Source organism: Salmo trutta, chromosome 15 (assembly GCF_901001165.1).
Source record: "Salmo trutta chromosome 15, fSalTru1.1, whole genome shotgun sequence".
In the NCBI taxonomy this organism is placed as follows: Eukaryota; Metazoa; Chordata; class Actinopteri; order Salmoniformes; family Salmonidae; genus Salmo; species Salmo trutta.
In genome coordinates this window covers 11249030-11393208 of record NC_042971.1, presented here as the reverse complement: position 1 = coordinate 11393208, position 144179 = coordinate 11249030, and the positions used below count along the sequence as shown (strand labels likewise).

Here is a 144179-nt window from a genome sequence, read left to right as displayed (position 1 = left end):
CCAATATGTGGCTGTTTGTTTCCTTGAATAGTTGTCACAAGAATTTCACACAGACTACAAAAAATAAGGCAGAGAAATCACTTGGTCCGCATTGGGAGATTACATGTTGAGAAATAGAACTTTCAAGAGATGTGTAATCTGAAAGCTCAATTGTGATTGAAAGAGTGAAAGGAAGCTGTGTTTGTGAGAGTGAAAGGAAAAAGGCTGTGTTCACATTTGACTCTGGCCTGGCACCCCGCTGTGACATCATGGAGAGCAGGAAACATCACCACTTCCTGTTTTGTGAACTCTGGTACAGTAATCTAAAGAAGACATGTACAATTTTGAGATAAGATTATATGGGATGCAAAATGACCTCACACTGTGTATCTGCTTTCCTTTGTCACTTCTGTTCTCTTTGTAGCAGTGATCAATAATGTGTTATGCTTGCAATTATCCTTAATGATCATCATTGAGCGGGGAACTTATTTATGAGGGCTTATTTACGATGGGTTCAAAATAGATTTCCATTAAGGAAAATATCCTGAGTATACCACATGGATACTTTGGAGACTCCCTCACTATGGCAACCATTTGAAGTGATTATATAGGCCTATGTTCATTTATTACTTGCATAGTGAATCTACCTCAGCGCAAGCAATTTTAATGGGGATAGTTTCATAGCTGCCAACATGGTGACATCCTGTAGCTAAGCCAATGCAAACACACTACACACAGGTCTAGTCTGACTGATGTTCATGTGTTTTAGGTAGAACTGCAGAAGATGGACAATATATACAGTGCCTTCGGAAAGTATTCAGACCCCTTGACTTTTTCCACATTTTGTTACGTTAAAGCCGTATTCAAAAATTGAATAAAAAAAAAATCATCAGCAATCTACACACAATGTCAGAGCAAAAACCAAGCCATGAGGTCGAAGGACTGTTCCGTAGAGCTCCGAGACAGGATCGTGTCGAGGCACAGATCTGGGGAAGGGTATCCAAACATTTCTGCAGCATTGAAGGTCCTCAAGAACACAGTGGCCTCTATCATTCTTAAATGGAAGAAGTTTGGAACCCCCAAGGCTCTTCCTAGAGCTGGCCGCCCGACCAAACTGAGCAATCGGGGGAGAAGGGCCTTGGTCACTCTGACAGAGCTCTAGAGTTCCTCTGTCGTGATGGGAGAATCTTCCAGAAGGACAACCATCTCTGCAGCGCTCCACCAATCAGGCCATTATGGTAGAGTGGCCAGACGGAAGCCACTCCTCAGTAAAAGGCAAATGACAGTGCACTTGGAGTTTGCCCAAAGGAACCTAAAGACTCTCAGACCATGAGAAACAAGATTCTCTGGTCTGATGAAACCAATATTAAACATTTTGGCCTGAATGGCAAGCGTCACGTCTGGATAAAACCTGGCACCATCCCTATGGAGAAGCATGGTGGTGGCAGCATCATGCTGTGGGGATGTTTTTCAGCGGGAGGGACAGGGAGACTAGTCAGGATCGAGGCAAAGATGAACGGAGCAAAGTACAGAAAGATCCTTGATGAAAACATGCTCCAGAGTGCTCAGGACCTCAGACTGAGGCAAAGGTTCACCTTCCAACAGGACAACGACCACAAGCACACAGCCAAGACATCGCAGGTGTGGCTTCGGGACAAGTCTCTAAAAGTCCTTGAGTGGCCCAGCCAGAGCCCGATCGAACATCTCTGGAGAGACCTGAAAATAGCTGTGCAGCATTGCTCCCCATCCACCTGACAGAGCTTGAGAGGATCTACAGAGAAAAATAGGAGAAACTCCCCAAATACAGGTGTACCAAGCTTGTAGCGTCATACCCAAGAAGACTCGATGCTGTAACGTAACAAAATCTGTCTGTGAGTGTGCGTGCACAATGACAAAACCTGTGTTGGCCATGACACAACTATCACCTGTGTCATGTTGTAAAAACCTAAATAGTGACGGCAAGATGAGCTCAGCTGAGAGAGTGATGTGAAGACAGTACAAGCCTGTGCAGCAGAGATGAGGGGAGCACTCTCCCTTTCTCTCTCTCTCTCTCTCTCTCTTTCCCTCTCTCTCTCTCTTTCTCGCTCTCTCTCTCGCTCTCTCTCTCTCTCTCGCTCTCTCTCTCTCTCGCTCTCTCTCTCTCTCTCTTTCTTTCTCTCTCTCTCTCTCGCTCTCTCTCTCTCTCTCTTGCTCTCTCTCTCTCTCTCTTTCTCTCTCACTTTCAGTGAGGGACCAGGGATTAATTACATATCAGCTGCTGAGCAAGGAGAGAGTGGGAGTAAGGGTGTGAGGGGGGAGAAGAGGCGAGGGTAAGCCTGCAGTAGGGAGAAGCCCTGTCAGGGACGGAAGCATTCCTCTCTCTCTTATCTGCTGTACTGCGTGGGCCATGCCATGGGGGACACACACTGATGCTGAGGAGAGGAGAGGAGAGGAGAGGGAGAGGTTTCCCGCCTCCGCCAAACCACAAGAGGAAAATAGAACAATTTACTGGTAGATCACACCCTGTATGTATTTTATTTTTTATAACTATTAATATGGTGGATGACCTTCCGTTTTTTCCCATCTCTTATCTGAGATACTAGCCTGCATCATTTGACTTAATAGCTGCTTACTGTTCAGAAGACTATCACAAATCCATTGCATTGCCAAAAACACAGAACATTTACTCACATCTTTATTTGTTGTCTCCACAACAGAGAAAATTCAATCACTGAAAAAACATGAAGCATGAGATGGTCATACTGCGCAACTGTAATGACTGCTGTAATAACATTAGTTGTTGGTGCTGTAAGAAACAGTAGGCTATCACACAATATTTTCCCCTAGCCACCACAAGATAATTTAACAAAGTGACTACCGTAAAACTTCAATTAAACATCAAGTATCAAATAGCCGCCTGTCCCTTTTAATAGGGCACTGCATCTCAGTCCTAGAGGCGTCACTACAGACGCTGGTTTGATTCCAGGCTGTATCACAACTGGCCGCGATTGGGAGTCCCATAGGACGGCGCACAATTGGCCCAGCATCGGCCGGATTAGGCTTTGGCCGGGGTAGGCCGTCATTGTAAATAAGAATTTGTTCTTAACTGACTCGCCTAGTTAAATAAAGGTTAAATAAAATAATTAAATAATAGCCGGGCAATGGCAAAAGTTCAGCAAATAAACGCATATTTCAAATAAACTCGGGGTCGAAATGAAATGTTTATGAAGTTACCATGAATTACCATGAATTGTTTACTAGGTGTAGAGTTGCAATATGTACTTTTTTGGGTGACCTGAACCAAATTCACATAGAAATGTGGGTTATAGATCTTTCATTGTCATTGAAAACAAGTCTAAGAAGCGGCATGCTGTTAAGTTTAATTTTTGCATCTTTTACTTTTGGTTTTGTACACCAGCTTCAACCAGCTGAAAATACAATATTTCTGGTTATTGAAAAGATATTTCACAGTAGTTTAGATTGTACAATGATTATCTACTCTTATACATTGCTCGTTAATCCCAAAACTGAAATTAAGAGAATTATTCGAATTTGAACAACCAGGAAATGGTGGAGTGATTTCTGCATATTGCACCTTTAATGTTTGATTTGTTATGTTAACTCAAAAAAATTATGGCAATAATCCGTTTTTATGCCAGTAAGAAACTACTAGTCATTGGCTGGTGCTAACAGCTGAGAACTAGCGCAAAAACATTCAACAATTTAGGGAGTGGTAAAAGTAAGATTTGCCGAAAATGCACAGTCAATGAGGTGAATAATTAATTATTCAGTCAAGGAAAAGTTTTTTTTTTCTACTGTGACATTCCGGGGAGCCTTTATTAGTGCGCTAACATTTTTATGAGTCTAATAGTAAATACATGTCATTTAGCTGTAAAATGTATTACATTTTAATGTGGCATGTAGAAAACCAGTCATTATGCTTTTATCTGATTGTCTAACAAATTACTTCAAAACATTTGATGAATGCAAAGAGACATTTGTTACACACCCATAAGTGTTTTGACATTCGGTGATTGTCATTAGGCCTACTTCATTAGGCCTACTTCACAAAGGTGTCTATTAAGCCATGCTTCCCCAAAAATGTGAACAATAAAAAAAGAAATGAACGTAGCTATTTTTCTTCAATTCGCAAGGGTTAGTGCTATCCGGGATCCATTTTAATCCCTGGATTGAAACAGAGTCATAAAGTAGGACAAATGACATAACAACCTGTGATCTGTGCTCTCCAAAGCCAGTCACGTAGCAGCCTATCACACTGCGTAGCCGACTCACTGACCCAGGTAAACCTGCCAATCTCTCACTTCTTCTTTCTCATTTCATGAAGCACCATCAAAAATGTGATGGCATTATGTGACAGCTCCGTTTTGTCCTAGTTTACCATCGCTAATACGAAATCAAGAAAGTCTGCCAGAACTTCTGACCCAGATACGCAGATTGAAATAGGGAGCATGTTCAGTAATGTTATCACTGCGTCGGGGGGCTTTATTGCGCCTGTCTTGACTTTAGAGAACCCGCCACAGAGAACAGAACAGGCAGAACTGAACACATCTCTATTGGATCGATCACTCTTACTTGTGTGTTCAAATCAGAACATTTGACTAAATTATATAGCTAAACCTTGCAATAAAGTTTTCTCCTTGCGCTTTCTGGAATTCCTGCAGTGTTTGAGTCCCAAACGTGGGGCAACCCAGCGTCACTTTCTCACCTAACCAGAATATTGCTGTCTTTTAAAAATAGCTCCCGTAGCCTAGAGAGTGGCCGAGAAAGAGACTCCCCTGTATTGAATAAGAAACACCCCATGGGCAGCGGAGTTGGCTTTGGCCTGTATGTCCAATAGCGCAGAGAGCAAGCTTATGATCAAAGGTCTAGTGAAATAGCTTACAGTACAGTGACATTTTTTTGTGCAACCAACAAATCTTCCATAATGAACAGCGTCATGCAAGAGCATAGGGTATAGTTTGATTAGTGCCCAGAACACATGGTCTGCCCAAACCATCTTGCACAACGTCTCGCAAACAATCTTGCATTGAGGAGTGAGTCTTGTTCTGAAGAGATATTGAAATCTAGTGGAAGTAAGAATGTTTGCGGCCATTGAAATAAATGGACACTAATTGAATAAAGCTCAGATTGTCCCAAAAGTAACATAACAACGACGTCGTTATGTTACTTTCGGGACAATCTGAGCTTTATTCAATAATATATATATATATATGTGTGTGTGTGTATATGTGTATGTATATCGTACATATATATATGTATATGTAGGCTATATACATTCATTTCCACTCAACATCTTGTGCCAAAATTGTAATTGGGTGCAGACATTATAGTTATTGTCTCAAATAGTGCTGGATTTGAGCAGGTCTCGTACATTTATTGCCGAGCTTTGATCAGAATTACTACTGGAAACTCCTAATAAGAGCAAGGAAGTGGAAACCCACCGGAACCGGTTCGTGTGAAGGGACGACCTTATATGGCATGTCATAGCCGAGGTTTCCGGCAATGGCGTTGCGCTGCATAGATAGGAAAACTGCATTTATTCCGAAAACCACGTCAAAACAGCAGTGGCCGTCGCTTATTTCTATATGGAAACTACTTTTGTTATAATATGCACCGTGTGAAATATCAGATTTTTTTTGAATATTTGGATAAACAGTCTCCCGCTTTCCACATTTACTCTGACAAGCCTTCCGTGTACTCCACTGCGTTGCCTAAATATGGCTTTCCTCCATTCCTAATTTGGACATTTACGTCACGGCAAGAGGCTTTATAAAGCGGTGGAATCCTCAGCCTGGTGAAACAGTCCTCGCAGCCAAATAGAGCTCATGTCAATACGCTACAGAGCAGACAGCTCCATAGTAGGCAAGTTTAGAACTTATTCTAGCACACACCAAACACGTGAACTAAAAGACAAAAGGTTCATCAAAAGGGAAAACACAACAGCAACATATTTCTTAATTCTTGATCACAGTCACTCATCAGGATTATTAGAAACAAATATATGTTTTCATTCCTACCCTTCTGGAATGAATGAACCACAACATCATTTTTTGAAGACTGGGACCGTTTGCAAAGACGCCAAGTTGAAAGCAGCAAAGCCTTTGAGATCTTTCAGCATTGGATTCCTCTGACCATCTTCCTCAACAAGAGCAGTAGCAGCATCTTCAGAGTTCTCCTCACCAAGACAGCTGGTAATCTCCTCTCACCTGAGACAAGCAGGAGCAGCGTCTCCACCTCCAGCTACTCTGTCTCCAGACAGCCAGAACACCGGCAGCACCAGTACCATGGCTGCAGCCAAGACAGAGATGCTCCTCTCAGCCCTGCAGACATCAGACCCGCTAGGCTTCCCCTACTCTCCCATGGACAGCTACCCCAAGCTGGAGGAGCTGATGTTGCTCCACTCAGCAGGGACCACATTCCTGGCTGCCTCCACACCAGAAGGTGTAGGCTTTGGGACCGGGGAGCCAGAAGACTCATACGAACATCTGAATGGAGGTAAGGGCTGCTCTAACTGTGAACTCTTTATGGTTTCATTTCAGAAATATGCATGAAAATGTGCATAATCTATGAGGTTGCATTTGAGTTCTGACACAGTCTATGCAAAAAATATGAATATGTTAAGATGTTTGGATAAATTATAAATAGCTTTAAAAAGTGTTATTATTATTGTGCATAGAGCTGTACCGGTATTTGTCTTTTTTTGACGATTGGATGATTTAATTTTTGCAACAAAAAATGAATGAATATGTAGTATAGTTCTATGATTTAACTGATTGCGTATGAACCAGCAGGATTCTTCTGTGCTCAACCCCTGAATCCTAAAAAGTAGTGGGGGCTGCCATCTGCAGCAAATGTAAATGTGCTTTTACACGGCACCTGTTAAATGCTAATTGTTTGTTGTTGTTGTTGTTCTTTCAGATGCATTGCCTGACATCTCTATCGGCTGTGACAAGTCTCTCATCGACCAGACATACTCAACCCCTCGCCTGCCCTCCATCTCCTACACAGGGAGGTTCACCCTGGAGCCGGCAACCAGCTGCAGCAACAGCCTGTGGGCAGAGCCATTATACAGCCTGGTCAGTGGGCTGATAGGCATGTCCCAACAGCCCACCTCAGTTGCCCCGTGCTCCTCTGCTGCTCCGGTCAGCTCCTCCTCACACACCATGAGCTGCTCTGTCCAAATTGGTGATTCGAACCCCATCTACTCAGCTGCACCCACCTATTCTAGTGTTAGCCCTAACCTCTTCCCTGACTCTAACCAGTCCTTCCCCAGCCTGTCAAACACCTCAGTCCAGTACCCACCACCCACCTACGCCAGCAGCAAGACCTGCTCCTCCAACATGGCTCTGCCCATGATCCCAGACTACCTGTTCCCCCAGCAGCAGGATGAGATCAGCCTGCTTCCCCCTGACCAGAAGCCTTTCCAGTCTCAGAGCATCCAGCAGCAGCTCTCCCTCACACCCCTGTCCACCATCAAGGCTTTCGCCACGCAGACTGGCTCTCAGGATCGTAAAGGTTCCTACCAGTCTCCGCCGGTTAAGCCCAACCGCATGCGCAAGTACCCCAACCGCCAGTGCAAGACCCCGCCCCACGAGCGCCCCTACGCCTGCCCCGTGGAGACGTGCGACCGCCGTTTCTCCCGTTCAGACGAGCTGACACGCCACATCCGCATCCACACGGGCCAGAGACCCTTCCAGTGCCGCATCTGCATGCGCAACTTCAGCCGCAGCGATCACCTGACCACACACATCCGCACGCACACCGGCGAGAAGCCCTTCGCCTGCGACATCTGCGGCCGCAAGTTTGCCCGCAGTGATGAGCGCAAAAGGCACACCAAGATCCACCTGAGGCAGGCAAAGGACAGAAAGGTGGAGAAAGCAGGGCCCACCCCGCAGGCCATCCCCTCCCCAGTCTCAGGGTACTCCTCCCCCTCCACATCATACCCCTCTCCTAGCTCCTCTTACTCATCCCCAGTGCTGTCTTCATACCCCTCCCCAGCGCCCTCCTGCTATTCCTCCCCAGTGCACAGCTCTTATGGCTCCCCATCAGTCAACACCATGTACTCCTCAGCCTCCAGTACATTTCAGACACAGGTTTCCACCTCATACGGCTCCCCCACGAACATTTACATCTCCCAAGTGGGCACTCCTCAGTCAAAACTGCAGTCCACACTCTCTCCAAAAAACATTGATATCTGCTAAGGCTTTCATATCTTTAATGATCATTTATTTTTATTTTTGAAAAGAAGAAGGAAACAACATTGTTACCTTTTCAAATGCACTTTTACTCCCTCCGTGTCCATACAGCGATTAAAGATCATGAAACATGACAGAGAGAGACGACCGAGGATAAAAAGGGAACTGTTTCTCTTCAACTCAACCTCAGTACTTCAATGAGTCTTCAGAGATCTAAAGAACATAGAATATTGGGCTTTGGTGGTACTTTTGATACTGACAACCTTGAATTCAAAAAGACTGATGGTACGCAAACAGCCCCATGTATAGTGTACATGTGCCATGTTTTGTTTTTCATCGTTTTAGACTTTGTAGATTATCGTTCTTTACATGGTATCATTTGAACTTGATGGCACCATGTTTCTCTGAATATATTTTCTCTTGTAGTAACAATGTGTGATAACTTTATTGTAGAAGAACAATTAAGTATTCGAGCATGTTAACTGTAAGATTGACATTTGTTTCTATGCTTTGTATATATATCACCCACTTGTACTATCTCCCATGTTGTTATTTTTTCACCATGAAATAATGAACATTCTTCATTATAAACGTTTTGGTGCCTTTTGTGAAGCTTAGCAAACAAAACTATGTTTTGTTTATCACTCTGTGATTAATAAATATTAATAGCCTTAAGGTGTGAAGTGTATTTTGATGGAATGTAAGAGCGATTTTAAGGGGCAATTTGGAGGAAACCGAGGTCACAGATTACACAAGAATGTAAGCAAAATAATATATTTTTTATAACTGAACTGTAAATACAGTATGTACGTATTCAGGAGTCAACATGTTGTTGTTACCTACTGAGTAGGCATGGGATTTTTGTATGTTATTTACATGCAGTTCATTATTTTGTGGTTATTTTTATTTGTTATTGTGTTTGTGAAAGCAAATGACTGTTTTTGGCTTCTTAAGACATTGAATGCGCTTAACTGCCAAAGATATTTGGTGTACATGATATCCTTCAAGAACAAGGATATTAATAAAATATCAATATATTACGATACAATTGAGTGTTTTTTTTTCTTGTTTTCTCAATCAATATTTTCCCCACTCTACCGGAGACATACATTTAAATGAAACATCAAACCACACATTTATGTTATTTATTGAAAATAACATCAATCAGTTTAAACTGAAGAATAGAGCATTAGGGTTGTGACAGAATGTGACATTTTATGTCCAATACCGCCATACTATTTATAGAGCAGTAGCAGAAATGGCAAAGTGGCGGCCCTCTTCTCCTCCCTCTCTATCTGAGAGGAATCAGACTGAGTGTTGCCGTAAGGAGTGAGGTGTGTGCCTCCCTCACCTGTGGCTCCTTGGACTGTTGTCTCAGCAACTGTCTTACCCGACACTGGGTGTATCCCAAATTGCACCATATTCCCAGGGGCCCTGGTCAAAAGTAAGTAGTGCTCTGTAAGGAAAAGGGTGCAATTTGGGATACATCAGGCGTCGTGACAGCAAAACGGTCTCAGGCCTCTCTGCTGCCAAGCCTCGGTCAACTCTGACACTCGCTCAGTCAGCTCATGGCTCCCATGTTTGATGTTGTTAGCCATGTTAAAGTGTTGTTAGTGTCGTTTTTAAGGATGCCTGTAATAAAGCTTTGTTGTTTCTGCCAAATTTCTTCACCGTCGTTGCATTAAGGATTGTAGACAGAACTTTGGTCACCATGGTGTTAAAAGAGCAATGGTGTAATCAAGAAAGTCACGTGCATGCCGCGCAATAATGTCTCAGAGGTGCTTATTCAGAGGAACCTCAAATCTTAACAGGAGGTGACAGCAGAAAGATTTTGCAATATTCATCATATACTTGTTACAGTTTAATTCATCACATTGTAGAATAAATATACACGATTTAATAATTTCTTAATATCTAGTGAATTAAACTACAAAACCACATTTCTAATTCAAAAGTAAAGAACCATAGGCTTCAAAGGAAAAAAAAGGAAAAACATTGAAATAAGGAGCATTACTTCTACTTAAAATGTCCATATTCATAAATGAAAAGTAACATACAGTTATAACAACCATGTGCTTTTGAAACAGAACAAATGATATTTCTGGTGTTTTCTTTCACTCCTGCGTTTCTTTCATCGCTATGGTCACATTACAGTCTAGAAACTTCGAGGGTACTTTCTCTCCACTGGGCTCCACACCAACCTCTTTTCATCATACTAGCGATGTGAACTTGTAGGTGCGGAGGCTTAAATATTTCACATTACATTCATTGTACTATAATATGTCTTATTCAGAAACCACAATGTGACAAAACAAGGCAATGGGTGTCACAGTGGTCTCGATAAATCTCCAATCCATTAAATTATTTGGAAAGATTGGCTTATAATTGATGATTTCATACTTTTTACTTGCTTATTGAATCAATGGTCAATCGTCATAGTAGATTTAGATCCCCAGAGCTAGAATACAGTGAGTCATTGTGGACATGGTCCTGTACTAATATGACGTGGCATTGCAGGGTGGGAAATAACAACAATGATAAACCACAATGCTTGTCAATTCTCCTCATAGCCATGCAGACCTGATCTAATGACTAACGTCCATGACAAATTGGTTTGTAATAGATCTTCAGTATGACATCATTTGTGCACAGGCCAACTATAAAGATGGGGGATCTGTCTGGCTGATCTGTACATTTTGTCACAACCACACACCAACTTGAAGGTTCATCCTTTTATATGTTAATCTATTAGCTTGTCTTCAGTTTCAAGAATCACAATTGGTTCATGTCGGAAAAAGTTACAATATTTTGACGTTTTTCTAGTAAGGAGAAGAGGTGATATTCAGGGCCAATCCCAAACTGCTCCACACACACCTCATCCTCTCAGGGCTGTTGTCATCTTTACTTTCTGCGGTATTTGTGTGGATCATAGAGCCATTATACAATGAGTGTACAAAACATTAGGAACATGACAGACTGACCAGGTGAATCCAGGTGAAATAACAATCCCTTATTGATCACTTGTTAAATCCACTTCGATAAATAGAGATGAAGGGCGGGAGATTGGTTAAATAAGGATTTGTAAGCCTTGAGACAAATGACATGGATTGTATATGTGTGCCATTCAATGGGTGAATGGGCAAGACAAAATATTGAAGTGCCTTTGAACGGGGTATGGTAGTAGATGCCAGGCGCACCAGTTTGAGTGTGTCAAGGACTGCAAATCTGCTGGGTTTTTCATGTTTATGGTTTCCCGTGTGTATCAAGAATGGTCCACTACCCAAAGGGCATCCAGCCAACTTGACACACCTGTGGGAAGCATTGAAGTCAACGTGGGCCAGCATCCCTGTGAAATGCTTTCGACACCTTGTAGAGTCCATGCCCCGACGAATTGAGGCTGTTCTGAGGGCAAAAGGGGGGTGCAATTCAATATTAGGAAGGTGTTCCTAATGTTTTGTACACTCAGTGTTTGTCTATGAGGGTGAGGAGCCATGGAGGTCCCTCCACCCTCTTTCTGGCAGAGGAACAAGTGGCCGTCAAGGGCCTCTCAATCACAGGGCCTGTGGTCTGACACCGACCTGCTGCCGCATTCAACTCACTATCAGGCACAGGATGAGAATGCAGTGAATGCCCTAACTCACAGCGTTGGCAAAGTTTTTGTCATGATGGGAATTGTACAACCTATTAGGAACCACCTTTTACAAGATGATATATTGTGTCATTCAAGAAACAAGTATTATTTGGTAAGTACTGTGTTGATAATTGTATATGGTGTTGGAGACACATTGACTCATATTAGAGACATATCAATATGCATTTTAGCACCTATTGTTGTGCTCCTGAATATCAAACCTAAAACCCCCACTGCTCATAAATTTGGCTGCAAATATCCAGGGGCTGCTGAGCATGGCGTTTGCGTGAACCTGTGCGACGACACCGAATCCTAAGTCTTAGATATGGGGTAGTCACTCACGTACACCATATCTCTCCCGATGAAAAACATTCCTTTTATCCCTCCCATCTCTCTGTCAATGTCTCTGGTGCAGGCAGCAACAGGCCCATAGGCATGTCTCCAGCGGTGATACCAAAGTCAGGGTCAGATACAGAAAACCTATTTTTGGTAATCATTTTTTTCTGACTGGACTCAATGGTTCCGTTTGATGTAGAAATATAATATGAGGCCTCTTGTTCTTTAGGGTTAGTAGGCTTTTGACTGGCACCGCTGTGAAACCCACTTAAAAGGATGAAAACAGTCGGACAGAGGCACGTGAGCACAAATCATCAATAAGACAACTATCAGAAGCCACGTTTATACCTGGTTCTAACATGTGTCCTTTGTCCTGATCTTCTCTTCTTTCTGACTGTGCCCATTCATTATTTGGGGCAATGAGTTCAGGATATTTCAATGTAGTTTAGTAAGCATCACACAGGTAACGTCTGATGAATAGTACAATCCTCATAGAACTTGCACTGTACTTTATCAGGCACCACAATCACCTGCCTACTATCTTACATTTTTTTTCTAGACATAATTATCCAGGTTACATAAATGAACCTCAGTACCAATAGAAGGTTCTGAATCACAGGAACGCTTTAGTCATAGAACTGGGCCTTACTGTGACTTGCAATATAATTACTTGAGAATAATTGCAAATTAGGCCATGAGCCAATGTTAGCACAGTGTCATGAATTCATTAAGCCTGCTGAACATCGTGGAGGCCTGTTCTTATTTTAGTATAAGACCGCCAATTATTACATCTTGCATTACCAATTTATAAGCTAACATTCATCTTTGAATGTGAGTGAGAATGACTCTCTTTATGAATCAATCTTTCTCAATACGTCACACAGGAGAACAGCAACAGATTTTCTCTAAAAAGCACAGATTTTCACACCGAGTATTGGCAGTAGACAAATATTATAGAAATGCATTGACAGCAGTCAAGCTAGGTGGTGAGAACGAGGAGTGGGTGGACTGCAGTGTACTGTACATGTGCAAACGTCTGGCCTTCTCCCATCATGTATCACACATACAGCTGTCCGCAGCTTGGTCAAATTTGGCCAGGCTAAGTTTAGAACCAAAAATGACAAAGTGTGTAAAGCTGGTTTCACTTATAGTGATGTCACAAAGAAATATTTTCTCTGGACTGATGGGAATGGTGTAAAAGAACAGTCTCTCTCAAGAATATAAAAGATTACTCAGCTCAGCTGTCCCTACAAGAGACATTAAAATATGGGTGATGGAGTGGGCACACGCCATACAGTACGCAGCTTGTCATCAAGTATTTTGCCCCCATGAAATCTCAGATGATTCCCATAGCGTTTCATGGTTCATGGTATTTTCTGCACAGTGGCAATTATTTTGTCACCCTAGCCTGATCCCTAATGAAAACCCAGATGCCGAATAGATATAAATCCCTTATGCTTCCATAATGAGGTTGTATAATAGGAGTGTAGAATGTTTACACCTTCAGGGGCGGGTGACGAGAGTGAAGCATTGTCCTCTCTTTAAAGCTTTTATAGTGCTTCTTCCTGCCTACCACATTTCTCTCTGAAAACTGTGTTTCCATGTCAACCAACCTAAACTCCTATGGAATGGAAGTGTGGGGGTGTGCAAGTTCTCTCAGGTCTCTGGAAAGCTTTGTATCATTTTGATATTCATGATTTCCATGAACAACTCTCCAAGTCTCTCCATTAAATCGAAACTTTTGATGAGACTTGGGAATGTGGAGCCTAACCCCTTGCCACTTTCCTTCCTAATATTGCTGAAGCCTCTGATAATTACGCTGAAGAACTGAAGAGTGTGATACGCATAATCTGTGTGCTCTGTGCTCACCACGTCCACATTGTTAAGTGTAATTTACCCAGTCGATTTTGCCTCACCTTAGCACCTTATAATTCTCCATTATACGTTATCAGCCAATCATTTCCATTGCTGTTCTTTTTGTAGAAACCAGATTTAGCATCGACGTACAGATGATATCACTGTCAGATGCTGAGGTTGTGCTCTTTTTCATCCTCCAATTCCCTTGTTATATTCCCTTGTTATATCAAACATTATTCTAATGAAAATGTTCATTTCATTTCATTTTATGTAGATTTTATGTGCATAATGTATGTAGAGGCTCTGGGATGCTGGCCTTCTAGGCAGAGTTCCTCTGTCCAGTGTCTGTGTTCTTTTGCCCATCTTAATCTTTTATTTTTATTGGCCAGTCTGAGATATGGCTTTTCTTTGCAACTCTGTCTAGAAGGCCAGCATCCCGGAGTAGCCTCTTCATTGAGACTGGTGTTCTGCGGGTACTATTTAATGAAGCTGCCAGTTGAGGACTTGTGAGGCATCTGTTCCTCAATCTAGACACTCTAATGTACTTGTCCTCTTGCACAGTTGTGCACCGGGGCCTCCCACTCCTCTTTCTATTCTGGTTAGAGCCAGTTTGTGCTGTTCTGTGAAGGGAGTAGTACACAGTGTTGTACGAGATCTTCAGTTTCTTGGCAATTTCTCACATGGAATAGCCTTCATTTCTCAGAACCAGAATAGACTCAAGAGTTTCAGAAGAAAGTATTTGTTTCTGGCCATTTTGAGCCTGTAATCGAACCCACAAATGCTGATACTCCAGATACTCAAGAAGGTCAGTTTTCAGCTGCGCTATCATAATTGCAAAAGGGTTTTCTAATGATCAATTAGCCTTTTAAAATTATAAACTTGTATTAGCTAATGCAACGTGCCATTGGAACACAGGAGTGATGGTTGCTGATAATGGTCCTCTATACGTCTATGTAGATCAGCCATTTCCAGCTACAATAGTAATTTACAACATTAACAATGTCGACACAGTATTTCTGATCAATTGACGTTATTTTAATGGACAGAAAATGAGCTTTTCTTTCAAAAACAAGGACATTTCTAAGTGACCCCAAACTTTTGAATCGTAGTGTATATACAGTACCATCGTAAAATTGACTATCCTACCGATACATGACTTTGGCGATGTCATTTACAAAATAGCCTCCAACACTCTACTCAGCAAACTGGATGTAGTCTACCACAGTGCCATCCGTTTTGTCACCAAAGCTCCATCTATTACCCATCACTGCGACCTGTATGCTCTCGTTGGCTGGCCCTCGCTACATATTCGTCGCCAAACCCACAGGTCATCTATAAGTCTATGCTAGGTAAAGCCCCACCTTATCTCAGCCCACTGGTCACCATAGCAACACCCACCCGTAGGACGCTCTCCAGCAGGTATATTTCACTGGTCGTCCACAAAGCCAACACTTCCTTTGGCCGCCTTTCCTTCCAGTTCTCTGCTGCCAATGACTGGAACGAATTGCAAAAATCACTGAAGCTAGAGTCTTATATCTCCCCCTCTAACTTTAAGAATCAGCTGTCAGAGCAGCTTACCGATCACTGTACCTGTACATAGCCAATCTGTAAGTAGCACACCCAACTACCTCATCCCCATATTGTTATTTATCTTCTTGCTCTTTTGCACCCCAGTATCTCTACTTGCACATCATCATCTGCACATCTATCACTCCAGTGTTAATGCTAAATTGTAATTATTTTGCCTCTATGACCTATTTATTGTCTTACCTCCCTACTCTTCTACATTCGCACACACTGTACATAGATTTTTCTATTGTGTTATTGACTGTACGTTTGTTTATGTGTAACTCTGTGTTGTTGTTTTTGTCGCACTGCTTTGCTTTATCTTGGCCAGGTCGCAGTTGTAAATGACATCTTGTTATCAACTGGCCTACCCTGGTTAAATAAAGGTGAAATAAAAATAAAAAAATAAAAAATGTGACTGGCAGAACAGGTGTTGTATGTGTAGGATGAGGGCTGCAGTAGATAGGGGGGAGTGAGGCCTAAGAGGGTTTTACAAATAAGCATCATCCAGTGGTTCATGCAACGGGAATACAGAGATGACCAGTTTACAGAGGAGTATAGAGTGCAGTGATGTGTCCTATAAGGAGAATTGGTGGAAAATCTGATGGCCGAATGGTAAAGAACATCTAGCCGCTCGAGAGCACCCTTACCTGCTAATCTATAAACTATGTCTCCATAATCTAGCATGGGTAGGATGGTCATCTGAATCAGCGTTAGTTTGGCAGCTGGGGTGAAAGGGGAGCGATTTCGATAGAGAAAACCATGTCTATATTTAACTTTAGCCTGCAGCTTTGATATGTGCTAAGACAAGGACAGTGTACCGTCTAGCCATACTCCCAAGTACTTGTATGAGGTGACTACCTCAAGCTCTAATCCCTCAGAGGTAGTTATCACACCTGTGGGAGAGGGGCATTCTTCTTACCAAACCACATGACCTTTGTTTTGGAGGTGTTCAGAACAAGGTTAAGGGTAGAGAAAGCTTGTTGGACGCTAAGAAAGCTTTGTTGCAGGGCATTTAACACAAAATCAGGGGAGGGGCCAGCTGAGTATAAGACTGTATCATCTGCATATAAATGGATGAGAGAGCTTCCTACTGCCTGAACTATGTTGTTGATGTAAATTGAGAAGAGCATGGGGCCTAGGATTGAGCCTTGGCGTCCTCACTTGGTGACAGGCAGTGGCTGAGACAGCAGATTTTCTGACTTTACACACTGCACTCTTTGAGAGAGGTAGTTAACAAACCAGGCCAAAGACCCCTCAGAGATACCAATACTCCTTAGCCGGCCCACAAGAATGGAATGGTCTACCATACCAAAGGCTTTGGCCAAGTCTATAAAAATAGCAGCACAATATTGCTTAGAATTAAGGGCAAGGGTGACATCATTGAGGACCTTTAAGGTTGCAGTGACACATCCATAACCTGAGCGGAAACCAGATTGCATACCAGAGAGAATACTATAGACATCAAGAAAGCCAGTCAGTTGATTATTGACAAGTCTTTCCAACACTTCTGATAAACAGGGCAAAATAGAAATAGGCCTATAACAGTTAGGATCAGCTTGATCTCCCCCTTTAAATAAAGGATGAACTGTGGCTGCCTTCCAAGCAATGGGAACCTCCACAGAAAGGAGAGACAGGTTAAAAAGTTTGGAGATAGGCTTGGCGATGATAGAGGCAGCAACCTTAAAGAAGAAAGGGTCTAAACCATCTGACCCAGATTTTTTTTGGGGGGTCAGATTTCAGGAGCTCCTTTAGCACCTTGGACTCAGTGACTGCCTGCAGGGAGAAACTTTGTAGCGGGGTAGGGGAAAAAGAGGGAGAAGCATCAGGGATAGTCGCATTAGAAGGGGTGGGAGATGAGGAAATGTTGGACGGGCGAGGGGGCATGGCTGAGTTAAATAGGAATCCTGACTTAATGAAGTGGTGATTAAAGAGCTCAGCCATGTGCTTCTTGTCAGTAACAACCACATCATCAACATTCATTTGTAAGTCGCTCTGGATAAGAGCGTCTGCTAAATTACGTAAATGTAAATGTAAATGTAAGGGACATGAGCAGTGTCCACATCACTAAGAATCTATTATGGTCCACACGCACCAACACAGTCGTGAAGAGGAGGCTCAGGACGCTGAAAAGATTTGGCATGTGCCCTCATGCCAAATTAACCAACAATGCAGTTTTAAGAAAAAGAGTTAAGAAAATATTTACAAAATAAACTAAAGTAAAAAACAAAAACAAAAAGCAACACAATAAAATAACGATAACGAGGCTATTTGCAGGGGGTACCGGTACAGAGTCAATGTGCAGGAGTACAGGTTAGGAGTACAGGTTAGTCGAGGTCATTTGTACATTTAGGTAGGGGTAAAGTGGCTATGCATATATAATAAACAGCGGGTAGCAGCAGTGTAAAAACAATGGGGTGGGGGGGGGGGTGTCAATGCAAATAGTCAGGGTGGCCATTTGATTAATGGTTCAGCAGTCTTATGGCTTGGGGGTAGAAGCTGTTTAGGGTCCTGTTGGTTCCAGATTTGGTGCATCGGTACCGCTTGCCGTGCAGTAGTAGACCGAACAGTCTATGACTTGGGTGACTGGAGTCTTTTTAGTGCTTTTCTCTGACACCGCCTAGTATAGAGGTCCTGGATGGCAGGAAGCTTGGCACCAGTGATGTACTGGGCCGTACGCACTACCCTCTGTAGCGCCTTGTTGTCAGATGCCAAGCAGTTGCCATACCAGGCAGTGATGCAACCAGTCAAGATGCACTCAATGGTGCAGCTATAGAACTTTTTGAGAATCTGGGGACCCATGCCAAATCTTTTCAGTCTCCTGAGGGCCCTCTTCACGACTGTCTTGGCGTGTTTGGATCATGATAGTTTGTTGGTGATGGGAACACCAAGGAATATGCTGCTGCTACTGTTCATTATCTGTCACTTTATTCCTAGTTATATGTCCAGTACATATCTACTTCGTACCACTGCACATCGACTCGGTACTGGTACCCTGTGTATATAGCCAAGTTATTGTTACTCATTGTGTATTTATTATACTTTTATTATTACGTGTTTAACTTTCTAATATTTCTCTGTTTTCGTTCTCTCTGCATTGTTGGGTAGGGTCCGTAAGTAAGCATTTCACTGTTTGTCTCCACTTCTTGTTTACAAAGCATGTGACAAATAACATTCTCTGTATGTTAGTGAGAGAGTGTTTGCCAGTGTATTTTCATGGCCAAGCTGTCTTTTCACTGTCTCTGTTAAATAGCAGCAGGATAATATCTAATCCCCTTCATCACTCACTGCCCTCCTGAAGTCCACCACTGGCAGCATGCCAGTCGTACACTAACCATGTTCAACACCCCCACTTTAATTCTCTCTCCACTCCATGCACCAATATGCCATGAATCCCACAAGAGTTTCCTAATTTCTCATGCATCAGTGAGTGGAGTACCAAAACTGCCCTGGTTTATTTATGCCATAAAGGTATTCTCCCTGACACACAGTATTGGTATGCCAGATAGTTCTTAGAAACCGCTAGAACTGGCTCATGGCAAATATTGGCAATTTCCACTCAAAAATTACAATAGTTTTCGTGTTCCTGGGAATCCAAATTCTAAAGTCTCATTTCACAATATACAGTGCATTCGGAAAGTATTGAGACCCCTTATTCTAAAATGGATCCAAAAAATGTATTCCCTCATCAATCTACACACAATACCCAATAATGACAAAGCGAAAAAACAGGTTTTTAGAAATGTTTGCAAATGTATGAAACATAAAAACAGATATACTTTATTTACATAAGTATTCAGACCCTTTGCTATGAGATTCGAAATTGAGCTCAGGTGCATCCTGCTTCCGTTGATCGTTCTTGAGATGTTTCTACAACTTGATTTGGAGTCCACCTGTGGTAAATTCAATTGATTGGACATGATTTGGAAAGGCACACACCTGTCTATATAAGGTCCCACAGTTGACCGTGCTTGTCAGAGAAAAAAACAACCCATGAGGTTGAAAGAATTGTCCGTAGAGCTCCGAGACAGGATTGTGTTGATGGTCCCCAAGAAGTTTGGAACCACCAAGACTCTTCCTAGAGCTGGCCGCCCGGCCAAACTATGCAATCAGGGGAGAAGAGCCTTTTTATTTTTTATATTTAACCTTTATTTAACTAGTCAAGTCAGTTAAGAACAAATTCTTATTTACAATGGTGGCCTAGGAACAGTGGTTTAACTGCCTTATTCAGGGGCAGAACAACAGATTCAATCTAGCAACCTTTCAGTTACTGGCCCAATGCACTAACCACTAGGCTACCTGCCAGGAGGTGACCAAGTACCCGATGGTCAATCTGACAGAGCTCCAGAGTTCCTCTGTGGAGATGGGAGAACCTTCCAGAAGGACAACCATCTCTGCAGCACTCTACCAATCAGGCATTTATGGTAGAGTGAACAGATAGAAACCACTCCTCAGTAAAAGGCACATAACAGCTCGCTTGGAGTTTGCAAAAAGGCACCTAAAGGGCTCTCAGACCTTGAGAAACAAGATTCTCTGGTCTGATGAAACCAAGATTGAACTCTTTGGCCTGAATGCCAAGCGTCACGTCTGGAGGAAACCTGGCACTATCCCTACGATGAAGCATGGTGGTGGAAGAATCTTGCTGTGGGGATGTTTTTCAGCAGCAGGCACTGGGAGACTAGTCAGGATTGAGGGAAAGATGAACGAAGCAAAGTACAGAGAAATCCTTGATGAAAACCTGCCCCAGAGCGCTCAGGACCTCAGACTGGGGCGAAGGTTCACTTTCCAACAGGACAACAACCCTGAGCACACAGCCAAGACAATGCAGGAGTAGCTTTGGGAGAATTCTCTGAATGTCCTTGAGTGGCCCATTCAGAGCCCAGACTTGAACCCGATCCAACATCTTTAGAGAAACTTGAAAATAGCTGTGCAGCAACATTCCCCATCCAACCTGACAGAGTTGAGAGGATCTGCAGAGAAGAATTGGAGAAACTCCCCACATACAGGTGTGCTAAGCTTGTAGCATCATACCCAAGAAGACTCGAGGTTGTCTGAATAATTATGTAAATGTGATATTTCAGTTTTTTATTTTTAATACATTCGCAAAAAAAATCTGAAATACGGTTTTTGCTTTGTCATTATGGGGTATTGTGTGTAGATTGATGAGGGGAAAAAACTATTTAATACTTTTTTGAATAAGGCAGTAATGTAACAAAATGTGAAAAAGTCAAGGAGTCTGAATGCTTTCCAAATGCACTCCATTTGGGGCCCCCTGGAGGTAGGTGTCCTGGGGTCCCAAATGTGTTAGTCCGGTCCTGGCCCTACCCCCTGGCTCTCTGTCTTCTCAGAACTGTCTCTGGTGTGGCTGTGCCCTCCCCGTCACCAGGCCTTTGGAATAGGGATTGGCCCTGGATCAGCTTGGTCCCTGCCTGTTTGCCACTGTAGCCTACCTCCCAGCAGTCCTCCTCATATGACCCAGCCTCAAGAGCCAATAGGCATAGGTAATGTCACCAGATGTTCCAGCCAGCCAGGAAACCTTTCTGCCCATAGAAGGCTCTTCCTGTCCCAGTGCCGGACATCCTGATAGCTATGTTTGGTGCTTCCTGAGCTCCTTTGGCTGCCTGCCCTGGCAAACGGGTGCAGGCATTTTTTCCCTCCATTTTTTTCCCCTTCTCTGTCTGTGACTGTAGAGAAAAACAATATTGTACTGTAGATTGATGATAGCTGCTGTGTAAGGGAATGACAGCTTTAATTGTTGGTAATTATTGTCTGACTAAACAAACAGGGGAATGGAAGTTGGCTGTGTTGTAAGAAGTGGGGTGACAGGGTTTTCAGGTTGTAGCCTATGGGGGGGGTTGTGTGTAAAGAATGAGATGAGATCTTCTTACGTGATTTGTGACTGCCAGATGTAGTATTAGCACAGTTGACAGTTATACACAAAGGACACTCGGAGGACTTGGTTTTTCTCTCAGGCTATCCCAGGACATGGAGAGAGATGGATAATTATTGCATGCATGTGAGGGAACCAGTCCCATGTTCCTACTGATCAGTGGTGGTTCTAGCTTGTATGGCTCCCTGGGCGAACCCCCCCATCAACCTACTCCCGCCCCCCTCCCCATCTCGTACTTCACGCAAATGTCACCAGTCCAAAAAAATTGGGCGGGCGCCCCCTGCCGCCCCCGGCAAGATGCCGCCCTGGGCGGCTGCCCATGTCGCCTATAACTAAATCCGCCACTGCTATCGATCAATACAACACAGGATTTATGTCAAATCGTAAAGCAAGCCACAGTCGTGTCATGTGAACACTGTAATTAACGTCAACAGAACTCTATATTGTAATCAAAGTGAGATTAGCATACAGTTAGTTTTTTAAATCATTTTTTAAGTTATTTTACCAGGTAAGTTGACTGAGAACACATTCTCATTTACAGCAACGACCTGGGGAATAGTTACAGTGAGTGCTTCCCAAGTCTTACTCCTCGCATTACAGCGTGACAGTCTCAAAAGACTGACCTAAACGAATGCTCTTCTTAAAATGTTGCATGCCGTGTGATTACGTGTCGGTATCTGTGTGACCATTACAATGTCGTTGATAACACATGCACTTTACAAGCTTATTGTTCAGAAACAGCCAACTTTTCTAATCCATACACTGTGTAGGGAAGCAGGTTTCCACCACAGCGTAATATTGCTATTATTAATATTATCCATCCAGGTCTGCCATGTGTGGGGGTGGACTGACATGACAAGCATCATCATGTAGGGATAATTAATATCTGATTCACCAGCTAGCTGCATGAAACACTCACTCTATTACAGCAACCAGCAAATCTATTTCAGACCTTTTGGTGCATCACAATTTTTGTGATACTGTCAGTGTGCTTTGTTTTATGACAGTCTGTCCTCTGAGGGCGTATCGAGAACAGAACGAAAGTAGCTAGTTGCTACCTCACAGTGTGTGAGTGTGAGTTTGACTTTATATAGTTGTTGTAAAAAGCATAATGTGAATGCTGGTTAGCTAAAGAGTATCCATGTAACGCATGAGACAAGCAGCCTATTTCCTAAGCACGTGCACACGCTCACACATGCATACATGTACACTCACAGACAAACGCTCTGACACACATGCACATGCACACTCACAGACACAGTAGCAGCCTGTTTGAGTTTTCTGTCTACCAGCAATTACTTTATACACACTAATTGCAGTCTTTCATCCAGGCCCTTCAAATCCACTTCACAGGGATTTGGACCGCACAGACTGTGGTAATTAGTCAATTCAACAGTGCCATGAGACCTTCAGTCTCAATCTGGCTCCTGTGTCTTTGCCCTAACACTGGTGCTCAAAATGAGGAGAGAAATGGCACACTACAGGTCTACAGTGAGACTCTTGAGTAAGAACACGGTGAGATGTATGATAGAAATGAGGTAGAGCAAAGTTAGATAGAACAAGGTGATTTCAACAGCACCCAGTGACGTGCAGCTATAATCTAATGAAAGAAAGCTGTTGTCAAAAGACCCCCGACAATTTTTATTTTGTTATCTAATATTTCTTCTCAATGAAGTTGGTGTTTTTTATGCTTAAAATCCCCAAATCTGCTAAAACTGCATCAAAAGCTATTGTCGATCTGTGCCTACCTTCCCATCCATTAAAATCATTGATGTGCGTGCCCGTTCCTGACTCCAGTCACTGTTGATGGACAGGGTAGGCACTGTATACAGTATATTGCTTATTTTGGTGTTTATAATACATTTGGTGCGCATCCCTTCAACTGAGTAAGGAAGCTAGCCAGTGATCAAAACAACTTGACAAAATGGACACTATACACAAATCTATTGACCAAGAACCCGATGGTCACTCTGACAAGAGCTCTAGAGTTCCTCTTTGGAGATGGGAGAACCTTACAGAAGGGCAGCCATCTCTGCAGCACTCCACCAATCAGGCCTTTTTTGTAGAGTGGCCAAACGGACGCCACTCCTCAGTAAATTAGCAAAATGTCTAAAAACCTGTTTTTGCTTTGTCATTATTGGGTATTGTGTGTAGATTGATGAGGGGAAAAAACGATTTAATAAATTTTAGAATAAGGCTGTAACATAACAAAATGTGGAAAAAGTCAAGCGATCTGAGTACTTTCCGACGGCACTGTATGTCCATTTGAAAGTGTGTCACGGTTGTCGTAGGAATGAGCGGACCAAAGTGCAGCGTGTGTGTCGTTCCACATTTTATTTACACTGTGAAACTACGCAATACAAAAATAAACTGAATGACAAAAAACAACAAACCATGACGCAGAGGTGAAACATACACTACTCAAAATAAATCTCTCACAAACCCAGGTGGAAAAAAAACCCTACTTAAGTATGATCTCCAATTAGAGACAACGAGGACCAGCTGCCTCTAATTGGCGATCATCCCAAACAAAACCAACATAGAAATACAAAACTAGAACATGAACATAGAAATACAAAACATAGAAAAACACCCCCTGTCACGCCCTGACCTACTCTACCATAGAAAATAACATCTTACTATGGTCAGGACGTGACAAAGTGGTTACATTTGTAATCCATTTTTTACTAATTTGTTTTTACTTTTTGAAAATGCTAATATTAAATACAAATAATTGTCCATTAAAAATGCAGTACCTTCAGAAAAAAATCATACCCTTTGACATGTTCTACATTTTCTTGTGTTTCAGCCTGAATTCAGAATGGATAAAACTTTTTTTTTATCCTCACACATCTACACACAATACCCCATAATGACAAAGTGAAAATATATTTTTTGAAATTGTTGCACATTTATTGAAAATTAAATAGAGAAATATCTCATTTACAAAAGTAATCACACCCCTTAGTCAATACATTGCAGAAACACCTTTGGCAGCGATTACAGCTTTGAGACTTTCTGGGTAAGTCTCTAAGAGCTCTCCACACCTGGATTGTGCAACATTTGCCCATTATTCTTTTCAAAATTCTTTAAGCTCTGTTAAATTGGTTGTTGATCATTGCTAGACAACCAGGTCTTGCTACAGATTTTCAAGTAGATATAAGTCAAAAATGTAATTCGACCACTCAGGAACATTAAATGTAATCTTGGTAAGCAACTACAGTGTACATTTGGCCTTTTGTTTTAGGTTATTGCCCTGCTGAAAGGTGTTGTTGATCCATCTTCAGTTTTCTCCTAGCACAGCCTTTAAACTCTGTAACTGTTTTAAAGTCACCATGGTGAAAACCCTGAGTGGTTTCCTTCCTCTCCGGCAACTGAGTTTGGAAGGATGCCTGTATCTTTGTAGTGACTGGGTGTATTGATACACCATCCAAAGTGTCATTAATAACTTCACCATGCTCAAAGGGATATTCAATGTCTGCTTTTTTTTATTTGTACCCATCTACCAGTATAGGTGGTCTTCTTTGCGAGGCATTGGAAAACCTCCCTGGTCTGTGTGGTTAAATCTAAATTCCCTGCTTGATTGAGGGACCTTACAAATAATTGTATGTGTGGGGTACAGAGATGAGGTAGTCATTCAAAAATCATGTTGAACACTATTACTGCACACAGAGTGAGTCCATGCAACTTATTATGTGACTTGTTAAGCACATTTTTACTCCTGAACTTATTTAGGCTTGCCATAACAAAGGGGTTGAATACTTATTGACTCAAGACATTTCAGATTTTCACTTTGAATTCACGTGTAAACATTTCGAAAAACACAATTCCACTTTGACATTATGGGGTATTGTGTGTTGGCCAGTGACAAGAAATATCAATTTAATTCATGCTAAATTCAGTCTGTAACACAACAAAAGGCACTGTCCCACTGAAGGCACTGTAGATGCAAAAATGTCATTTTAGCGTGTGGTGCCTGGTCTTAATATAGCCTATGCCACTCTGGTTGTTGGATCTATCTGTTGTATGGTGAACTTGAGCATAATTTGTAAAAAAAAAAATCTGGCTTTGACAATAGCCAGTACGTAGCCAGCCACTGACCTCACCACACGTCACTTGCAGCACCTGTGTATTTTACAATCTAATTGAGAGTAAACCACTCATAGACAACATGACAAGCCTACAGTATATAGTTAAGGCTCACTTTGGCCTTTATTCAATCTGTATTGCTGAAGCGTTACAGATTGCGCAGTAGAAATGTAAAGGTACTTTCCGATTGAGCAATCTAACACAGGAACATTGCCTTTAACTTTTTAGCATCCACTAACGCTGAACTTACGCAATACAGATTGAATGGAGCCCTTTGTTGGTGCTGTTGAACAATGGTTGAGATGTGAAGTTCTGTGCGAGATCTCTGGGGAAACCTGGGCTAAACCGTCCATGGCTGTGTTGAACACTTGTTATTGCACAGTTCAAGCGCAACTCTTGATCATCATCAGGCATTGACTGGGCACAGGTAGAGGACATGACCATTATCACAGACTGATGCTCAGCAGCACAGCACCACTCTGCTGACCCCTACAGGTCACTCTGATCCTCACCGTGTCCGTTCCTAGATTACGCTGCATTCGGACTAATCAAATCAAATCAAACTTTATTTGCCACATGTAACGAATACAACAAGTATAGACTTTACCGTGAAATGGTTACTTACAAGCCCTTAACCAAAGTGCAGTTCAAGAAGAAGATTTACCAAGTAGGCTAAAATAAAAAGTAATAATAAAAAGTAACACAATAAGAATAACGAGGCTATATACAGGGGGCACCGGTACCGAATCAGTGTGTAGGGGTACAGGCTAGTTGAGGTAATCTGTACATGTAGGTGGGGGTGAACTGACTATGCATAGGTAACAAACAAACATCGAGTAGCAGCAGTGTACAAGGGGGGGGGGGTGTCAATGTAAATTGTCCGTTGGCAATTTTTATGAATTGTTCAGCAGTCTAATGGCTTGGGGGTAGAAGCTGTTGAGGACCGTTTTGGTCCTAGGCGCTCCGGTACCGCTTGCCGTGCGGTAGCAGAGAAAACAGTCTATAACATGGGTGACTGGAGTCTCTGACAATTTTATGGGCTTTCTTAGGTCCTGGATAGCAGGAAGCTTGGCCCCAGTGATGTATTGGGCCGTTCGCACTACCCTCTGTACTCTGTATTGCTTAAGGTCAGATGCTGAGCACTTGCCATACCAAGCGGTGATGCAACCGGTCAGGATGCTCTCGATGGTGCAGTTGTAGAACCTTTTGAGGATCTGGGGGCCCATGCCAAATCTTTTTAGTCTCCTGAGGGGGAAAAGGTTTTGTCGTGCCCTCTTCACAACTGTCTTGGTATGTTTGGACCATGATAGTTTGTTGGTGATGTGGACACAAGGAACTTGAAACTCTCGACCTGCTCCACTACAGCCCCATCGATGTTAATGGTTGCGTGTTCGGCCCGCCTTTTCCCGTAGTCCACGATCAGCTCCTTTGTCTTGCTCACATTGAGGGAGAGGTTGTTGTTCTGGCACCACACTGCCAGTTCTCTGACCTCCTCCCTATAGGCCATCTCATCGTTATCGATGATCAGGCTGTTGTGTCGTCAGAAAACTTAATGATGGTGTTGGAGTCGTGCTTGGCCACGCAGTCGTGGGTGAACAGGCAATACAGGAGGGGACTAAGTACACACCCCTGAGGGGCCCCAGTGTTAAGGATCAGGTCAGCGGATTAGGGATTTACATGAAGGCTACTGTAGTTCAGTACTAATCAATAAGAATAACCCATTACTTCTGTTTTGTATCTATCACATGGCTAGCAGAAACCACTCTCAAATTAGGGTTTATGGAGAATAGGGACATAATGCATACCGAATAATGTGTTTTTTTGTTTTGAAAGTTTTATTTAAGTTGGTTTTTTTGTGGAGAGTAATAGAGGAGTTGTGGTCATTTGGGCCATGTGTCTGTGTGTGTAGGTTGTGTTTATGAGCTCGTCAGTCTGTGCAAGACAGGCCTCTCCTCTCTCAGTGATTTACTGGCTGCTAGCTTGTTTTCCAGATTTTTGATGGGTCTCAGACTTTTCCTCAAGTAGCCCCCAGCATAAAACCCAGTCTTGGTATATTATTGTTAGGAGGAATATGGAACTGTGCCCTGTGTAAATTCACATGCTCCGCCATCCACAATACACTGTGTTTGTGTTTCTAAGTGTTTGTGTCTCTTCATCGCAGCTTGTTTGAGGCTTATATAATTAAATAACAGTGAGCAATGTCATCTGAGATGATTAAGGACATGCTGTTGTTGATACACTTTTCAAAACAATCATGACCTTAAATGAGTGCCATGGTTGGAGTGCCCTCATTTGGTTGAGTGAGAGCTTGTACTGAGTGTGCTTCATCAAGATGACGCAGGTCTTTGTGAAAAATTGGTCACAGTTTACATTAAGACCCACTGAATGAATCATCAGAGCATTGCATTTCTCTACAATAATGGCTATATTCCCTGGAATAGATAATCATGTAAATTGACTTAGTTTAGATCATTGAAGCTAACTCTTAAGGTTTGGTACAAATAGTCACTACAATGAGTATTTGTACTGTTTGACAGATATTTGGATTGTGAAAACTATATCCAGATTTTTAAAGAAAAATATAATTTGAGAAGAATGCTATTGAATTATACTGTAATTTCAGTGTTTCATATATTCTGTTATTTTGTTTGTGGAGCCATGGAGTCTATGCTGCCTACTGTCTGTGGCTGGCACCTTGGTACCCTGGCGCCCAGGTTCGAGGCTGGCACAATGCTCAGTCTGCCCCCGGTATCAGCATTGTGAGAAGCTACACATTTCAGGTTAGCACTTGGAGCTGAGGAGATGTTGGACCTGGAACAAATAAAGAGTGGGACGGAAGCCCAAAGACATAGAGGCGACATCTTGACTCGGAGAGTTATGGTTTGTGCTTCACTTTTTGGGGTCACGGGGAGTGTGTTGTGTATGTTTTTAAAACTGTGTACGTATAAGAGGGCATGGAAAATAATATGCCTGGGGCCAAAATGAAAATGTATTGTGAAAATGCAGTTCTCAATTCTCATGGAAGTAATGCCATAATTAAAAAAACATATGACCTGTTTTACCTATTTATTATCTTAGTATCTTAATTTGATTACTCTGATTACTCGCAGAACACATTCCTGTGAGCTGGAAATTCAAATGAGCCCCATCATTTACACAAGTTCACTGAAAACCTGTAGTTCTCTTCTCTCACTAGATCTCACGCCTAACTATAGCTTAATGTAGCCTATCAAAACTCATTTCCCGTTAGTTTTTTGAATAGTCAAATCTGCCTCCTGCAAAGAAACTGGTTGAACTAAGAACATTTGCATATCAGAACCCTGATATAGAAAAAAAAGTGAGTAACAGTTTCTCCCGTTCTTCTCTGTAGATCCTCTCAAGCTCTGTCAGCTTGAATGGGGAGCGTCACTGCACGGTATTTTCAGGTCTCTCCAGAGATGTTCGACCGGGTTCAAGTCCGGGCTCTGGCTGGGCCACTCAAGGACATTCAGAGACTTGTCCTGAAGCCACTCCTGCGTTGTCTTGGCTGTGTGCTTAGGGTCGTTGTGAAGGTGAACCTTCGCCCCAGTCTGAGGTCCTGAGCACTCTGGAGCATGTTTTCATCAAAGATCTCTCTGTACTTTGCGCTGTTTATCTTTCCCTCGATCCTGACTAGTCTCCCAGTCCCTGCTGCTGGAAAACATCCCCACAGCATGATGCTGCCACCACCATGCTTCACTGTAGGGATGGTGCTAGGTTTCCTCCAGACATGACGCTTGGCATTCAAGTGGACTGTCATGTGTATTTTACTAAGGAGTGGCTTCCGTCTGGCCACTCTACCACAAAGGCCTGATTGGTGGAGTGCTGCAGAGATTGTTGTCCTTCTGGAAGGTTCTCCCATCTCCACAGAGGAACTCTGGAGCTCTGTCAGAGTGACCATTGGGTTCTTGGTCACCTCCCTGACCAAGGCCCTTCTCCCCCGATTGCTCAGTTTGGCCGGGCGGCCAGCTCTAAGAGTCTTGGTGGTTCCAGACTTCCATTTAAGAATGAGGGAGGCCACTGTGTTCTTGGGGACCTTCAATGCTGCAGAAATGTTTGGTACCCTTCCCCAGATCTGTGCCTCAACACAATCCTGTCTCGGAGCTTTACGGACAATTCATTTGACCTCATGGGTTGGTTTTTGCTCTGACATGCTGTTAGACCTTATATAGACTGGTGTGTGCCTTTCCAAATCATGTCCAATTAATTGAATTTACCACAGGTGGAGTCCAATCAAGTTGTAGAAAACTCAAGGATGCTCAATGGAAACAGGATGCACCTGAGCTCAATTTCGAATGTCATAGCAAAGGGTCTGAATACTTATGTAATGTAACAAAATGTGGAAAAAGGGAAGGCGTCTGAGACTCTGAGCTATTGCTATTCAATGAATTAGTAACTGTACCAAAATAAAGGCTATTCAATTACAAATAGTGCTAAAGGTATGTTATCTGGCATGTAAAACCTTCAAATTGATCTGTTGTTCAAATGTCAACAGAAGGTTTGTCCAACACATGTCAACAGATTACAGAGCAAATTGTGTGGGTGTGTGCTTTGCCAGTGAACGAGAGGTTGTGAGTTCAAATCCCATTTGAAGTTGACTCCCTAGTAAGCAGAATTTTGCTGGTCTGCAAAACCACTTCCAGCATTATCATATTTCCCAGCATGCTCTATTGCAGTTGGATTTTTATAATTGTTTCTTTCAATATCTGTGTTTTTGCATGTTCATTGATTGATTAATTAATCAATGACTTTATCTTATGCTACACAAAGATAAATAACATAATTTCTTCTAATCCAATGTGAAATGGTTGTTCCAGTTTAGACAATTTAGGTAGTCTCATTCATTTAATTCTCTGTCTTGCTAACCCTGGCAGTCATTCTGAATGCAACATTTTGGAAATCCACTCTGGCTGGATTCCAATAGGAATTAAACATTCACTTTGCAAGCGAGCATAATTTGATGCTGGTTTTGCTTTAGCTTATGCTTGTCACCAGCAAAAACACAGTAAAGGCTGGTCACCAGCAAAAACACAGCGAATGCTTATCATCAGCAAAAACACAACAACGGCCTGCCACCATGACCAGCGAGACCATGCTGGTAAAACCAGCTAGACCATGCTGGTCTGCAGGCATAACCAGCTGGCATTCATGTTGGTCAGACCAGCATCCTACCAGCACTGACCAACATAGACCAGCATGGACCAGCTTGAAATGTTTAATGGTCTATGCTGTGTTTTTCAGCAGGGTTTTTTGTCATCTGACTCAGTGGATGATTAGTCCGAGAATGACCTCATGCCCTCATAGCCAACACTGGCAGCCCTATAAAACAAAAACCTCAGAAAAGACACTTCAAACATCAATAAAATAAAGTATTGCCATAAAAAAAAGCTATACCCACTGCAAAAACAAGGCATCATTTTTTGGGGGGTGTTAGAGAGTGATTGGTATTGTTCTCTATGTGTTCTCTAACATGATTTAACTTATACATGCCCTCCATACTCCAGGTACTTTTTCTACCTAACTGTTATTTTGAGTGTTTTTGAATTAGCTCTGGTTGGCCAAAACCAATGTAACGCAAAACTCTGTACAAGGGTGGGTGCTTGTTTTGACTCCCCAAAGGCTGCTGGAAAGGGAGGGGGGGGGGGGGGGGCGTTTTGGGGAATCGTAGGGGCCTTCCAGGTTTGGCTCAAGCTCAATGGTTTCGTCTGGGGTCACACTCTGCTAACTGGGTCACACCTCTGGCATTCCTCAGGGGATGAGGCTTGGAGCGGGCCGGGGGGATTTTTGCTCTGGGAAAAAGTGCTCTGCGTTGCACACACAGGATCAGACTGTGGGCCCAGTAGGAGTCTGTGGTGTGGTTTTACAACAGGCTAGGCAGGGCAGAGCCGGCAGACCTGAGGCCGCTAAGGGATTATGTGCTGTCTCATCACCGCTACTACACTGTTCAGCCTTCAGCCCACACACTTACCGGCTCACTAGTAACCATACACACGGATAAACACAACACTATTACTGACGTCTTTGAAGTAACTGTACGAACCTATCATACATCTGCTTCTTGCAACACTCATTTCAGTGTTTGGGAATTGAGCCAAGACTGATGCTGGGAATTATTCCATGTTCACTAACAGTAAATGTAAACGGTATTATTCACTTGCTGAGGAGATCCGCTTTTTGTAAACAGACTCCACAAAGTCTAAAGAAGTATCTGTGCACCATGTCACAGCCTCTGGGATTTCATGTCCATGCCAGCAGCTGTTTGCCATTTAAGCCTGACAAGGCCTCAGATCTGTTTCTTAAATAAGCAATCTGCACTGCAGTTGCTTCATTCATTTTTGGACTTCTGAATTAATTAAGTATACCCAATGATTCGTGAAAAAATATAACTTAGAAATGCCTCATGTGCTTAGTTCAACTGCCGTACCCCATCAGAACCCCACATATACACTTGTTTCACTCCAATGTTTGGAGTGAAACAAAGTAAATGTAAACAAACACTATATCGCCTCAAAACTATACATTTGATATCAAACACGGTCAGTCCTTGCATCCATAGCTCTATGAATTTGAGAGCGCTTGCATTTCACCAGCCCATATCCCTCAGCATCTTACCAAAACATGGGTGGGGAGAAGCTTTGTTATTGTTTATTCTGCTGATTGCTGCTTTAAACATGTTAAATAAGTTGTCCTTTACTGGTGAGAGACAACATTACCAGGACATCACAATATGTTACCTTAAGTTGTTGACAAGCATGTGCTGAAATAGGCTGAAAACCGTTTTAGACAGACAGGGCTGAGACACCAGAGGATGTGACAATGTTTATTAGTCTAATCCAGCTTTAACAGCATGCCCAGACACCCAGGCTAAAGTGGCTCTGAGTAATTTGGGTAAACCATGATCATTTCTGTGGCTATCTATAGAGGTCTAAAAATAGTAACCTTTCAGTGAGATTCCATCACGCTTGGTCAACCACAGTTAGGCTCAGCACCATTCAGACAGAAATGTTTTTGGTCACCAGCTGGCCTGTGTGAAAAGTGATCATCAGGAGTGTGCTTGAGAGAGGCCATGTGTTGCAATGCTTTTCTTCCATTCAAATACAGGCATCTCTGGTATAGTTCATGATTAAATTATGGTTTTCCCCTCTTTCCCACAGTCGTGGATTACAGCTCTTGTCCCAGATGTCAAGAGCAAGAGGATACTGGGCCTAACTACTGCATCACATGGGGCCAAAGGACATGTTTGTAGTGTGTGTGTGTGTGTGTGTGTGTGTGTGTGTGTGTGTGTGTGTGTGTGTGTGTGTGTGTGTGTGTGTGTGTGTGTGTGTGTGTGTGTGTGTGTGTGTGTGTGTGTGTTTTGAACATTGGCTCACAACAGGCCCCAAGCAACTCCTCAGGGTACAAAAGTAACACATAAATCAGTGTCTCTTGTCTGTTTTGCATCTAGATGCAAATGACCGACAGAAGGAAGAAGAGATCACAGGTTACAGACAATGCGGCTTTTAACCTCAATTTCTGATTGAGGCAACGTATGCTGTGTTTACCGTGAATGTGATCTCGGCAAACGTGGGAACATTGGCTTTAAAAGCCGCACTGACCACAAATCACGATCGGATGGAATCCTGGCCCTTCCCTCTCAATGCTTGCGCCTTATCTACAGTAAAAAGGAATATTACTGGGAAAGACAGTCAACTGGGATACTGACGGAACGCTGAGCCTGAGAGACAGAAAGAGAGAGGTACATCACACCAGATTTCTACTGTATGTGGGTCAAGAAGGGTGAAAAAGACGTGAATGTGTTTCTCATTCAGTCTAAAAATCTAAAATTACAAAATGAATCATAATGTGTCAATATTTGTCAACAACAGTGTGTCAGAGTGTCAGAAATGGGGGGCAGGCCAGGGATGAGCAGTTATTGACACATCACCCTTTGTCCATGCAAAGACAAGTTGATGGAGTCGACTTCCACGCGTTTGCCACAGTTGCTCTCAACAGCATATTTGCTGGACGCAAACACATTATGATTTATGTTTCTAGCTTTCTGTTTAAAACGGGTCAATATTTGCGGAGGACTCGTGAGCAGGGGTAAGCTGGCAGCTCAGGGGGTTTGCGTTTAGGTGAGGACGAGCAGAGGGCGCGGGGTTCCGCAGGAGTCTGCAGCTCACCCTGGTGTGAACAAGGCCTGGAGAGGAGCAGTTTGACACCCCCAGTGTTTGCTGTTCTACAACCCTCTCCTCTCATCTCCCCTCCTCTCTGCTCCGGTCTTCATCAATGTGCCAGGCGTGTTGAGTGGCTGCCTGCCTGTCTGCTGGTGATCTCAGGACCTCAGCTGACCACACCCACTCCTGCTCCTACACCTACAGTATAGTCAGTATTGGTGATTCATTTTCAAAACATATATGAAGAATTGTCATCAAACCAGGAGAAAACCGGAGGGGATCTTCCTGTTTTATAATTCACTAGGGTTCAATGAGCGTGTTCTTTAGCACTGATTTGCACTGATTTGATTTGATTTGTAGATATTACCCCAAAATATAGAAAGAACATGAATAACCGATATAGGGGTCTTATCTTAAGCTCAAAAAGGCTCATGTCATGAGATTTGTGCCAGGGACTGTATATATTTTCTCCATCTGAGTTTAAATTGAACATGGAATGAAAAACCGATAATAACACTGCATTAAATCCCAACTCCCTGTTCCTTCTCACAGTAACTCTGTCTCCAAGGAGAAGCCAAAGCCTTCAGGTACAGTTTTAGTCATCGATACAACTCCTTCAATTTCTCATTATTTCCCTCTCTGAAATGTAGATCAAATGCAGGATATCTGTGGATCAGAGTGTAGGTACTGTAGGAATTGGATAGACAGAATGCATTGAATGTGTCTGTCTCTCTCTCCCATAGACCTGGTAGTCTTGTGTTGTGGTCGATAAGTCAGTAGAGCAGTAGCAGAGGGGAACTGGGCTGCGCCCTCTCTCTCTTTCTCTCTGAATAGAGCAGAAGCAGTAGTGTGTCTGTGCCAAACTGTGTTAGGGATGCCTCTATGATGAATGTCTTGATCTATCTTGTATAAATATACATCTGCCCTATTTAATTTCCTTTGGGAGGAGATAATCCTGTTTTATTCTTGGCAGAGCACCAAAAGTAGTCAAAATGCATTATTTCCCTCAGCTCAACTATGATAGTATGATAAAATGGGCAGCAGAAGATAAAATGTATTCTCATATCTAATTTTGTACTTCAATCTCTACTGAAGATACATGCAGAGTTTTGATCTAGGAGATAAATCCCTATACCCCATGGCCAGCTGTAGCGGCTGTACCCAGCGAACATGAGTCTGTTAGCCCCATGAGGGTATTCGGTAGGCAAGGTGGACACGGGCTAGCCCACAACAAACCCAACACAGGCTAGCTCACACCAATCCCACATCAGCCCAACACAGGCTAGCCCACACCAGCCCAACACGGGCCAGCCCACAACAACCCAACACGGGCCAGCCCACACCAAGCCCAGCTAGAGGTGAGGGCTCATTAGAAAATTTGGAGGCATGATTTGCATACAGTTCTTTTTCTGCAACCGTTACTGAGTGTCATTCAAGTTAATGTGTTCTTATTGTGTGATGCCCATATATTTTTAAAACTTGATCTGGCAATGATGATGTCACGTCCTGACCATAGTAAGTTGTTATTTTCTATGGTAGAGTAGGTCAGGGCATGACAGGGGGTTTTTCTAGTTTAGTTTTTCTATGTTGTTATGTTCTAGTTTTTGCATTTCTATGTTGGGTTGTTCTAGTTTTGTATTTCTATGTTGGCCTGTGTTTGGGATGATCTCCAATTAGAGGCAGCTGGTCATTGTTGTCTCTAATTGGAGGTCATATTTAAGTTGGTGTTTGTCCCACCTGGGTTTGTGGGAGATTAATCTTGAGTAGTGTGTGTTTCACCTCTGCGTCACGTTTTTTTTTTCCATTCAGTTTATTTATGTATTGCATAGTTTCACAGTATAAATAAAATGTGGAATGACACACACGCTGCACTTTGGTCCGCTCATTCCTACGACAACCATGACATATGAAGTCTTTAAAAATACTTAAATGAGTGCAGGTGACATCTTTTAAAAAATATATGTATGATAGTAACAACTTGGTTGTCTTTCTGATACAATGTATCACGTTCCCTAAATACCTTTAGGCTTGGAAATTATGCAATTAATGGATTGAATTATGTAAGAGAGCACCACCAACTGGTGAAGGTCTCTGGAAGAGGTACCAGTTAACTATAGGCCCAATTGTCCCAGAGCCTCTGTTAGAAGGTGTGGTAATGACCAGTAGGAGACAGATGTACAGAACACACTCACATTGCACACACCAAAAGGGTACACCCACAAAGCAAACATGGAGGAGGGAACTAGTGGTAGTGGTTTCTATGAACAAAGAGAATACATACCATATTACACAGTGGTAATAAGGTAAGAGCAATGTGCTATGGTAACAGTGGTATAACAGTAATGTGCACATAAAGATTGGACACACCTACTCATTCAAGGGTTTTTCTTTACTTTTACTATTTTCTACATTGTAGAATATAGTGAAGACATCAAAACTACGAAATAACACATATGGAATCATGTAGTAACCAAAAAAGTTTTCAACAAATATGACAGTCTTCAAAGTATCCACCCTTTGCCTTGACAGCTTTGCACACTCTTGGAATTCTCTCAACTAGCTTCACCTGGAATGCTTTTCCAACAGTCTTGAAGGAGTTCACACATATGCTGAGCACTTGGTGGCTGCTTTTCCTTCACTCTGCGGTCCAACTCATCCAAGCCATCTCAATTAGGTTGAGGTCGGGTGATTGTGGAGGCCAGGTCATCTGATGCAGCACTCTATCACTCTCCTTGGCTAAATAGCCCTTACACAGCCTGGGGGGTGTGTTGGGTCATTGTCCTGTTGAAAAACAAATGATAGTCCTACTAAGCGCAAACCAGATGGGATGGCGTATTACTGCAGAATGCTGTGGTAGCCATGCTGGTTAAGTGTGCCTTGAATTCTAAATAAATCACTGACAGTGTCACCAGCAAAGCACCCCCACACCATCACAACTCCTCCTCCATGCTTCACAGTGGGAACCACACATGCAGAGATCATCTGTTCACCTACTCTGCATCTCACAAAGACACGGCGGTTGGAACCAGAAATCCTCAAATTTGGACTCATCAGACCAAAGGACAGATTCCCAATGGTCAAATCAAATATAATCAAATTGTATCAGTCACATGCGCCGAATACAACAGGTAGACCTTACAGTGAAATGCTTACTTACAAGCCCTTAACCATCAACGCTTTAAGAAAAAGAAAGTGTTCAGTAAAAAATAGATAAAAGTAACAAATAATTAAACAGCAGCAGTAAAATAACAATAGTGAGGCTATATACAGGGGGTACCGGTACAGAGTCAATGTGCGGGGGCACCGGTTAGTCGAGGTAATTGAGGTAATATGTATATGTAGGTAGAGTTAAAGTGACAAATGCATAGACAATAAACAGAGAGTAGCAGCAGCATAAAAGAGGGGTTTGGGTAGCCCTTTGATTAGCTGTTCAGAAGTCTTATGGCTTGGGGGTAGAAGCAGTTAAGAAGCCTTTTGGACCTAGACTTGGCGCTCCGGTATTGCTTGCCGTGCGGTAGCAGAGAGAACAGTCCATGACTGGGGTGGCTGGAGTCTTTGACAATTTTTAGGGCCTTCCTCTGACACCGCCTGGTATAGAGGTCTAGGATGTCAGGAAGCTTGTCCCCAGTGATGTACTGGGCCGTACACACTACCCTCGGTAGTGCCTTGTGGTCAGAGGCCGAGCAGTTGCCATACCAGGCAGTGATGCAACCAGTCAGGATGCTCTCGATGGTGCAGCTGTAGAACCTTTTGAAGATCTGAGGGCCCATGCCAAATCTTCTTTTCAGTCTCCTGAGGGGGAAAAGGCCTTGCATACCCTCTTCAAGACTGTCTTAGTGTGTTTGGACCATGATCGTTTGTTGGTGATGTGGACACCAAGGGACTTGAAGCTCTCAACCTGCTCCACTGCAGCCCCATCGATGAGAATGGGGGTGTGCTCAGCCCTCTTTTTCTTGTAGTCCATAATCATCTCCTTTGTCTTGATCATGTTGAGGGAGAGGTTGTTGTCCTGGCACCACATTGCCAGGTCTCTGACCTCCTCTCTATAGGCTGTCTCATCGTTGTTGGTGATCAGGCCTACCACTGTTGTGTCATCGGCAAACTTGATGACGGTGTTGGAGTCATGCCTGGCCATTCAGTCTTGAGTGAACAGGGAGTACAGGAGGGGACTGAGCATGCACCCCTGAGGGGCCCTCGTGTTGAGGATCAGCGTGGCAGATGTGTTGTTACCTACCCCTACGACCTGGGGGTGGCCCGTCAGGAAGTCCAGGATCCAGTTGCAGAGGGAGGTGTTTAGTCCCAGGGTCCTTAGCTTAGTGATGAGCTTTGAGGAGTTGAACGCTGAGCTGTAGTCAATGAATAGCATTCTCACATAGGTGTTCATTTTGTCCAGGTGGGAAAGAGCATCTGTGGATCTGTTGGGCCGGTATGCAAATTGGAGTGGGTCTAGGGTTTCTGGGATAATGGTGTTGATGTGAGCCATGACCAGCCTTTCAAAGCACTTCATGGCAACAGACGTGAGTGCTATGGGTCGGTAGTCATTTAGGCAGGTTACCTTAGTGTTCTTGGGCACAGGGACTATGATGGTCTGCTTGAAACATGTTGGTATTACAGACTCAGTCAAGTACAGGTTGAAAATGTCAGTGAAGACACTTGCCAGTTTATCAGCGCATGCTCAGAGTACACGTCCTGGTAATCCATCTGGCCCTGCGGCCTTGTGAATGTTGACTTGTTTGAAGGTCTTACTCACATCGGCTATGGAGAGCGTGATCATACAGTCATCCGGAACAGCTGATGCTCTCATATGCATGTTTCAGTGTTACTTGCCTCGAAGCGAGCATAGAAGTAATTTAGCTTGTCTGGTATGTTCGTGTCACTGGGCAGCTCATGGTTGTACTTCCTTTTGTAGTCTGTAATAGTTTGCAAGCCCTGCCACAACCGACGAGCGTCAGAGCAGGGCAGTACGATTCAATCTTAGTCCTGTATTGATGATTCATCAGAGGGCATATCGGGATTTCTTACAAGCTTCCGGGTTAGAGTCCCGCTCCTTGAAAGCTGTACCCTTTAGCTCAATGTGGATGGTGCCTGTTATCCATGGCTTCTGGTTGAGGGTATGTACGTTCAGTCACTGTGGGGACGACATCATCGATGCACATATTGCACATATTGAGTACTGATGTTGTGTACTCATCAATGCCATCGGAAGAATCTCGGAACATATTCCAGTCTGTGCTCGCAAAACAGTCCTGTAGCTTAGCGTCTGCTTCATCTGACCACTTTCTTACTGACCAAGTCACTGGTGCTTTCTGCTTTAGTTTTTTCTTGTAAGCAGGAATCAGGAGGATATAATTATGGTCAGATTTGCCAGATGGATGGCGAGGGAGAGCTTTGTACGTGTCTTTCTCTTAGATTTCGTGCACAAGCTGTTGTTTACAAATATACATAGCCCTCAACCCCTTGTCTTACCGAAAAAGCTCAAAACCCACCAGCTGTATGTTATTCATGTCGTCGTTCAGCCACGCCTTGGTGAAACATAAGATATTCCAGTTTCTAATGTCCCGTTGGTAGGATATACCTGATTGTAGTTTGTCTATTTTATTATCGATTTTACATTGGCTAAAAGGACCAATGGTAAAGGTAGATTACCCTCTCGGCAATGGATCCTTATGAGGCACTCTTCGTCCTCGATACCTCTGTCTCTTTTCCTGCAAATGACGGGGATGAGGGCCTTGTCGGGTGTCTGAAGTAAATCCTTCCCGTCCGACTCGTTGAAGAAAAAGTATTCCTCCAGTACGGGGTGAGTAATCGCTGTCCTGATATCTAGAAGCTCTTTTTGGTCATAAGACACGGTGGCAGAAACATTATGTACAAAATAAGTTACAAATAACGCAAAAAAACATACACAATAGCACAATTGGATACGAGATCGTAAAACAACAGCCGTCTCCTTCGGCGCCATTCTCATAATGTCCATTGCTCGTATTTCTTGGCCCAAGCAAGTCTCTTCTTATTATTATTGGTGTTCTTTTGTAGTGGTTTCATTGCAGCAATTCAACCATGAAGGCCTGATTCATGCAGTCTCCTCTGAACAGTTGATGTTGAGATGTGTCTGTTACTTGAATTTTGTGAAGTATTTATTTGGGCTGCAATCAGGGATGCAGTTAACTCTAATGAACTTATCCTCTGCAGCAAAGGTAGCTCTGGGTCTTCCTTTCCTGTGGCGGTCCTCATGAGAGCCAGTTTCATCGTAGTTCATGGTTTTTGAGACAGCACTCGAAGTAACTTTCAAAGTTCTTTAAATTTTCCGAATTTACTGGTCTTCATGTCTTAAAGTAATGATGGACGGTTGTTTCTCTTTGCTTATTTGAGCTGTTCTTGCCATAATATGGAGTTGGTCTTTTACCAAATAGGGCTATCTTCTGTATACCATCTCTACCTTGTGACAACACAACTGATTGGCTCAAACACATTAAGAAGGAAAGAAATTCCACAAATTAACTTGTAACAAGGTACACCTTTTAATTGAAATGCATTCCAGGAGACTACCTCATGAAGCTGGTTGAGAGAATGCCATGTGTGCAAAACTGTCATCAAGGGTGGGTGGCTACTTTGAAGAATCTCAAATATAAAATATATTTAGATGTTTTAACCTTTTTTCTGTTACTACATGATTATATATGTGTTATTTCATAGTTTTGATGTCTTCCCTATTATTCTACAATGTAGAACACAGTAAAAATAAAGAAAAACCCTTGAATGAGTAGGTGTGCCCCAAACTTTTGACTGGTACTGTATAAAGTAAGGGACAATGGCTTATATACATACAGTGCTAAGGGATGGCACAAACATGCAAACAAGCTAAACATAGCACACAATGGAGACAATATATACAATAGCTAAGGCAGCAGCTATGCATTGGCAATAGGCTAATGCCCTAGTCTAGGCCATTGGCTAGTAGGCTAAATACAGTGCATGGTATATACAAAGCAACTAGCGTCAGCAGGGCTAGGCTAGCATTGTTGGCTAGCATGGCTAACATAGTACACAGTAACATATTCAACAGCAGCTAGCACACTAGGCAAGGCTACACAGCGGGGCATAGCAAAGTGATATGGCAGTATACAATTAGCAGCAAGCAAAGTGCTAGCATGCTAGGTGGCTACACTAATACTGTATGTAAACAGTAGGCCTCTAGGATATGACCATGGGGGTAGCCATATTAGGTTAGGCAACAATGGGCCATAGACAGGTTGTTACATAGTAATAAATAACAGTCAAACTATACATACATAGCATATATAAATAACGGTGCCCTGTCCGAGTAGAGTTCACATATGTAGGTCACACTAGCGAGCGTTGTGACCAGGGCTGCAGGAGAAAGGTCCATTGGTTATGGCCCATCTGTTGGTGTGCAGGGAAGAGATTTATGAGAGAGCCCCTCACTCTGCCACTGATTGCTGATATCTGTAGCAAGATGGCGCCGACATCTACTTCCGGCAACGACAGAGATGGCCACCTCGCTTCGCGTTCCTAGGAAACTATGCAGTATTTAGTTTTTTTTATGTATTATTTCTTACATTGTTACCCCAGGAAATCTTAAGTTTTATTACGTACTGCCGGGAGGAACTATTGGATATAACAGCAACGTCAACTCACCAACATTACGACCAGGAATACGACTTTCCCAAAGCGGATCCTTTGTTTGGTCCACCACCCAGGACAATGGATCGGATCCAGCCAGCAACCCAAAACAACGGCGCCGCAGAAGGGGCAGACGGAGCGGTTTTCTGGTCAGGCTCCGTAGACGAGCACATCGCGCACCGCTCCCGAGTATACTACTCGCCAATGCCCAGTCTCTTGACAACTAGGTAGACGAAATCTGAGCAAGGGTTGCCTTCCAGAGAGACATCAGAGATTGTAACGTTCTTTGTTTCACGGAAACATGGCTCACTCGGGATACGTTATCAGAGTCGGTACAGCCACCTGGTTTCTTCATTCATCGAGCCAACAGAAACAAACATCTCTCTGGTAAGAAGATGAGCGGGGGTGTATGCCTTATGATTAACGAGACGTGGTGTGTTCATAACAACATACAGGAACTTAAGTCCTTTTGTTCACCTGACCTAGAATTCCTTACAATCAAATGCCGACCTCATTATCTACGAAGAGAATTATAATTCGATTATTCTTCGATTATAATCACAGTCGTGTATATCCCCCCCAAGCAGACACATCGACGGCCCGGAAAGAACTTCATTGGACTCTATGTAAACTGGAAACCACATATCCTGAGGCTGCATTTATTGTAGCTGGGGATTTTAACAAGGCTAATTTGAAAACAAAGCTCCCTCAATTTTATCAGCATATTGAATGCATGACCTGGGCTGGCAAAACCCTGGATCATTGTTACTCTAACTTCCACGACACATACAAAGCCCTCCCCCGCGCTCCTTTTGGAAAATCTGACCACGACTCCATTTTGTTGCTCTCAGCCTATAGACAGAAACTAAAACAGGAAACACCCGTGCTCAGGTCTGTTCAACATTGGTCCTACCAATCGGATTCCACGCTTCAAGATTGCTTCGATCACGTGGACTGGGATACACTGATTCGGTGAGCGAGTTTATTTGCAAGTGCATCAGTGATGTTGTACCCACAGCGACTATTAAAACCTTCACCAACCAGAAACCGTGGATTGATGGCAGCATTCGCGCAAAGCTGAAAGTGCGAACCACTGCTTTTAATCAGGGCAAGGCGACCGGAAACATGACCAAATACAAACAATGTAGCTATTCCCTCCACAAGGCAATCAAACAAGCTAAGCGTCAGTATAGAGACAAAGTGGAGTCGCAATTCAACGGCTCAGACACGAGAGGTATGTGGCAGGGTCTACAGTCAATCACGGACTACAAAAAGAAAACCAGCTCCGTCGTGGACCATGATGTCTTGCTCCCAGACAAACTAAACAACTTCTTTGCTCGCTTTGAGGACAATACAGTGCCACCGACATGGCCTGCTACCAAAACCGGCGGGCTCTCCTTCACTGCAGCCAACGTGAGTAAAACATTTAAACGTGTTAATCCTCGCAAGGCTGCCGGCCCAGACGGCATCCCTAGCTGCGTCCTCAGAGCATGCGCAGACCAGCTGGCTGGTGTGTTTACGGACATATTCAATCAATCCATTGTTTCTGTTCCCAAGAAAGCTAAGGTAACTGAGCTAAATGACTATCGCCCCGTAGCACTCACTTCCGTCATCATGAAGTGCTTTGAGAGACTAGTCAAGGACCATTTCACCTCCACCCTACCTGACATCCTAGACCCACTCCAATTTGCTTACCGCCCCAATAGGTCCACAGAAGACGCTATCGCAATCACACTGCACACTGCCCTAACCCATCTGGACATGATAAATACCAATGTAAGAATGCTGTTCATCGACTATAGCTCAGCATTTAACACCATAGTACCCTCCAAACTCGTCATTAAGCTCGAGACCCTGGGTCTCGACCCCACCCTGCGCAACTGGGTCCTGGACTTCCTGAGGGGCCACCCCCAGGTGGTGAGTGTAGGAAACAACATCTCCACCCCGCTGATCCTCAACACTGGGGCCCAACAAGGGTGCGTTCTCAGCCCTCTCCAGTACTCCCTGTTCACCCATGACTGCCCTCACCCTCACGAATTTTTAGAGATGCACAATCGAGAGCATCCTGTCGGGCTATATCACCGCCTGGTATGGCAACTGCACCACCCACAACCGCAGGGCTCTCCAGAGGGTGGTGCAGTCTGCACAACGCATCACCGGGGGAAAACTAGCTGCTCTACAGGACACCTACAGCACCCGATGTCACAGGAAGGCCAAAAAGATCATCAAGGACATCAACCACCCGAGTCACTGCCTGTTCACCCTGTTACCATCCAGAAGGCGAGGTCAGTACAGGTGCATCAAAGCTGGGACCGGGAGACTGAAAAACAGTCTATCTCAAGGCCATCAGACTGTTAAACAGCCATCACTAACACATAGAGGATACTGCCTACATACAGACTTGAAATAATCATTGGCCACTCTAACAAATGGATCACTAGTCACTTCATTAATGCCACTTTAATAATGATGTTTACATATCTTGCACTACTCATCCCAAATGTATATACTGTATTTTATACCATCTATTGCATCTCGTCTATGCCGGTCGGTCATGGCCCATCCACATATTTCTATGTATATATTCTTATTCCTTCCCTTTACTTAGATTTGTGTGTATTAGGTCATTTTTGTGGAATTTTTTGATTACTTGTTAGATATTTCTGCACTGTCGGAACTAGAAACACAAGCATTTCGCTACACTCGCAATAACATCTGCTAACCATGTGTATGTGACCCCAGATGACGGCCTGTGATTGGCTGACCCCATGGTGTTATCTGGCAACCTGGCCTAGCAACAGAGAAATGAAGTGCCAGTTTATGTCCCCTTAGGCTCAGGCAGGGGTGGGGTGTCTACTTGGTGCAGTTAGAAGTCACACAGAATTAGAAGTCCCAAAGTTGTGTCTCTGTGTTCCAGTGCCAGAGAGAGGGTTTTCTACAATTAAATTATAATCAATAAATACATTCCTATTAGAGGATCATGAGGATCATGCCAACACGGGCATGTTTGCAGGAAAGTATTGGCTTATTTCAGGCAAAGTGAGGTCTGCCTTCACCAGATATGTTGCCCACAATGGGCCACACTGGGCAAATGCCTTGGGGGCCAACATGGAGCCGATAATCAAAGGCGAATTGGTCTAATATTGACAACCTACATGGGGCCAATATTTGTTGACGTGCTTGCTGGGTATCCCTCCCATTGATAAACCATAGGGGAAAAGGTATGCTAGTCAGCTTGGCTCAAACATAGTAAATGTAAATCTGTGACACCCAGAAATAGTATGATATGTTATGATTACATAAAAGAGAAGGTTACTTACTGTAAGCCAAAAAACTGAAGGAGGGAGGCTGGTCGAGGAGGATAGGAGGGCACGTAATGCGAACATCTAGCAACCCAAAGGTTGTGTGTTCAAATCACACCACAGGCAACTTTGGTATTTTAGCTACTGAGCAACTTTGCAACTACTTACTACTTTTAACTACTTTGCAACTACTTAGCATGTCATCTAACCCTTCCCGCTAACCATAACCCTAACCTTGACCCCTAACCCTAACTCCTAACCTTTACCCTAACCCCTTACCCTAACCTTAACCCCTAACCCTAACCCCCAGCTTATCTAACGTTAACCACCTAATCACCTACAGTGGCTAACGTTAACCAAAACAAAGTGGAATTCGTATGATATGTTATACAGTATATTGCGAATTCGGAACATATCATACTAAATGGATGATGGATACCCATCAAATGAATACATAACATATGAAACATATCATACTGAGTGGAGGGAGACAGATTTACGTTTACTATGTTATGTCTATCCCTAAGTCCAGGTTGCAGTAGTAGAAAACGGTGCAAGGCACAGATGCAACATTAGGCTACCTGCTCTCAAATCATTTGGAAAAAATACACATTTTGCTCATTAATCAAATAAACGACATGCCTTTTACTTATCAATGTCAACCCATTTTTTTTAGATTTATTCATCAAATTTAATTAACCAGTACATTATTAGGTTAACTATTGACCGACATCTATTTGGAGCTATTTCTGACGAAGTGATTACTTGGTGTGATAAGAATCCCTTCACCACCAAGGAAAGAAATCACAGAGATTCACATACAGCTGCATGGCACATGTGAAAGGCAGCGAGAGTATTACTTAAATCAAGCATGACTGTGCGGAAAATCCTCTAAGTGCAACTGCCAGGGAGGCAGATGTGGAACCGCACAATATCTGTGAGATGTGAGAGAGCAGGCGTGTGGAGAGAGAGAGAGAGAGAGAACAGATGGAAAATTCCACGATAATGGAATTTTGCTGAGACTCAGATTTTCAATTTAAAATGTGTGCCAAACAAAAAACATTGAATTCAAAGTTTAACAAACCATACAACTTCATGCACGAGGACTACTTCGAACAATTTACATAGAAAATGTCACAAAAACACATAATATGCAGATGCAAAGTTTGGTAACAGAATTATGGTAAAATCCACCTCGGTTTTTTATGCAACCACATTTTCCAAAAACTCTGTTAACTATCTTCTACACATTAAGATTGAAAGATGTCTTGAGAAAGAATGGGGTGTCAGCTATGACATGACACCTTGAGTTTGAAAAAATCTATCTTTGGCTATTGAAATACAGTAAGTGAAGTGGATTTACACCCTGTAACAGAATTACGGTAACGGAATTACCTCATGGGTCCCTGATCTGTACCACACAGAAATCATGATGGATATCATTCTCTTCATGGTGATGTATCCTGAATAGGTACACAAAGGTAAACATGTGCAATATCATCCTTTGCATATTTGGATATTATTCTACATACTGGCTATTATTCTAATGAGCTCCGCCCCCAAACAAGGCCAAATGTTGTTGGTCTGGACCGGACCAAATCTGAACCAATCATAGACGTCTATGTTTTACAAGTTTGGACAGTACAGCACATCACAGTAGAGTAGAGTTCAGTGCAGTAGAGTTCTGTATATTACAGTAGAGTACAGTAGAGTACAGTATATTATACTCTACTCTACTCTCGTGTAATCTAGTGTACTGTACTGAACTCTACTCTACTGTACTCTACTGAAATCTACTCTACTTCTATTTATTGTACTGTACTCTACTGTGCTTCACTGTACTGGACTGTATTCTACTGTGCTGTCCAAACTTGTGAAACATAGACGTCAATGATTGGTTCAGATGTGGTCCGGTCACCAATCATGGACGTCTTTGTTGAGCCAAATCAAGGCGGTCTGGAACGGACCAAAAATCTACATCTGCAGATATTGTACTCAAGGGCGGTCCGGACCAAAAAAACAATATCTGTGTATCTTAAAAGACCAGAGTAGAGTGTCCAAAATTGAACTACTTTCCAACGTCCATGGACGTCCAGTGTCGGTCAGTGCTTTTACTGGTATCAGTAAAAACAGTACAACTAATTGATAGGTCTACCTTGTTACTTCTGTGAACCTTTCATGATCCTCCCTCATGTGAGAGAGAAATAAAAAATATCTTAAAGATATGTGGGGGGTTTTTGGTAACGGAATTACAAAGCACAAGGCATGTTTCTTAAACTTACAGAAGGCAAATCCTTTCTCCAAAACGAAATATAAGTGTTGATATTAGCAAAAATATAAATGCAACATACAACAATTTCAACAATTTTACTGAATTGCAGTTCATATAAGAAAACCAAGCAATTGAAATAAATTAATTAGGCCCCAATCTATGGATTTCACATGACTGGGAATACAGACATGCATCAGTTAAAAAAATAAGGTAAGGGTGTGGATCAGAAAACCAGTCAGTATCTGGTGTGACCACCATTTGCCTCATGCAGCGCAACACGTCTTTCACATAGAGTTGATCAGTCTGTTGATTGTGGCCTGTGAAATGTTGTCCCACTCCTCTTCAATGGCTGTGCAAAGATGCTGGATATTGGCGGGAGCTGGAACACATTGTCGTACATGTCGATCCAGAGCATCCCAAACATGCTTAATGGGTGACATGTCTGGTGAGTATGAAGGCCATGGAAGAACTGGGACATTTTCAGCTTCCAGGAATTGTGTACAGATCCTTGCGACATGGGGCTGTGCATTATCATGCTGAAACATGAGGTGATGGCAGCGGATGAATGGCATTACAATGGGCCTCAGGATCTCGCCACAGTATCTCTGTGCATTCAAATTGCCATTGATAAAATGTAATTGTGTTCGTTGTCCGTAGCTTGTGCTGCCCATATCATAACCCCACTCTGTTCACAACATTGACATACAAGCTTGCCTACAACATCTGCTTGGTACAGTTGAAACTAGGATTCATTCGTGAAGAGCACACTTCTCCAGCGTACCAGTCGACATTGAAGGTGAGCATTTGCTCGCTGAAGTCGGTTATGACACTGAACTGCAGTCAGGTCAAGACCCTGGTGAGGACGACGAGCACGCAGATGAGCTTCCCTGAGATGGTATCTGACAGTTTGTGCAGAAATTCTTCTGTTGTGCGAACCCACAGTTTCATCAGCTGTCTGGTTGGCTGGTACTAGACAATCCCGCAGGTTAAGAAGCTGGATGTGGCGGTCCTGGGCTGGCAGTACGTCAGGGATGGACGTACTGCCAAATTCTCTGAAACAACTTTGGAGGCGGCTTATGGTAGAGAAATTAACATCAAATTGTCTGGCAACAGCTCTGGTGGACATTCCTGCAGTCAGCACTCCAATTGCACGCTCCCTCAGAACTTGAGACATCTTGGTATTGTGTTGTGTGACAAAACTGCACACTTTAGAGTGGCCTTTTATTGACCCCAGCGCAAGGTGCACCTGTGTAATGATCATGCTGTTTAATCATCTTCTTGATATGCCACACCTGTCAGGTGGATGGATTTATCTTGGCAAAGGAGAAATGCTCACTAACAGGGATGTAAAAAAAAATTGTGCACAACATTTGAGAGAAATTCGCTTTTTGTGAGTATGGTTCAGCTCATGAAACATGGGACAAACACTTTACATGTTGCGTTTAAATTCTGTTCAGCGTAGTTGGCAGCGGTCTTTACTTCAAAATTATTGTGTTTTATGTATTTCTAACACATTTTAAGACTTTTTGGTAGATGTTCTGTTTGACCAGAAATCAAAGCCATTACTTTTTCATTTTTAAGATGGAAAATGGTAAAAAAAAGTATATATTAGTTGGTTGATTCATAATCCACCCATGGGTTTAGGGTCATAAAATGCGTGGCCATGCACACCTCAAACTCAATCATCAAGATTACAGATAACACAACAGTAGGCTTGATTACCAACAATGATGAGACGGCCTACAGGGAGGAGGTGAGGGCACTCGGAGTGTGGTGTCAGGAAAACAACCTCTCACTCAACGTCAACAAAACAAGGGAGATGATCGTGGACTTCAGGAAACAGCAGAGGGAGCACCCCCCTATCCACATCGAAGGGACAGCAGTGGAGAAGGTGGAAAGTTTTAAGTTCCTCGGCGTACACATCACAGACAAACTGAAATGGTCCACCCACACAGACAGTGTGGTGAAGAAGGCACACTAGCACCTCTTCAACCTCAGAAGGCTGAAGAAATTTGGCTTGTCACCCAAAACCCTGATAAACTTTTACAGATGCACAATCGAGAGCATCCTGTCGGGCTGTATCACAGCCTGGAACGCCAACTGCACCGCCCTCAACCGCAAGACTCTCCAGAGGGTGGTGCAGTCTGCACAACGCATCACCGGGGGAAAACTACCTGCCTTCCAGGACACCTACAGCACCCGATGTCACAGGAAGGCCAAAAAGATCATCAAGGACATCAACCATCTGAGCCACTGCCTGTTCACATCGCTACCATCCAGAAGGTGAGGTCAGTACAGGTGCATCAAAGCTGTGACCGAGAGACTGAAAAACAGCTTCTATCTGAAGGCCATTAGACTTCTAAACATCAATCACTAACTCAGAGAGGCTGCTGCCTACATTGAGACCCAATCACTGGCCACTTTAATAAATGGATCACTAGTCACTTTATACAATGCACTCTAAATAATGCCACTGTTAATGTTCACATATTTTACATTACTCATATCACATGTATATACTGTATTTTATACCATATATTGCACCTTGCCTATGCCGCTCGGCCATCGCTCATCCTCATCCTCATCCACATATTCACATTCACCCCTTTAGATTTGTGTGTATTAGGTAGTTGTTGGGTAACTGTTAGATTACTTGTTAGATAGTAGTGCACTGTCGGAACTAGAAGCACAAGCATTCCGCTAAACTCGCATCAACATCTGTTAGCCATGTGTATGTGACAAATACAATTTGATTTGATTTGATTTGAAATATTGTGCGGATGATGGGCGGGTAGGTGGGTGGCAGGCGGGTGGGTTGAATAAAGAGAAAACAAAAAAATCTGTAAATGTATTATTCTTGTGCAATTTATATCTATAGACTACATGGAGGGTTTTCTTTCATTATTTTAGGCAATCTGGCATTAGTGCTTAAGCCTAAGCTTTAGAGCTTAACTGGAGTTATACACGCAGACGACAAATGTTTTTTGGAATGGACAGGAAAAGTTAATGTCATCCACTGAGGCAAAAAAAAAGGACAATGTCAGAGTTTAGTTCAATGAGAGCAAAGCAGTGAAATGGAGAGTTGAAAATAAAGAGAAGGGAGGGCCAGAAAAGTAATGTTTGGGAAAGATTTGGTGAAGTGGTACAGAGGATGATAGCAGTGTCTCTATGTTATGTGTGATTGTGAGGTGCTATACAAATTTGACAGTCATAAAGACGGGGACTTCAAATAGGCCAATGGCACGTCAAGGGAACTGTAGCCTACTGTTTAGATGGTTTAAATGGAAACTGAAATCTGGACACTGACTGTGGGTCTATAACCTCTCACATTGCTGAAATATCAACTCCTGCAGAATTAAAAGATTCTTGCAAAAATTAAAGCGGGTGCTTTGCTGCAGTAGGGACTGGTGCACTTCACAAAATGGATGGCATCATGAGAATGATAATTATGTGGATATATTGAAGCAACATCTCAAAACATCAGTCAGGAAGTTAAAGCTTGGTCGCAAATGGGTCTTCCAAATGGACAATGACCCCAAGCATACTTCCAAAGTTGTGGCAAAATGGCTTAGGGACAACAAACTCAAGGTATTGGAGTGGCCGTCACAAAGCCCTGACCTCAATCCCATAGACAATTTGTGAACAGAACTGAAAAAGCGTGTGCGAGCAAGGAGGCCTACAAACCTGACTCAGTTACACCAGCTCTGTCAGGAGGAATGGGACAAAATTCACCCAACATATTGTGGGAAGCTTGTGGAAAGCTACCTGAAACGTTTGACCCAAATGAAACAATTTAAAGGCAATGCTACCAAATACTAATTAAGTGTATGTAAACTTCTGACCCACTGGGGATGTGATGAAAGAAATAAAAGCAGAAATAAATTATTGTCTTTATTATTCTGACATTTCACATTCTTAAAATAAAGTGATGATCCTAACTGACCTAAAAGGTGAATTTTTACTAGGATTAAATGTCAAGAATTGTGAATACTGAGTTTAAATGTATTTGGCTAAGGTGTATGTAAACTTCCGACTTCAACTGTAGATGTCACTTGTTCAATCCACTTCAATCAATGTAGATGAAGGGGAGGCAGGAAGGATTTTAAGCCTTGAGACAATTTAGACATGGATTGTGTATGTGTGCCATTCAGATGGTGAATGGGCAAGACAAAAGATTTAAGTGCCTTTGAACGGGGTATGGTAGCAGATGCGAAGCTCACCAGCCTGGTCTCAAAGACTAGACGTAACATAGTAAATGTCAATCTGACACACAAATTAGTATGATATGTTACTTTTTGGTATGGTTACATAAGACAGATGGTTACTTAAAACTAGTATGGGCTATGTGGGACGCTAGCGTCCCACCCGCGGTACAGCCAGTGAAATTGCAGGGCGGCAAATTCAAAACAACAAAAATCTCATCATTCAAATTTCTCAAACATACAAGTATTATACACCATTTTAAAGATAAGATTCTCCTTAATCTAACCACAGTGTCCGATTTCAAAAAGGGTTTACGGCGAAAGCAAAACATTAGATTATGTTAGGACATCACCTTGACAAGAAAAACCACACAGCCATTTTCCAAGCGTGGAACTAGAACTAGAAATACAGCTAGAAAACTAGAAATACAGCTAAAATGAATCACTAACCTTTGATGATCTTCATCAGATGACACTCCCAGGACTCAATGTTACAAAATACATGTATGTTTTGTTCGATAAAGTTCATATTTATATCCATAAACCCCATTTTACATTGGCCCGTGATGTTCATAAAATCTATTCCCACCAAAACCCCCGGTGAATGAGCACATCAATTTCCAAAAATACTCATCATAAACGTTGATAAACTTTACAACAGTTCTTGAAAGAATTATAGATATACTACTCCTTAATGCAACCGCTGTGTCAGATTTTAAAATAGCCATCAAAGCAAGCTATACAGTTACCCGCCAAGTTCTGGAGTCAACTAAACTCAGAATTAGTATTATAAATCTTCCCTTACCTTTGCTGATCTTCGTCGGAATGGACTCCCAGGACTCCCACTTCCACAAGAAATGTTATTTTTGTTCGAAATACTCCATATTTATGTCCAAATACCTTCGTTTTGTTCGCACGTTCAGGTCACTAATCCAAAGGCATAACGCGAGAGCGCAGAACCAGAGACGAAAAGTCAAATAGTTCCATTGTCGTTCATAGAAACATGTCAAACGTTGTTTACAATCAATCCTTAGGGTATTTTTAACATAAAACGTCAATAATATTCCAACCGGACAATAGCGTATTCATTACAGAGGAAAAAGAAGGAGAGGCGCGCCCACGTTCCCGCGCAGTAAACAACTCACTGGTCCCAGGCAGTCCACTGATTGACTGAGCTCCTATTCTCTGCCCAGTAACAGTAGATGGATGAAACAAGTTTCTAAAGGCTGTTGACAGCCAATGGAAGCCTTAGGAAGTGCAAAATGACCCCACAGACACTGTAGTTTGAATAGGGATTAGATAGAAGAACCTACAAGTCACTTCCTGGTTGGATTTTTTCTCAGGTTTTTGCCTGCCATATGAATTCTGTTATACTCACAGACATCATTCAAACAGTTTTAAAAAACTTCAGAGTGTTTTCTATCCAAATCTACTAATAATATCCTACATTCTGAGTCCGAGTAGTAGGCAGTTTAATTTGGGCACGTCATTCATCCGAATTTCCGAATACTGCCCCCTGTCACTAAAAAGTTAAGGCAAAAACTAAAGTAGGGTGGTTGGTTGGGGTGGATGGTTGGACGTATAACGCAAACGTCGAGCAACCCAAAGGTTGCGAGTTAGAATATCATCATGGACAACTATAGCACTTTAGCTAATTAGCAACTTTCAACTACTTAGCTTAACCCCTTTAACCTAACTCCTAAACTTAACCCTAACCCTTAACCTTAACCCTAACCCCTAACTTAGCTAACATTAGTCAGCCAGCCACCTAGCTAGAATTCGTAAAATATGATACGTTTTACACATTCGTAACATATAGTACCTTTTGCAAATTTGTAAAATATTCTATGTTTTGAAAAATTCTTAACATATAACACAAATTGAGTGTACAAAACATTAAGAACACCTTCCTAATTTTGAAATGCAATTTTGTATGATATGTTACGAATTACAGTGTATAATGATAGAAGAGAAGCTGCATGGATTTAATTATAAACAAGTTGACTAACATTTAGCCTACCAAAATGTCAAAAATTATAAGCAGAAACATATCTAAATCGGGCAATAATATAAACTGCACTCCAATGCCCCAAAAATGTCCCCTGTCTCTTACTGTAGCCTATAGTGCATTTTCTATATTATCGGTTTAGGGTTGGGTACAGGCATCAGATTGTCACTTTTCACACACAGTGCATTCGGACAGTATTCAGACCCCTTGACTTTTTTCACATTTTGTTACCTTACATCCTTTTTCTCTACACACAATACACCATAATGACAAAGCAAAAACAGGTTTGTAGACATTGTTGCACATTTATTAAAAACAAAAACCGCAAATATCACATTTACATAAGCATTTAGACCCTTTACTCAGTACTTTGTTGAAGCACATTTGGCAGCGATTACGGCTGTAGCAACGGTCGTTTAAAGGGGACCAAGGCGCGGCGTGTAGAGTGCTCATATTTACTTTATTAATGAAACACTTAACAAAACAACAAAACGACCACCAACAGTTCCGTCAGGTAACACTTACAAAACGGAAAACAACTACCCACACCTACACATGAAAAACAGGCTGCCTAAGTAGGGCTTCCAATCAGAGACAACGATAGACAGCTGCCTCTGATTGGAAACCATACCTGGCCAAACATAGAAAACGAAAACATAGAATTAGAAATCTAGAAAACCCACATAGAAACAGAATACCTTAACCCGGTTGATGAAGGACTTGTGTCGGCTATACCAGGTTCAACAGATACGCACAAGCATATTCCACCCTCAGACAGACGGTTTGTGCGAACGCCTGAACAAAACGATTAAAAGCATGTCGAGAAGAGTGGTGTCCAGAGACGGGAAAAACTGGGACATGCTTCTCCCACACTTAATGTTTTCCCTGCGAGAAGTACCCCAGACGTTCGCTGGGTTCTCCCCATTTGAATTGCTCTATGGCAGACCCTGTCGAGGGATCCTCGACTTAGCCAAGGAGACCTTGGAGGCCCAACCATGCCCATTCCGGTCCATGATAGAACATGTTACCCTGATGAGGGACCGCCTGTCGGCAGTGTGGCCCATAGTAAAGGAGCATATGGAGCAGGCGCAACAGACCCATGGCCAGGACTATGATAAGTCAGCGACACCCCGTGAGTTCACCGTGGGAGAGAAAGTGATGGTGCTCGTGCCCACGGCCGAACACCGCTTGCTGGCACAGTGGAGGGGGCCCTACGAGGTAACGAAAAGGGTCTCACCGGTCAATTACCTCATCAAGCAACCTGACAGGAAGAAGAAGGTCCAACTCTATCATATAAACCTGGTGGCCCTACTACAGGTGCGCCATGGCCAAACTCTCCTGCCAGAGCAGTCGAGACAGCTAGACAAGCTGATTATGCAATTCGGTAGGGTATTCTCTCCCTTCCCAGGACAAACAGATGTCCTGTTTCACACACTGTATCCACACTGAACCCGGCAAGAAGGTGTATATCCGGCCTCACAGGATTCCTGAGGCCTGCCGAGTCATCGCTAAGAACGAGGTAAGGGAGATGCTGAGGATGAGAGTGATCGAGCCAACTATGAGTGAGGGATCCAGTCCCATAGTCCTGGTCCCCAAACCCGATGGTAGTATGAGACTCTGCAACGACTTTAGGAGGGTGAACGCCACCTCTACATTCAACGCGTATCCCATGCCCCGCGTGGATGAACTCTTGGAGCGCTTAGGAAAGGCCAAGTTCATCACCAACCTGGATTTGACAAAGGGATATTGACAAGTGCAGGTGGCTCTGGAGGATCGCCCAAAGACTGCCTTCGCCACACCGGAGGGGCTTTTTCAGTATGGGAGGATGCCCTTCGGACTGAATGGTGCTGTGGCAACTTTCCAACTCCTCATAGATGCCATTCTACGGCCCCATCAAGAGTACACAGCGACATACATAGACGATGTCGTCATCCACAGCTAGGACTGGGATAGTCACCTCCTGTGACTACGGGCGGTGCTCGTGAGCCTGGAAGCTACAGGGTTGGCTGACAATCCAAAAGAATGCTGCCTGGGTCTGTCTGAAGTGGAATACTTGGGATACACCGTGGGGAACGGGAAAATATGCCCACAGGAATAGAAGACCAGGGCAATTCGGGACTGGCCTCTACCCCAGACAAAGCGGGACGTTCGGGCCTCTTAGGGATAACGGGATATTATCACCGTTTCATCTCTGGATATGCAACCATTGCCAACCCCCTCACAAACCTCATCAAGAAAAACCTGCCAAACCGTGTAGCGTGGAAGGATGAGACAGAAGACGCCTTTCAGTTGCTAAAAGATAGCCTTTGCTCTGAACCCGTTCTGCAGGCTCCTGACTTCTCCCAAGAGTTCATTGTGCAGGTAGACACCTCAGATACGGGGCTCGGCGTCGTCCTAGCTCAGGGTGAAGGCAAAGCAGAGAGGCCTATTCTCTTCATAAATAGGAAGCTCAGTGATCGGGAACAGAGATATGCTACCGTAGAGAAAGAGGCCCTAGCCATTAAGTGGGCCCTCAATTATCTCCGGTACTACCTACTGGGTCGGAGGTTTGCCCTCGTTACCGACCATGCTCCCCCCACGTGGATGGCTGGTAAGAGAAACAATAACAACAGAATAGCCAGATGGTTTCTTGCTTTACAACCGTTCTCTTTCCATGTCATCCACAGGGCCGGATCGAGAAACGGGAATGTAGACGTGCTGTCCCGACGCGACCAAGACGGTGCGTCTGGCGCCCGACCCTCCGGTCCGGTCCTGATGGGGGAGGAATGTGGAAGGACCACCAGAGGGCAGGCTTGGCTCACGGATAGCCCAGCCAGGCATGTGAGTCAAGGTGATCAGAGGCAATTCAGCATAGCTGATGGTACTAATGAGCTATTCTCTTTCCCCTACAAGAGAGAGGAATTGTGCTACTGCTCTATTCAATACATTTTGTGTGGATTTCTAAGCGAATATGTCGAGAAATAATAGTTGCCATTGTAACAAGTTCATATTGATTCCTCATGAGAGTTTTTAGGGAATAATTAGAGATTACCACATCAGCAGGAGCAGTAGGACTTGCGACAAACCTACATTTTAGGTCAGTATGAGATTGTCAGAGCTAGCTATCAAATATTTGACAAACACCACCAATAAAAGTCCTAATCTGTTTCCATGGGAACTCAGAGAATTGGGCTTGAGCCCAGACACATGCAGAGAGAGAGAGGCAATACCAAGATCAAGTGCCTGATAGAAATTGTTGTCAGTGTTTTCTAGTCCCAAAGTATGTACTTTAGCTTCTCAAATCACAATAACTGCATGGTACATAATATTATTCTTCTTGTAGGTACAACTTTATCTACTTGATTTCGATGATCAACTGTTGTCAAAGGGGAAACTTCACATTATGCATCCATAAGTAGTGGCTGTAATGCATTTTCTGGGCTTAAACATGGCGGATAGCTATTCCACAAATAGCGCCTCAACGATTCCCAGAATGAGGTGATTAGTGGAACGAACATTTTAGAGAGATTGGAACAGAGGAAGAAGTGACTCATTTGATTAATTAGATATAAAAGCATTCTTCTGACCATAATGCTAGGAGGGTATGCTGTAATGGTCCATTTCATTTCATTTATTACATTTATTTGACCTATCTGCTCAATGATTTGTATAACAGTATGAAATATACTGTAATTCTGCATTAAAACTTATATTGAAAAGTGTACGCTTTTGAAAGAGAAAGACGGGAAATACCTTTCTGTTTTTCTCTTTTTCCATGCTAAAGAGGATAGCAGTGACCTACACATCACAAAGCTCAATGTTGTGGTGGAACAGACCACAGGCTGATGGTGTGGCTGTGGCGAATAGCTCCACTCTGCAGGTGTAAGGTTACCTCAGGGAGCTGCGCTCAGAGGATATTCTATCCTAATGTGTCTGGAGAGAGCAACTCACCCTCAAACGCATACCTCATAGCAGAGGAACCATGTGTAAAGTCAGTGACCTTATACCTACGCTGTCATTACTTGCATTTTTTCTACAGAAGAGCTACATAATTATGACTAAAGTTAAAGAGCACAGGAGACATCTGCACTTCTTTTTTGTTGGAGAGATAATTATCTAGTCTTACTCTAAGTATGTCTTCAGAGGGTCGCAATGGTAGCATTTCTGTCTGCCTATTGACTCAAAAACTCTACTGGTTAGTTATTATGTGTTGTACAACACGGTGTTCCTCTTGTGGAATGCTCAAACCAGATGAAAGTGCAGTGAGTGAGAAGGACTATTCACGTTAAAGTGTACGGATGGTCAAAGCAGCAAACAAAGTCTTTCCATTTTCACAATGTTACTTCATGATGACCTTCGTGGTGTGTATGTTCCTGATGTGTTTGTTTATGATGAGTCAACAAACTGCCCACTGAATCCACCTCATTCAAAGCCTCCACTTCAGAGGACAAGAGCACTGCAGTGCTGCTTTATGATGCTGTTTTGCTTTGACAGTGGGTGAAACGATCTTAGTCCCAATTTGTTGTGATGTATTGAAGTTGAGGGTTTGATTATACTGGATTGATCATACTGAAATAACTTATAATTCCTTATCACTTTGTTTTCAAACAGGAAGTTAAATCCTCCATATCCATGTGAAGACAAAGTGAATCCCCTGCTGCTGTTTTGTCAGCCTCTGGTTCAGTACACATATTGTTCATGACTCGTTTCAAGTGACGGAGAATTGAATTGCTTCCTTGTGTACAGTATTCAATATGTCAGGTCTGACATTTCGGTTCCTTGAGAGTCAATAACTTTTTGTTATGGTCTCTTTAATCGTCCCCTCCCCATTTTTATTTGTATTTCAATCTGTCCCCTGGCCTCCAGTGACTCCAGGCCTCTCCCATCTGGTCTACCAAGTCCCCACATCTGGCTTCTCCTCTGGATCTTGCTGGGCAGGTTGTGTGTGTGTGTGTGTGTCTTTCTGTCTTTCTATCTGTCTGTCTGACTAGTCCTGGGACCAAGCTCTCTCTCCCTCCAATGGTGCACAGCCTTGATGTGTGGCACATCCAGTCCTCGTTCCTCACTTCCGTCCATCTTGCTCCATGGTTGAGTGTTGATTATTCCCCATCTCTCAGTGGCTGCTGTTGCTGCTCCCCACTAGGGGCCTGGTGCACAAGGGGCTTGTCTGCCTGATCTCCTTCCGCCACATGACTGTGTTTCTGTTTCTGCTGAGGAATCTGAGAAGCAATGTTTAGATTTACATCATTTGGTTGTCAGCTTGAGGCTCTTGAGGGCACTCTGATCTGACACATCCAGACAAGCATTGTATTGCGTTGTCTGTCTGTCACAAACACAATGAACTGGGTGGTAGGAACATTATAGAGTCAACAATTAATCGTAAAAAATTACATTGGTTTAGTATCTTCCTTCTGTAAATGAACTGTGAAATTAAAGTCTAATAGAAGTTGATGTTACAGGCAGAATTAAGCATATGGACATGTTAAAGCACATTCTGTACAGCTGAGCAACAGACCCTCAGGGTTACACTTCAAACGCTCATTGACTTTGACCCTAAAAAGAACTTGTACTTTGTATTGGTGCACTTTCATAACTATTTTTAAAAAAAGGCAGTATTACCTGTTGCTGTGCAACATAAAATATCTTAGGCTTTCCTGACTGAGAAATCATCAGCATACTATGTAGCCTACGGTGCAGTTGCCTAACATTCCATCTGTTTTAACACACATTTCCCAGGAAGACGAACTTGCAGTCAATACTTGCCCATCAAACACTCACTGTATAGTGCTGCCATCATGTGGGAAAAAATGTAATTGCATTTTTTTTTTACCTTCATTTAATTTTTTTAACTAGGCAAGTCAGTTAAGAACAAATTATTATTTACAATGTTGGACTACCAAAAGGCAAAATGCCTCCTGCGGAGACGGGGCTGGGATAAAATGTATGTATATATATATTTCCCAATTTTCTATGGGATTTGAGGTCAAATGGCCATTTTAATACCTTGACTTTGTTGTCCTTAAGCCATTTTGCCACAACTTCGGAAGTATGCTTGGGGTCATTGTCCATTTGGAAGACCCATTTGCGACCAAGCTTTAACTTCCTGACTGACGTCTTGAGATGTTGCTTCAATATGTCCACATAATTTCCCTCATGAAGCCATCTATTTTGTGAAGTGCACCAGTCCCTCCTGCAGCAAAGCACCCTCACAACATGATGCTGCCACCCCCGTGCTTCACGGTTGGGATGGTGTTCTTCGGCTTGCAAGCCTCCCCCTTCTTCCTCCAAACATAACGATGGTCATTATGGCCAAACAGTTCTATTTTTGTTTCATCAGACCAGAGGTTATTTCTCCAGAAAGATCTTTGTCCCCATGTGCAGTTGCAAATCGTAGTCTGGCTTTTTTATGGGGGTTTTGGAGCAGTGGCTTCTTCCTTGCTTTCAGGTTATGTCGATATAGGACTCGTTTAACTTTGAATATAGCTACTTTTGTACCTGTTTCCTCCAGCATCTCAAAAGGTCCTGTGCTGTTGTTCTGGGATTGATTTGCAATTTTCGCACCAAAGTACATTCATCTCTAGGAGACAGAACGCATCTCCTTCCTGAACGGTATGACAGCTGCGTGGTCCCATGGTGTTTATACTTGCGTACTATTGTTTGGACAGATGAACGTGGTACGTTTGGAAATATTCTGACATTTCACATTCTTAAAATAAACTGGTGATCCTAACTGACCTTTTAAAAGGATTAGATGTCAGGAATTGTGAAAAACTGAGTTTAAATGTATTTGGCTAAGGTGAATGTAAATTCCTGACTTCAACTGTATATATATATATATATACATTTAGCCATGTCCTGACTCCTGATACTAAATCATGCTCATCAAGATTTTAATACCACTGTCATGACTCACAAAAAATGTATTAAACTCCTAAAAGGAGACAATTGATTCAACTTAAAATACGTGGCTATGAAAAAGAATTTGGCAGGAGAATTTTGCATGCATCACCCTTCCCTTCCATCTACATCCATTCTGCCTGTGCCTTTGTTATCAAAGAGAATCCACTAGAGGAAAAAATGGGCTCTTTGTTTTCTTGGGGGTATAGCCTCTAGAAATTCTAAACATTGAACACCATGTTAATCATGAACAAAATTACTGGTTGGGTTTACTTTATGTTTTATTAGAAAGAGGCTAAATTCAGACAGTTTGTAAAAACAATCCAATACTGTGCATCAAGAAAAAAAAGCACACAGTACAATAACAATGTAGAAAAAAAGTGAATAAATACATTTTACATGGGGGGGAAAACCCAAACTCTTTTTCACCTCAGTAGGTGAAAATAGAGCTTTTGAGATAGGTGTTCATTGTGAGGCAGGTTTCAGGTGACCGTGATCAGTCCAATGGACGTCAGTTAACATGATGATGTGAGGACAGCCAGTCTGATGTCTGTGTGTCACAGTGGTTGCGTCCCAAAAGGCACCGTGTTTCCTACATACTGTACATGGCACTATATTTGACCAGAGTCCTGGTCAAAAGTAGTGCACTATATCAGGAATAGGTCCCTCCTCTCTAGTCCAGAGTACAGATGTTCCCCTCCACAGGTCTCCTCATGCGAATCTCATAGATGATGTGGGGCGGCTCCTTGGCTGACAAACTAGGAAAGCAGCACAACATCATCACACGCTGATCATAGATAGGCTTAATTGTAACCTAGTACAGTACATTCTTGTACACATAAGTATACCAGACATGTAAACATATTGCACACAAAACATAAACATTTACCAAGACAATTATTGTTGTCACGTTCGCTGTCTTCACACTCCCTATCGTAAATAAGCCAAGGCGCAGTGTGCATGGAATTCCACATCCTTTAATGAAGTGAAACCAAAAAAACAATACAGAAGTGAAACGAAACGTGACGTTCTAGGCTGCTCACAGGCAGCTACACAAAAACAAGATCCCACAATCACAGGTGGGAAAAGGGCTGCCTAAGTATGATCCCCAATCAGAGACAACGATAGACAGCTGCCTCTGATTGGGGACCATACCCGGCCAAACAAAGAAATAAGAAAACTAGATTGCCCACCCAAATCACACCCTGACCTGACTAAATAGAGAAATAGAAAGGCTTTCTATGGTCAGGGCGTGACAATTGTTTATGTTTTGTGTTCAATATGTTTGCATGTCTGTTATGCTTATCACGTGTTTGCTTACCAGCCTGTCTTTAGAGCTCTTCTGTGAATCCCTCACGAGAAGAAAATAAATAGTTCAAATCAACTTAAAGTCAAATGAACGTTTATTAGTCATATGCACAGGAGGATACACACAGCATACTGTACACAGTTCAATGAAACACTTACTCTTACTTAGTTAGTGGTAATGCACTTTTACATGGGCAAACATTTCACATCACAGCAAGATGTCTGAATAAGTGATCATTGGCACACTGGGCTTTTCTACAGAGGATGTGAGTTTGTGGTACATACGTTTGAACCCCAGTATGACCAATGCCCCCACTATGAGTAGGAGTAGACTGAGGGAGAGAGAGAGCACTGGGACGTTGATCTGGAGAGAGAGGCTGGGGAAAGGGTCGTCCACCTGGTTCCAGAGCACAGAGAGAGAAGCGAGCGGGTTAAACTCTTTTGGGGGCTTATTTTGTCTCTCATAGTCTTCCATAAAGCTGAGTAAAGGGTGATTATATGCCGGTGGTGTTAGTTTACGGTATACAGTTTACTCACCAGTGTTACAGAATGAAAAACACTGGTGTTCTGTCTTGGAATGGCTATGTGTGATGACTCAACAGCTTTCCAGTGGTCTACAAAGGGAGAAACAACACAATGGAGATGATGATGGCACAAGCAAGTCATCTCTTCCCCATCACCCGTCAGGAAATCCTGACATTTTATCACCCCTGAGACGTCATCAACCACTGCTGCTCGATGCTCTTGAAATGAAAGCTGTCATTTCAACACTAGTTTGTGGTTTCCTATGAGGTCTGCACTTGCGCTGAGCGACATAACGTGATTCAAGATAATACTGCATAGCTAAACAGCACACCCTGTTTCATCAAGGTTATGTTTGAGATGAGGCCCTTTCAGTGATCAATCAGCCCTAGAAAAGGAGTTTGAATTTTGGTCTAAAAACTATTCTCCGAGAAGGGTGTCCTCATAGTCATTTTGAAAGTGAATGTTTGTAAGGCACAGTGGTTAGTACATTTTACTCCATTTGATTAATAAGCACGTCCTGGAACTGTTGGAGGCAAGCAGTTTAATAATTTACGTTATAGCGCTGGCGTGTGAATGAGGGGTCAATGTTTAAGTAGGCAGTTTTGTTTCCAATCTCTCCTTCTTCTTCTTTAAAATGTTATCGCAGACTACACCTGCTGGTGTGTTTCCTCTGTGTTTCCAATTTCCTCTCCGTTTGTGCTGTGCAGTCGATAACCACAGTACTAAACGCTATAGAGTCCACCTTCTTAACATGCAACACATCCGGATCCCTCTGTTGACAAGGAATATTATCTGGTGTCTCTACTCCTGCTACCATTATTTCTTCAACATCTCTCCTTTCTGTCACTCTTCTCACCGCCTCTGGATAGGAGACTTGCTGGACAGCCCTTATTATTGCCACCTCTGTCTCCTTCAGCCTAACAGGGTACTTCAGGAATTCGCCACAATTGCAGCATTTAGGCTCAGCTGGCGTACAATACTCCTCCCGTCTGCATACACTTGACACATGACCAAGTAATTTACATTCATCACACTGCATGGGTTTGGGTACGAAGGCTCTCACAGGTAATCTCATATAACCCAAATACATGTGAGAAGGAAGAGACTCTTCATAAAAAAAAACTATAGAATGGATGGAGTGGGCTTCCTCACTCCATCCAACATGTGGGTCAGTAGGTGTGCACCAACCAGTCGATCCAATTCTTCACGTATATCCTTTGCGTTTACTTCTAGCACCACCCCAGAGATAACACCCTTGATAGGCACCTTGCTTCGAAGTTCCACACACAACACATTCCAATCGGACATCTTCTTGAGTCGCGAAGCACGCTCCTTCTGTTCCATAGAAACACAAAAAAACGAAATAAGCCCACTTCTTGTTATTCTTATTGACGCCACCTCATCCAACACATCCACAATTTTAACTTCAAACGGATCTCCCAGGGAACAACATCGATCCAAAACCCTTATTCCAACCAAAAAAGACTCCAAACCTGGTTTTGATTTACTAGATTCCACTACCACTTTAATTCTCTTATTTCCTTTTGCATTCTCCACTGTAATCCAGTTCTTCTCACTCTCCTCTCCACGCCATCTGATTCAAACAGAACATCCGCTTCCGCCATCTTCCCGTCCTCCCCCGTCTTTAAATTACTCTTCTCTTTCCTCTTCCCCATCTCGTTAGGATTTTATCAACTTCTACTAACCACACATGAATCATCATCATTATCACCATCATTATCAACGCAGAAATAATATTCATTTTAATATCATCTCTGATAAGGAATATGCATCACACACACCAGGATCACATAAGTTCACCTTTTCTTTTTTTTTCTTTTTTTTTCAATATACTCACCTGTGGCAGGGTTAGCTTCTGTGGTTGTTGGCATAATGGTTACTGGAGCAGCTAAAAAAAAACACAAATTTATAACAGACATTGGGAGAGTCAATTGCATTTTAGGCCTAAAGTTCTGAGTTCACAATGTACGTCTGCTGTACAAAGCAAATGAAAGCTAGAAAGTCCATCGATACCCATTTTTGCCCAAGAATTTTAAATGGGACATAAAATAATATTTTGCCACAAATTACCTTTCATGACCTTCAAATTTTGGATTACTTTTTTGTCATTGAAAATGCCATCTATGTCCACTCTGCAACAGTATGGCCCGCTGTCTGTCTGCTTGACGTTGAGAATTCCAAGGTCCATTTCTCCCGCGAGGACATCACCTGTCATTCTGTATCTGTCCGAAACCTTGGAGATGACCCCATGTTCGTCTGTCTGCACGAGGATGTTATTGCACCAGAACGTGCCACATTCTCGGCCCCAACACACACCGCTCAAACCCAAATGGCCCACTGAATATTGACAGGACAATGTCGCAGTAGCACCTTCCATCACCTTGATCGCCGACACCGAACACCTGGCTGTTGAGTGGGGGAAAGACACACAGGTTTGACAAGGCTATATCCTCGTTCCGGAGTTCCATACACATGTTGTCAACATCCCGAGGTTGACTATGAAACTTTCTCAATATTGCCTGAAGTTATGGTCAAAAGGCTATATTTTGTAGCTTGCTAGGTAGGCCCCTCAACTCGGTTGCTATAATTAAAGTTAAAGTAGGGTAGTCTTCTAAAATAGTATGTATTCGGGAAAGTACTCAGACCCCTTGACTTTTTCCACATTTTGTTACGTTACAGCCTCATTCTAAAATGGATTAAACAAAACGTGGAAAAAGTCAAGGGGTCTGAATACTTTCCGAAGGCACTGTAGGTTAGGGCTATGTAGGTGGGAATACAAGCTAATACACAGCAATGCTAAATAACTCAAAGTAACATCTCAACACATAGCCTAATTGTACAAAAACTGCCATGTCTAGTTGAATAGTTAGGCCTAGTCAATGTAGCTACAGACAGCAAAGGCCATCGCTTCCAACCTACATGCCTAGAACAAAGCCATTGGAGAGCTTGTCACTATTTAGTGGTCAACAGAGACACAAAGAGTGAGCCTGTCTTTTCTGTGGTGTTTAAGTCAAATTATGGGGACATCCAATTTAAACTACATCAACGTACCCAATCCCTCAATAGCCTAAACTCCAATTATTTGTAGGGTTTTAGATGAAAAGTTCTTGCCTGAGACTGTTAGGAGGACAAGGATCCAACGCAGGATAGACGGTCCAGAACCAGCAGCCATTCTGTATATCCAGTATGTAGGAGTGGAGGGTGCACGCGACACTGCGTGGTGCTGGGCGCGTGCAGGGCGGCTCAGAGACAGGGCATCTGAATGGGCAACTGTGTTCTCGGTGCCACTGCCTGTGACATCTCCAGGTTGGACAGCCAGAGTCGCTTTGACCCTTCTGTCAAACTCCTCCCATTGTTGATGGGATTTCCATCTGCATTTTCCAGCATAAAAAAAACTGCATTGATGAGTTAGGAGGCTCATCTCTCACGGTACACAGTGTACATATCTGCACACAGGGATGGACTTTTTAAAAGCTAGCCCCTAGCCTGGGGCTATTAAAAGCTTGGCTGGCCAGTGCCCAAAATCCTTAAATAGATTTTTTAGGGCTTTTAGTAGTTTATTACAATGTATAAGTGGAACAACAATGCTAACCTATCAATAATAAGACATGTTTGAGTTTCAAGTTAGAGTTTTTATTCATTATCATGCAACAGGTTGGGTTTGAATAAGACAGTATAGCACAAAGTTGTGTGGAGACAATTTGTGAAGAATCCTGTGGTTATGTTTGACCTTTCACTTAGCTGCCTTTCTATGCCTGGGAACTGTTGCAGATGGGTGAAGCTAAATGTCATGGTTAAAGGAGATGGAGCGGATAGAAAAGGCTCTTTCAGAGAAAAGTAATTGCTTTTCAAGCTGATGCCATTTTTTTGTACTTTTTATTACATACAGAAAATACAGTCATTGTAAATGAAACCTACACTGTTAGTGCTGAATACACATAGATAGTCATACTACCAAGCCTTTCCTTTCAAACAAACATTTCAAAAATACAAATCAAGTACATTTTTACTGATTTATCACCAAAAGCATCTGATTTTATAGTAGCTTGTCTTGTCCGGTTGAATCATTAGCCTATAAGTTCAGACTCAGCCCTGTAACACAGAGCTACCGTGCTATGCACTGCACAGTGTTAACAGCATGACTGTGGTGACGTGTCCATGCTTTGTCAGGGGCACTCCTCATAGTCGTCTCTCTCATTGTCATCTATTTGATAGACATTCTCCACCGCCATCTCTCGAGTATGCACACCCAAGCTGGACTCTGAGTTGCTGTACAGGACTGCGCTGCCAGAGTGCTCTGGTCTGATAAAGGATAGAACTGTAAATACACAGCCATGGGAGACATGCATGCTTTTATTGACTGCATTATATTGCTTAGTTCCACTCTAGTGATTTTTCCAATCCAGATGAATTAACGCTGAGAAAGGTTTTGGAGTTTTAGTGTACAAGCTGACATAGCAAATAAAGTTTGAATTGATTTTAGATACTTATTTTGCTCTGCATTGCAACTATTGAGCATTTCCACAGAAATATTTTTGCTTTATTTAACTTGGCAAGTCAGTTAAGAACTTAAGAACAAATTCTTATTTACAATGACGGCCTACCCCGGGCAAACCCTAACCTGGACGACGTTGGGCCAATTGTGCGCTGCACTATCGGACTCCTAATCACAGCTGGTTGTGACACAGCCTGGAGAATACTGTATGTGTAATGTTTATTAGATTCTAAAAGCAATGACCTACTGGCCAGTTTGGTCATCTCAAGTCATATTTCTTAATGACACAGACAAGAGTACCAATGGCTCACAAGATGTTCAAAAGTGGTGTTCAGAAGAAGCCCTGTTGTTTCACTTCCTCAGAGTGTTGTGTTCTTGGGTCTCATTAGTCATAGTTTCAGTATTACCTCAGATCAGTTGCCATAATGTTTTTGCTAATTAGGCACACATGTCTCATGGAAGGACATTTCACTTCGACTCAGTTATTCTATTGGCATATTGTGGTATTTCATCTACTCTGTCAGTTGGAAGAGGTATAGTCATGATTAGCATACTTACATTTGGACTGCCGTAGCAATTGTTTTCCATCGCTTTCCTGTAATTACGTTAACAAAGACTGTGTTCAAGTATTCAGAAAAACAGAAATAGCAAACTATTGCTTCTTGTAACACTGTCAACACACATATTAACGAGAATTAGTACTTATTATGCAGGCAAATGTAGAGATGTGTGTACTTACTCAAGACAACAAGTACAGACACAATCACCACGCCTGTCAGAACCAGTAGAATGGACACCAGGATCACAGGCAGCTTATGGCCTGTCATCTGTTCCTGTTAACATCACAGATTCAGTTAAAACGACATCTCAGTACAGTACCAGATCACACAGTTGGATTTCTTATTTGCCAGAATTTGCAGTGTGGAACTATGCATACCAAAATGGATTCGCTGTAAGGTGGCGTGGATGTGTCAGAATACTCTATGGGATTTGGGGTCACATGACCTACACAGTGAGGAATTTATAGGTTTTATTTTCAGATGTAAGATTAATGCTGTAATATAAACTATATAAAAGTATGATTTTGATGGACTGATGTTATTCTGTGCTCTGTGTTCCCTACAGTGTGTGTGGCTGTCCATGGTCTGTTGAGTTATGGTCACATTAGCAGGTGCCTGAGATGTTGTCGGGACAGGTGCTGAAATCAGAAAGCAATACAATACTAACTGCTCAGCTTGTAAAAGTATAGACGCTAAGAAATCATAATATCACTCATTAGGCTGACAATGATCACCTGTAAAGCATGTATACTGTATATCATAGCATGTTGTGCATTTCTTACCTTTCTCAATGTTCAAGTTGACATGATATTTCTCATCATTCCACAATCCGTAAACATGCACACGACAGCCATATTGTCCAGAGTCTTTTTCAGTGACATTGAAGATGGTTAGAGAGACATCCCCTGTCTTCAGCTCACCGAATAACTGATATCTAACCGAAGATCTCCATATCACTTTAGTGCCATCAGATGAGATGATTTCCTCGTAACAACCAGAGTTCGGTATGGCTCCTCTCCCCCAACATATGGCTGATACACCATGGTTTATGGTGTTATATTTACATGGCAGAGTGATATTCTGGCCCTCAATACCAATGACTTTTAGGGCAATGCATTCACTGACTAGAAAAGAAGGAGGTAGAGGAGGACAGAGATACTTTCAGTTGTCAATCATTAATTCACTTATTATCAAGTAAATAATCAGCCTAAAAATCATATCAAATCAAACTTTCTTTGTCACTTGCGCCGAATACAACAAGTGTAGACCTTACCGTGAAATGCTTACTTACAAGCCCTTAACCAACAGTGCAGTTCAAGAAGAGTTAAGGAAATATTTACCAAATAAACTAAAGTAAAAAATAATAAAAAGTAATACAATAACATAACAATTTTGTGTTACTTTTAATTTGTACTTGTTTTTAAATGTTTTGTACTTTAGTTTATTTGGTAAATATTTTCTTAAACCTTCTTGAACTGCACAAAAAGAGATGGTACCATCGTGCATCACTTACCTAAAAGTAGACAGAGGAGAAACCAGCCTAAAACACAGTGAGTCTCCATGATAGGGTCATATCACTTCACCCTTCGCCATTCAAACACCAACTGCATGTATACACAGTCATCTGAACAGTCATAGTCATATATATGCACAGTCATCTGAACTCTCGCTTTTTCATAAAGTCGAACCACCTGAGCACATGACTTCATCTTAACATCTGATTTCAGATGTTTCCGTTGCACTCAGAAAGGCAGTGATGGTCAGTGTGGTTATTTTTTTGTGTAGGTTTCAAATTCCAAATAATATAACACAGAGAACTGCACAGGTTTTAGAAAGTTCACAGTTCTTCATTGGAAAGAAATTAAAACCAAAACCATTTGCTCATGCCAATTCTGCGGGAGGTTGTATTTAATGTTATGTAGTGTACTGTGGAATCAAGACTCCAGGGAACAAACTTTCTCTTGAGTTGTATCTATTCTTATTTTAATTTACACCTTATCACAAGAAACTATAGCTAGATAGCATACACTGAGTATACAAAACATAAGGAACACCTGCTCTTTCCATGACATAGACTGACCAGGTGATTCTAGGTGAAAGCTATGATCCTTTATTGATGTGACTTGTTAAATCCACTTCAATCAGTCTAGACGAAGGGGAAGAGACATGTTAAAGAAGAATCTTTAAGCCTTGATACAGTTGAGACATGGATTGTGTACGTGTCCCATTTAGAGGGTGAATGGGTGTCACAGAATATGTCATACTCTTCGGCGAATATGTCGTATGGGAGATAGAAGGACCAAGGCGCAGCGGGATTGTGGACACTCATGTTTATTACTGATAAAAACATGTAAGGTATCCACTTGAGAAAAAACAAAACAACACTCACAACGGCAACAGTGTGGCAGGCTCAAACAAACGCAGTGCACACAACAATTCCCCACAACCCCAAAGACAAACACACACACCTATATAGGACTTCCAATCAAAGGCAACTATACACACCTGCCTTCAATTGGAAGTCCCAATCATCAACCCAACATATACAAACACAAACCTGCCACGTCCTGACCCCAAAACTAAAACACTAGCTCCATCTGCTGGTCAGGACGTGACAGTACCCCCCCCTCAAGGTGCAGTCCCCGGAATGCACCTACCAACAGAAAAACACCAACAAAAAACCCATAAACAATAACCCCTAAACAATAAGGGAGGGAAGGGAGGGTGGCTGCCGTCACCGACGGCACTGTGCTACACCCTCCCTCCCCAACCCACCTATCCTGGAGGTGGCTCCGGTTCTGGCCGTTCCAGGCAGTCAGGCCACTCTGGCAGTTCGGGGCAGTCTGGCAACTCGAGACAGTCGGCAGTCTGGCAGCTCGGGACAGTCTGGGCAGTCTGGCAGCTCGGGACAGTCTGGGCAGTCTGGCAGCTCGGGACAGTCTGGCAGCTCGGGACAGTCTGGGCAGTCTGGCAGCTCGGGGCAGTCTGGGCAGTCTGGCAGCTCGGGGCAGTCTGCGCAGTCTGGCAGCTCGGGACAGTCTGCGCAGTCTGGCAGCTCGGGACAGTCTGCGCAGTCTGGCAGCTCGGGACAGTCTGCGCAGTCTGGCAGCTCGGGACAGTCTGCGTAGTCTGGCAGCTCGGGACAGTCTGGGCAGTCTGGCAGCTCGGGACAGTCTGGGCAGTCTGGCAGCTCGGGACAGTCTGGGCAGTCTGGCAGCTCGTGACAGTCTGGGCAGTCTGGCAGCTCGGGACAGTCTGGGCAGTCTGGCAGCTCGGGACAGTCTGGGCAGTCTGGCAGCTCGGGACAGTCTGGGCAGTCTGGCAGCTCGGGACAGTCTGGGCAGTCTGGCAGCTCGGGACAGTCTGGGCAGTCTGGCAGCTCGGGGCAGTTCAGGGCAGTCTGGCCACTCCGGCAGTTCAGGGCAGTCTGGCCACTCCGGCAGTTCAGGGCAGTCTGGCCACTCCGGAAGTTCAGGGCAGTCTGGCCACTCCGGCAGTTCAGGGCAGTCTGGCCACTCCGGCAGTTCAGCGCAGTCTGGCCACTCCGGCAGTTCAGCGCAGTCTGGCCACTCCGGCAGTTCAGCGCAGTCTGGCCACTCCGGCAGTTCAGCGCAGTCTGGCCACTCCGGCGACTGTTGACTGGCGGGCAGCTCCGACGACTGTTGACTGGCGGGCAGCTCCGACGACTGTTGACTGGCGGGCAGCTCCGACGACTGTTGACTGGCGGGCAGCTCCGACGACTGTTGACTGGCGGGCAGCTCCGTCACACAGCCCTTGTGCCCCCCCCTAAAAAATTCTTGGGGGTGCCTCTCGGTCTCCCAGTCCTTGCCAGCCTTCTTCCGCTGCTTGGTCCTGTGAAGGTGGGGAATTCTGTCACAGAATATGTCATACTCTTCGGCGAATATGTCGTATGGGAGATAGAAGGACCAAGGCGCAGCGGGATTGTGGACACATGTTTATTACTGATAAAAACATGCAAGGTATCCACTTGAGAAAAAACAAAACAACAAACAATACTCACACCGGCAACAGTGTGGCAGGCTCAAACAAACGCAGTGCACACAACAATTCCCCACAACCCCAAAGACAAACACACACACCTATATAGGACTTCCAATCAAAGGCAACTATACACACCTGCCTTCAATTGGAAGTCCCAATCATCAACCCAACATATACAAACACAAACCTGCCACGTCCTGACCCCAAAACTAAAACACTAGCTCCATCTGCTGGTCAGGACGTGACAATGGGCAAGACAAAAAGCTCACTATTAGTAACCTCTTATGAGTGGTCATATATTAGCTACGTCACAATGTGTTGAAGAACTGAGTATGCCTACGCTAGAGGGGACCCAGATGTTTCTGTGATGGGCAGTGGTTGTTCTGTCGCGGTTGGGACAATAGTTGGGATGACAGTTGGTACGACAAGTGCTAAAGGAGTAAAAAAACAAACAACAACATCTATTTCTGTTTAAAAACACAACACTGCTGGGGCAGTTGTGACAAAAGGTGCTAGAAATGAAAGCATAGATTTTATGGGATCTTTTTTGTTCACAAACATATAGTCTAACACATTGAAGGAAACTTCAAACTATAAGGAGAAACACAAGGTTACGTTAAAGACGGTGACAGACAAAACATACAGTACCTTGTCTGCTCTTTTCTGGACTACCAGAGGACGCGGGTGTGTCTGTGATGGGCAGTAGTTGTGCTGGTGCAGTTGGGATGACAGTTGCTACACAAGTAAAAAACAACAGCATTGATTTCGCTTTAAAAACACGTTAAATAAGGTGACATTACAGACGGTTTCAAAATTATAACTTTGTTTTTTATAGACTTGTTGTTTCTGGAAGAAGTGCGCATTTTGCATAGTAGCGACGGCCCTTATTGCAACAGAATAATCATTCATGATTCAGGCATCAATGAAACAGAAGCAACAGTTGGGGAGGAAAATCAATACAGCTACATATCAGTATATCATTTTTGATGCTATATCGTACTGTATCATTTTGACAATATTGAAATATTATTTTTGTGCTAGTTGGCTGTACCTGCACGAAAACTCCTGTATGTTTCCTTTATAGCGTGTTCATCACTTTTATTTCCATGACTGATCAAAACTTGTTTTCTCATGGCTGGCTCTCTCTTGTCCCTCTGCAGCAGACATACAGAAAGTACTCAGACCCTTTCACTTTTTCCACATTCCTTTACGTTACATCAATCAACACACAAAACACCATAAAGACAAAGCACAAACAGGTTATTTTTTTTTTATTAAATGTAAAAAACATAATTACCTAATTTACATAATTATTCAGACCCTTTGCTATGAGACTCAAAATTGAGCTCAGGTGCATCCTGTTTCCATTGATCATCCTTGAGATGTTTCTATAACTTGATTGGAGTCCACCTGTGGTAAATTCAATTGATTGGACATGATTTGGAAAGGCACACACCTGTCTATATAAGGTCCCACCATTGACAGTGCATGTCAGAACAAAAACCAAGCATGAGGTCGAAGGAATTGTCTGTAGAGCTCCGAGACAGGACTGTGTCGAGGCACAGATCTGGGGAAGCCTACCAAAAAAATTCTGCAGCATTGAAGGGCCCCAAGAAAAAATTGGCCTCCATCATTCTTAAATGGAAGAAGTCTGGAACCACCAATACTCTTCCTAGTGCTGGCCGCCTGGCCAAACTGAGCAATCGGGGGAGAGGGGCCTTGGTCAGGGAGGTGACCAAGAAACCTATGGTCAATCTGGCAGAGTTCCAGAGTTCCTCTGTGGAGATGGGAGAACCTTCCAGAAGGACAATCATCTCTGCAACACTGCACCTATCAGGCCTTTATGGTAGAGTGGCCAGACGGAAGCTACTTCTCAGTAAAAAGCACATGACAGCCGCTTGGCGTTTGCCAAAAGGCACGTAAAGGACTAACAGACCATGAGAAACAAGATTCTCTGGTCTGATGAAACCAAGAATGAACCCATATAGAATCCTGAGAATCGGAATACATATTGGTGAGGGCCCTTGGAGTGTGGTGTCAGGAAAACAACCTCTCACTCAACGTCAACAAAACAAAGGAGATGATAGTGGACTTCAGGAAACAGCAGAGAGATCAGCCCCCTATTCACATCGACGGGACAGCAGTGGAGAAGGTGGAAAGTTTAAAGTTCCTCGGCGTACACATCACGGACAAACTGAAATGGTCCACCCACACATTGTGGTGAAGAAGTGCAACAGCGCCTCTTCAACCTCAGGCTGAAGAAATGTGTCTTGTCACCTAAAACCCTCACAAAATTTTACAGATGCACAATCGAGAGCCTCCTGTTGGGCTCTATCACCGCCTGGTATGGCAACTGCACCACCCACAACCGCAGACCGCACCAGAGGGTGGTGCGGTCTGCACAACGCATCACCGGGGGCAAACTACCTGCCTCCAGGACACCTACAGCAACCAATGTCACAGGTAGGCCAAAAAGATCATCAAGGTCAACAACCACCTGAGCCACTGCCTGTTCACCCTGCTACCATCCAGAAGGCTAGGTCAGTTCAGGTGCATCAAAGCTGAGACCGAGAGACTGAAAAACAGCTTCTATCTCAAGGCCATCAGACTGTTAAACAGCCATCCCTAACACAGAGAGGCTGCTGCCTACATACAGACTTGAAATATTCATTGGCCACTTTTATAAACGGATCGCTAGTTACTTTAATAATGCCCTTTGAATAATGTTTACATATCTTGCATATCTCATCTCATATGTATATACTGTATTTTATAACATCTATTGCAGCTTGCCTATGCCGCTCTGTCATTGCTCATCCATATATTGATACGTATATATTCTTATCCCATTCCTTTACTTAGATTTGTGTGAATTAGGTAGTTGTTGTGGAATTGTTAGATTACGTGTTAGATATTGCTGCACTGTCGGAACTAGAAGCACAAGCATTTCGCAGCACTCGCAATAACATCTGCTAACCATGTGTACGTGACAAATACAATTTTATTTTATTTGATCAGCACCTAAGTACACTACATGGCCAAAAATATCTGGACACGCCTTCAAATTAGAGGATTCAGCTACTTCAGCCACACTCGTTGCTGACAGGTGTATAAAATCGAGCATACAGCCATGCAATCTCCATAGACAAACATTGGCAGTAGAATGGACCGTAATTAAGAGCTCAGACTTTTAACGTGGCACCGTCATAGGATGCCACGTTTCCAACAAGTCAGTTTGTCAAATTTCTGCCCTGTTAGAGTTGCCCCGATAAACTGTAAGTGCTGTTATTATGAAGTGGAAGCGTCTAGGCGCAACAATGGCTTACTACATCAAGAAAATACAGTCATAGTAATTGAAACCTACACTGTTAGTGCTGAATACACATAGATAGCCACATTATTGAGCCTTTCCTTTCAAACAAACATTTCAAAAATACAAATCAAGTAAAGTTTTACTCATTTATCACCAAAAAACATCTGATGTTGTTGAAGCTTGTCTTGTCCGGTTGAATCATTAGCCTATAAGTTCAGACTCAGCCCTGTAACACAGAGCTACCGTGCTATGCACTGCACAGTGTTAACAGCATGACTGTGGTGACGTGTCCATGCTTTGTCAGGGGCACTCCTCATAGTCGTCTCTCTCATTGTCATCTATTTGATAGACATTCTCCACCGCCATCTCTCGAGTATGCACACCCAAGCTGGACTCTGAGTTGCTGTACAGGACTGCGCTGCCAGAGTGCTCTGGTCTGATAAAGGATAGAACTGTAAATACACAGCCATGGGAGACATGCATGCTTTTATTGACTGCATTATATTGCTTAGTTCCACTCTAGTGATTTTTCCAATCCAGATGAATTAACGCTGAGAAAGGTTTTGGAGTTTTAGTGTACAAGCTGACATAGCAAATAAAGTTTGAATTGATTTTAGATACTTATTTTGCTCTGCATTGCAACTATTGAGCATTTCCACAGAAATATTTTTGCTTTATTTAACTAGGCAAGTCAGTTAAGAACTTAAGAACAAATTCTTATTTACAATGACGGCCTACCCCGGGCAAACCCTAACCTGGACGACGTTGGGCCAATTGTGCGCTGCACTATCGGACTCCTAATCACAGCTGGTTGTGACACAGCCTGGAGAATACTGTATGTGTAATGTTTATTAGATTCTAAAAGCAATGACCTACTGGCCAGTTTGGTCATCTCAAGTCATATTTCTTAATGACACAGACAAGAGTACCAATGGCTCACAAGATGTTCAAAAGTGGTGTTCAGAAGAAGCCCTGTTGTTTCACTTCCTCAGAGTGTTGTGTTCTTGGGTCTCATTAGTCATAGTTTCAGTATTACCTCAGATCAGTTGCCATAATGTTTTTGCTAATTAGGCATACATGTCTCATGGAAGGACATTGCACTTCGACTCAGTTATTCTATTGGCATATTGTGGTATTTCATCTACTCTGTCAGTTGGAAGAGGTATAGTCATGATTAGCATACTTACATTTGGACTGCCGTAGCAATTGTTTTCCATCGCTTTCCTGTAATTGCGTTAACAAAGACCGTGTTCAAGTATTCAGAAAAACAGAAATAGCAAACTATTGCTTCTTGTAACACTGTCAACACACATATTCACGAGAATTAGTACTTATTATGCAGGCAAATGTAGAGATGTGTGTACTTACTCAAGACAACAAGTACAGACACAATCACCACGCCTGTCAGAACCAGTAGAATGGACACCAGGATCACAGGCAGCTTATGGCCTGTCATCTGTTCCTGTTGACATCACAGATTCAGTTAAAACGACATCTCACTACAGTACCAGATCACACAGTTGGATTTCTTATTTGCCAGCATTTGCAGTGTGGAACTATGCATACCAAAATGGATTCGCTGTAAGGTGGCGTGGATGTGTCAGAATACTCTATGGGATTTGTGGTCACACGACCTACACAGTGAGGAATTTATAGGTTTTATTTTCAGATGTAAGATTAATGCTGTAATATAAACTATATAAAAGTATGATTTTGATGGACTGATGTTTTTCTGTGCTCTGTGTTCCCTACAGTGTGTGTGGCTGTCCATGGTCTGTTGAGTTATGGTCACATTAGCAGGTGCCTGAGATGTTGTCGGGACAGGTGCTGAAATCAGAAAGCAATACAATACTAACTGCTCAGCTTGTAAAAGTATAGACGCTAAGAAATCATAATATCACTCATTAGGCTGACAATGATCACCTGTAAAGCATCAAGTTACTGTATATCATAGCATGTTGTGCATTTCTTACCTTTCTCAATGTTCAAGTTGACATGATATTTCTCATCATTCCACAATCCGTAAACATGCACACGACAGCCATATTGTCCAGAGTCTTTTTCAGTGACATTGAAGATGGTTAGAGAGACATCCCCTGTCTTCAGCTCACCGAATAAATGATATCTAACCGAAGATCTCCATATCACTTTAGTGCCATCAGATGAGATGATTTCCTCGTAACAACCAGAGTTCGGTATGGCTCCTCTCCCCCAACATATGGCTGATACACCATGGTTTTTGGTGTTATATTTACATGGCAGAGTGATATTCTGGCCCTCAATACCAATGACTTTTAGGGCAATGCATTCACTGACTAGAAAAGAGGGAGGTAGAGGAGGACAGAGATACTTTCAGTTGTCAATCATTAATTCACTTATTATCAAGTAAATAACCAGCCTAAAAGAGATGGTACCATCGTGCATCACTTACCTAAAAGTAGACAGAGGAGAAACCAGCCTAAAACACAGTGAGTCTCCATGATAGGGTCATATCACTTCACCCTTCGCCATTCAAACACCAACTGCATGTATACACAGTCATCTGAACAGTCATAGTCATATATATGCACAGTCATCTGAACTCTCGCTTTTTCATAAAGTCGAACCACCTGAGCACATGACTTCATCTTAACATCTGATTTCAGATGTTTCCGTTGCACTCAGAAAGGCAGTGATGGTCAGTGTGGTTATTTTTTTGTGTAGGTTTCAAATTCCAAATAATATAACACAGAGAACTGCACAGGTTTTAGAAAGTTCACAGTTCTTCATTGGAAAGAAATTAAAACCAAAACCATTTGCTCATGCCAATTCTGCGGGAGGTTGTATTTAATGTTATGTAGTGTACTGTGGAATCAAGACTCCAGGGAACAAACTTTCTCTTGAGTTGTATCTATTCTTATTTTAATTTACACCTTATCACAAGAAACTATAGCTAGATAGCATACACTGAGTATACAAAACATAAGGAACACCTGCTCTTTCCATGACATAGACTGACCAGGTGATTCTAGGTGAAAGCTATGATCCTTTATTGATGTGACTTGTTAATTAAATCCACTTCAATCAGTCTAGACGAAGGGGAAGAGACAGGTTAAAGAAGAATCTTTAAGCCTTGATACAGTTGAGACATGGATTGTGTACGTGTCCCATTTAGAGGGTGAATGGGTGTCACAGAATATGTCATACTCTTCGGCGAATATGTCGTATGGGAGATAGAAGGACCAAGGCGCAGCGGGATTGTGGACACTCATGTTTATTACTGATAAAAACATGTAAGGTATCCACTTGAGAAAAAACAAAACAACACTCACAACGGCAACAGTGTGGCAGGCTCAAACAAACGCAGTGCACACAACAATTCCCCACAACCCCAAAGACAAACACACACACCTATATAGGACTTCCAATCAAAGGCAACTATACACACCTGCCTTCAATTGGAAGTCCCAATCATCAACCCAACATATGCAAACACAAACCTGCCACGTCCTGACCCCAAAACTAAAACACTAGCTCCATCTGCTGGTCAGGACGTGACAGTACCCCCCCCCTCAAGGTGCAGTCCCCGGAATGCACCTACCAACAGAAAAACACCAACAAAAAACCCATAAACAATAACCCCTAAACAATAAGGGAGGGAAGGGAGGGTGGCTGCCGTCACCGACGGCACTGTGCTACACCCTCCCTCCCCAACCCACCTATCCTGGAGGTGGCTCCGGTTCTGGCTTTTCCAGGCAGTCAGGCCACTCTGGCAGTTTGGGGCAGTCTGGCAACTCGGGACAGTCGGCAGTCTGGCAACTCGGGACAGTCTGGGCAGTCTGGCAGCTCGGGACAGTCTGGGCAGTCTGGCAGCTCGGGACAGTCTGGGCAGTCTGGCAGCTCGGGACAGTCTGGGCAGTCTGGCAGCTCGGGACAGTCTGGGCAGTCTGGCAGCTCGGGACAGTCTGCGCAGTCTGGCAGCTCGGGACAGTCTGCGCAGTCTGGCAGCTCGGGACAGTCTGCGCAGTCTGGCAGCTCGGGACAGTCTGGGCAGTCTGGCAGCTCGGGACAGTCTGCGCAGTCTGGCAGCTCGGGACAGTCTGCGCAGTCTGGCAGCTCGGGACAGTCTGCGCAGTCTGGCAGCTCGGGACAGTCTGCGCAGTCTGGCAGCTTGGGACAGTCTGGGCAGTCTGGCAGCTCGGGACAGTCTGGGCAGTCTGGCAGCTCGGGACAGTCTGGCAGCTCGGGACTGTCTGGGCAGTCTGGGCAGTCTGGCAGCTCGGGACAGTCTGGGCAGTCTGGGCAGTCTGGCAGCTCGGGGCAGTCTGGGCAGTTCAGGGCAGTCTGGCAGCTCGGGGCAGTTCAGGGCAGTCTGGCCACTCCGGCAGTTCAGGGCAGTCTGGCCACTCCGGCAGTTCAGGGCAGTCTGGCCACTCCGGCAGTTCAGGGCAGTCTGGCCACTCCGGCAGTTCAGGGCAGTCTGGCCACTCCGGCAGTTCAGCGCAGTCTGGCCACTCCGGCAGTTCAGCGCAGTCTGGCCACTCCGGCAGTTCAGCGCAGTCTGGCCACTCCGGCAGTTCAGCGCAGTCTGGCCACTCCGGCAGTTCAGCGCAGTCTGGCCACTCCGGCGACTGTTGACTGGTGGGCAGCTCCGACGACTGTTGACTGGCGGGCAGCTCCGACGACTGTTGACTGGCGGGCAGCTCCGTCACACAGCCCTTGTGCCCCCCCCTAAAAAATTCTTGGGGGTGCCTCTCGGTCTCCCAGTCCTTGCCAGCCTTCTTCCGCTGCTTGGTCCTGTGAAGGTGGCGAATTCTGTCACAGAATATGTCATACTCTTCGGCGAATATGTCGTATGGGAGATAGAAGGACCAAGGCGCAGCGGGATTGTGGACACATGTTTATTACTGATAAAAACATGCAAGGTATCCACTTGAGAAAAAACAAAACAACAAACAATACTCACACCGGCAACAGTGTGGCAGGCTCAAACAAACGCAGTGCACACAACAATTCCCCACAACCCCAAAGACAAACACACACACCTATATAGGACTTCCAATCAAAGGCAACTATACACACCTGCCTTCAATTGGAAGTCCCAATCATCAACCCAACATATACAAACACAAACCTGCCACGTCCTGACCCCAAAACTAAAACACTAGCTCCATCAGCTGGTCAGGACGTGACAATGGGCAAGACAAAAAGCTCAGTATTAGTAACCTCTTATGAGTGGTCATATATTAGCTACGTCACAATGTGTTGAAGAACTGAGTATGCCTACGCTAGAGGGGACCCAGATGTTTCTGTGATGGGAAGTGGTTGTTCTGTCGCGGTTGGGACAATAGTTGGGATGACAGTTGGTACGACAAGTGCTAAAGGAGTAAAAAAAAAACAACAACATCTATTTCTGTTTAAAAACACAACACTGCTGGGGCAGTTGTGACAAAAGGTGCTAGAAATGAAAGCATAGATTTTATGGGATCTTTTTTGTTCACAAACATATAGTCTAACACATTGAATGAAACTTCAAACTATGAGGAGAAACACGAGGTTACGTTAAAGACGGTGACAGACAAAACATACAGTACCTTGTCTGCTCTTTTCTGGACTACCAGAGGACGCAGGTGTGTCTGTGATGGGCAGTAGTTGTGCTGGTGCAGTTGGGATGACAGTTGCTACACAAGTAAAAAACAACAGCATTGATTTCGCTTTAAAAACACGTTAAATAAGGTGACATTACAGACGGTTTCAAAATTATAACTTTGTTTTTTATAGACTTGTTGTTTCTGGAAGAAGTGCGCATTTTGCATAGTAGCGACGGCCCTTATTGCAACAGAATAATCATTCATGATTCAGGCATCAATGAAACAGAAGCAACAGTTGGGGAGGAAAATCAATACAGCTACATATCAGTATATCATTTTTGATGCTATATCGTACTGTATCATTTTGACAATATTGCAATATTATTTTTGTGCTAGTTGGCTGTACCTGCACGAAAACTCCTGTATGTTTCCTTTATAGCGTGTTCATCACTTTTATTTCCATGACTGATCAAAACTTGTTTTCTCATGGCTGGCTCTCTCTTGTCCCTCTGCAGCAGACATACAGAAAGTACTCAGACCCTTTCACTTTTTCCACATTCCTTTATGTTACATCAATCAACACACAAAACACCATAAAGACAAAGCACAAACAGGTTATTTTTTTTAAATTAAATGTAAAAAACATAATTACCTAATTTACATAATTATTCAGACCCTTTGCTATGAGACTCGAAATTGAGCTCAGGTGCATCCTGTTTCCATTGATCATACTTGAGATGTTTCTATAACTTGATTGGAGTCCACCTGTGGTAAATTCAATTGATTGGACATGATTTGGAAAGGCACACACCTGTCTATATAAGGTCCCACCATTGACAGTGCATGTCAGAACAAAAACCAAGCATGAGGTCGAAGGAATTGTCTGTAGAGCTCCGAGACAGGACTGTGTCGAGGCACAGATCTGGGGAAGCCTACCAAAAAAATTCTGCAGCATTGAAGGGCCCCAAGAAAAAATTGGCCTCCATCATTCTTAAATGGAAGAAGTTTGGAACCACCAATACTCTTCCTAGTGCTGGCCGCCTGGCCAAACTGAGCAATCGGGGGAGAGGGGCCTTGGTCAGGGAGGTGACCAAGAAACCTATGGTCAATCTGGCAGAGTTCCAGAGTTCCTCTGTGGAGATGGGAGAACCTTCCAGAAGGACAATCATCTCTGCAACACTGCACCTATCAGGCCTTTATGGTAGAGTGGCCAGACGGAAGCTACTTCTCAGTAAAAAGCACATGACAGCCGCTTGGCGTTTGCCAAAAGGCACGTAAAGGACTAACAGACCATGAGAAACAAGATTCTCTGGTCTGATGAAACCAAGAATGAACCCATATAGAATCCTGAGAATCGGAATACATATTGGTGAGGGCCCTTGGAGTGTGGTGTCAGGAAAACAACCTCTCACTCAACGTCAACAAAACAAAGGAGATGATAGTGGACTTCAGGAAACAGCAGAGAGATCAGCCCCCTATTCACATCGACGGGACAGCAGTGGAGAAGGTGGAAAGTTTAAAGTTCCTCGGCGTACACATCACGGACAAACTGAAATGGTCCACCCACACATTGTGGTGAAGAAGTGCAACAGCGCCTCTTCAACCTCAGGCTGAAGAAATGTGTCTTGTCACCTAAAACCCTCACAAAATTTTAAAGATGCACAATCGAGAGCCTCCTGTTGGGCTCTATCACCGCCTGGTATGGCAACTGCACCGCCCACAACCGCAGACCGCACCAGAGGGTGGTGCGGTCTGCACAACGCATCACCGGGGGCAAACTACCTGCCTCCAGGACACCTACAGCAACCAATGTCACAGGTAGGCCAAAAAGAACATCAAGGTCAACAACCACCTGAGCCACTGCCTGTTCACCCTGCTACCATCCAGAAGGCTAGGTCAGTTCAGGTGCATCAAAGCTGAGACCGAGAGACTGAAAAACAGCTTCTATCTCAAGGCCATCAGACTGTTAAACAGCCATCACTAACACAGAGAGGCTGCTGCCTACATACAGACTTGAAATATTCATTGGCCACTTTTATAAACGGATAGTTACTTTAATAATGCCCTTTGAATAATGTTTACATATCTTGCATATCTCATCTCATATGTATATACTGTATTTTATAACATCTATTGCAGCTTGCCTATGCCGCTCTGTCATTGCTCATCCATATATTGATACGTATATATTCTTATCCCATTCCTTTACTTAGATTTGTGTGAATTAGGTAGTTGTTGTGGAATTGTTAGATTACGTGTTAGATATTGCTGCACTGTCGGAACTAGAAGCACAAGCATTTCGCAGCACTCGCAATAACATCTGCTAACCATGTGTACGTGACAAATACAATTTTATTTTATTTGATCAGCACCTAAGTACACTACATGGCCAAAAATATCTGGACACGCCTTCAAATTAGAGGATTCAGCTACTTCAGCCACACTCGTTGCTGACAGGTGTATAAAATCGAGCATACCGCCATGCAATCTCCATAGACAAACATTGGCAGTAGAATGGACCGTAATTAAGAGCTCAGACTTTTAACGTGGCACCGTCATAGGATGCCACGTTTCCAACAAGTCAGTTCGTCAAATTTCTGCCCTGTTAGAGTTGCCCCGATAAACTGTAAGTGCTGTTATTATGAAGTGGAAGCGTCTAGGCGCAACAATGGCTTACTACATCAAGAAAATACAGTCATAGTAATTGAAACCTACACTGTTAGGGCTGAATACACATAGATAGCCACATTATTGAGCCTTTCCTTTCAAACAAACATTTCAAAAATACAAATCAAGTAAAGTTTTACTCATTTATCACCAAAAAACATCTGATGTTGTTGAAGCTTGTCTTGTCCGGTTGAATCATTAGCCTATAAGTTCAGACTCAGCCCTGTAACACAGAGCTACCGTGCTATGCACCTCACAGTGTTAACAGCATGACTGTGGTGACGTGTCCATGCTTTGTCGGGGGCACTCATAATCGTCTCTCTCGTTGTCATCTATTTGATAGATGTTCTCCACCGCCATCTCTCGAGTATGCACACCCAAGCTGGACTCTGAGTTGCTGTACAGGACTGTGCTGCCAGAGTGCTCTGGTCTGATAAAGGAAAGAACTGTAAATACACAGCCAAGGGAGACATGCATGCTTTTATTGACTGCATTATATTGCTTAGTTCCACTCTAGTGATTTTTCCAATCCAGATGAATTAATGCTGAGAAAAGTTTGAGTTTTAGTGTACAAGCTGACATAGCAAATAAAGTTTGTATTGATTTTAGATACTTATTTTGCTCTGCATTGCGACTATTGCGACTATTGAGATGTTTTTATTTTGTATTTTTTTTATTTAACCATTATTTAACTAGGCAAGTCAGTTAAGAACTTAAGAACAAATTCTTATTTACAATGACGGCCTACCCCGGGCAAACCCTAACCTGGACGACGTTGGGCCAATTGTGCGCTGCACTGTCGGACTCCTAATCACAGCTGGTTGTGACACAGCCTGGAGAATACTGTATGTGTAATGTTTATTAGATTCTAAAAGCAATGACCTACTGGCCAGTTTGGTCATCTCAAGTCATATTTCTTAATGACACAGACAAGAGTACCAAGATGTTCACATGAGTGTTCAGAAGAAGCCCTGTTGTTTCACTTCCTCAGAGTGTTGTGTTCTTGGGTTTCATTAGTCATAGTTTCAGTATTACCTCAGATCAGTTGCCATAATGTTTTTGCTAATTAGGCACACATGTCTCATGGAAGGACATTTCACTTCGACTCAGTTATTCTATTGGCATATTGTGGTATTTCATCTACTCTGTCAGTTGGAAGAGGTATAGTCATGATTAGCATACTTACATTTGGACTGCCGTAGCAATTGTTTTCCATCGCTTTCCTGTAATTACGTTAACAAAGACTGTGTTCAAGTATTCAGAAAAACATAAATAGCAAACTATTGCTTCTTGTAACACTGTCAACACCATTAGGGATATATTCACGAGAATTAGTACTTATTATGCATGCAAATGTAGAGATGTGTGTACTTACTCAAGACAACAAGCACAGACACAATCACCACGCCTGTCAGAACCAGTAGAATGGACACCAGGATCACAGGCAGCTTATGGCCTGTCATCTGTTCCTGTTAACATCACAGATTCAGTTAAAACGACATCTCACTACAGTACCAGATCACACAGTTGGATTTCTTATTTGCCAGAATTTGCAGTGTGGAACTATGCATACCAAAATGGATTCGCTGTAAGGTGGCGTGGATGTGTCAGAATACTCTATGGGATTTGTGGTCACACGACCTACACAGTGAGGAATTTATAGGTTTTATTTTCAGATGTAAGAATAATGCTGTAATATAAACTATATAAAAGTATGATTTTGATGGACTGATGTTTTTCTGTGCTCTGTGTTCCCTACAGTGTGTGTGGCTGTCCATGGTCTGTTGAGTTATGGTCACATTAGCAGGTGCCTGAGATGTTGTCGGGACAGGTGCTGAAATCAGAAAGCAATACAATACTAACTGCTCAGCTTGTAAAAGTATAGACGCTAAGAAATCATAATATCACTCATTAGGCTGACAATGATCACCTGTAAAGCATCAAGTTACTGTATATCATAGCATGTTGTGCATTTCTTACCTTTCTCAATGTTCAAGTTGACATGATATTTCTCATCATTCCACAATCCGTAAACATGCACACGACAGCCATATTGTCCAGAGTCTTTTTCAGTGACATTGAAGATGGTTAGAGAGACATCCCCTGTCTTCAGCTCACCGAATAAATGATATCTAACCGAAGATCTCCATATCACTTTAGTGCCATCAGATGAGATGATTTCCTCGTAACAACCAGAGTTCGGTATGGCTCCTCTCCCCCAACATATGGCTGATACACCATGGTTTTTGGTGTTATATTTACATGGCAGAGTGATATTCTGGCCCTCAATACCAATGACTTTTAGGGCAATGCATTCACTGACTAGAAAAGAGGGAGGTAGAGGAGGACAGAGATACTTTCAGTTGTCAATCATTAATTCACTTATTATCAAGTAAATAACCAGCCTAAAAGAGATGGTACCATCGTGCATCACTTACCTAAAAGTAGACAGAGGAGAAACCAGCCTAAAACACAGTGAGTCTCCATGATAGGGTCATATCACTTCACCCTTCGCCATTCAAACACCAACTGCATATATGCACAGTCATCTGAACTCTCTCTCTTTCATAAAGTCTAACCTCCTGAGCACATGACTTTATCTACTTGACATCTGCTTTCAGATGTTTCCGTTGCACTCAAAAAGGCAGTGATGGTCAGTGTGGTTATTTTTTGGGGAGGCTACACATCCAAATAATATAACACAGAGAACTGCACAGGTTTTTGGAAAGTTCACATAGTTCTTCATTGAAAAGAAATTAAAACCAAAACCATTTGCTCATGTCAATTCTGTGGGAGGTTGCATTTAATGTTATGTAGTGTAGAATCAAGACTCAAGGCAACAAACCTTCTCTTGAGTGGTATTTATTTATCTTTTCAATTACACCTCATCACAAAAAAAACATGGATAGATAACATAGCTAGAGTATACAAAACATTAAAAAAATCCTGCTCTTGCCATGACAGACTGACCAGGTGAATCGAGCTGAAAGCAATAATCCCTAATTAATGTCACTTGTTAAATCCACTTCAATCGGTATATATGAAGGGGAGGAGACAGGTTGAAAGAGGATTTTTAAGCCTTGAGACATGGATTATGTATGTGTGTCATTCAGAGGGTGAATGGGCAAGACAAAAAAATGTAAGTGCCTTTAAACAGGGTATAGTATAGGTGGGGGGGGGTGCAACTCAGTGTTAAGTAAAGGTGTGGGGGGGGTGCAACTCAGTGTTAAGTAACCTCTTATGAGTGGTCCTATATTAGCAATGTCACGACTTGTTGAAAAACTGAGGAACTGAGAATGCCTACGCTAAATTGCTTTAGTTCTCTCAATACTTAATGAATTATTGAGTGAAATAGTATACATGATCATGTGTTTTGATGAGTCTATACATCTGTAGGAGCATCATAGATCCAGGCATCTGTATCATGGTGACTGAGGGGTATTTCCACTCTAGGGTTCCTCCTAATGACACTGGAGGAACTGTCAGGTTCTCCTCTGACTCGGCTATTTCTGGACCGTCTCAGACCTAGATGCACAGTGGCAGTTTATGGAAAGAGGGGGGGGGGGGGGGGGCACAGACAGACTTTTAATGCACACTATGCAGAAATAACGGGAGTCACCACTTTCACATCCACTTTGAGAGGCAGACTGTTTAAGCAGCTAAATTCTTCTCTGACATTATTAGCCCCTGAACAAAGGATTGGTACGATAGGATCGAGAACAGACAGTTGCAACGCACTGATTAAGCTAATGCCCTGATAGAACAAGACAAGTATTATATTCGTGTCGTGATTGATGAAAGAAATGTAATTGCTGTGACTGCTCCACCACTCACGAAGAAGAACTGCTAGGATCAGACCAGGGATGAAGGCGATTGCTCCCACTCGGACAGTGTGTCCTATGTAGCTTTCCAGAGATGGAGATGCCATTTTCTGCTGTGGGTTACAGTCATAGTTTTGTTTCAGGCACAGTGATTAAAGACAAAGTTGAAAGAGAAATGTTGAAGTATTTGCGTTAGATTTGCATTTTGCTACATCAAAGCTCATAAGGCATTTAGGTTTTTATGTACAATATTCTGGTTGTATGTAGCTTAGGGACATTTTGGATATCATATGCTTCATATCCAGTAGTACTGTACCTTAATTCCCTTGACAAGACCTATTATTGGGCCTGTAGTGCAGTCATAAAGGATATCAGGACCTTGCTCACCTAGTAAGAAAAAAGATGCCGACATCTCAAACCTTGACTAACTGTAGCATCAATTACTTTTTCTGATCTTCATGTGCAATACAGGTTTATCAAACGTATTCAGTGTTGGTGTTGATATCAGATACCTTCTCTGCTCTTCACTGGTGTGTAAGGGGACACTGATGTTTCTGTGATGGGCAGTGGTTGTTCTGTCGCGGTTGGGGCAATAGTTGGGATGACAGTTGGTACGACAAGTGCTAAAGGAGTAAAAAAAAAAAACACAACATATATTTCTGTTTAAAAACACAACACTGCTGGGGCAGTTGTGACAAAAGGTGTTAGAAATGAAAGCATAGATTTTATGGGATATTTTTTTGTTTTCAAACATATAGTCTAACACATTGAAGGAAACTTCAAACTATAAGGAGAAACACGAGGTTATGTTAAAGACAGTGACAGACAAAACATACCTTGTCTGTTATTTTCCGGAATAACAGAGGACCCAGGTGTGTCTGTGATGGGCAGGAGTTGGGCTGGTACTGTTGGGATGACAGTTGGTACGACAGTTGGGATGACAGTTGGTACGACAGGTGCTACAGGAGTAAACAACAACATTGATTTCTATTTAAAAACACGTTAAATAAGGTGACATTACACACAGTTTCAAAATTCTAACTATGGTTTTTATAGGCTTGTTGTTTCTAGAAAAAGTGCACATTTTGCATAGTAGCGACGGCCCTTATTGCAACAGAATAATCATTCATGATTTATGCGTCAATTAAACAGAAGCCACACTATTTGTGATGGGGAGGAAAATCAATACAGTTACATATCGGTATATTATTGATGTTACAGTACCAGTCAAAAGTTTGGGCACGCCTACTCCTTCAAGGGTTTTTCTTTATTTTTACTAATTTCTACATTGCAGAATAATAGTGAAGACATCAAAACTATGAAATAACATATATGGAATAATGTAGTAACCAAAAAAGTGTTAAACAAATCTAAATATATTTTATATTTGAGATTCTTCAAAGTAGCCACCCTTTGCCTTGATGACAGCTTGCACACTCTTGGCATTCTCTCAACCATCTTCACCTGGAATGCTTTTCCAACAATCTTGAAGGAGTTCCCACATATGCTGAGCACTTGTTGGCTGCTTATCCTTCACTCTGCAGTCCACCTCATCCCAAACCATCTCAACTGGGTTGAGGTCGAAGGGGGCTGCAGGGCCTGGGTTAACCTCTACATCACCAGAGGAACAGAGATGGCGTAGCAGTCAGACGTGTGTATCTACACCAAGATGGCGTGTATTTGTCTTGTCCCGTCCTGTAACATGTTTATATAGTTTTCTTTGTATGTATTTTAATTTCTTATGTATATATTTTAATCTCACTTTCCATCTACGGACTGAATATACTCTCCTGCAACCCGCCTCACCCAATGTGGTACAGATCTGCTATTTTTATACTTTAGAACCGGAACCCCGATCAGAAGCTAGCCAGCTAACTAGCTACTAGCTAGTAGTCAGTTAGCCACTGCTAGCGGTCCTAACCGTAAACTCGGACATCAGCCAGCCTCAACCCGGTCAATTCCTGCCAGTCTGCACAGTGCGATATCAACTCAGAGCATATCGGACTGCTTTTTCTCTACCACATCTCCGGATTCCTACCGCAAGCTCTGAACCTTTACACCGGATAATCACAGCTAGCTAGCTGCTATCCGAGTGGCTACTCCTGGCTAACTTCTCTGTCCTGAAGCAAGCACCAGTTAGCCTGGAGCTAGCCTGGAGCTAGGCCCATCTCTCGGCTAGCCAAAGAGATCCACCATCCAATTCTTGGGCTACAAAAGGCTTGGACCCTTTACTGCCGACACGGCGCCCCGCAGATCTATCACGACTGGTCTGCCGACATAACCGTCCAAGGTGGTTTCAACAGGCTCTTCTGTTGCGACGTCGCCAGATGCCCATCTGCTAGCCCCGGCCTGCTAGCTGTCTGAATCTCTGAGTCTCCAGCTCGCCTAGTGTAGCAGCGACTACGGAATTGGCTCCCAGACTCATCTAGTGCTACTCTTTGGACCTTATGATCACTCGTCTAAACATGCCTCTCCCTAATGTCAGTATGCCTTGTCTATTGCTGTTTTGGTTTGGGATTATTGGCTTATTTCATTGTAGAGCCCCTAGCCCTGTCCAATATGCCTTAGATAGCCCTTTTGTTCCAACCCCACACATGCGGTGACCTCACCTGGCTTACCTGGTGCTTCTAGAGACAAAACCTCTCTCTTCGTCACTCAATGTCTAGGTTTAACTCCACTGTACTCACATCCTACCATACCCTTGTCTGTACATTATGCCTTGAATCTATTCTTCCGTGCCCAGAAATCTGCTCCTTTTACTCTCTGTTCCAAACGCACTAGACGACTAGTTCTTATAGCCTTTAGCCGTACCCTTATCCTCCTTCTCCTCTGTTCCTCTGGTGATGTAGAGGTTAACTCAGGCCCTGCAGCCCCCAGCACCACTCCCATTCCCCAGGCGCTCTCATTTGTTGACTTCTGTAACCGTAAATGCCTTGGTTTCATGCATGTTAACATGAGAAGCCTCCTCCCTAAGATTGTTTAATTCACTGCTTTAGCACACTCCCCAAATCTTGATGTCCTAGCCGTGTCTGAATCATGGCTTAGGAAGGCCACCAAAAATCCAGAAATTTCCATCCCTAACTATAACATCTTCTGACAAGATAGAACTGTGAAAGGGGCAGGAGTTGCAATCTACTGCAGAGATAGCCTGCAGAGTTCTGTCAAACTATCCAGGTCTGTGCCCAAACAATTTGAGCTTCTACTTTTAAAAATCCATCTTTCCAGAAACAAGTCTCTCACCGTTGCCGCTTGTTATAGACTCCCTTCAGCCCCCAGCTGTGCCCTGGAAACCATATGTGAATTGATTGCCCCCCCGTCTATCTTCAGAGTTCGTACTGTTAGGTGACCTAAACTGGGATATGCTTAACACCTCGGCCATCCTACAATCTAAGCTAGATGCCCTCAATCTCACACAAATTATTAAGGAACCTACCAGGTACAATCCTAAATCCGTAACCATGGGCACCCTCTTAGATATCATCCTGACCAACTTGCCTTCTAAATACACCTCTGCTGTCTTCAACCAGGATCTCAGTGATCACTGCCTCATTGCCTGCATGCGTGAGTAATGTTCCGCGGTCAAATGACCACCCCTCATCACTGTCAAACGCTCCCTAAAACACTTCATCGAGCAGGCCTTTCTAATCAACCTGGCCCGTGTATCCTGGAATGTTATTGACCTCATCCCGTCAGTAGAGGATGCCTGGTTGCTCTTTAAAAGTGCTTTCCTCACCATCTTAAATAAGCATGCCCCATTCAAAAAATGTAGAACTAAAAACAGATATAGCCCTTGGTTCACTTCAGACTTGACTGCCCTTGACCAGCACAAACATCCTGTGGCGTTCTGCATTAGCATCGAATAGCCCCGGCGATATGCAACTTTTCAGGGAAGTCAGTTTTGGGACACTAAAGTCCATGGAGAATAAGAGCACCTCCTCCCAGCTGCCCACTGCACTGAGGCTAGGAAACAGTGTCACCACCGATAAATCTACGATAATCGATAATTTCAATAAGCATTTTTCTACGGCTGGCCATGCTTTCCACCTGGCTACCCCTACCCCGGCCAACAACTCAGGACCCCCTGCAGCAACTTGCCCAAGCCCCCCGCTTCTCCTTCACCCAAATCCAGACAGCTGATGTTCTGAAAGAGCTACAAAATATGGATCCCTACAAATCAGCTGGGCTAGACAACCTGGACTCTCTCTTTCTAAAATTATGCGCCGATATTGTTGCAACCCCTATTACTGGCCTGTTCAACCTCTCTTTCGTATTGTCTGAGATCCCCAAAGATTGGAAATCTGCCGCGATCCTCCCCCTCTTCAAAGGGGGAGACATTCTAGACCCAGACTGTTAGACCTATATCCATCCTGCCCTGCCTTTCTAAAATCTTCGAAAGCCAAGTTAACAAACAGATCACCGACCATTTCGAATCCCATCGTACCTTCTCCACTATCCAATCTGGTTTCCGAGCTGGTCATGGGTGCACCTCAGCCACGCTCAAGGTCCTAAACGATATCATAACCGCCATCGATAAAAGACAGTACTGTGCAGCCGTCTTCATCGACCTGGCCAAGGCTTTCGACTCTGTCAATCACCGCATTCTTATTGGCAGACTCAACAGCCCTGGTTTCTCAAATGACTGCCTCGCCTGGTTCACCAAATACTTCTCAGATAGAGTTCAGTGTGTCAAATCAGAGGGACTGTTGCCTGGACCTCTGGCAGTCTCTATGGGGGAGTCACAGGGTTCAATTATCGGGCCGACTCTTTTCTCTGTATATATCAATGATGTCGCTCTTGCTGCTGGTGATTCTCTGATCCACCTCTATGCAGACGACACAATTCTTTATACATCTGGGCAATACGGGGCCAATACGGGGATCGTGTTGTGGGTGTTTCAGGGAAAAGGTGTACATTTGACCTCCATCATCTTCTCATATGGCTGCAACTGTAAATGCATTTGTAAATCAAGACCTTTCTTGAGTTGGGCTCTGGGATGGTGCAACTGTTGAGAATGTGAGCCTATGGTTGTGTGGGGGGAAAGGGTTGAGTGTGCATGAGTGTGTGTGTGGGTGTATGTGTGTATCCCACAACTGTTGCGAAGGAGTAAAAGATGTTAGGGACAATAGAGGATGATTCACAACAATTGTTTGCTAATATAATAATTGCTTGTAATAATGTAATTTTGATAATGGCGAGACTGGTGAGAGGTAAAATCCTTTTCATAAATTGCCTACATTACTACAAATATTAATAACTAATTATGGAAAATAAGAAACTGTCACGTCCTGACCAGTATAGAGGATATTTTGTTATTGTAGTTTGGTCAGGACGTGGCAGAGGGTAGTTTATTTATGTATTACGGGGTTTTTTGGTCACTGGTCTATGTTTGTATTTCTATGTGTATGTTCTAGGGTAGTTTTCTATGTGTAGGTTGGGTGCTGGACTCTCAATTGGAGGCAGGTGTTTCTAGTTGCCTCTGATTGGGAGTCCTATAAATAGGTGTGTGTTTTGTTTGTCACTTGTGGGTAGTTGTTTGAGAGCACTGCTTTTGTTGAGCCTGCGTCTCTGTGCCTGTCGTTAGTGTGTTTATTGGTTTTCCGTGGTGTTCTCATTTTATTTAATAAATATGTTGAGCACGCAACCCGCTGCGCCTTGGTCCCATTCTCTCTTCCACGACAGCTGTGACAGAAACAGGATTCTTAAAATATATATATATATTGATGGCAATATATAATACAAATCGAGGTTAGGGCGTTGAAAATGCATTTGGCAGTTGATCTACTTCTGTTCTGTAAATGGCACTGTGTGCTCTTTTCGAAGGATGGATCCCAGATTGTTCCGGGCTATGGGATACGGGGGATCGGGGGTGGTCTGCCGGGCATTGGGATGACAACCCAACTAGGCATGAGGAAGGCTTTTAGCGGGTGGAATAGTAGGGACCAATTGGAGGTTTACTTAGTAGCAATGCAAATATCATGGTACAGCTATATAGATGCTCAATCATCATGTTACTTTTTAATGGTACGTTTACAAACATATATTTAGATAAATAAAATTGAAAGTTGTGTCTCATTATGGTAAGTGGTGAAGTAAGTATAGCCAGTTATTATTGTAATGGCCTAGCAGATAAGAAAAGGCGATCAGTATTTACCTGGCTAAAAGAGAAGGAATATAGTATCTATTGTTTATAGGAAACCCATTCAACAATTTTAGATGAAGTTTTGTGGAAAAGGACTGGGGGGGTGAAATATATTTCTCCCATGGGGCAAAGAAATTCAAAAGGGGTGATGGTTTTAATTAACAGTAATTTTGATCCAAATGTGCAAATTGTCCAAACAGATCATCAAGGTAGATGGATTATTTTAAATATGTTATTGGACAATAAACATATATGCCTTATTAACCTATACGGTCCAAATAATGATGATCCAAGCTTCTTTGAAAATATATATAAGAATTTATCAACTCTACAAGCAACACTAGACTCTATTATTATGGTGGGAGATATTAATATGGTCTTAAATACCTCTATGGACCAGAAAGGAAATCACACTACAAACTATCACCCTCAGGCACTTAAGGAAATCATGAGTGTCATGGATATATTGGAATTAGTGGATATATGGAGACTTAAATACCCTGACCTAGTGAGATATACATGGCGGAGGCTCAATCAACTTCTTATGTCATTCTCTCTGGCACCAAAAGGTAAAAAAGTGTTGATAGGGGACAGAATGCGGTCGGATTATCACATAATTGGCATATATATTACTCTTACAGAATTTCCACGTGGGCGAGAATACTGGAAATATAATCAAAGCCTACTAGATGATAAATTGTTTAGAACTAGGGCATAAGAATTTATAACTGACTTTTTCAGACATAACATAGGTACAGCAGATCCCCTTATTGTATGGGACGCCTTTAAGTGTGCCTTTAGAGGCCATGCAATTCAGTACTCATCTCTAAAACAAAAGCAATTTAGATCAAAAGAGTCCATGTTAATAAAGGAAATTGAAGGACTAGCAGTACAGTTAGATGGCAATAAAAACTGTACCATAAAGGCACAGAATAAGTTAGAGGAAAAACAAAAAGAAATGGAGGAACTTATTCAAGAAAGATCCAGTGTAATATATTATAAAAATAAAGCGAACTGGATGGAATATGAAGGAAAATGCACCAAATTATTTTTCAATCTTCAATATAGAAATGCTACCAATTTCTTGGAGTCACGCATGATTCACCGAATGATATTTTGAAAGAGGAAGTAAAATACTCCTCCATCTCCACTAACTGAAACTAATTGTATGGATTCTTTTCCTAATAATAATGTAAAATTAACATCTGTACAGAAGGACTCATGTGAAGGCCAAATTACAGAGGAACTACTTGATGCAATTGGCGCCTTTAAGGATGGGAAAACTCCAGGGCTGAATGGCATACCAGTGGAAGTATACAATACTTTTTCATATACTCAGAGGACCATTATTAGTACATGTTTTAACCACTCCTATATAAATGGTAGATTTTCAGACACCCAACAAGAAGGTTTGATATCATTATTACTGAAACAGGACCCAAATGGTGTATATATAAAGATCCAGATCATTTAAAAAATTGGAGACCTCTTACGCTTCAGTGTTGTGATGCAAAAATCCTAGCAAAATGCTTTGCGCATAGAATTGAAAAAGTATTGTCAGATATTATTCATTGTAATCAGACAGGTTTTTTACATGGACGATACATTGGAGATAATATAAGACAAAAAACTATTTAATCCATTTTAGAATAAGGCTGTAACGTAACAAAATGTGGAAAAAATCAAGGGGTCTGAATACTTTCCAAATGCACTCTGTGTTGAGCAATATGTTTGGAACATCAAATCGCAATAAAATCACAGTATCGAATCATAATACATATAGAATCGTGAGAATCTGAATACATATCATATTGGCACCTAAGTACACTACATGGTAAAAAATATGTGGACACCCCTTCAAATGAGTGGATTCGGCTACTTCAGTCACCCTCATTGCTGACAGGTGTATAGAATCGAGCACACAGCCATGCAATCTCCATAGACAAACATTGGCAATAGAATGGCCCGTAATTAAGAGCTCAGTGACTTTCAACGTGGCACCGTCATAGGATGCCACCTTTCCGACACGGCAGTTTGTCAAATTTCTACCCTGCTAGAGTTGCCACAGGCAACTAAGTGCTGTTATTTTGAAGTGGAAGCGTCTAGGAGCAACAACGACTCAGCCGCAAAGTAGTAGGCCGCACAACCTCCTCAAATGGCACAGCCGAGTGCTGAAGCGCATAGCGTGTAAAAATTGTCTGTCCTCGTTTGCATCACTCACTACCGAGTTCCAAACTGGAAGCAACATCAGCACAATAACTGTTAGTCGGGAGCTTCATGAAATGGGTTTCCATGGCCAGGCAGCCGCACACAAGCCTAAGATCACCATGCGCAATGCCAAGCGTCGGCTGGAGTGGTGTAAAGCTTGATGCCATTGGACTTTGGAGCAGTGGAAACATGTTCTCTGGAGTGATAAATCACGCTTCACCATCTGGCAGCCCGACGGACGATCTGGGTTTGGTGGATGCCAGGAGAACGCTACCTGCCTAAATGCATAGTGCCAACTGTAAAGTTTGGTGGAGGAGGAATAATGGTCTGGGGCTGTTTTTTATGGTTTCTGTTAGGCCCCTTAGTTCCAGTGAAGGGAAATCTGAATGCTACAGTATACAATGACATTTTAGACGATTCGGTGCTTCCACCTTGTGGCAACAGTTTGGGGAAGGTCGTTTCCTGTTTCAGCATGACAATGCCCCTGTGCACAAAGTGAGGTCCATACAGAAATGGTTTGTCAAATTGTGGAAGAACTTGACTGGCCTGCACAGAGCCCTGACCTCAACCCCATCGAATACCTTTGGGATTAATTGGAACGCCAACTGTGAGCCAGGCCTAATTGCCCAAAATCAGTGCCCAACCTCACTAATGCTCGTAGCTGAATGGAAGCAAGTCCCCGCAGCAATGTTCCAACATCTAGTGGAAAGCCTTCCCAAAAACAGTAGAGGCTGTAATAGCAGCAAAGTGGGGACCAACTCCATATTAATGCCCATGATTTAGGAATGAGATGTTTGACGAGCAGTTGTCCACATACCCATGGCCATGTAGTGTATCATCGTGAGGTCCCTGACAATTCCCAGCCCTAACCTTTGTATTCATGATAACAGTTGTATATTCTCACCTTGTCGAACAATTAAATGAACGGTTTGCGTCCGGTCGTTGAACAGTCCTGATAGCGCCACACGGCAGTGGTAGAACCCAGAGTCTCCCTCTCCGACGTTGTAGATAGTGAGAGAGACATCTCCACTCTGAAGCTTCCCTGGTAACCTGTGTCTGTAGGACCTCCTGTAGGTCACCTCTACTCCATTAGTAGCAATGACTGTGTTCTCACAGCCGAAGAGAGACGGCTGTGCTCCTCTCCCCCAGCACACCTCTGTCAGACCCAGGGTAGCGAGGTCATACCTGCAGGTCAGCGATACCGTCCTACCTGCAACACCAACCACTGTCTCCATGACGCCATCACACACTGCAGGCAACAAAAACACAATCGCGGACACATTAGTGGGACCTCAATAGTGCGCCAGTCTCGGACAAACAGAAGAATGCGTTAGACATTTCCTTAAGTTTTTGATTGATTCGTTTTACCTGACTGAGGTTCATGGTTTACAGAGATTAAGACAGGCAGGACTTAAATGCCAACAGAGAGACTGTGATAAGGGTATGAAGTGTAGACAGCATTTTCGTTGTGTTCATCGAAACCAGACAGACTATCAGTTTTGTCTCACTGTCTAGCACTACTTCCCTTTTTTAACTGAATGTATAATGGATGGCTTTAAACAGACTGTGTGTCAATCAACCTCAAATACCACACCACTTCTCTACCACCGCCCACAAGCCTTGCCAGGGATGTCAGCATTCACACACCAGGGGGAGTAGTGAGACTGTCTTTTTAAATCCATGACAACAGGCCAACGCTTCAGAAATCAACATTTTCTTTGTTTATCTCCATCCCTACGAATATAACTTGGCAATGCCATAATAACTGTCTTTCATAGTGTCGTTGTGAAGGGATGATTTCCCATGATAACTCTGTGGTTTATATATCTCAACCTGCAGTTTGTTTAGACACTTAGCCAGGAACAAAATCTATCTCTAACTTGACGGCAGAGTTGTAATTTGATCACACAGGGAGGAGTGGGAATAGGATAGAAAGAAATGTCAGGTATAAAATGTTTGGCTTGTACTTTTCATCTGAGTAATCTTCTCTGAAGATAGCGTGTGTGACATATCCCACAGATAGTCGAGACACTGTTCATAGCCGTTGTCTACTGTGGCTGATCTACTTATTCCAATATGCTCAGACGTTCCATGTGATGATTTAAAATAGGAGAGCAGACCTAGAGAAGGCTACATGGGTTTTAGCCTTGCTGAATTCTGTAGCGCTACACAGAAGCCCTGTCCATGTACACTGAGGCCCAGCATACCTTCGCTACGCATGCTGTTCCACATTCCAAATCAAGACTGAGCGACTCAGTATATTAGCTATGAATAGATCTGTTGTTACGGGACAGTTGTTTTCCTAGTCACTGAAAAGCAGTAGGACCAGGTCCCTGTTTCTGAGAAAGAAGTTAAGAGGGGGTTTCGGATGAGTCACGAAAGTTTATGTCTAACTGCACTGGAATTGAGAGTGTTACAATCAGTTGCAAACAGTAAATGTCCCTCTAGTGCCTTATTCATCTCATGTCTCATAGTTTCACGATGTACACAGTGTAGAACACACTGTGTGTGACGTGGTGAGGTCGGACCCAGGTGCAGAGAAGAGACCAGACGAGGAATCAGTTGTTAAGGATAAACATAATACTTTACTGATAAACGGCAGCCACAGGATCACAGTACACTAGAAAAAACAACAAACGCTAAGTCTCAAACTCCCTCAGGAAACAACCGCATACAGTAAACAATTCAAGCTTCAGCAAAGGACAACAGAAAACACACCTCTTTCATCAGGGAAATCATAATGAGTAAATAGGACACACCTTAGTGTCGTTAATGTCTCTAGGACGGTGTCTGCCGTCCTCTGGTGACAGGTGGAACCATGATACTGTCTGTGTACAGCATGGTGCTGTGTAGAACACACTAGCTGTGATGTAAATTGAGTATGTAGTATGCTAATTAGTCATAGTATGGATACAGTTAGTATACCAAAAGTTGCCGTATGTCCTAGTACATTAGCCCAAATACAAAGTATACAAGCAGTGGACAATATGTACGTGCTTTTGGGGCCTATAATGAAATTCTTCTGAAAATGAGTGTGGCTTAACAACATTTTCAGATTTGAAATAAATGCTGGAAAATATGCAGCCAAAGTCCGACGAGAGCAGATACAAATTCATTGCTTCAACTAATTATGACAAATGTTAAAAAAAAAAGTTAAGCAATGTATTAAAGTATTGACTTTTCAAATAAATTACGTTACACGTTATGCTGTCTGACAATTTGTTTGCTTCGCTAGCCTTATGCACCGCATAGCATATCATTACAGCAGTTGCTTGTTGGTTGGCTACTAATACATTGAACTTGTCAGTATGTTAACTATATGCTATCTAACTAACTACCCAATGTTTATTGACTTGATTATTCAAGTCATTCTTGGCTTAGCTAAGTGGTATAGTCTTTGTGCGTTCTCAATAGACATTTTTTAATGAAGTTGTAAGATGTCAAGCTAGTAACTTGTTAGCTATGCTAGCAAGAAGTTGCATAGCAACAGCATCAACTTCCGGTAAACAGGCAAAGCGCTATTACACAATTGGAAGGAGACCGTTCGTTTTCATTATACTAAAATTAACTAATAGTATGTAGTATACAGTATGTTAGTATGGGTATTCAAACACAGCTACTGTGTACAGAATGGTTCTGTGTAGAACACTCTGTGTGCAGCATGGTGCTGCGTAAATGTCTGCTGCCCTGGTGTATTTTACGCCAACCACTGCATGTCATTTCACATTGGGGCTGCCATGTGAACTTCCCCCCTCTATTATGTACATTGAAGTTGTATAGGCCATTGTATGCCAAGCAATTATTTTAGAGTTAGCGACCCTACAGTACGAAGCAGTTTTTGGTAAAAAAAAAAATCTGTTGCTAAGTATTCTCAAAAATAATAAAAGAGACGTGATCATGTCTCAATTTGCAGTGTACAAATGATTATATTATGTTACGGCCCACCGACCATCCACTTAGACAAAAATCATCTAGCAGCTGAATCTAGTTACCTACCCCTGGTCTACAGGTTCTTTGGGGGCACTGAACAGCAAGGGCACCAAATGGGAGGTCATGTTTGTGTTGGTGTAGAGGTAGTTGCTGTCAACAGCAGTACTGCTGAGGAAGAGAGCCTATGAGTCTGGTGCGAAAGACTATTATCGTTGATCTCTTGAGCCACTCAATTTTGTTGCTTTTAGCAGGAAAAGAGGGTACTTCCATTCTCTGTACAACCTATTGTGACCATTAACCAGAAACATTGAAGGGAATGATTGCTCTTGACCATTGCTCTTTGTCAGACTGTGAGACGAGACGCTCTCTTCACAGGGGAAACATGGTCTAGAAGGGAGATGTACAGGAAGCACTGTAGTGGTTGCACACTACACATGCTGTGTGAGCATGAGTCAGGTATACTCATTCTTCGATTGCAGTGAGACTACTGAGACTGAGAACCTCTTTTAGCAAAGCCACTGATGCATCCCATGTATTTAATTAAAAGTTAGTGAGGGAGAACTCTGATGCACCAGTGTCTTTTTCAACTCTTTGAAAAACGGTGAGGTCGAGATAAAGCCAGTGTGGACTTAATGATGTGGTTATGTCATTGTGTTGAGGATGACACTGCAGAAGAGAGGGTTAGAGGGACAAAGCCCTGGAGCAGACCCAGTAGATATCTTCCTGATCTGCTCTTGTCATTCCCTTGACTTTTCGCTTTTACCTTGGTTCAGCAGTAAGCATCACAGAAACCCTGAGTCAGCTGCTATGGGGCTAGAACGAAGGTCACTTTCTGAGTGGCCATCATGTAGAGATGGGCAGTAAACGATGACGTTCATTAAGATTAATCACAATTACACACCTAATTACACACACACATCATACACACAATACAGTACACAGGCACGCACACTCACACACATAGGCACACACACGAAACACACATGCAGTCACGCTTTCTCACTCTTGTCAACAGCACACAATTTGAAGTACCACACAGAACTTGACTAGATTATCTTGAAATTGATCTGTATTAGCAGTGTAACCTAATAAAGAAGAGCAAAAAGGAGCAGATGATGTGTCAGAGTTTGATCTGGACAGAGGAACAGTGTGTTTAATACCATAACAATGTTTCACATTTCAATCTTAGAGGTTGTAACAGTCAGAAGGACACATTACTCCACAAGCAGAGCTTTATTTTATTTGTCGACAGACCGGTTACAAAACGACTTTCTCAGCGTCATTTGACCCATAAGAAGTTCACTAATCTGATTACATTCCTGGATAACAAGATACGAAATAAAGGCCTAGCCTTTTCTCTCTTATTTTTGTCTCTTCCCATCTCTCTCTCTCTCTCATTGGCTAATTCAATAATTTGTCCAAGGTGATTCTGTTTGTCCTCCTCGTTTTTTTTTGTTTTGTTACAGAGTTGCGTACTTGTGACTTTTCTTCTGATAATTCCACTTATCATGCCAGTACAATGGACCGCTGATATCCTTCCTGGTAGTGTACAAATAGTACTACCATACATCTACCGTATTGATGGTGTCACGTCCTGGCCAGTATATAAGGTTAATTGTTTTGTAGTTTGGTCAGGGCGTGACAGAGGGTATTTGTTTTATGTGGTTCAGGGTGGTGTGTTTGTGTAAAGGGTGTTTGATTTAGTATGTCCGGGTTTTGGTTTATGTCTAGGTAGTTCTATGTGGAATCTAGTGTGTGTGTTTCTATGTTTGGTTGATTGGGGCTCTCAGTTGAAGGCAGGTGTTGTCTATCTGCCTTTGATTGAGAGTCTCATAAATGAGGGTGTGTTTGTGTTTGTGTTTTGTGGGTGATTGTTCTGTGTTCAGCCCTAGGCTTTGCCAGACTGTTTAGTTGTTCGTTCGTTTTCGTGTTTTGTTGTTTTGGAGTGCTCTTTTGGATAATTTAAATAAAAGTCAAAATGAGCATACACGTACCTGCTGCGTATTGGTCTACATTTTCAGACGACGATTTCGTTATCTCGTCAGAGGACGAAGACAATCGTGACAGAATCACCCACCTCTCAAGGACCAAGCAGCAGAGGAAGGAGCAGACGGTTTTCGAAGAGGACAAACGAGAGAGATGGACTTGGGAGGAGATCTTGGAGGGAGAAGGCTCCTACACTTGGGAGGAAATCCAAGCAGGGAAAGATCGCCTTCCTTGGAAACAGGTGGTACGCGAGAGAGAGGAAAGGAGTAAGGCGGGTATGGACCGGGAACGTTTCCGAGGGACAAGACTGGCGTTGAAGCACGAGAGGCACCCCCAAGAAAATTTTGGGGGGGGGCACACGGGTAGTTTGGCTAGGCCTAGGAAGAGCCGGAGGCCAGCTACCCGTGGTTATATGGAGGAGCGTATGAGGTGGGGAGCGCCATGTTTCGCTGAGAAGCGCAATATCTCACCCATACGCACGCACAGTCCGGTGCGAGTTATTCCAGCCCCTCGCAGGTGCCGTGCTAGAGCGGGCATCCAGCCTGGTAGGAGGATGCCTGCGCAGCGCATCTGGTCGCCGGTACGCCTCCGAGGACCAGGCTATCCAACTCCCGCTCTACGCACGGCTACCATCAAGCCCCTGCACAGCCCAGTCTGCCCTGTACGAGCACTCCGCTCGTGCAGGGCTACTAGTTCCATCGAGCCAAGGCGGGTTGTGCAGGAGGTAAGATCTAGACCGGCTGTGCGCCTCCATAGCCCTGGGTTTCCAGCTCCTGTCTCTCGTGCGGACCCGGAAGTGCGTCCACCCAGTCCGACTCGTCCTGTTCCCGCTCCCCGCACTAAACGGCAAGTGCGTAAACCCAGCCTCGCCAGTCAACAGTCGGAGCTGCCCGCCAGTCAACAGTCGTCGGAGCTGCCCGCCAGTCAACAGTCGTCGGAGCTGCCCGCCAGTCAACAGTCGTCGGAGCTGCCCGCCAGTCAACAGTCGTCGGAGCTGCCCGCCAGTCAACAGTCGTCGGAGCTGCCCGCCAGTCAACAGTCGTCGGAGCTGCCCGCCAGTCAACAGTCGTCGGAGCTGCCCGCCAGTCAACAGTCGCCGGAGCTGCCCGTCAGTCAACAGTCGCCGGAGTGGTCAGACTGCGCTGAACTGCCGGAGTGGCCAGACTGCGCTGAACTGCCGGAGTGGCCAGACTGCGCTGAACTGCCGGAGTGGCCAGACTGCGCTGAACTGCCGGAGTGGCCAGACTGCGCTGAACTGCCGGAGTGGCCAGACTGCCCTGAACTGCCGGAGTGGCCAGACTGCCCTGAACTGCCGGAGTGGCCAGACTGCCCTGAACTGCCGGAGTGGCCAGTCTGCCCTGAACTGCCGGAGTGGCCAGTCTGCCCTGAACTGCCGGAGTGGCCAGTCTGCCCTGAACTGCCGGAGTGGCCAGTCTGCCCTGAACTGCCGGAGTGGCCAGTCTGCCCTGAACTGCCGGAGTGGCCAGTCTGCCCTGAACTGCCGGAGTGGCCAGTCTGCCCTGAACTGCCGGAGTGGCCAGTCTGCCCTGAACTGCCGGAGTGGCCAGTCTGCCCTGAACTGCCGGAGTGGCCAGTCTGCCCTGAACTGCCGGAGTGGCCAGTCTGCCCTGAACTGCCGGAGTGGCCAGTCTGCCCTGAACTGCCGGAGTGGCCAGTCTGCCCTGAACTGCCGGAGTGGCCAGTCTGCCCTGAACTGCCGGAGTGGCCAGTCTGCCCTGAACTGCCGGAGTGGCCAGTCTGCCCTGAACTGCCGGAGTGGCCAGTCTGCCCTGAACTGCCGGAGTGGCCAGTCTGCCCTGAACTGCCGGAGTGGCCAGTCTGCCCTGAACTGCCGGAGTGGCCAGTCTGCCCTGAACTGCCGGAGTGGCCAGTCTGCCCTGAACTGCCGGAGTGGCCAGTCTGCCCCGAACTGCCGGAGTGGCCAGTCTGCCCCGAACTGCCGGAGTGGCCAGTCTGCCCCGAACTGCCGGAGTGGCCAGTCTGCCCCGAGCTGACGGACTGCCCAGACTGCCCCGAGCTGACGGACTGCCCAGACTGCCCCGAGCTGACGGACTGCCCAGACTGCCCCGAGCTGACGGACTGCCCAGACTGCCCCGAGCTGACGGACTGCCCAGACTGCCCCGAGCTGACGGACTGCCCAGACTGCCCCGAGCTGACGGACTGCCCAGACTGCCCCGAGCTGACGGACTGCCCAGACTGCCCCGAGCTGACGGACTGCCCAGACTGCCCCGAGCTGACAGACTGCCCAGACTGCCCCGAGCTGACAGACTGCCCAGACTGCCCCGAGCCGCCAGACTGCCCCGAACCGCCAGACTGCCCAGACTGCCTGGAACGGCCAGAACCTGAGCCGCCTCCAATATAGGTGGGTTGGGGAGGGGGGGTGTAGCACAGTGCCGTCGTTGACGGCAGCCACCCTCCCTTCCCTCCCTTTAGTAAGGGGGAATTTTCTTTTGGGTATTGTTTGGGGGTAATTTTTTTTGTTAAGGTGCTTCTGGGGTAGCACCTTTAAGGGGGGGGTACTGTCACGTCCTGGCCAGTATATAAGGTTAATTGTTTTGTAGTTTGGTCAGGGCGTGACAGAGGGTATTTGTTTTATGTGGTTCAGGGTGGTGTGTTTGTGTAAAGGGTGTTTGATTTAGTATGTCCGGGTTTTGGTTTATGTCTAGGTAGTTCTATGTGGAATCTAGTGTGTGTGTTTCTATGTTTGGTTGATTGGGGCTCTCAGTTGAAGGCAGGTGTTGTCTATCTGCCTTTGATTGAGAGTCTCATAAATGAGGGTGTGTTTGTGTTTGTGTTTTGTGGGTGATTGTTCTGTGTTCAGCCCTAGGCTTTGCCAGACTGTTTAGTTGTTCGTTCGTTTTCGTGTTTTGTTGTTTTGGAGTGCTCTTTTGGATAATTTAAATAAAAGTCAAAATGAGCATACACGTACCTGCTGCGTATTGGTCTACATTTTCAGACGACGATTTCGTTATCTCGTCAGAGGACGAAGACAATCGTGACAGATGGATTCTGTAACTGATAGCCTCATAAACTGTTGGTTCAGTCAAGTACAGTAAAATATGTGAATTAGGCGGTGGTTGTGAGATTTGAGGTTATGGCCACATGTCGATGAGGAGGAAGACTTCCACCAACTTCCTCTTCCAATAAGTCTTATTCTCTAAGAGCAATATTGCTCTGAGGCCAAAAGCAGGACTGATCTACTGTGCAATTCATAACACTTCCATTCTGAAAAAGGGGTAATGCTGTTTTTTGTTTGAAAATGTGCTATACCGTAAACCTAGTAAACCACTTTTCTACTAGCTCGCTGTATTTTACTGTGTTAAAGGAAAGCAATAAATCAAATAACTATTGTGCTGAGATGTAAAGGTATTGAATCATATAACACTTGTAACGCAGCAAGTCTTATATTCAAAAGCTTTAATTGTGCATTCATTTAGTTTGGAGACATCTTTCACCACACAACCATTGATCCAAAATATATGTTTACTGTGAAATACCATGAGAACATTGGTTTAATCAGCGAAACACAACATCATGATATCTTCTCAATTCCATTGTTGTAACAACCAATTCATCCAATAGCAAAAAAATTCAAGAAACATTTCAAAATTGCCCTTTGAATGTAATATGCTACAGTACTGTAAATGATAGTACATTACACTGTTTTCATATTATGCAACACACTTGCGCTACCCATCAAAAATTACATTTCCATAATTTCTGTCCCATGTGTAATCAACGGTGTGTTCATTGAAGACATTTTTACAGTACAATCGTTGATGCAAAAAGTAAATGTATTGTTCAGATATAATTACAACATACAGTACCCTCCTGAATTATTGGCACCCTAGGTAAATATGAACAAAAAAGTCTGAAAAAATGTCCTTGTTGTTTATCAGCTTGACATAACACTCAAAATATCATATGAATCTAACCTTTAATTTAGTTAAAATTGTAAAAAAAAGTATTGTATTGTATTAAAAAACATGCGTGTCACAATTCATGTTAACCCTAGAAATTTTTAGGAACTAAATGTATATTCTGATATTACTCATCCATGACTTCGTGTTTAACTGGGGTATAAATATGAGGTGACACACAGGCTAAACTCCCCTAGTCATCCATCAACATGGGAAAGGCCAGGGACCTTGTTAGGATACAAGGCATCATGGACTCCATCACATGCCAGGAGATTTTAGGCCAAAACCTGTCTGCCTCTAGAAGGACACTAAAACTGGGTAGCAGTTGGATCTTCTAGCTTGCATCCAAATCCACACGAAAATGGTTCATTGACCACAAAATCAAGCTTTTGCAACGGCCTTCCCAGTCCCCTGACCTAAATCCCATTTAAAACCTCTAGTGTGAGCTGAAGAGGAGAGTCCACAAACAAGGACCAAGGACTCTGAATGATCTGGAATATTTCTGTATGGAGGACTGGTCTCAAATCCCGTCCTATGTTTTCCCACCTCATCAAACATTATAGGAGACGACCTAGAGCTGTAATCTTGGCAAAGGGAGGGTGCATAAAGCACCAAATGCTGGGGTGCCAATAATTGTGACATGCATGTTTTTGAATAAAATTATTATTTCTTGATGACAATGTAATTATTTTTTAAACAATTTTTTAAAATCTCAATTAAACGTTAGATTCATATGATATGTTGAGTGTAAGATCAAGCTGATTAACAACAATGAAATTTTTTCACAGCTTTTTTTGTTCAAATTTATCTAGGGTGTCAATAATTCAGGAGGGCACTGTAGGTGTATTATAATCAAATGAAACAAATTAAATAAATGAAAGAAAGAAACAAAACCTATGTATTGTAGTGGTCCTGTGTTTCTCTTGAGTCGCTCTGGATAAGAGCGTCTGCTAAATGACGTAAATGTTGTGGGTTTGATTCCCACTGGGGTCACATAAGGAAATGTGTGGACTTTATCCAAATATGTCGCTTTGGATAAAAGTGCCTGCTACGTAAATGGCATATATTATGGTTTTACAGTATTGTATTGGCCAATGTAGTAAAGGAGTGTGAACCCTACCCCATTAAAAAAACAGAAACTTTATTTTGGATACATGTTCACTTTTTAGCGGAAGCATTTGTTGCATAGAGTAAATCTCTGATCTTGTCAATATCAGATTTTTTCAAACGTATTTTTAAATAAAATTGTAATAGTCATAATCATAATAGTACATAACAGTATATATCATACTTTATATGCTTATACACTACCGGTCAAAAGTTTTAGAACATCTAATCCAAGGGTTTTTCTTTATTTTTACTATTTTCTACATTGTAGAATAATAGTGAAGACATCAAAACCATGAAATAACACATATGGAATCATGTAGTAACCAAAAAAGTATTGAACAAATCAAAATATAGTTTATGTTTGAGAGTCTTCAAATAGCCACCCTTTGTCTTGATGACAGCTTTGCACACTGTTGGCATTCCCTCAACTAGCTTCACCTGGAAATCCTAATAGTTTATCAACATTTTAAGGTAAACGTTCTGATCTGATGCGTCAGCCTCATTGTGTAAAAATGTTTTTTTGATGCTAGTGGTTGCATTAAGTTTGGATCTTTCACATCCCAAAACTGTCCCAGACTGTGTTTGGAATATTTATTTCTCGCACAGAATATGTTAACTTTTGTGCTATGTGGTTAGTAGATTGACATAGGCTAGTGCTTTTGCTGTTCGTTAGGCCTACTCATCTTGTTGGCTGACAAAAAGTATTATCTTCAATATGTGCCTCGGAATTGGATAAGGACTCGCACAGCTGCAAAAGGTATGGATTTTTTATGGGGCGCATCTGTCTAAAATAAATAATAGTTTATTGTGTTGGTGTAGGCTATATTACATGGATTTATTATACTTTTTAAAATGTAGATGTTCCAAAGGTCTGCATCAGCGGCTTGCAGGCTATGCGACCTGTACGCTCTCGTTGGCTGGCCCTCGCTTCATACTCGTCGCCAAACCCACTGGCTCCAGGTCATCTACAAGACCCTGCTAGGTAAAGTCCCGCCTTATCTCTGCTCACTGGTCACCATAGCTGCACCCACTCGTAGCACGTGTTCCAGCAGGTATATCTCACTTGTCACCCACAAAGCCAATTCCTCCTTTGGCTGCCTCTCCTTCCAGTTCTCTGCTGCCAATGACTGGAACAAACTACAAAAATCTCTGAAACTGGAAACACATCTCCCTCACTAGCTTTAAGTACCAGCTGGCAGAGCAGCTCACAGATCACTGCACCTGTACATAGCCCATCTATAATTTAGCCCAAACAATTACCTCTTCCCCTACTGTATTTACTTTGCTCCTTTGCACCCCAGTATTTCTACTTTGCACTCTCATCTACTGTCAAATCTACCATTCCAGTGTTTTAATTGCTATATTGTATTTACTTCGCCACCATGGCCTATTTATTGCCTTTACCTCCCTTATCTCGCCTAATTTGCTCACATTTACTCCATGTGTAACTCTGTGTTGTTATATGTGTCGAACTGCTTTGCTTTATCTTGGCCAGGTCGCAGTTGTAAATGAGAACTTGTTCTCAACTTGCCTACCTGGCTAAATAAAGGTGAAATAAAAAATAATTAAATAAAAATGCGTAGAAGCCAGGAGATGCTAAATGTGTTTATGTTCATTAACGGTAAATTACTGTGAGACCGGCAGTTATTTGCTTGACAGTCACCGGCTGACAAAATATCATGACCGCCACAGCCCTAAAGACAATAATATCAAAAGTAATCTGAGCATTGCATTGTGAAAAGCAATTACTTTATATGAACATGTATTGCAATGGGAAACATGTCATTCTAGATGAAACACTGATTAAGTTTGGTGAAAAAGTGACTATGATTTTGTGTGTTGTACTCAACGATTTATATATACACCAGATGACTAACAGGGGCACTGTTATGAAGCCACCAAGCCTCCATCAAGGCACTCCCCCATCGTTATAAAAAAATATATTTTGGAAGCTAAAGAATTTGAATTAGTAATGTCTACATTTGATTTTGCCACATTTATTCTATTACAGACACCTTAATGCATACTTTTAAATTATATTATGTGAGATAAACATTTAAAAAAAATGGTTTTCCTTAAAGTATAATTTCTTGAAAGTACTAATGTTACTATCACCACTACAACAACAAAAATACTTATACATGTAATTTTGTCCTTGAAATATTTAATCTAAATACTATAGAATTCCGTTCTTTCAGAGGATTGCTCCTTCTGGGGTGTGCCAATGTGGCAGACCAGTGGTTTCAAAGCCTCTCATTGGCCAATCCAGTGGCAAGAAAAAGTATGTGAACCCTTTGGAATTACCTGGATTTCTGCATAAATTGGTAAAAAATGTGATCTGATCTTCATCTAAGTCACAACAATAGAAAAACACTGTCTGCTTAAACTAATAACACAAACAATTATACATTTTCATGTCTTATTTAACCACACCGTGTAAACATTCACAGTGCAGGGTGGGAAAAGTATGTGAACCTTTGGATTAAATAACTGGTTGACCATCCTTTGGCAGTAATAACTTCAACCAAATATTTTCTGTAGTTGCGGATCAGACCTGCACAACAGTCAGGAGGAATGTTGGACCATTCCTCTTTACAAAGCTGTTTCAGTTCAGCAATATTCTTTGGATGTCTGGTGTGAACCGCTCTCTTGAGGTCATTCCACAGCATCTCAATCGGGTTGAGGTCAGGACTCTGACTGGTCCACTCCAGAAGGCATATTTTCTTCTGTTAAGCCATTCTGTTGTTGATTTACTTCTGTGTTTAGGATCGTTATCCTGTTGCATCACTCAAAGTGTTGAGCTTCAATTGGCGGACAGATAGCCTTACATTCTCCTGCAAAATGTCTTGATAAACTTGGGAATTCATTTTTCCGTCTATGATAGGAAACTGTCCAGGCCCTGAGGCAGCAAAGCAGCCCCAAACCATGATGCTCCCTCCACCATACTTTACAGTTGGGATGAGGTTTTGATGTTTGTGTGTTGTGAATTTTTTCTCCACACATAGTGTTGTGTGTTCCTTCCAAACAACTCAACTTAAGTTAAATCTGTCCACAGAATATTTTTCCAGTAGCGCTGTGGAACATCCAGGTGCTCTTCTGCAAACTTTAGATGTGCAGCAATGTTTTTTGTTGTTGTTGACAGCAGTGGCTTCTTATGTGGTGTCTTCCAATGAACACCATTCTTGTTTAGTGTTTTATGCATCGTAGACTCGTCAACAGAGATGTTAGCATGTTCCAGAGATTTCTGTAAGTCTTTAGCTGACACTCTAGGATTGTTCTTAAACTTATTGAGCATTCTGCGCTGTGCTCTTGCAGTCATCTTTGCAGGACGGCCACTCCTAGGGAGAGTAACAACAGTGCAACCTTTCTCCATTTATAGACAATTTGTCTTACCGTGGACTTTTAGAGATACTTTTGTAACCCTTTCCAGCTTTATGCAAGTCAACAATTCTTAATTTGAGTTATTCTGAGATCTATTTTGTTCGAGGCATGGTTCACATCAGGCAATGCTTTAACCAACATCTCCAATCTTGTCTCATTGATTGGACTCCAGGTTAGCTGACTCCAATTAGCTTTTGGAGAAGTCATTAGCCTAGTGGTTCACATACTTTTTCAATGTATTCAATATAGACAAGAAAAACACAATAATTTGTGTGTTATTAGTTTAAGCACACTGTGTTTGTCTATTGTCTTGATCATATCAAATTCTATGACCAATTTATGCAGAAATCCAGGTAATTCCAAAGGGTTCACATACTTTTTCTTGCCACTGTACATGATTGGTTGTTCTTTGTTATTTCGAAAATGTGCTTAGAGTTTTGAAACAACTGTCTTTTTGATGATCTGTTTTGAGTTTTGGACTAAGCATTGTGGAAATGTAACACATACTTGTGAAAATTATACCAAAGCGATTTAAAGAACAAATATCAACGCAATGTGCAACAATGGTCTTTCCAGGGAGTTTTTCCTAGCCACCGTGCTTCTACACCTGCATTGCTTGCTGTCTGGGGTTTTAGGCTGGGTTTCTGTACAGCACTTTGATATATCAGCTGATGTAAGAAGGGCTAAATAAATACATTTGATTTGATTTTGATTTGAATTTCAAAGATTTTACTGTGTTACAGTTCATATAAAGAAATCAGTCAATTGAAACATATAAACTAGGCCCTGATCTATGGATTTCACATGACTGGGCAGGGATGGGTGGGCCTGGGAGGGCATAGGCCGACCCACTTGGCAGCCAGGCCCACCCACTGGGGAGCCAGGTCCAGCCAATCAATTGAAAAGGACCACAATGGAAATAAGATTTTAAGCTTTATTGTGTTATCCTTGATGATTTTCTTAAATTGTATGAGGAGGTGTCACCGGCTGGAGCGCCCTTATGTATAGTATGTATTCATTATCTGTGCATAGTCACTTTACCCCTACCTACAAGTACAAATTACCTCAACTAACCTGTACCCCTGCACATTGACTCGGTACCGGTACCCTGTATATAGCCTCGTTATTGTTATTTTATTGTGTTACTTTTTATTTTATTTTTTACTTTATTTAGTAAATTATTTTCTTAACTCCATTTCTTGAACTGCATTGTTGGTTAAGTGCTTGTAAGTAAGCATTTCACTGTAAGGCCTACACCTGACCTTATGTGACAAATATGTGACAAATAAATTTTTTTTTCGATTTTTTAAATTTCTAATAAATTCAGTCAATCAATCAGATTTAGTTTTTCCTCACAAACGGGCTTTATTACAGAAAAAAATAGGTCCTGGGGTTGCGTGGTTACATGTGGTCTGCAGTTGTGAGTCCGATTTGGACGTACTGACAAATTCACTAAAACGACATTGGAGGCAGCTTATGACATAGAAATTAACATTAAATTCTCTGGCAACAGCTCTGGTGGACATTCCTGCAGTCAGCATGCCAATTGCACGCTCCTTCTAAATTTGAGCATCTGTGGCATTGTGTTGTGTGACAAAACTGTACATTTTAAAGTGGCCTTTTGTCTCCAGCACAAGATGCATCTGTGTAATGATCATACTGTTTAATCAGCTTCTTGATATGCCACACCTGTCAGGTGGATGCATTATCTTGGCAAAGGAGAAACGCTCACTAACAGGGAGGTAAACAAATTTGTGCACAACCTTTTAGAGAAATAAGCTTTTTGTGCGTATGGAACATTTCTTAGATTTTTTTTTCAGCTGATGAAACATGGGACCAACACCTTACATGTTGCGTTTATATTTTTGTTCAGTGTAATATATTTTCTGTAAACTTACAAAGTAAGATGGTCTCCTTATGCTGTACTGTTGAAGCAGGGAAACAATAGGACATACCTAAACCAAACAAAAAGCAAATGTACTTATAATGAATTTATATAATTAGATTCAACTATTTTAGTACAAGAAATACATGGACGACTTTCCACAGAACTGCTGCACAAGATTGGCTCAATGAAATTAGCCGATCAATATTTCAATGGTTTATACTCGGCAGGCAATTTAGGTCTAAATGTGAGTAGTCAGGGACAAAGCAGCAACAAGGGTCCCTCTGAATCATGTGTCTGATCTCCAGACAGAGGTAAATGTAATAGTAAAGCTAATGAGCGTCATGGGTCTGAGCAGGCTACCTCAGGATCATGTGCACATTAGAACAGGCTCTTTTGAGCATACCCCTTTTCTTTTTCTCCAGAAACCAAAAATGTTCATCTCCAGTAATAGATTCATCCATTCAGATCTGCAGAACAAATCTTCCCTTTTGCCTGCGTTGGTAGATTCATAGGAGCACCAGTTGTCAAAGAGTTTTGTCAAGTACAATTTGTTCTTTTACCAAAATATATTATCAAAGCAAGTTTAAAAAAAAAAATGTCTGTCAGGTTGTCCACCAGCAAGATGCTAATATAAAGTTTAATATTAGAATATGTATTTCGTAGGGAGATAACAGACAGAACAAATAAATTATGAGTTCTCGAGTTGATTTGACTCTAGAGACACCAGGAGCGGTAGAGATACTCTCAAAGATCGGCTATGAAAAAGCCAACTGATACTTTCTCTTGTGTTACTGACTTGTTGCACCCTCGACAACTACTATGATTATTATTATTTGACCATGCTGGTCATTTATGAACATTTGAACATCTTGGCCATGTGCTGTTATAATCTCCACCCAGCACAGCCAGAAGAGGACTGGCCACCCCTCATAGCCTGGGTCCTCTCTAGGTTTCTTCCTAGGTTTTGGACTTTCTAGGGAGTTTTTCCTAGCCACCGTGCTTCTACACCTGCATTGCTTGCTGTTTGGGGTTTTAGGCTGGGTTTCTGTACAGCACTTTGAGATATCAGCTGATGTAAGAAGGGCTATATAAATAAATTTGATTTGATTTGAGGAGACAGTTTGGTTTTTGTATTTTTTTTTAAAAGCCAATTTTCCAGGATGTTCTTTTCAATGGCCTTAAAAATGTTGTATTCCTGGGACCTGACACATACATGCATTAATTAATTCTGCTGTCCTTAGAATCAGCCCCTACTGAGTTTAGCCTAAAGGGAATGCGTAATGCGGTGGAAGGAGGGATATTTAATTGATTTCTCTACAAAAGGCCTGATAGACAGTGGCATGTATTCATGGATGCCAAGGGAAGCCAGGCTTCCCCAAAAAACAATTGATATTTTGGCTATCTGTGTTTTCATAATGTTCCTTCAATTCACAAGAGGCTGGATGTATCTCACCGGAAAAAGCATCCATGCGAGCGAAACAGTGCTCATCTGTCTCTGTATGTGTAGGCCATCTATTTAATGCAATCTGGTCATAAAGAGTATGACATTGTTACCGCCCATAGCATTGAATGCAAGGGAAGCCAACGAGAATTCGGCCTCCCTTTGATAAAAACAGTTTAAATAATAGCCAATCGGGGTTGAGATAAACTGAATGAGTTCAACTTTGAATGGTCCTGGCGCACCAAAAAAAAGTGTCAAGGGAGGAAAGTTTGGATTTGGCTTCACTCCTATCACAGAGAAATACGTAATGATAAAAACAACTTAAATTGTTGCATCTCATTGTGTTGCTGTCCTCCGGTGGCTAGCTAGCTAAAATTGTCCCTTTACTAAATTAGCCATGGATGGAGATAGTGTGTGTGTGTGGAGACAGGTGTGCTGGAGTCAGAGCAGATCCCCCACCAGCTGCAACCTGTTCCATAATCAAGACCTCTACAAATACTCAGTCCTGTCACTTCCACACTGCTAGATCATAATATCTGCCCAGTCAGTCCATGGTTCTAGCCGTTTGTACCTGTTGTGCTTGTTTTCCCTTACCTGACGCTGTTTTCCTCTCCACTACAGTTCTGTCCGGTCTGACTCTAGTCCCTGTCTCCAGTCAGACTTCTCGTCAGTCCTGCTACTCTGTCCTGGATTCCCCACTCTACGCTCCCTTGGATTCCCCTCCGGACCTGCTTACCCTGTCCCCACTCCTCTCGCTCTAGCCTCAGCCTCCGCACCTGGTTTCCAGCAACTCGCCCGAGCTTCCCCTGGCCTGCACTCAATCTTCCCCCCTTGTTTCAATAAATACCTTGGTTACCTCATCCCGTCTGAGTCTGCTCTTGGGTTCACCTGTTCCGCTCCGCGTGACACCAATAAAATACTACTTATTTTAGTAAAAGTCTAAAAGTATTTGGTTTTAAATATACTTACGTATCAAAGTAAATGAAATGGCTAAAATAGACTTAAGTATCAAAAGTAAATGAAATTGCTAAAAAATACTTAAGTATCAAAAGTAAAAGTATAATTCTATTATAATTCCTTATATTAAGCAAACCAGATTGCACAATTTTCTTCTTTTTTATATTTATGATAGCTAGGTGCACACTCCAACAAGCATTTGTGTTTAGTGAGTCCGCCAGATAAGAGGCAGTAAAGATGAACAGGGATGTTCTCTTGAGTGTATGAATTGGACCATTTTCCTGCCCTGCTAAGCATTCAAAATGTAACAAGTACTTTTGGGTGGCGGGGAAAATCTATGGAGTAAAAAGTATATACTTTTCTTGAGGAATGTAGTAAAAGTAAAAGTTGTCAAAAATATAAATAGTAAAGTAACGTACAGATACCCCCCAAAAAAACTGTTTGTTACATGCAATATGCTTTGTGGACTCTCCTGTTTTGTGATGAAACAAAGGTGTAGTTGAATTTATTCTGCCACTGCGTCTTGTTATTGTCTAAGCCTTAGGCATATATCATGGCCTCAAGGCATATGAACGAACAGGTTATAGAGCGAACAACGCAATTATCACAACACATAGGTTGTAATATGGCTTTTTTTTTCTGGCTTCGCTTCCCCAGTGATTTTACCCATGCACCGCTAATGCTGATAGTGTCAAAAAGACAAGTTGAGAAAAAGCTTTTTTTATTCTTCCATTTTTCTGAGTTGCTCTTTTCTGTCCAGCTCGTTCCAAGTTGGATGTGCTTCATTGATTTAAAAATATAACATACCGTACAACTCTATGCACAATGACAAATTTTAACAATTTACACAGAACATTTGACAAAAACACATTTACTTGAAGAACAGTGTGGATGCAAAATTTGGTAACAGAATAACGCCAACAACAGCACAAACTGTAATTCTGTTACCAAACTTTGCATCTGCACTGTTCTTCAAGTAATCTATTTTTGTCCAATTTTCTGTGTAAATTGTTCAATATAGTCCTTGTGCATAGAGTTGTATGGTTTGTTAAAGAGACAGTGCAGTTAAAACCATGACTTTCCATTTTTTTTTAATTATATTTCCACACTATGAGGTCGAAATAATACTCTGAAATTGTGAAAATGAGTTTGTCTTGAAAATCTATTGTTTCAACAATATTTTATATGCATGTACATAGGTCAAATCGAATATGGGGTGCTTATATTTGTCCTGTTTCACTTCATGTACAAGTGGGTTATCTGTAGCAGTGTGAGATGTGAAATGGAAATGTTTTTTGCATATGCCAACTACCCCTGAGACAACCTCGGAGAGTGGGTCACGGCCAGGGTTCAGCCATTATTGACGGCAACCCTGGACAATTAGGGTTAAGTGCCTTGCTCAATGGCAGACCAACTGAATTTTTTTATAACGACATGTTTGATGTACAATATGTATATACTACTGTACATCTAATAAAGAAAATAGACATTTGAATTCAATCTTTTTTATTTACTTAACTAGGCAAGTCAGTTAAGAACAGATTCTTATTTTCAATGACAGCCTAGGAACAGTGGGTTAACTGCCTTGTTCAAGAGCAGAATGACAGATTTTTACCTTGTCACCTCAGGGATTCCATCTTGCAACCTTTTGGTTACTAGTCCAAAGCGCTAACCACTAGGCTACCTGCCACCCCACAGAACGTTTGTGCCGCCCCACAGAACATTATATCCTTTAATTCAAATTTTAATTGCAGTTCTGTATCTGTTAACTACTTCAAATTCAAGAATTTTATTGAAATGTATGAGGCATTCTCAATTCAATTCTGAATTGAGCCCAACCCTTCATTCTACTGTATGTAACCTACCTAATACACAGCCACTTTCAAGATAATATGGCCCTCTAATAGTCCCTGTAACAGCAGAAATCATGAGGAAACTGATGAGTGGCTCCCTAGAAGAATGACCACAACAGATGAAGCTTAACACACCGTCACAGCCAGCCCTGTGCCACACAGATAACAGGATTAAGGTGACATCACCTATGGAGAAATACAGCAGCAAGACACTTCATCAAATACTGTGTCACTTGTCATAACTACTCCCTAGCTGTTGCCATTTTAAATGTCTCATGCAGTTCTCCTTTTAAATGGGGTGCGTGCTTAATCCTTCTGTACTCCCTTTTCATCAATGACTGTGTGGCCACGGAAGACTCCAACACCATCATTAAGTTTGCCAACGACACAACGGTGGTCGGCCTGCTCAACAACGACGATGAGACAGCCTACAGGGAGGAGGTCAGAGACCTGGCAGTGTGGTGCCAGGACAACAACCTCTCTCTCAACGTCAGTAAGACAAAAGTACTGATCATGGACTACAGGAAACGAAAAGCCGAGCACGCCCCTGTTCACATCGACGGGGCTGTAGTGGAGCAGGTCAAGAGCTTCTAATGTCCACATTAAAGGATCTATCATGGTCAAACACACCAACACATTTGTGAAGCGAGTATAACAACGACTCTTCCCCCTTCTACAGCTGCACCATTGAGAACATCTTGATTGGCTGCATCACCGCTTGGTATGGCAACTGCTTGGCATCTGACCGCAAGGCGCTACAGAGGGTAGTGCGTACGGCCCAGTACATCATGGGGCCGAGCTCCTTGCCATCCGGAACCTCTATACCAGGCGGTGTCGCAGGAAGGCTCTAAAATTGGCAAAGACTCCAGCCACCCAAGTCATAGACTGTTGTCTCTGCTGTCGCACAGCAAGCGGTACCGATGCAGCAAGTCTGGAACCAACAGGACCCTGAACAGAGTCTAACCTCAAGCCATAAGACTGCTAAATCGTTAGCTAAAGAGTTAACCAAATAGCTACTCGCACTATCTGCATTGACCCTTTTTACACTAACTTTTTTGATTCATCACATACGCTGCTGCTACTGTTTACTATCTGTCCCTTTATTCCTAGTTATATATACATACAATGCATTCAGAAAGTATCAAATCAAGTGTTATTGTTCGCATACAGATGGTTAGGAGACGTTAATGTGAGTGTAGCGAAATGCTTGTGCTTCTAGTTCTGACTGTGCCGTAATATCTAGCTAAGTAATAAGTAATCTAACAATTTCACAACTACCTTATACACACAAGTGAAAAGCAATGAATAAGAATATGTACATATAAATATATGGATGAGCGATAGCATAGAGTACAGTATATACATATGTGTAACCTTTATTTAACTAGGCAAGTCAGTTAAGAACAAATTCTTATTTTCAATGACGGCCTACACTGGCCAAACACAGATGATGCTGGGCCAATTGTGCGCCATCCTATGGGAACACTGCACCACTCGGGAGCCCATATGAGATGAGTAATGTAGGGTATGTAAACATTATATAAAGTGGCATTGTTTAAAGTGACTAGTGATACGTATATTGCATCCAATTTTGTATTATTAAAGTGGCTAGAGATTTAAGTAAGTATGCTGGCAGCAGCCACTCAATGTTAGTGATGGCTGTTTAACAGTCTGATTGCCTTGACATAGAAGCTGTTTTTCAGTCTCTCAGTCCCAGCTTTGATGCACCTGTACTGACCTCGCCTTCTGGATGATAGCGGGGTGAACAGACTGTGGCTCGGGTGGTTGTTGTCCTTTTTAGCCTTCCTGTGACATCGGGTGATGTAGGTGTTCTGGGGGGCAGGTAGTTTGCCCCCGGTGATGCGTTGTGCAGACCTCACTACCCTCTGGAGAGCCTTAAGGTTGTGGGCAGTTGCCGTACCAGGCGGTGATACAGCCCGACAGGATCCTCTCGATTGTGCATCTGTAAAGGTTTATGAGTGTTTTCGGTGACAAACCAAATTTCTTCAACCTTCTGAGGTTCCTTCTTCACCACGCTGTCTGTGTGGGTGGACCATTTCAGTGTATGCCGAGGAACTTAAAACTTTCCACCTTCTCCACTACTGCCCCATCTATGTGGATAGGGGGTGCTCCCTCTGCTGTTTCCTGAAGTCCACGATCATCTCCTTTGTTGACGTTGAGTGTGAGGTTATTTTCCTGACACCACACGCCGAGGTCCCTCACCTCCTCCCTCTTGTCATTGTTGGTAATCAAGCCTACCACTGTAGTGTTGTCTGCAAACTTGGTGATTTAGTTGTAGGCGTGCATGGCCACGCAGTCATGGGTGAACAGGGAGTACAGGAGAGGGCTGAGAACGCACCCTTGTGGGGCCCCAGTGTTGAGGATCAGCGGGGTGGAGGTGTTGTTTCCTACCTTCACCACCTGGGAGAGGCCCGTCAGGAAGTCCAGGACAAAGTTGTACAGGGCGGGGTTCAGACCCAGGGCCTCAAGCGAGTTTAGAGGGTACTATGATGTTAAATGCTGAGCTGTAATCGATGAACAGCATTCTTACATAAGTATTCCTCTTGTCCAGATGGGTTACGACAGTGTGCAGTGTGATTGTGATTAAGTAGTCTGTGGACCTATTGGGGCAGTAAGCAAATTTGAATGGGTCTAGGGTGTCAGGTAAAGTGGAGGTGATATGATCCTTGACTAGTCTATCAAAGCACTTCATGACGACGGAAGTCATTTAGCTCAGTTACCTTAGCTTGGTGGCCCTCTTGAAGCATGTGGGAACAGTAGACTGGGACAGGGATTGATTGAATATGTTCGTAAACACACCAGGCAGCTGGTCTGCACATGCTAAGAGGACACGGCTAGGGATGCCATCTGGGCCGGCAACCTTGCGAGGGTTAACGCGTTTAAATGTTTTACTCACGTTGGCCGCGGTAAAGGAGAGCCCGCAGGTTTTGGTAGTGGGCAGTGTCAGTGGCACTGTATTGTCCTCAAAGCGAGCAAAGAAGTTGTTTAATTTGTCTGGGAGCAAGATGTCGGTGTCCGCGACGGGGCTGGTTTTCTTTTTGTAATCCGTGATTGACTGTAGACCCTGCCACATATGTCTCGGGTCTGAGCCTTTGAATTGTGACTCTACTTTGTCTCTATACTGACGCTTAGCTTGTTTGATTGCCTTGCGAAGGGAGTAACTACACTGTTTGTGTTCGGTCAAACAGTCAAGGGGTATTCAGACCCCTTGACTTTTTCTACATTTTGTTATGTTACAGCCTTATTTTAGTAAATGTAATTTAAAAAAACTGAAATATAACATTTACATAAGTATTCAGATGCAGTACTTTGTTGAAACACCTTTGGCACTGAAAGCAGCCTTGAGTCTTCTTGGGTATGACGATACAAGCTTGGCACAACTGTATTTGGGGTGTTTCTCCCATTCTTCTCTGCAGATCCTCTCAAGCTCTGTCAGGTTGGATGGGGAGCATCGCGGCACAGCTATTTTAAGTCCCGGCTCTGACTGGGCCACTCAAGGACATTCAGACACTTGTCCCGAAGCCACTCCTGCGTTGTATTGGCTGTGTGCTTAGGTTCGTCGCAGTGTTGGAAGGTGAACCTTCACCCCAGTCTGAGATCCTGTGCGCTCTGGAGCAGGTTTTCATCAATGATCTCTCTGTATTTTGCTCCTTTCATCTTTTCCTCGATCCTGGCTAGTCTCTGAGTCCCTGCCACTAAAAAACATCTCCAGAATGTGATGCTGCCACCACCATGCTTCACAGATTGGCTATTCGGCTGGGGGTGAAACCCGAAGGACAGGCTGGCCGACGACCCAATGAGTGTGCAGAACGCCTTCCGGAACCGGGACGAGAACTGAGGACCACAGTCGGACACCATGTCCACCAGAAGACCATGGATCCGGAAGACGTGCTGCACCATGAGCTTGGCCATCTCCTTGGCTAAGGGTAGCTTGGGGAGGGGAATAAAATGTCCTCCACCGTAAGGATAGTGGTGTTGCCATCAGACGGAGGGAGACCAGTGACGAAGTCCAGAGATATGTGACCAGGGATGGTGAAGGACAGGATGTGGTTGAAGGAGGCCAGCCGAAACTTGCCAAGGAGTCTTATTCTGAGCACAGACCATGCAGGCGACGATGAACGCGGAGACACCAGGGGCCACGGTGGGCCACCAAAAGCGTTGTCGAACAAAGTCCAGGGTCCAACGGGAACCTCCTATGTTCCCTTAGCCGCCCATTGATCCGTAGGCAGCTCCCGGGCAGCGAGCTCGTCTTTAACCTCCTCCGATAATCCGTGGAGGAACGTGTGGAATAGGGAATCCGGGTTCCAGGCACTCTCGGCGGCAAACATGCGGAAATCAACAGCATAGTCTGCCACACTGCGGGAGTCTTGACGAAGCTGGAGTAACTCCCGGGCAGCCTCTCTCCCGGACAACAGAGAATCTAAAACCTTTTTCACCTCACCCACGGAATCCTCCAGACTAAAGCACATGGCAGATTGTTGTTCCCACACCGCCATAGCCCAGATTAGGGCCCTCCCGGATATCACCATTATGAGGTATTCTATCCTCGAGCTCCGAGGGAAAGGACTAGGGCTGCAGTTCAAAGATGAGGGAACACTGGGAGAGAAATGCCAGACAGGTTCCTCACTCTCCAGCAAAGCATTCCGGAGGAGGTAAGCGGGGTTCTCGGGAAACCGGGGTGGCCTGGAGAGACACGCTGCTGACAGCAGGGTTACTGAGGAGCTGGGAGGTTACTGTTGTGGCTGGCTGCCTAACAATGTATTTAAGGCACGGTCTGGTAGGCTTGACGAGACAAGACGAACTGGCAACAGACAAACAGAAAACACAGGTATAAATGGGAAAAATGGGCGACAGCTGGATAGGGTTGGAGACAAGCACAAGACAGGTGAAACAGATCAGGGTGTGACATATCTACAGCAGCTTTATTTGGACTGATCCTTTCAACACCATACTTCAAAATCTTAGCTTAGTTTGCAGTTATCATCATGAATCAAGTCGACAATCTAATGGCAAATCCTTTTTAATCGTCGTCATATGAAGAGAAATAACTAAGAGAAATTATAAATAAAATGTACCGGTGCCATTGTACATAAACATTACACAACAAGTTGGAAATCGCAAATTCAACCATGAGTGGTTTGGAAGGAATCAGTGGCTAACTGCAAGCATTGCAATGCAATCACTAACCTGCTATTCAGTGGAGTGGGTGTGTGTTCCCAAGTCTGGGTTTAACGGTCTCTTTTCCAAGTTCGAAAAAAATTAACATTCAGCATTAATTCTGCCGTGGTCAAAACAACTGGAAACTCAGAACTGGGATATTTGTTTTCATTGAGTTCAGGACAACTGGGAACTCGGTTAAAAAATGAGCTCCGACTGGGAAAATAAGTTTTGAACGGTCATCCAACTCGGAATTGCAAGTCGGGAACCCATTCCTAGAGCTCCGACCTGAAAATCACTGACGTCATCATGATTCCACCTTGTTTTTTTCTGAGTTCCCAGTTGTCTTGAATGCACCATAAATCCAGAGAATGCCAGACTGTGATGACAAAGTTTGATGACAAAATTTGCCCATGAAGGACCACCGCGCCACCTTCCTGTTCGAAAATGTCTTGTATGCTGCTGCACAAATTATGTAATATGCCAAGGAGATATGTGTACTGTAGCTAAGAAAGTAATACTAAGTGCTTGTTGTGTAGTAAGATATTAGTAGCCAACGTGCCTCCCCCTAACTGTTTGGTCCTGTTTTCCCTCCTAATTTTCCCTCCTGTTCTGATTTGGTGGTGCACATGTAGCCTGTAGCCTGTTTTAGAGAAATACAATCATTGAGCTTTCATTGTCTGCTTATATTCCCCCTTTATTTATCCTACATTTCTGACTTGGTGTACAGGGAGAATACTCTAAGAACAGCCCATGTTCTGAATTCTGTTCACTGTACACTTCAAAAGTGCTGAACAAATAGTTATATTGACTACGTCTATCCTAGCTTGCTCATTAATGTCTTAATCGAAATTACGGATTGCCTCTTATATGCCCATTGTCCCATTATGCCATAGTTTGTACAGCTCAATTGTCAGTAGAAACCACATTTGTTTAATAAACCAATTAGGCACATTTGGGCAGTCTTGATACAACATTTTGAACAGAAATGTAATGGTTCATTGGATCAGTGTAAAACTTTGCACATACACTGCTGCCATCTAGTGGTCAAAATCTAAATTGTGCCTATGCTGGAATAATATATTATGGCCTTTCGCTTGCATTTCAAAGATAATGGTACAAAGAAAATACAAAAAAAACCATTGTTTTTTTCTTTATATTGTCTTTTACCAGATCTAATGTGTTATATTCTTCTACATTAATTTCAAATTTTCACAAACTTCAAAGTGTTTCCTTTCAAATGGTTTTCAAGAATATGCATATCCTTGCTTCAGTTCCTGAGCTACAGGCAGTTCGATTTTTATTTAATATTTATTTAACTAGGTAAGTCAGTAAAGAATTAATTCTCATTTACAATGACAGCCTACCGGGGAACAGTGGGTTAACTGCCTTGTTCAGGGGCAGAACAAAATACTTTTACCTTGTCAGCCCAGGGATTCGATCCAGCAACCTTTCAGTTACTGGCCCAACGCTCTAACCACTAGTCTACCTGCAGCCCAAGATTTGGTTATGTCATTTTAGGTGAGAAATTGTAAATAAGGCTGAACAAACTGCCAGACAATGCTCCACTGATAGCCAGGTGTAGCAGTGGTAAGGTGTTGGGACTGCTGTCGGGACTCAGCGGTTGGGACAGCTTTATGTAGGCCCTAACAGTGTGTGGGCACAGTTTGTCACCGTTATAGTGCAATTAATGTGTTGTGTTGTGTAGTGGGTTTGCTGGCATGCATCTAAAAATACAAATATTGTACGTTGCCCCACCAAGATTTACAGGCTAAAATCGCTGATGAAGCCCAAAACAAGCTTTAGTGGAACTTCTAGTTTCCTTTCCGAGCATAAAGGCTTTGATTTATCCCGCTCCCTTATATCAAGACGTACAGTACTACCGAACTCTATTCTGACAATTAATGGTAAAAAAAACTACTTTTCAGCAGCAGTGCCCTAGCTACCCTGTCCCTGGTCTGATAAAATGGCTTGTCAAAATTAATTCACCTGGAACCAACAGTGTGCGCTGCTACCTGAACGTAGAGTCACCTACTTATCAAGAGAACACAGGGGGTAGAGTAGTAGTCTGTCAGTCACTCTGCCCTGGCTGGCTGTCTATCGTAGCTCCGTGCTTCTGGCATGCTCTCTTCACGCTGGAGCAGTTCCCTTAATAACAATACACATTGCCTTTTACTGAGAGTGGAAGCCACAGTGAAAAACTACTCAGGGGTAATAACAGATGGATTAACAGTAAATGAATACATGCAGTGCTGACCACTGAATGTAATCATCACCATGGAAACAACATTACTTCCTTGATGTTGCATTATTCATGTCTGTACAGGTAACTCAGATTTCTGCATAGACCATGCATGTATGTCAATGGGAGTTTGGTTTCAGCCCATTTATAAAAAGCCTTTATGGGTACCTTAAAATCACATATATCTCTCAAACCCATCTTGCTGTCCATGTTGTTTTAGTTTTATATTGTGAAGAAAGGTGATTATCGTACTTGGCATTCACTTTCTCTGGTATTGAGTTGACCTTGTGTAATAGTGACGTTACTTCAGCTTCACACCACAGATTAGTGACCTTACCTGGAAGTGATGTAATAAAACATTCCCCGGAGACAGTGGCAATTCCAGCCTTTGTTGCCCACCGGCCCTTCAGCCCACCACTGTGGGTTTGGTGTATCTTTGGGTTTATTTATGGGGGCTGTTTTACAGGTCTATATGATTTGCTGCAACTGGTTGCTGCTGATGTTTTTGTTCTCTGTGTGTGTTGAGCCTGCTCTTTTCCAGCCTTATGGGGCTCTCTCCCACTGAGCTCCATGGCATTCATCATCCCAGACAGTGTCACTGCTGTAAAAGTCTATCTCTGGCCGCGTCACATGTGACTCATCTGAGCTCATGGGCAGGGATGACATCCTATCACCACCTCTCGGATTTATCTCCTTCCCATTGAGACACTAGATTGAACGCCTTGGAAATGAGCTGGAGTCTGGGCGAAATGTTTTGGAATCCTGCTCTCAGGGTACCAGCCCCCATGTCGTGTCTGCTGCTGTGGGCAGCTGCCGTGAAGCGTTGCATGGGCACCGATCACTAGGCATACCTCACCCGTGTTATAGGCATACCTCACCCGTGTTATAAATTGAACCTTATAACAGGAAAACCATATCTGTTAAAAGGGCCAGCTTCAGTCAGCTGATTCTAGCCATCCCTTCTGGTTAGTTCTAGTCGGGCAGCTTAGTCTACCATTCAGAGGACCCCCACTTTATTAGTGTCTTATTGGTCAAAGTCACGCCAAATACATATCACCACATCTCCACACCACATTCTCAGTTATCTTAACCATGAGTGGTCAGATGTGTGTGTGAATGTGTGTGTGAATGTGGACATCTTCTTCCATTTAATTAACTCCCCTTAACCTGGACATCCGCCTCATTGGTTATCCATGCAGTTGGTCTTTTTCATGGTAGGAATGTGAGACAAAACATTGAGAAAAGTATAATTACATTAACTTTTCAAAGTGCTGGTACTGTGTTCAGCTGTTAAAAGTACCAAGTTCCTAATTTGAGTCCCATAGCTGGCATGGCCAGCAGCAGTATCAATCTCTAGCCAGCGAAAGGACAACAAGGGAATTATAACAATAAGGGGCATCACTTTGCATTTTGTTAACACCTTCTGTTTGAAGATTCATTATCAATAATTGGTGTATCTAAAATGGATCAAATAAAATACAATTGTATTTGTTACATGCGCCGAATTAAACAGGTGTAGACCTTACAGTGAAAGAAAAGCAGAACCTTACATTAGCTAGAACAGTATGTTTAGTTACATATTATGAATAGACATTGCCTGAGTCTTAATTCAAAATATTAATATTTATATATATATATATATATATATATATATATATATATATATATATATATATATATATATATATATAATATTTTTGGGGGTATTATATGGTGGGGGTTGACTTTTATATAGTCTAACCTTCACATCTAGGATGACACCTTTGTGAGTCACAACACCCCAGATAGCAATGAATCACCCTTCAGAAAGTCCTGGACTGAAAACCTTATCTACGATCAGAGGGTTAGAAAATAGAATTTAGAGTCAAAACATATTTTGCCTGATCCACTCATAAATTACATAAATGGATGCTGGAGCAAAGTCAAACATAGTAGCCTTGGATAGATATTGTGTTTGTTTTCCTAGTCTCATATTTCCCTGGGTCACCAGGGACTTTTATTAATTGTTCTCTCTGTGATGTCAGTGTTTTACTGATGTCATCTCACATGTAAGGTGCCACTGAAAACAAAATATTCATAAAAAAGTAAAGACTTAAACAATCTCTAATAACACAATAAGGTTAGACACATCCATTCAGGAATTGAAAGTTGCTATGGTAATCATAACTAGCTATGCTTTGATCGGTTTTATCCTATAATAATTGTCAACTTCTGTGTATTCCAGGGACCTTTACCCATGATGAAGACACCATGTCTTGGAAGGGGCATACTGTGTTGCCATAGAGATTATTGGGGGTTACCCTGGGGGTCGGGTGTGGGGCTACACCAGTGCCATGATTACTGTATATATGTGATAACCTTTGTATGCTTGCAATGTGCAATGATGGAAAAGTACCGGGTAAATGGAGATGTACTGCTTTAGTTCTCAGACTGAGAATTGCCTGCACCTGCTGATAGCCACACAGGCTCAAGGTCGAGATAGCAGAGTCTAGACATGTTTTCTCATCTTAGATACTTTATATGTAATCCAATGCAACAATGTTAAGATATGATTGATGGTACGTTGTATAAAGAGTGTGGTGTCCTGTTTTGCCACACAGATCTTTACTATAGACTATTGAGGTATTCTGAATGTGAAACTCTGTCTGCAATTGCATTTTATTACTTTCATACCAAGGTTCCTGTGTCTGTGTCATCTATCAGGAAAACTGATTGTTAAAGGAAACGTACATCACCCCATGCAAAGGACCACCCAACAAGATGACAGGTGACATCAACCTTGGGATCAGGTGAACGGGAGCCTAGTGTAGTCACCAACCTCCTTCTGGTGGTTGTACGTTCTGGTAGCCTTGTGAGATAGATCATGGAAAACTGACTGTAAGCAGCCTACAGTATGCTTCTCATAATGCTCTCAGTTGAGCAGAAGCTTTCGGTATGGGGCTCAAAACGTTTCAGTCCTGAACCTTTAGTGGGCCTGTCCCAACCGGGATTCTATCCAACCTATTTATGAGAGTAAAGTATGTCGGATAAAACATAGATGGAAACAGTTAAATTGTCGATAAATATTCCAGATGTCAATAAAAACAAAATATACTAGACAAGATGGAGTCTTTTTCTGACAGTAAAATTAATTATGCAAGAAATGGCAGTGGAAACCTCTTTATGCACAAATATTGACATCATAAGCATCATATCGAAGTAAAATTGGAGACACGCGATGACATGTGGTCCTCTCACTATGATTTGGGAAAGCATGCAGTTTATTAGGCTAGAGATTAAATAAAGTATGATGAACTTCACAAGGTGGTGAAAGTGCACGATGATGAGCTTGATGTTACTTTCCAATAAATATTGAGGGTCTTATTCTGGTGACATGATGATCGATGCTTGACAGCCGTTTGACAAGTAAAAATAATTTTGCTCTTTTCTCCATAATAATCTCATCATGTAGGTAGCCTATACCCGCACTGTATCTGCGAGCTGTTAGCTAGAACGCAAGTGCCAAGACCAGTGTGCACATTCGCTATTTAACGCAACATTTTTTCGGACAAAACCAATCTTGTATTTTTTATTCGGAACATGAGAATTTAACGGCAAAATGTATTTTTATGTGCATTATGTCATCACGCACAGCCTTTTATCCGAAATTCAATTTGATGGAACAAATCTCTGGTTGGAAAATTCGCATATTGCTGGATAGACTTGATCCCTATTGAATCCCCCGACTGATATGAAATAGTAGACTTTCAAGGAAGCAGTATTTAAACCAGTGATTAAACAAAATATGATACCTGAGGTGTGTTCAACAAACTCTGTTTGAAAAAAACACAGTTAGCCGCTAACGATTAAGAGCACATTCCTTGTTGATCTCACCTCAGATCATCTGACAATATCTCTAACCTTTTTCGGTGTCTTGATTGATACCAATTAACTTTTTTTTGCCATGAATTGGAACAGTGCCTCATTTTTTATTTTTTTTACATGTCTCCAGAAATGCTAAAACATTTTTGTTATAGATTATAAAACTCTATGAATCGTTTTAATTGGTTTCACAAAGCCGCCGAGCCTGATGTTAATTGCCTTGACTAGAGTGGTGCATTGTACAGTGCACCGCTGAATCCCCACCTGCACGGTGTGCCCTTTGTACCCAGCCTCTCACCTAGTCAGACCGCTCTCTGTTACCTGGCCCTGCTCCAGCTCCCTGAGTAGTCCAATCAAAAAAGCCAGATAGGAATGTATCTGAATCTAACAGCAGGACTGAAGGTTATCACCCTTTTAGTACAAACAAAAAAAGAAAATGTATGAAATGTATGCATTCACTACTGTAAGTCGCTCTGGATAAGAGCGTCTGCTAAATGACTAAAATGTAAATGTTATCAGTTATGCTTTTCTTTACTTTTCTTTCAAGATATCATCAAATTATTCCTACACACCTGCAAGAATCAACTTCAGATGTGTGAGTGCTTTTCCTATGTTGGTGTTATCTAAAGTCTGTCATTTAGATCACCTCAGTGAGACTCGGTCCAATCCACAGGCTTTATTATCACCTGACGTTAACACCAGGTGGGAGTGTCTCTTCTGTGCAAAACCTCTTTCTTTACTAATGATTTCTTTAAATCAATACGCATGTATGTCCTAACATTGTTGATGCTGTTGGAGAATGGCAGGCGTGTGAGGGGAGCAGTGAGCGAGTCCGGCTGTCCATGAAGATGAATCTCCAACAATTAGGACTTTTTACCAACTGATGAAAGTGAATTAGACCGTGTGGGAGGAGTATGGAGGTATAAGTGAGTATACAGCTGAGAGTGCTGATTCAGTTACCCCCCTCTCCCTCCTCATCCCCCAGTCTCCTCGCTCTAGTACCATGCTGCTGTGACACTGCAGGATGCAGCATTTATCTGCAAAGCCCCAAATTAGATAAAGGAGTTCAATATACCAGGGGGAAGCCACCACCAACACCCGCATAACACGCACCTGCACCTCTAATGAGGATATTTTCTTCAACAGCGTGCCAAATGAATTCATGTCGGATTCCAAACAACACTAGGATGACACTAATGTTTTCCTCCCCATCTCTCCTTTTCCGTGATCAGCTAATCAGATAAAGGTGCTATTTTATCTAAGGGAAAACAGCTGATTAAGATTTGAACGTTGCAGAGGTTCTTGAGCGCACATGACTGGTGTGTTGGAGCACTAGAGGGTATAACACCCCAGTTCATCCGTTGATCAAAACCGATGACCGCTGAGAGTGTTACATCATGTACACGGCATCATCTTCAAATCAATGTGAGTCGGTCAGACTTGATGCTTTTTTTGAACTGTTAGGCAGTTGCAAGGATCCAGTTTATAAACATACTCCTAGACTGAGAAGAATTCTTCGTGTCCAGGAATAGGCTTCATAGTGTTGTTTGTCCAACTTCCCCATAGTGTTAGAGACAGATCTTAACACAACTTAATAAGGCTGTGATAGAACAGTTGCTTAGGGCTTACTTTTGTCTCCTCAACAGCAATGATATATGTTCCTAAATTGTCAAAACTGTGAGGCTGGAAGACAAGAAGCAAGTACAGGGAGTGAATATTTAATAAATGGTGGACATGAAACAAAACAAGGACAGCGTCTGGACAGGGGGAACAAAACGACATTAATGCAGACACAGAGAAGAAACCGAGGAAGTGACAGATATGGGGAGGCAATCAATAAAGTAATAGAGTCCAGGTGAGTCCCATGAAGTGCTGATGAGCGTAACGATGGTGACAGGTGTGCGTAATGATGGGCCGCCTGCCGCCAGAGAGGGGGAGTGGGAGCAGGTATGACAAATACTGCAATGAAAATGGACTATGCCAGACTTTGTATATCTTTGATTTGTGTACTCAAATGTTGTTTTTTATTAGCATGCTGAGCTTAGTCATTATTCCTATGAGATCAAAATCCACTGCTGGCTGTTTCCAGCTGTCAATTCATATCTCATCCTTCATTAGTTTGTTACCTTCCCTTCCCTGTGTTGATGCTGAAAACAGATAAAGCTGTGAAAGTCTCGCTCAAATAAATAGCACTTTTTTAGAGATTAGTTTACCAAAACCTTAACCTATTTTGCTTCTTTCATCAGTGTCACAGCCAGGTCAGTGATGTTCAATCTCTGGGTTGTCGTGATTGTTAAACCCCTGTAAATATAAGTATTTGGCGGGAGGGGTAAGCTATAATTGGAATTGTTTTAAGATAGTCATGCTCTGGATCATTTAGCTATTTGATTTTGAATTTTAGGACCCCTTTAGGTCAAATCTTGTAAAATAAGTTTTGGGGGGAAAAAATATTGATTTTGGCCTTTACTACTATAGCCCAGAAAAACGCATTGAATAACACATTCATAAATGGCAAGTATGACAGTGAAGAAAAATTATAATAAGAAACAAGTATTTAGCTTTGCTACCTTTCACCGCAGATGCATAAGTGCAACATTGCAGAAAACAACATGGCAGAAAACATCTCTAGTTTAAACTGATGGATTTTTTAAATGTTTTATTATGTTACTTAAACTGAACAAAAATATAAATGTAACATGTAAAGTGTTGGTCACATGTTTCATGAGCTGAAATAAAAGATCCCAGAAATGTTTCATATGCACAGAAAGCTTATTTCTCTCAAAATTTGTGCACAAATTTGTTTACATCCCTGTTAGTGAGCATTTCTCCTTCGCCAAGGTAATCCATCCACCTGACAGTTGTGGCATATCAAGAAGCTGATTAAACAGCATGCTAATTACACAGGTGCACCTTGTGCTGGGGACAATAAAAGACCACTCTAAAATGTGCCGTTTTGTCACACAACCCAATGCCACAGATGTCTCAAGTTTTGAGGGAGCATGCAGTTGGCATGCTGACTGTAGGAATGTCCAGATCATTTAATGTTAACTTCTCTACCATAAGCTGCCTCCAACGCCGTTTTAGAGAATTTGGCAGTAAGTCCAACCGGCCTCACAACCATAGACCATGTGTATGGAGTTGTGTGGGTGAGCGGTTTGTTGATGTCAACGTTGTGAACAGAGGGCCCCATGGTGGCGGTGAGGTTGTGTCATGGGCAGGCATAAGCTACGGACAACAAACACAATTGTATTTTATCTATTGGCAATTTGAATGCACAAAAATACCATGATGAGATCCTGAGGCCCATTGTGAGGACCATTATAAGGTACCTGTATCTGTGACCAACAGATGCATATCTGTATTCCCAGTCATGTGAAATCCATAGATTAGGGCCTAATGAATTTATTTCAAATGACTGATTTCCTCATATGTAACAGTAAAATATTTGAAATTGTTGCATGTTGCGTTTATATTTTTGTTCAGTATAGGGGTTAAAATACTATATACATTACTCTGTGGGCATTTTCACAGGTATTATTATTGCATCAACTTTATGTATCAAAGAAATTGACATTGGGACAACTTGTTTGAGGTTTAAAAATCTATATTTTATAGACTCAACAACCAAAACACAATGTTGATAAATTAAGTTTTACACGCAGGGTTGTTTCCTTCCACACAAGAGACAACCATGTCATCTAGTATGTCCAAAGAGCTCACCCTGGCTGCCCTTTCCCCCCCCATCTCCCAGATGAATGCCAGGGAACATTTATTTGTGGACATGATATACTGCAAACTCATCACAAAAATGTTAACAGAGCTACTGAATTTTCACCAGTGATACATGAATAATGCCATATGAATAGAACTTAATTCCCTTAGGAGGACAGCTAGTGTGGAGCTCCCTGCATGTCTGGGAAGGAATTCCAGAAGCCTTTCTCTATCTGTTTTTTATTTTTTTTGTATTTATATATTTTTTATTTTTTAGGGGGTGGATCAGCTTTAATATTGCATATAGATTGTTGCTTCCTTCGATGTAATTGTCTGCATCATTTACAATCCCCCATATATTTTTGGGGTAAATATATATCTGTATATATCTATATATACATACATACATACACATACCCATATATATATATATATATCACATACCCATATATATATATAAACCTTCATACATATTCACATATATATATGTGTGTATATATATATATATATATATATATATATATATATATGTGTGTGTGTGTGTGTATGTATGTATGTATATATATATATATATATATATATATATATATATATATATATATATATATACACACACTTTTTTTAATATACCATCCTTTATTATTCCCCGCAAACCCTACCACCCCTCCCCCAATTGGAGTAAACTAATAAACAATAACACATAGGCTTCTACTTCCAGCTTATACTAACTATACACATTTTACAGACACAACCTATTTTCCAATAGTTATATTTTGTTTGTTTTTAGTCCTGGCCTTCTTCTATTTCTGATGTCCATCCAATTTGATTTCTATTTGACATATATTTGTAACTGTGCTATTTCACAAAAGTTCTGAACCTATATACATTTTACAGACCCCATATGTTTTACATGTGTTATCTTGTTGTTATTAGTCACACCCTTCAGCTCCATTCAACCCCTCCCATCGATCTCTTAACACCATCCATATTGGATTTATATTTGTCATATATTTTTCAACTGTGCTGTGATGCTTCACAAGAGTAATGAACCTTTCTATTTTCATAGTTTCAACAGGTTGAAATTTAAAGATAAACATTTTTGCTAAAATAATTATTATATTATTGATCGATTGACCATGACTTTTCAAATCACCCAGTATTGCTATCTGTAGCGTTAGTTCTAGGTAAATGTTACAATTCTTCAGCAATTCCTGGACCTGTGACCAAATACGAGATACATTTTGGACAGTACCAAAGTAAATGATCTAATGACTCTGCCTCCTAGCAGCAAAATTTGGAGAGCTGGGAAGATTGTATCTCCCATATATATAACATTCTATTGGTTGCAAGAAGTTTGTATAATAATTTAAATTTAAAAAATCAAAATGTTGAATCTGGCATCGTTTTGCGTGTCAATTCATAAACCATGTGCCATGGAATCGGTACATCGAAAATCTCTTCCCAACTATTTTGCAATTTAGCTGTCCATTTTTTGGTCTTTAAATTAAACGTATATAATTTTTTTATCACAATGTTCTTTAAAACCTGTTAGTGATCCCTTCCCGCGCCAATCCCGTTAGCGGGATCGATTTGACAACATCCAGTGAAATTGCAGAGCGCCAAATTCAAACTACAGAAAAATCAATATTCAAGATTCACGAAAATATAAGTGTAATACATCAAAATAAAGCTTAACTTCTTGTTAATCCAGCCGCAGTGTCAGATTTCAAAAAGGCTTTACGACGAAAGCAGACCATGATTATCTGAGGACAACGCCCCGCATACAAAGACATGAAAATCATTTTCAACCAGGCAGGTGGCGACACAAAAGTCAGAAATAACGATATAATAAATGCCTTACTTTTGAAGATCGTCTTCTGTTGGAACTCCAAAATGTCCCAGAAACATCACAAATGGTCCTTTTGTTCAATAATGTCCTTCTTTATATCCCCAAAATGTCCATTTATTTGGCGCGTTTGATTCAGAAATACACCGGTTCCAACTCGTCCAACATGACTACAAAGTATCTAATAAGTTACCTGTAAACTTGGTCAAAATATTTCAAACAATGTTCCTAATCCAACCTAAGGTATCCTAAAACGTAAATAATCAATAAAATTTATCTGGAATATACTGTGTTCAATAACGGTTACAAACAACGTGAAGTGCGTTCCAGTTCACGAGCACCAAACAATAGAGTCCACATGGAGTGACGCTTACAAAGAACAGCCCTACTTCTTCATATCTCAAAAGAAAAACATCAACCGATTTCTAAAGACTGATGACATCTAGTGGAAGCCATAGGAATTGCAACCAGGTTCCGAATAAATAGGGCTTTCAATAGAAACCCAATGGGATATACTATGACCTCAATCAGTTCTGTTATACTCACAGACATTATTTTAACAGTTTTAGAAACTACCAATTATATGCATATCCTAGCTTCTCGGTCTGAGTGACAGGCAGTTTACTTTGGGCACACTTTTCATCCAGACGTGAAAATAGTGCCCCCTATCCCTAAGAATTTTGGTCTTTAATGCAGGGCCGATAGACAAGTTTCTTACTTTTTTCACCTTCCACTTGCCTCTTCCATTTTTGTGCTAATGCTGCAATTAGTTGGTTGTAATTTTGGGTAGAGCATGTCTGTGTTTACTGCATGTGTGACATAAATGTGACATGTGCATGTGTGACATAAATCCACCGGTCCTATTTATGATATCATTTACAAAGATTATACCTTTTTTCTATCAATTAATATATTTGAGTTTAACCACAATATTTGTTGTATTATTTGTTCTGTCTTTTCAGGTGCATTAAACTGAAATTGCAACCAACTTTCTATGGCTTGTTTAAAAAAATAACAATATTTTGTAGATTATTTCATTTTCAAATAACCGAAAGTGAGCGGTTGTAATCTGAATAAAGTGAAAAAGGTCATTCATGAACATGGGGTGAGACATTCTTACTAATTTACTAGAGAACCATTTCGGATTTAAGTATAACTTTTGTATGACTGATGCCTTTTTGTGAGAGGTCGATTGCTTTAATATTTAATCATTTCTGCCCTCCTAATTCACATTCATTATATAAATAGGCCCTTTTAATTTTGTATGGCTTGCCATTCCAAATAAATTTGAATCTTTTTTGCTCACAATTTAAAAAGCACGTCGCTAGGTGTAGGCAGAACCATAAGCAAATAGGTAAACTGTGATATGACTAAAGAGTTCATTAGGGTGATTTTTCCACAAATAGACAGGTATTACCCTTTCCATGGTATCAAGATCTTATTTATTTTTGCTAACTTTCTATTAAAATGTCGGAATATGTATCGGAATATGTATACCGAATATGTCCACATCCCCGTCAGACCATTTTAATGGTAAACTACAGAGTCAAAGTTGAATTTTTTTGTGATCCAATACGTAATATCATAATTTGGATTTAATCCAGAGGTTAGAAAAGGTATCTAGATCTTCTGAGGCTGTGGAGGGATTCTAATTGTGGTTTTAAAAGAAAACATGGATCATCAGCGTACAATGACACCTTTGTTTTTAAGCCATAAATTTCTAATCTTTTAATATTATTGTTGGATCTAATTTTAACAGCTAACATTTCGATGGCAATAATAAATAGATATGCCGATATTGGACAACCTCCTCTTGACAGTTTAAAACTTTCTGAGATTGTCACGTCCTGGCCAGTATAATAAGGGTTAATTGTTATTGTAGTTTGGTCAGGACGTGGCAGAGGGTATTTGTTTTATGTGGTTCAGGGTGGTGTGTTTGTTAAAAGGGTGTTTGATTTAGTATTTCCGGGTTTTTGGTTTATGGTCTATGTTTGTGTTTCTAGGGTTGATTAATTGGGGTTGGGACTCTCAATTGAAGGCAGGTGTTTTCTCTTTGCCTTTGATTGAGAGTCCCATATATTGGGGTGTGTTTGTGTTTGTCATTTGTGGGAGACTGTTCTGTGTGTAAGCCTTATGCTTTGCCAGACTGATTTGTCGATCGTTATTTCTGTTTGTTATTTTGGTGTTCATTTTTGTATTCATTAAAACGTCGAGATGAGCGTACACATACCTGCTGCGTTTTGGTCCACCATTTCCAACGACAAGCGTGACAGAGATGGAGCCATTATTTACTGTTTTACACCTAGGATTACTATACATAACTTCAGCCAATCTTATAAGAGATTCTCCAAAATGTAAATATTCCAGGCATTTATATATAAACATTTATATATATATATATACTGCTCCAAAAAATAAAGGGAACACTTAAACAACACAATGTAACGCCAAGTCAATCACACTTCTGTAAAGTTGATGTTTTGGTCACTTTTGAATGCTGGCGGTGCTTTCACTCTAGTGGTAGCATGAGACGGAGTCTACAACCCACACAAGTTGCTCAGGTAGTGCAGCTCATCCAGGAAGGCACATCAATGCAAGCTGTGGCAAGAAGGTTTGCTGTGTCTGTCAGCGTAGTGTCCAGAGCATGGAGGTGCTTCCAGGAGACAGGCCAGTACATCAGGAGACGTGGAGGAGGCCGTAGGGCAACAACCCAGCAGCAGGACCGCTACCTCCGCCTTTGTGCAAGGAGGAGCAGGAGGAGCACTGCCAGAGCCCTGCAAAATGACCTCCAGCGGGCCACAAATGTGCATGTGTCTGCTCAAACGGTCAGAAACAGACTCCATGAGGGTGGTATGAGGGCCCGACGTCCACAGGTGGGGGTTGTGCTTACAGCCCAACACCGTGCATGACATTTGGCATTTGCCAGAGAACACCAAGATTGGCAAATTCGCCACTGGCGCCCTGTGCTCTTCACAGATGAAAGCAGGTTCACACTGAGCACATGTGACAGACGTGACAGAGTCTGGAGATGCCGTGGAGAACGTTCTGCTGCCTGCAACATCCTCCAGCATGACCGGTTTGGCGGTGGGTCAGTCATGGTGTTGGGTGGCATTTCTTTGGGGGGCCGCACAGCCCTCCATGTGCTCGCCAGAGGTAGCTTGACTGCCATTAGGTACCGAGATGAGATCCTCAGACCCCTTGTGAGACCATATGCTGGTGCGGTTGGCCCTGGGTTCCTCCTAATGCAAGACAATGCTAGACCTCATGTGGCTGGAGTGTGTCAGCAGTTCCTGCAAGAGGAAGGCATTGATGCTATGGACTGGCCCGCCCGTTCCCCAGACCTGAATCCAATTGAGAACATCTGGGACATCATGTCTCGCTCCATCCACCAACGCCACGTTGCACCACAGACTGTCCAGGAGTTGGCGGATGCTTTAGTCCAGGTCTGGGAGGAGATCCCTCAGGAGACCATCCGCCACCTCATCAGGAGCATGCCCAGGCGTTGTAGGGAGGTCATACAGGCATGTGGAGGCCACACACACTACTGAGCCTCATTTTGACTTGTTTTAAGGACATTACATCAAAGTTGGATCAGCCTGTAGTGTGGTTTTCCACTTTAATTTTGAGTGTGACTCCAAATCCAGACCTCCATGGGTTGATAAATTGGATTTCCATTGATTATTTTTGTGTGATTTTGTTGTCAGCACATTCAACTATGTAAAGAAAAAAGTATTTAATAAGATTATTTCATTCATTCAGATCTAGGATGTGTTATTTTAGTGTTCCCTTTATTTTTTTGAGCAGTGTATATAAATTCCAGCCTTTTCAAAGTCAGCTATGAAAACCAGGCCTGGTTTCCCCAATATTTCATGGTGTTCTATTGTTTCCTATACTTGTCTTATATTATCTGCAATGTATCGTCCATGTAAAAAACCTGTCTGATTAGGATGAATATGCACTAAGCATTTAGCTAGAATTATTGCATCACAACACTGAAGTGTAAGAGGCCTCCAATTTTTTAAATATACCTCTTGAATCCTGTTTCAGTATTAATGAAATCAGACCTTCTTGTTGAGTGTCCGATAACCTACCATTTATATTGGACTGGTTAAAACATGCTAATAAAAAAGTGTGGTATACTTCCACTGGAATGCCATCCAGCCCTGGAAATGTAATTGCATCAAGAAGTTCCTCCTCTGTAATTTGGCCTTCACATGAGTCTTTCTGTACAGATATTAATTTCACATTATTAATAGGAAAATAATCCATACAATTCTCCATCTCTGTTTCTTGTAGTATCTCAAAGGCTGTCCAGTGCATGGTTGACAACGTATGCTGCTTGATGTCTTAAGACTTAATTTACAGGCTAAAAAGATTACATGTATTCTAGTTGTGATGTACATAACCGTTCAAAAGTTTGGTGTCACTTAGAAATGTCCTTGTTTTTCATGAAAACATACATGAAATGAGTTGCAAAGTGAATAGGAAATATAGTCAAGACGTTGACAAGGTTATAAATAATGATTTTTATTTGAAATAATTGTGTCCTTCAAACTTCTTATAATAATACATCTTAATATTTTCTTTTTATGGGCCAGTCTGAGATATGGCTTTTACTTTGCAACTCTGCCTAGAAGGCCAGCATCCCGGAGTCACTCTTCACTGTTGACATTGAGACTGGTGTTTTTGCGGGTACAATTTAATGAAACTGCCAGTTGAGGACTTGTGAGGCGTCTGTTTCTCAAACTAGACAATCTAATGTACTTGTCCTCTTGCTCAGTTGTGCACCGGGTCCTCCCACTCTTCTTTCTATTCTGGTTAGAGCCCGTATGAGCTGTTCTGTGACGTGAGTAGTACACAGCGTTGTACGAGATCTTCAGTTTCTTGCCAATTTCTCGCATGGAATAGCCTTCATTTCTCAGAACCAGAATAGACTGACGAGTTTCAGAACAAAGTTCTTTGTTTCTGGTCATTTTGAGCCTGTAATCAAATTCACAAATGCTGATGCTCCAGATACTCAACTAGTCTAAAGAAGGCCAGTTTTATTACTTCTTTAATCAGAACAACAGTTTTCAGCTGTGCTAACATAATTGCAAAAGGGTTTTTTAATGATCAATTAGCCTTTTAAAATTATAAACTTGGATTAGCTAACACAGCGTGCCATTGGAACACAGGAGTGATGGTTGCTGATAATGGGCCTCTGTACGCTTATGTTGTCACGGGCGTCGTATGAATTGGACCAAAACGCAGCGGGAATGTGTATGCTCATTATCTTCTTTTATTGAAGAAATTAAACAAAAAAACACACGAACAAAAAGAATGATGAAAAAACAGTCCTGTCAGGCACACAGCTAAACAAGGAGCAACTACCCACAAAACCCATAGAAAAACACCCCTACTAAATAGGACCTTCAATTAGAGGCAACAAGGAATAGCTGCCTCCAATTGAAGGTCAAAACAATAAACTAGACATAGAAGTAGAAAAACTAGAAAATAGAACATAGAAATACAAAACATAGAACATAACCCAAAAATCCCGACACCACAAAACAAACACCACAAAACAAACTTCGCTCCGCGGGTAATATTACATTTCATTACATTACAACGGAACGATTTGATTTTATTAGCTAGCTACATAGTTGTCTTTGCTGTCTTTGTATCAAGGATAAAGGTGTAGCTAAAGGTGTAGGTGTACCTTTGAGAAACTAACTTTGAGAAACTAACAAGGTTAGCTAGCCAGCTGTATTCGTTCGTTTGCGCTGAATAAACTAAGTTTGAGCCTATTCCTGGAAACATTGAACCACTGTAGTTTACATCAATTATATTTCTAAAGTGGAAGTTGGAAAAGTTATATGAGTGTTTCAGTGAATGGTTAGTGAGGGAGGCCCTGCGCTCTCGCTTCCCCAGTTGTTAAGTTAATTTTCATTCCAATCTCCTCTGCATTAGCATAGCCTATCCTGTAGCCCGTCAACTATGTGTCTGTCTATCACTGTTCTCTCCTCTCTGCACAGGCCACACAAACGCCTCACACCGCGTGGCCGCTGCCACTCTAACGTGGTGGTCCCAGCGCGCACGACCCACGTGGCGTTCCAGGTCTCTGGCAGCCTCTGGAACTGCCGGTCTGCGGCCAACAAGGCAGAGTTCATCTCAGCCAATGCTACCCTCCAGTCCCTCGACTTCTTGACGCTGACGGACACATGGATTACCACAGAAAACACTGCTACTCCTACTGCTCTCTCCTCATCTGACCACGTGTTCTCGCATACCCCGAGAGCATCTGGTCAGCGGTGGCACTGGAATCCTCATCTCTCCCAAGTGGACATTCTCTCTTTCTCCCCTGACCCATCTGTCTATCTCCTCATTTGAATTCCATGCTGTCACAGTCACTAGCCCATTCAAGCTTAACATCCTTATCATTTATCGCCCTCCAGGTTCCCTTGGAGAGTTCATCAATGAGCTTGACGCCTTGATAAGTTCCTTTCCTGAGGATGGCTCACCCCTCACAGTTCTGGGTGACTTTAACCTCCATACGTCTACCTTTGACTCATTTCTCTCTGCCTCCTTCTTTCCACTCCTCTCCTCTTTTGACCTCACCCTCTCACCGTCCCCCCCTACTCACAAGGCAGGCAATACACTTGACCTCATCTTTACTAGATGCTGTTCTTCTACTAATCTCACTGCAACTCCCCTCCAAGTCTCCGACCACTACCTTGTATCCTTTTCCCTCTCGCTCTCCTCCAACACTACTCACTCTGCCCCTACTCAGATGGTATTGCGCCGTCGCAACCTTCGCTCTCTCTCTCTGCTGCTACTCTCTCCTCTTCCATCCTATCATCTCTTCCCTCTGCTCAATCCTTCTCCAACCAATCTCCTGATTCTGCCTCCTCAACTCTCCTCTCCTCCCTTTCTGCATCCTTTGACTCTCTATGTCCCCTATCCTCCCGACGGCTCGGTCCTTCCCTCCTGCACCGTGGCTTGACGACTCATTGCAAGCTCACAGAACAGGGCTCCGGGCAACCGAGCGGAAATGGAGGAAAACTCGCCTCCCTGCCGACCTGGCATCTTTTCACTCCCTCCTCTCTACATTTCCTTCCTCTGTTTCTGCTGCTAAAGCCACTTTCTACCACTCTAAATTCCAAGCATCTGCCTCTAACCCTAGGAAGCTCTTTGCCACCTTCTCCTCCCTCCTGAATCCTCCTTCCCCCCCCCTCCTCCCTCTCTGCGGATGACTTCGTCAACCATTTTGAAAAGAAGGTTGACGACATTCGATCCTCGTTTGTTAAGTCAAACGACACCGCTGGTCCTGCTCACGTTGCCCTACCCTATGCTTTGACCTCTTTCTCCCCTCTCTCTCCAGATGAAATCTTGCGACTTGTGACGGCCGGCCGCCCAACAACCTGCCCGCTTGACCTTATCCCCTCCTCTTTTCTCCAGACCATTTCCGGAGACCTTCTCCCCTACCTCACCTCGCTCATCAACTCATCCTTGACCGCTGGCTACGTCCCTTCCATCTTCAAGAGAGCGAGAGTTGCACCCCTTCTCAAAAAACCAACACTCGATCCCTCTGATGTCAACAACTACAGACCAGACCTTCTTTCTTTTCTCTCCAAAACTCTTGAGCGTGCCGTCCTTGGCCAGCTCTCTTGCTATCTCTCTCAGAATGACCTTCTTGATCCAAATCAGTCAGGTTTCAAGACTGGTCATTCAACTGAGACTGCTCTTCTCTGTGTCACGGAGGCTCTCCGCACTGTTAAAGCTAACTCTCTCTCCTCTGCTCTCATCCTTCTAGACCTGCCTTTGATACTGTGAACCATCAGATCCTCCTCTCCACCCTCTCCGAGTTGGGCATCTCCGGCGCGGCTCACTCTTGGATTGCGTCCTACCTGACAGGTCACTCCTACCAGGTGGCGTGGCGAGAATCCGTCTCCGCACCACGTGCTTTCACCACTGGTGTCTCCCAGGGCTCAGTTCTAGGCCCTCTCCTATTCTCGCTATACACCAAGTCACTTGGCTCTGTCATATCCTCACATGGTCTCTCCTATCATTGCTACACAGACGACGCACAATTAATCTTCTCCTTTCCCCCTTCTGATAACCAGGTGGCGAATCGCATCTCTGCACGTCTGGCAGACATATCAGTGTGGATGACGGATCACCACCTCAAGCTGAACCTCGGCAAAACAGAGCTGCTCTTCCTCCCGGGGAAGGACTGCCCGTTCCATGATCTCGCCATCACGGTTGACAACTCCATTGTGTCCTCCTCCCAGAGTGCTAAGAGCCTTGACGTGACCCTGGACAACACCCTGTCGTTCTCCGCTAACATCAAGGCGGTGACCCGATCCTGTAGGTTCATGCTCTACAACATTCGCAGAGTACGACCCTGCCTTACACAGGAAGCGGCGCAGGTCTTAATCCAGGCACTTGTCATCTCCCGTCTGGATTACTGCAACTCGCTGCTGGCGGGGCTCCCTGCCTGTGCCATTAAACCCCTACAACTCATCCAGAACGCCGCAGCCCGTCTGGTGTTCAACCTTCCCAAGTTCTCTCACGTCACCCCGCTCCTCCGCACACTCCACTGGCTTCCAGTTGAAGCTCGCATCTGCTACAAGACCATGGTGCTTGCCTACGGAGCTGTGAGGGGAACGGCACCTCCGTACCTTCAGGCTCTGATCAGTCCCTACACCCAAACAAGGGCACTGCGTTCATCCACCTCTGGCCTGCTTGCCCCCCTACCTCTGCGGAAGCACAGTTCCCGCTCAGCCCAGTCAAAACTGTTTGCTGCTCTGGCACCCCAATGGTGGAACAAGCTCCCTCACGACGCCAGGACAGCGGAGTCAATCACCACCTTCCGGAGACACCTGAAACCCCACCTCGTTAAGGAATACCTGGGATAGGATAAAGTAATCCTTCTACCCCCCCCCCCAAAAAAAATATATAGATGTACTATTGTAAAGTGGTTGTTCCACTGGATATCATAAGGTGAATGCACCAATTTGTAAGTCGCTCTGGATAAGAGCGTCTGCTAAATGACGTAAATGTAAATGTACACTGTATTTAGGATAAATTTGATGTTATTTTAATGGGCAAAAAATGTACTTTTCTTTCAAAAACAAGGACATTTCTAAGTGACCCCAAACTTTTGAATGGTTGTGTACATCCATAGGTGTATGCGTACATCAACATCGTGACCTGATTAGCATGGTAACGGTGTACCCTACTCTACAGAGTGACAGGTACATATGCTTTCACACAGAAGACCTTGTCATCCCTTAATTCAGAGGAACACGCACTGGATATCTGTATTACTGTATACTGTGAAAATGTTTTACGGAGGAACATGTTTGTGTGTGGTCCTTTTGTTTTTGTCAATAAGATGGTTTTGACAAATGTATGAAGTCATACAGTATACTGATATACAGTAAAGCTACAGAATCCAACTAAGGGTGAAAGGCCCTATACTGCATATAGCTGTATGTTTATGTAGATAAGATAACGTATTTGAAGGTACATTTACATATATAATATCAGCTACTACAGTTAAAGTAAGGACCGACGCTGGAGATTTATTCAGGAACAGACAGGTAACAAAACAGGAACAGCGTCAGCACATGGGTAAACAACAACAAACGACAATTAATGCTGAAGCAGGGAACAGAGCGGGGAACCAGACAGATATAGGGGAGGTAATGACAGAGGTGATTGAGTCCAGGTGAGTCCAATAATCACTGATACGTATGGCAAAAGGCAGGTGTGTGCACATGATGGTGGCAGGAGTGTGTAATGCTGGGGAGCCTGGTGCCTTTGAGCGCTAGGGAGGGGGAGCGGGAGCAGGTGTGACTCTTAAAGTATGCTGTACGCCAGGGATCATCAACTAGATTCAGCCGCAGGCCAATTTCTTTCTTGCGCAGATGGTCAGGGTTCCCGGGAAATAATAAAAAATAATTTGTAGACTGCAAATTGGCCGCAAGAAACTCAAACAGATATATTTCACTAAAACAATCATTTCAAACCTTGCTTACTGTACATTTGTGAACATGATCTCTCTTACTAGCTAACTGTCCCACAGTGTTTTCAATATTTACATTTTTGTATTATGAAAGGGTTGGAAAGAAGTCTAGCATGTTCATAAATGAACAGTAGGCTAATTGACAAAATAAGCATCTAATGCATATTCAGTGATATTATCTAAGTATTAACATGTACTTCATTAGCCTTTGAAATGAGTCTTGCTCACAATGAGGCAAATTCATTTACATTCTAGCCACAGGGTTTTCAACAGCCTTGTTAATTAAAGTTGTGAAATGAATCCTCTGTCTCGTTTGACCATTCATGCCAATCATTCAGACTATGACTCACTGACAGGTGCAACAGAAAACACTCAAAAAATGAAGAGATTCATAGATAGAGAGCATAATCTCAATTTCAAGAAAAGTATGTTACATAAATGGGATTTGAAGGTGTTAGTTAACTATTTGGTTAAAGGAACCTAACCATTTTTAATACTAATGGTGTAATTCACCAACTGTAACCGGTTGGTGAATTAGTTGTCTGGTGAAGGGGGTGAGACAGTGAGGGTTGGGGAGAGCTCAGGGGTGACAGGGTTCAGGCCCTGAGGGTCCGGTGCTATGAGGTCTCTCTGTCCTCAGCGTATTAAACTCAAGTTAGATGTGCTTGTTGGACATCGTCCCCTTTTCCATCCATGAAATGTTGCCTGGTGTGAAGTGTGCTGTTTTGTTAATGGTGAAATATAGAGGCCCCACTTCCCCAATGCTGTCACCTATCCCCTCCCAATTTGTCATCGGTAGATGTAATAACAACTGAGGAGAATAACAATAGTATTTTCTCTGGCAGGAGAAACCACTGTGGCTTAATGTTCCGTTATGATTTGGAATAGTGGAAGCATGTTGATCAGACCAACGCTGTTATAACTGTAACCTGTCCTAATTAATATTACACTGCGGATGAGAAGTGGGGTTGTTTAAGGTCTGAGGGGTGCTTTGAGTGTTCGATGTCTACGCACAGCCATGAGGTTAACCATCGTACTGTACTGTACTGCACTGCCTCCAGAAAGGCATTTCACTGTACTTGTGCAAGTGACATAAAAAAAAAACATGAAACGTGAACAGTAGTGGACCTTTACAGTACAGTGGAGGTTCACCTTGTACTGTTGGGATTATTGTTTACATCTTGTATACAGTAGCATTATTATACGTTGTTTTTGTCACTTAAAATGAAAAGGAGGAATCTGACATGTGACTTCATGGCATATCACATAAATAATGTATAATGGTCAAACTTTTTTAAATAATGTTTCACTCTTAAATTGAATCTGCGTGTGTGTGATCTTAGCTCATGTAGCTAAACCTATTGGTCACATTACTCTGGCGCTGAACAAGATTCTCTCTGGTCTCGTGAACACATTGCCTCCATATCCTTTGGTCAAATACGTTTTTTCTTAACAATCCATAGGGATGTGTTTTGGCTGCAAAGGCCAATTATTCAAGCATCTCCTGGCTGTGTGACATAAACGTGATGCAATTATCTCTGACGCGTTTAAATCCTGTTGTCAGCAGGGGCGAAAATCTGATATCAACTTTGGAGGGGACAATTACATGACATTTTCTCAAGAGCAATTCCTGAGGGGGACACCAAAAGTAGTGCTGTAACACACAGCCTACATTGTAATATGGTAAATGTATATTGAGGAACCAAAGAAATAAGGTGTTTGCCGTACTCCTAACTACCGGTACCCAAAACTATACAACTAATCACAACAGCAATACCATTGCCTTTAACAAATCTTAGTTCAGTCACCAGTTTAAGTTGAGAGTGGGGGTATCCATGGCATTTTCCAATTATGTTCCTATTTTACAAGTCAAAAAAATTGAGAACCTTTCATAATGTTGCCAAACAAAGACTCAACAAACTTACCTGAGACTCCCTGTCTCTACCAGTCTGTCCCTGCATATCTGTCCCCAACTCTGCTGTCTGTGTGCCATCTGTTGCCTGCTCTGCCCAATGACATCATTGTGAAACATTTCCATTAGAATTTCATTTCTTTCTTATGAACATTTTATCAACTAGTCTTTGAGATATTAGGCTACTAGGGTTCTTACTTTGCGTTTTGGTGTACTGAAAAATAATCTGATGTCCGTCTTTTATTTTTCTGCCATTTTTCTACCTGGCTGGATGGCTGGCTGGCTA

At 42.8% G+C, this 144179-nt stretch overlaps 6 protein-coding genes across 10 annotated transcripts; 1 reads left to right on the top strand and 5 right to left on the bottom strand.

Annotated features, from left to right (window-relative positions):
• Window positions 1-5252: 5252 nt before the first annotated feature.
• Window positions 5253-9219, top strand: LOC115148477 (early growth response protein 1). Its single transcript, XM_029690391.1, has 2 exons — window positions 5253-6474; window positions 6898-9219. Exons 1-2 carry the CDS (start codon window positions 6264-6266, stop codon window positions 8178-8180), a joined length of 1494 nt encoding a protein of 497 aa, XP_029546251.1. The 5' UTR covers window positions 5253-6263; the 3' UTR covers window positions 8181-9219.
• Window positions 9220-60281: 51062 nt separating this feature from the next.
• Window positions 60282-65187, bottom strand: LOC115148476 (hepatitis A virus cellular receptor 1 homolog). The gene is made up of 6 exons (XM_029690390.1): window positions 64984-65187; window positions 63943-64278; window positions 63710-63760; window positions 61864-61940; window positions 61612-61723; window positions 60282-60776 (listed from the first exon to the last, which is right to left on the bottom strand). The coding sequence occupies exons 1-6, from the start codon at window positions 65042-65044 to the stop codon at window positions 60730-60732; spliced, it is 684 nt and encodes a 227-aa protein (XP_029546250.1). The 5' UTR covers window positions 65045-65187; the 3' UTR covers window positions 60282-60729.
• Window positions 65188-65483: 296 nt separating this feature from the next.
• On the bottom strand, window positions 65484-68999 carry LOC115148474 (T-cell immunoglobulin and mucin domain-containing protein 4-like). Its single transcript, XM_029690384.1, has 7 exons — window positions 68441-68999; window positions 67710-68051; window positions 67491-67565; window positions 67305-67372; window positions 67107-67200; window positions 66926-66962; window positions 65484-66174 (listed from the first exon to the last, which is right to left on the bottom strand). Exons 1-7 carry the CDS (start codon window positions 68487-68489, stop codon window positions 66039-66041), a joined length of 801 nt encoding a protein of 266 aa, XP_029546244.1. The 5' UTR covers window positions 68490-68999; the 3' UTR covers window positions 65484-66038.
• A 3048-nt stretch (window positions 69000-72047) lies between these two features.
• Window positions 72048-77232, bottom strand: LOC115148475 (T-cell immunoglobulin and mucin domain-containing protein 4-like). 3 transcript variants are annotated; one of them, XM_029690389.1, is made up of 7 exons: window positions 76674-77232; window positions 76216-76557; window positions 75995-76069; window positions 75809-75876; window positions 75611-75704; window positions 75430-75466; window positions 72048-72083 (listed from the first exon to the last, which is right to left on the bottom strand). In XM_029690389.1, exons 1-7 carry the CDS (start codon window positions 76720-76722, stop codon window positions 72059-72061), a joined length of 690 nt encoding a protein of 229 aa, XP_029546249.1. In that variant the 5' UTR covers window positions 76723-77232; the 3' UTR covers window positions 72048-72058. The 3 variants fall into 3 exon arrangements, with proteins under 3 accessions (XP_029546249.1, XP_029546246.1, XP_029546245.1); XM_029690386.1 differs by lacking the exon at window positions 72048-72083 and adding an exon at window positions 74366-74694; XM_029690385.1 differs by lacking the exon at window positions 72048-72083 and adding an exon at window positions 74366-74678.
• A 5367-nt stretch (window positions 77233-82599) lies between these two features.
• Window positions 82600-85013, bottom strand: LOC115148473 (T-cell immunoglobulin and mucin domain-containing protein 4). Its single transcript, XM_029690383.1, has 7 exons — window positions 84918-85013; window positions 84460-84801; window positions 84239-84313; window positions 84053-84120; window positions 83855-83948; window positions 83666-83702; window positions 82600-82909 (listed from the first exon to the last, which is right to left on the bottom strand). Exons 1-7 carry the CDS (start codon window positions 84964-84966, stop codon window positions 82741-82743), a joined length of 834 nt encoding a protein of 277 aa, XP_029546243.1. The 5' UTR covers window positions 84967-85013; the 3' UTR covers window positions 82600-82740.
• A 312-nt stretch (window positions 85014-85325) lies between these two features.
• Window positions 85326-96246, bottom strand: LOC115148471 (hepatitis A virus cellular receptor 1 homolog). Of its 3 annotated transcripts, none has more exons than XM_029690382.1 (7): window positions 96063-96246; window positions 95552-95896; window positions 87137-87205; window positions 86813-86923; window positions 86617-86687; window positions 86314-86413; window positions 85326-86004 (listed from the first exon to the last, which is right to left on the bottom strand). In XM_029690382.1, exons 1-7 carry the CDS (start codon window positions 96121-96123, stop codon window positions 85862-85864), a joined length of 900 nt encoding a protein of 299 aa, XP_029546242.1. In that variant the 5' UTR covers window positions 96124-96246; the 3' UTR covers window positions 85326-85861. The 3 variants fall into 3 exon arrangements, with proteins under 3 accessions (XP_029546242.1, XP_029546241.1, XP_029546240.1); XM_029690381.1 differs by having other exon boundaries at window positions 86314-86410; window positions 87137-87259; window positions 96063-96245; XM_029690380.1 differs by having other exon boundaries at window positions 87137-87259; window positions 96063-96243.
• Window positions 96247-144179: the final 47933 nt, after the last annotated feature.

What these genes read in the sequence shown, in the direction of transcription:
- LOC115148477 (XM_029690391.1), top strand. Translation starts at nt 6,264, where the DNA reads ATGGCTGCAGCCAAGACAGAGATGCTCCTCTCAGCCCTGCAGACATCA. An exon ending in ATACGAACATCTGAATGGAG is followed by an intron (nt 6,475 to 6,897) that starts GTAAGGGCTGCT and finishes TTGTTCTTTCAG; the next exon opens with ATGCATTGCCTGACATCTCT.
- LOC115148474 (XM_029690384.1), bottom strand. Translation starts at nt 68,489, where the DNA reads ATGGAGACTCACTGTGTTTTAGGCTGGTTTCTCCTCTGTCTACTTTTA. An exon ending in TCTCCTCTGTCTACTTTTAG is followed by an intron (nt 68,052 to 68,440) that starts GTAAGTGATGCA and finishes CTTCTTTTCTAG; the next exon opens with TCAGTGAATGCATTGCCCTA. An exon ending in CAACTTGAACATTGAGAAAG is followed by an intron (nt 67,566 to 67,709) that starts GTAAGAAATGCA and finishes TTCTGATTTCAG; the next exon opens with CACCTGTCCCGACAACATCT.
- LOC115148473 (XM_029690383.1), bottom strand. Translation starts at nt 84,966, where the DNA reads ATGGAGACTCACTGTGTTTTAGGCTGGTTTCTCCTCTGTCTACTTTTA. An exon ending in TCTCCTCTGTCTACTTTTAG is followed by an intron (nt 84,802 to 84,917) that starts GTAAGTGATGCA and finishes CCTCTTTTCTAG; the next exon opens with TCAGTGAATGCATTGCCCTA. An exon ending in CTTACAGCGAATCCATTTTG is followed by an intron (nt 83,949 to 84,052) that starts GTATGCATAGTT and finishes TGATGTTAACAG; the next exon opens with GAACAGATGACAGGCCATAA.
- LOC115148475 (XM_029690385.1), bottom strand. Translation starts at nt 76,722, where the DNA reads ATGGAGACTCACTGTGTTTTAGGCTGGTTTCTCCTCTGTCTACTTTTA. An exon ending in TCTCCTCTGTCTACTTTTAG is followed by an intron (nt 76,558 to 76,673) that starts GTAAGTGATGCA and finishes CCTCTTTTCTAG; the next exon opens with TCAGTGAATGCATTGCCCTA. An exon ending in CAACTTGAACATTGAGAAAG is followed by an intron (nt 76,070 to 76,215) that starts GTAAGAAATGCA and finishes TTCTGATTTCAG; the next exon opens with CACCTGTCCCGACAACATCT.
- LOC115148471 (XM_029690380.1), bottom strand. Translation starts at nt 96,123, where the DNA reads ATGAACACAACGAAAATGCTGTCTACACTTCATACCCTTATCACAGTC. An exon ending in TCCGGAAAATAACAGACAAG is followed by an intron (nt 86,924 to 87,136) that starts GTATGTTTTGTC and finishes TTACTCCTTTAG; the next exon opens with CACTTGTCGTACCAACTGTC. An exon ending in GATCCTAGCAGTTCTTCTTC is followed by an intron (nt 86,005 to 86,313) that starts GTGAGTGGTGGA and finishes CTGTGCATCTAG; the next exon opens with GTCTGAGACGGTCCAGAAAT.
- LOC115148476 (XM_029690390.1), bottom strand. Translation starts at nt 65,044, where the DNA reads ATGGCTGCTGGTTCTGGACCGTCTATCCTGCGTTGGATCCTTGTCCTC. An exon ending in AAATTTGAAGGTCATGAAAG is followed by an intron (nt 63,761 to 63,942) that starts GTAATTTGTGGC and finishes GTTTTTTTTTAG; the next exon opens with CTGCTCCAGTAACCATTATG. An exon ending in TTTTTCATTCTGTAACACTG is followed by an intron (nt 61,724 to 61,863) that starts GTGAGTAAACTG and finishes CTCTGGAACCAG; the next exon opens with GTGGACGACCCTTTCCCCAG.